Source organism: Cavia porcellus, unplaced genomic scaffold (assembly GCF_034190915.1).
Source record: "Cavia porcellus strain 051 isolate PalLab524CR breed Dunkin Hartley unplaced genomic scaffold, mCavPor4.1 scaffold_17, whole genome shotgun sequence".
Classification (NCBI taxonomy): domain Eukaryota; kingdom Metazoa; phylum Chordata; class Mammalia; order Rodentia; family Caviidae; genus Cavia; species Cavia porcellus.
Genome location: NW_026947500.1, coordinates 45,298,102 through 45,404,654, shown reverse-complemented (window position 1 = coordinate 45,404,654; position 106,553 = coordinate 45,298,102). Strand labels below are relative to the sequence as shown.

General features: G+C 57.6%; 3 protein-coding genes and 1 non-coding gene across 18 annotated transcripts in view; 2 read left to right on the top strand and 2 right to left on the bottom strand.

Moving 5' to 3' along the window:
• The first annotated feature begins 12,082 nt into the window (after positions 1 to 12,082).
• On the top strand, positions 12,083 to 12,253 carry LOC111755514 (small Cajal body-specific RNA 1). Its single transcript, XR_002790068.1, has one exon. It is a non-coding gene; the product is annotated as a small Cajal body-specific RNA 1 (non-coding RNA).
• A 14,349-nt stretch (positions 12,254 to 26,602) lies between these two features.
• Comp (cartilage oligomeric matrix protein) lies at positions 26,603 to 32,744 on the top strand. The gene is made up of 19 exons (XM_003465198.5): positions 26,603 to 26,752; positions 26,937 to 27,022; positions 27,197 to 27,248; positions 27,561 to 27,730; positions 28,285 to 28,422; positions 28,617 to 28,691; positions 28,766 to 28,924; positions 28,998 to 29,102; positions 29,294 to 29,401; positions 29,505 to 29,664; positions 30,028 to 30,146; positions 30,348 to 30,400; positions 30,490 to 30,671; positions 30,807 to 30,985; positions 31,106 to 31,154; positions 31,348 to 31,544; positions 31,676 to 31,848; positions 32,405 to 32,544; positions 32,645 to 32,744. Exons 1-19 carry the CDS (start codon positions 26,674 to 26,676, stop codon positions 32,689 to 32,691), a joined length of 2,271 nt encoding a protein of 756 aa, XP_003465246.2. The 5' UTR covers positions 26,603 to 26,673; the 3' UTR covers positions 32,692 to 32,744.
• A 311-nt stretch (positions 32,745 to 33,055) lies between these two features.
• On the bottom strand, positions 33,056 to 80,821 carry Crtc1 (CREB regulated transcription coactivator 1). Of its 14 annotated transcripts, none has more exons than XM_063228015.1 (16): positions 80,623 to 80,821; positions 53,532 to 53,648; positions 52,972 to 53,019; positions 51,631 to 51,768; positions 51,274 to 51,335; positions 49,966 to 50,060; positions 49,325 to 49,410; positions 47,882 to 47,922; positions 47,492 to 47,712; positions 43,723 to 43,856; positions 41,680 to 41,823; positions 41,521 to 41,571; positions 39,767 to 39,985; positions 37,589 to 37,675; positions 37,080 to 37,260; positions 33,056 to 36,629 (listed from the first exon to the last, which is right to left on the bottom strand). In XM_063228015.1, the coding sequence occupies exons 1-16, from the start codon at positions 80,746 to 80,748 to the stop codon at positions 36,418 to 36,420; spliced, it is 1,962 nt and encodes a 653-aa protein (XP_063084085.1). In that variant the 5' UTR covers positions 80,749 to 80,821; the 3' UTR covers positions 33,056 to 36,417. The 14 variants fall into 14 exon arrangements, with proteins under 14 accessions (XP_063084085.1, XP_063084086.1, XP_005001674.1 ...); XM_063228016.1 differs by having other exon boundaries at positions 39,767 to 39,952; XM_005001617.4 differs by having other exon boundaries at positions 39,767 to 39,871.
• A 5,317-nt stretch (positions 80,822 to 86,138) lies between these two features.
• Positions 86,139 to 106,553, bottom strand: part of Klhl26 (kelch like family member 26) — a 20,568-nt gene continuing 153 nt past the window's right edge. The window contains exons 2-3 of one of the 2 annotated variants that reach the window (XM_003465102.5): positions 90,329 to 90,511; positions 86,139 to 89,004 (exon numbers count right to left, since the gene is read on the bottom strand). In XM_003465102.5, coding sequence (XP_003465150.3) covers positions 87,423 to 89,004; positions 90,329 to 90,511 — 1,765 coding nt within the window. In that variant the 3' untranslated portion in view covers positions 86,139 to 87,422. The remainder of the gene's footprint in view (positions 89,005 to 90,328; positions 90,512 to 106,553) is intronic. The other variant, XM_005001614.4, reaches the window with a different exon arrangement.

Here is a 106,553-nt window from a genome sequence, read left to right as displayed (position 1 = left end):
AAAATGTCTCCAAAAACGTCTCACATGTTCAGGGATGGGCTTTTGGAAGGCAGCTGGTAGTTGGGGATGCTCTGCTCACCAGTGGATGAATCTATCCATGGGTTCATAGCTGAATGTGCTGTTCAGAAGTAAGGGGGCAGAGGGAGAGGCACATGGCTGGGGATGTGAGGTTGGAGGGTACAGCTCACTCTCTGGGCCCTCCCTTCACTTTGTGCTTCCCAGCTACCATGAAGTAAGCAGCTGTCCTCCACCAGGCCATTTCTGCCTTTGGAACCAGGCAAGCATGGACCAAACCCTTTCAAACTATGAGGCAAAATAAATCTCTCCTTTTTTTTTTTTTTTTTTTTTTTGTCTTTTTGAGACAGGGTCTCACTGTGCCATTCAGGATGGCCTTGGGCTCACTTTGTAGCCCAGGCTGGTTTCAAACCTGCAATGATCAGCCTGCCTCAGCCTCCTGAGAGCTGGGATTACAGGAGTGCACCACCACACTCAGCAAATAAATCTCTTTTAAGTGGACTGTCAGGTTGGGATTTTTTTGTCCCAGTGAAAGGAAAATGACTAACACAAAAATACTGGTAGCCAACAAGTAGACTCATCACTGTGACTACATATGACCATGTAGCTCAGAAGCCTTGGAAACTTTTTCAGGAAGAGTCTGGAAAGATTTGAAGAAAGAGGAGCCAGGGATATAGATCAATGGTATAGCCTGCCTGGCAAGTGCAAGGTCCTGAGTTTGATTTTTGGAACACCCTCTCTTAAAAAAAAAAAAAAGATTTGAAGAAAGAGGCTAGAGAAAGCCTTGAATGCTGTAATCAGAGCCTGGTGGGTGATTCTGGACAGAGGTCATCCCAGAGAAGTGCTAAAAATGTGGATAGAGAGCCCGCCGTGGTGGCTCATGCCTGTAATCCTAGGACTCGGAAGGCTGAGGAGGAGGATTGTTGGGAGTTCGAGACCAGCCTAGGCTACAAAGAGCTCAAGGCCAGCCTGAACTGCATAGTGAGACCCTGTCTCAAAAGGCCAAAGATTAAAAAAAAAAAAAAAATGTGGACAGGAAAGGCCAGGCTCGGGAGGTTTCAAATGAGAACTAAGACTGTATTGTAACATGAGTTAGGTAGGGCCCAGGAGTGTTTGATTCAGGCAAAGAAATTGTCCTCTTTTGTTCATGCCCTAAACTATAAGGCTGAATTTTAAAATGATGGAGTGATTAATATGGTGGGAGAAAGTTCAAGGTAGCTCAACGTTCAGCATGGCACTGGTTCTGCTGGCTACTTTCAGCCAGATTTGCAATGAGAATCTGGAGCAAAAAAGCAGAGCTGAAAGGAAAGTGCCTGTCGAGTTGGGGGACATGGGAATGTGGTTGCTGAACAGATGAGCACCATGAAGAAAGAAGGGAAGTGTTTTGTATCAGTGCAATAGGAGGGCATCTCAGGAATTGGCCAGATCCCACTCACCACAGGCTCAAGGGCATAAAAGGGGAAACTCCTTTTTAAAGGCTTTGCTTTATGAAGAGAGTCTCAGGGCATCCTCCTCACTCAGGCCTGCCTCGGGAAATGAACCCCCAAGGTTAGCTTTCCACATACTTGGAGCCCTCTGCAGCCATGACGCAATGGGACCAGTCTGCTGCTCAACTGGTGCCAGACCTTGAGGTCATCCAGGTGGTGCTGGTTCTGGGGCGTGCAGAATGCAGAAGTTATGGGTCATCTCGTGGAGGCTTCCACCCTAATTTCAGAAGCCTCACTGTGGCTGTGTCGTGACAAGGTCACTGTCCACATCAGGAGCCCAAGAGAAGGCAATGTGTGACGCTGTGAGAGTGAAGCCGAAGGTGCAGTAGAGACTGCAGGAAGCTGGAGCTGCTGGGCATGTGAGCATCTCCAAGGAAACCTACCGGCAGAAAGCAGAGCCACACCCAGCTAGGCCCTGAGGGTGGGGCTGCCTGAGTCCTGTGGAGCTTCTGTCTGCTCCCAGCCAGACAAGGAGCTACAGGATTTAGTGTTTCCTTGTCAGTGGTGGTCTTGCTTTGCCCCAATTCTATTACCCCACTCCTCCCTTCTGGAACGAGGATGTTTACTCTATGCCATTGTGTATTGCAGGTACTTCGCTTTTTATTAATTTTATTTTTATAGGGCTTCACAGCTAAGAGTGTACCTAAATCTCAAAGGAGACATTAAGTCTTTGTGTTTTTTTAGGGGCTGGGGATTTAGTTCAGTGGCATCATCGCCTGCCTTGCAAGCAGGCAGTCATGAGTTCAATCCCCGGTACCGATAAAAAGGAAAAAGACAAAAAAAAAAAAGACTTTTTTTTCCAACAGTACTAGAACTGGTCAGACTTTGTTGATGGTTAGAGATGGACTGAATCCAGTGTGCATGAGATGGACCTGACCTTCTGAGAACCAAGGGTGCAATGGAACATCATGGTGTGGATCTAAAATGCCTCCAAGTCTCATGTATTCTGAGGTGAAGCTTTTAGAAGGTGGTGTCAACCTGTCATCCCAGCACTCAGGAGGCTGAGGCTGGAGGGTTGCCATGAGTTTGAGGCAAGTCTGGGATACGGACTTTACGGTAAGGCCCTGTGTCAAAAGGAAAAGAAAAGAAAAATTCAGGTGGCTGGCTCCTGGGGGGTGTGGCTTTGGAAGGCAGGCCTCTTTTTCTTGGCCCCTCGTTTTCTCCGTGTGTCCCGGCTGCCGTGCTGGACACCTGTCCTCTACCATGTGCTTCCTTCTTTGGCACTGACCAAGCACAGATTGAACAATGAAACCTTGAGTGAAATACACCTGGGTATTGTGTTCTAGACACAGGAAGGTGACTAAAGCAGATTCTAAATGAAAACTGTCCCTAATGACAAAGAAGAACACTACATACTCATAAAAGGTTCATGGTATCCGGGAGGTATAACAATCATTAACATACATGTGCCTAAAAATACAGCCCCTAGAAATGATTGTGTGCAGCTATGAAGAAAAAAGCAGGCAAGGAAAAGAGAAATAAGCAATTCAATAGTGATTGTGGAAGACTCCAGTACAACACTTTGTAAAGCGAATAAAGGGAAAAAGTGGGTAGAGCAAGAAGAGGCAGAAGATCATTCGGGGAATAGAAAATTTCAGTAACGCTGACCACCGATGTAACAGACATCTGCAGACTCTTCTACCCAACAATGGCAGAATATACATTCCTGCCAAATGCACTCAGAAAATAAAAGATGTTCCTAAATACACAGAGGATTAAAGAGGAAAGCTCCAAGGGAATGAGAAAGTCCTCGGAAATGAATGAAAATAAAAACACAATGTGCCAAAACAGGTGGCATTCAGCAAAACCAGGGTCAAAGAGGAGTTTATAGCTGTGTCTATGCTGAAACAAAAGCTCTCCAGTGAATAACTCAAACTTCACACATCAGAACACTAGAAAAAGATTAAATAAAACCCCCAGCAAGAAGGAAAGGAAACTGATTAGGGTGGGAAGAAATGAAATGTAGAACAGAGAAAAATCAATGAAACTAAAAGACCTTTGAAAATTTCAAGAAAATTGACAAAACTTCCCTCTACTGACCAAGGAAAAGAGAAAAGACACAAATTGTTGTTATGTTTTGTTTTTGGTTTTGAGAGAGGGTCTTGCTATGTAGTTCAGGCCACCCCTGAGCTCACTTTGTAGTCGAGGCTCAGCTTGAACTCCCTGGGATCCTCCTGCCTCAGTCTCCCAATGCTGAGATTAAGGTGCATGCCACTACACCTAGCTGTGTTGGTTTTTTGCTTTTGTCTTTTTCTTTTTTTCTGGTCCCTGGGATTGAATGCATGATCTTGTGCTTGCCAAGCAGGCACCTACACTATGTAGGTTTTTTGAGACAAGGTCTTAATGCTGTAGTTTAGGATGGCCTTGTACTCTCTAAATAGCCCAAACTGGCTTTGAATTCGTGGAGATTTGGCTGGGTTTGGTGGTGTACACCTATAATCCCAGCACTCAGGAGGTTGAGGCAGGAGGATCATTACAAATTTGAGGCCAGCCTCAAATTTGAGCTACGTAGTGAGTTTAAATTTAGCCTGGACGACCCATAAGACCCATTTTAAAACAAAACAACCTAGAAAATAAAAGCAAGGAAACTATTGGCAGATCCATGACCTCATGTACAGCAAGCCTCAAGGAGCACACAGAAGCGAAACAACTGAGACCACTGGTGTGTGAGCTTTCAGTCATGGGTGCAGATCTGTACACTTAAATCAGGGGTGTCTCTGCATTTGAGAGATAAAAGAAAATTTTTGAGGCAGCATCTCAAGATGTAGCCCAGGCTGTGCTGGAGCTCACAGCACTGGGACTGCAGGTGCGAGCCACCATGCCTGACTCTTTTTCTTTTTCTCCATCGCCCTTCCTCTACTTTTCTTCTCCTTCTCTTTTTAAAAAAGACCCTGAATACTCAAATGCTTTTAAAAAGAAGAACAGAACCGGGCGTGGTGGCTCATGTCTGTAATCCCAGCACTGGGCAGCTGAGGCAGGAGGATCATTGTGAGTTTTCGACCAGCCTGGGCTACAAAGTGAGCTCAAGGCCAGCCTGAACTGCATAGAGAGACCGTCTCAAAAAGACAAAAAAAAAAAAAAATCCCAATAACAACAACAAATTAGAAAATCCAAACCGAGCATGGTAGCACATGTCTGTCATCCCAGAACCAGGAGGCTGAGGCAGGAAAGATCCCTGGCATTCAAGTCCAGCGTGGCCTACATACTGAGTTCAAGGCCAGCCTGGACCACACAGTGGCCAAAACAGCATGGTCACAAGATAAGGAAAGACACAGACCATGGAACAAGGCCGAAGGCCCATAAATAAAACCTTAACAGTAGCTCACAGTGGACTTCTGATAAAGGTACCAAGCCTGTTGCCATGGTTGCGTTTATGTTTTAACTGGGCTAACCCAAGTACTCAGAGATTAGGTCAAGCATCAGTCTAGATATTTCCTGTAGTGGGAATTTTGTATTTGTTCTATCTTTTTGAGACAGTCTCACTATGCAGTTCAGGCTGGCCTTGAACTCACTTTGTAGCCCAGGCTGGCCTGGAACTCACAGTGATCCTCCTGCCTCAGCCTCCTGAGGGCTGGGATAACAGGAGTGAGCCACCACGCCCAGCCTTCTACTGGTTGAAATATGAATCTCATTTTTACAACTACAGTACAAGAGTCAGTCATGGTGGCACACACAGGTGGCACACACACACATCCTAGCCCTTGGGAGGCTGAAGCAGGAGGATCACTTCGAGTTTGAGGCCAGCCTGGGCTATATAGGGAGACCCTGTCTTAAAAAACAAACAAACAAAAAACCCTGCAAAAAAATCAGAATTGGAGTCAACTGACTTGCCCTTATAATGTGAGCGGACCTCATCCAAGCCATTGAAACTTTTAATTGCAAAAGACTCGTCCCTGGACACTGAGGCTACTGTGGGACACACCCTGGCAAGTAGGGGAGGGAAAGGTTGGGCTGAGGCGCTTTGTGTTGCGTCTCCAGGCCAGGCTGACGAGCTGATGTATTTAAATGGCGGCGGCTCTGCCTTCCTGGTCCTGTACTCTCTGGAAGCTGCAGAGCTGAGGTTGCTGGAAGTCAAACCCAGAACCTCATTCTGAGACACTCTGAAATAACTAGGTGATTTTCCCAGTGTAGACAAACCCAAGATTCTAGGCTCACACGTGCAGATGGATACCGAGGGTGGGCCAATGTGGAAGGAACCTAACTCTGGGTCAGAGTGTATGCAAATGGCCCAGTAGGCAACCATCTTATATTTCCTCTTCCAGCACAGGGAATTAGAAATTGATCTGAGTTTGTTTTGTTGGTTGACTGCAATACCGATTGCTGCTGAGCACCAGACCAGCCTTGGTTGACTGCCAAGGAAAGGAGTCAAAGTTTAAGTCATGCACACCTGCCATCCCAGCATCTGGGAGGCTGAGGCAGGAGGATCTCCATGAGATCGAGGCCACCCTGTGCTATGTAGTGAATTCTTTGCCAATCTGGACCATAATGACAAGACCCATTTAAATTTCTTAAAAAGTAAGAATATAATTGTAGGAGCTGGGGATTTAGCTCAGCAGCATAAGCACCTGCCTTGCAAGCAGGCGGTCATGAGTTCGATTCCTGGTACTGATAAAAAGGAAAAAGACAAAAAAAAAAAAAAGAATACAGTTGTGGACCCTCAACTGATTCCCAGGCAGGAGGTGGTTTCAGGAGCCAGAACCTCTTGAATGAAGAGGAGGTCAGGTCCCCTCAAAGCACCTGGGTCCCTGCTGAAACTGTTTACCATTCATCTTTCTCCCAGCCCTCCCTCCCAGGACAACTGTGCGTTGAGGAATGGAAGGTCGGTCCTTTCCACCTCTCACTCCCCAAAGGCTCACATTCATCTCTAAGAGTTGCCAGCCAAGGGGCTGGGGATTTAGCTCAGCGGCATAAGTACCTGCCTTGTGAGCAGGCCGTCGTGAGTTCGATCCCTGGTACTGATTAAAAAAAAAAAAAAATTGTGAGAGTTGCCAGCCAAGATGTGGTGGCCCATGCCTGTGATCCCAGCACTCAAGAGGCTGAGGCAGGAGGGTTGCTGCAAGTTCAAGGCCAGCCTAAGGCAACACAGTGAGCTCAAGACCAATTTGAAAGGCATGGTGAGAGCCTGTCTCAAAAAAGACAAAAAAAAAAAATAGGTGGGTCATTAAAGTAGGAATGTCTGCACATCTGTTCCAACACCATGGGCTGGGACATGGCCCCAGGCCACTGTGTGTGAACTGTTTAACTTTCTTTTCATTTTTCTAGGAGCTGCAGCTAAGAGTTTGCCTTGAGTCTCAGAGGGAACTTTGGACTTGGACTTTTCAGTAATGCTGGCACTGTTGGGACTTTAGCAAGTCTTGTTTTTTTCTAATGTCTTTTTGAGACAGTCTCTCCATGTAATTCAGCTTGGCCCTGAGCTCACGACATAGCCCAGGATGGTCTCGAACTCACAGCGATCCTCCTGCCTAAGCCTCCCAAGTGCTGGCATGACAGGCCACCAAGCCCAATTTAATGCTCACCTGTTTCATGACTGGTTTGATTTACAGCCTGATATTTTTTGTGTGTGTTTTGTGGAGTTCTGTTCGTCTTGTTTGTAGAACCTCAGTGTCTTTGCTTTGGTACTGGACGCCTTGCTCGGACAGCTCTGTAACTTTTGCTGATCGTCCTGTAAGGTAGAGCCCTGTAGTTTCAGGCTCTGTTATCCACTAAAGTGCTGTAAGAGTTATGTAAATAAAAGCAAAGTCACCAAGTTAGGATATCCTTTGAACATTCCTTGATTCTGAATATTTAACAACCACGTCTGTCCTTAGTGGCTCCCAGAATCTCCACAGTGGTCCTCTGACCTGTCCAGCAAGGCCTATAGCAGCAGGAAGGATGTAGAGGCCGGCGACACTGCCTCTGCCTGGGTAAAGTGGGGCAGCAGTGCCCTGCTGGAGGGATCGCAGCCCTTGGCACCACCGTTAGGCATCTGCAGTCCAAGGAGGGCACTCCAGTCACATCCTTGTCACCTCTCTTACAAGCACTGTGGAGAAGACTGGCACCTTAGCACAGGCCTGTAATTCCAGCCACACGGGAGGCTGAGGCAGAAAGATCATGAATTTGAAATCAACCTTGGCAACTTAGTCTCAAAATAAAAAATAAGGCCTGGGGATGTATGGCAAAACGCCTGCCTGAGTCACATCCCAAGCACCATAGAGGAGGAGAAAAAGACAAGGGCCGGAGGAGGAAGGGAAGGAGGAGGGAGAAGAGGAGGGGGAAGGCAGAGAGGCGTGGGTTACCCTGCAGTCTGGTGGTCCCCGGCATGCAGCGCTCCCTCAGGTGCCATCCCAGGCCTGGGCAAGGTACTGCCTGCTTGTGGCTGCCTTGCAGTGTGGCCTGAGGAGTCCTTTCCCCGGAAAGTCAGCAGTACTCCTTCCTGGCGGTGGGCAGTGCCATGCAGTCACCTGGTCCCCAGGGCCCAGGGCTGCTCCCCTGGCCCGCACACAGCCACCACGTGCTCAGGGCACCAACCAGGCAGAAGTGGGATGGCAGGGAGCATACCAGGTTTACTGGTGAGAGATTTGCCCATCCGAGGCCGGGGAATACAGCCGAGAACTTTCGGAGGGTGCTGCAGTATGACCAGGCCTCCTGAGTGAAGCTGGTGAGCAGGACGCCTGGCCTCCGAGAAGCAGAGGGGCCTTTGGGGACAGAAAGACTTTCAGGAATGAGGCCAGGTGCCTACAATCCCAACACTGGGCAGGCTGAGGCAGGAGGGTCGCTGTGAGATCAAGGCCAGCCTGGGTTACATGGTGAGATCCTGTCTCAAGAAATGAACAAAAAGAAAGAAAGAAAAATGCCTCTTATCTTAGTGCCAGGCTGAATGCTTAATCCTGTGCCACCAACGCACCACATCACCTCCTCTGCCATGGTGAACTGGGTGGGCATCGTCTGACTCAGAGCCCTAAAACCACGTGGTCTCGGCACCCAGGGGAAAAGGTTTGTGCAATGTGCAGCTATGAACTTCCATATCCTGTTAAGTGTTGCAAATTCTCTAGATAGATTAAAGTCTGTGGGAAACCAGGTGTGGTGGCACACACCTGTCTTTCCAGCACTTGGGAGGCTGAGGCAGGAGGATCACCCCAAGTTCAAGGCTAGCCTGTTCAAGACACAACAAGACCGTGTCTCAAAGAAAAAAAATCCCAAGTCTGTCACATGGAGGAGTAGCCTGAGCACCCTGTCCACCCCAGGAGCCCTGTACCCCCTTCTATGTCTTGGAATCCCTCGCAGGGCCTCCTGGGAGACCCCACATCAATTGCCAGAGAGCAGGGCATGGCCTGGGTCCCTGAGGCTCTATGTCACAGGCAGCCCTCTGGAAGGGACTAAGGACTCCTCCCTGAGCCCAAAGCTGCGAGCTGCACCTGGCCCTCCGGGGCTGGACACAGAGGCAGCAGGGACCTGGACACTGACCCCTGGGCCAAAGCTATCGCCATTGTCTGGGGCGCTGTGGGCTTGGGAAGGGTCAGGAAAGTCACTGACTGGAAATTCTGGAGGAGAGATGTGGACAGAGCTCTCTGAAGCAGGGGGGACAGGAAGGGAACATGCTGGTGTCCCAGGGAGCGAGGACCACAGGGGGACATCCACAGAGGGGACACTGACAAGTGAGTGATGGGGGCCACTCAGCCCCTGCTGTCGCCGAGGGGGCTCACATACAGAGTGGCTGGGTGGTGGTCACACGAAGAAGCAGCAGGTGGGTCCTGCTCACCAGGGAGCCCCAGCTGTAGCCTCCCCCACTGGGAGCCCCTGGCTCAGAAGCAAGGCCAACCCCAGGCCCCCAGGACATCGTCCCCATGACCAGCCATGGCCTGGTGGCAGTGTGATCATGCCTGGTCACTCCCCCCACCCCATCTGTGCCTACCAGAAAGACACACGTTCTGGGTGAGAATTTGTGTCCCCTGTCTGCTGCTCATGTGCCCAGACCAGACCTGTCACAGCTTTTGCATGGTGCTGGGTGTGCCTGGGACTCACAATTTGAAGTCTGACTTGGGGCAACTTCCCTGGCCTGTGGGGTTCACTAGTGCCTGATTCCTGGCTTCCTGAACAGCTGGCTGGAAGGAACCACCGAGACACTTTGGAGACCCAGTTACAGGGCCATGCAGGTGCCAGCCTCCTGCAGGGCAGGGACTAGGGTGAGTGTGGGGCCTGGGTCAGTGTCCAGGATGCAGTGCTATTTTGCCCATTGCTGAGACCCAAGTCTGAGAGCCAGGGGTGCCAAAGAGGCATGGTGCCACTTACCAGGGTCCTGGGGACCCCCAGCGACATGTCTACTCCCCGAGGCACGGCCTTCTGCTGACCAGTTCAGTGCTGGTAGCTCTGCTGGCAGGGACCCATCCACTGCCTGGGAAGCCCGGGGGGCTCTGCAGAGCTGGGATGGAGATGCCTGGCGCACGATCTCACTAGGCCTGGGCCACCCCAGACTTCCAGGCCAAAGCCTGCAGGTCGCAGCCCCATCGGACTGCATGAGCTAAGCTGCCCCGCCTGCAATCCTCCCAGGGGTCCAGTTTGGCTCACACTGCCTCTCAGGGCTGTTCCTGCTCCCTGGCACCCCGCTCTTTAGACCACACACACTCCGGCCCCTCTGAGTACCCCATCTGTCCTGGTAATCCTTTCCCGCTTTTCAACACCACTATTCCTTGGAATTAATTCAATTTCAGGGAACATGAATCAATACATCGGCTTGGAAGTTATATCTTCTCTGTGTCAACTCCACCAGGTAAAAAACAAGGGCCTAGCTGGGTTGTGATGGTGCAGGCCTGTGATTCCAGTACTAGGGAGGCTGAGGCAGGAGGATCACCAGTTCAGGGACAGCCTGGGCTACAGAGTGAACGAACTCAAAGCCATTTGAACTACATGGTCTTCAAAAAACAAAAGAAAGAGTTTGGACATATTTGGCATAATGGTGGAAACTTGCAATCCCAGCACCTGGGAGGCTGAGGCAGGAGGATCACCACAAGTTCAAGGCCAGCCTGGAGTACACAGTGAGTTCAAGGCCTGCCTTTACTATAAAGTAAGACTGTGCCTCAAACATAAATAAATATAAATTTTTAAAAAATGTTTTCTGGTACTAGGGATTGAACTCATGACATGCTTGCCAGGCAGGCACTTATGCCACTGAGCTAAATCTCAGGCCCCTAAATTTTTTTTTTTAAATTCAGAGTGCAACAATCTGTAAAGCTTGTTTTATTTTTGAGACAGAGTCTCAGTGTATAGTTCAGGCTGGCCTTGAACTCATGGAGATCTTTCTGCCTCAGCCTCCCAGGTGCTGGGATTACAGGGGCGCATCACCATGCCCAGCTAAATTTTTTTTCTTGAGAACAGGATCTTGCTATGTTGTACACATTGATCTCAAATTGCAAACCTCCTACCTCAGCCTCCCAAGTAGCTGAGATTACAAACCCGTGCCACTGTGCCTGGCAAAGGGAACACAGAGCAGAATCCTCATGACCTCAGATTAGGCAGAAGCTCCTGAGCTATAGCACAAGGAAAAACAAGCAAAGGAAGACACAGGTAAATCGGACTGGCTCAAGATTTAAAATTTGAATTTCAAGATAAGACTGGCAAGTAAATGAAAAGAGGAAGCTGGGTGTGGTGGCACATGCCTGAAATTCTAGCACTCAAGAGGCTAAGGCAGGAGGATTGCTTCGAGTTTGAGGCCAGTCTGGGCCACAGAGGGAGATATTTCTTTTCTCTTCTCTTTTTTTTTTTTAAACCGGGGATTTAACTCATGACTATGCGCTTGCAAGGCAGGAGTTTGTGCTGCTGAGCTAAATCCTTGGCCCAGAGAGAGAGATTTTCTTAAAAACAAAAATCCACAATGGATGACTGCCCCTGGTTTATCACAATATCTGTTATAAAAAAACAAATTCAGCCTAGCGTGGTGGCTCACGCCTGTAATCTCAGCACTTGGGAGGATGAGGCAGGAGGATCACTGCAGGTTCAAGACCAGCCTGCGCTACAAAGTGAGCCCAAAGCCAGCCTGAATGGCACAGTGAGACCCTGTCAGGTGATGCAGGGAGGGAGGAGAGAGGGGAAGAAAAAGGAATTGAGATGTGTTATGTGTGTGCCTCAATCTCCCACAAGAAATGTAAACATTAGGGGCTGGGGATTTAGCTCAGCGGCATAAGCGCCTGCCTTGCAAGCAGGAGGTCGTGAGTTTGATCCCCAGTACCGATAAAAATGAAAAAAGACCAAAAATAATAAGAAGAAAAGAAATGTAAACGTTATGTACTGCCAATACGGATCACCCAAAAAACTCAAAGACAAAAACTGAATCAGAAAATAATGTCAAGCCAGGCGTGGTGGCTCACGCCTGTAATCCCAGCACTCGGGAGGCTGAGGCAGGAGGATTGTTGAGAGTTCAAGACCAGCCTGAGCTACAAAGTGAGCTCAAGGCTAGGCTGAACTGCATAGTGAGACTCTTTGTCTTAAAAAAAAAAAAAAAAAAAAAAAAAAGACAAGAAAAAATAATGTCAAGGATGTGGAGCAGTTGGAGCCCTGTGCCTGCCTGGTGCAACTGTTCAAACAATTAGGATAGTATTGGATATTACATGTCCTTAAAGGTCCACGTGTTAAGCTATCTATATCCTGGCCTTATATCTAAAGCTTGTGATATGTTGTGATAGTTGGGTTGAAGAAGTGCAATATTAAAGCAAAAGCCATGAGATCATTAAGCCCATTGTGTAAAGATGCACTCTGAGTTATAACTCAAAGGCACAACTAAGAAAAAAAAAAACAACAACAACAACAACAACAACAAAAAAAAAACATAAAAAAAGGTCCACGTGTTAATAGCTGGATCACCAGCCAGTGCCACTATTAGGGGGTGATTGCACCTTTAAGAGGCGGAACCTAGCAAGAAGCTGTTATGTCTTTGGGGCATGGCCTATGGAGGAGGAAGCTGAGGCAGGAAGATCAAAGCTTGAATCCAGCCTGGGGAATTTGAGGACTTAGAACACTTCTCACAATCAATCAACAGGCTGGGACTGTGGCTCAGGGGTGACCACTGGCCCTCAATTCATTGGGTAGTCCAGGCTGGCTTCAAACCCACAGAAATCCTCCTGCCTTAGCCTCTCATGTGCTGGGATCACAGGCATGTGTCTCCATGCCTGGCTGTTCCAGCTATTTCTAAGTGTTGGGCTTCTTTGTTTTGTCTCTGTTTTAACAGTTCATTGTGGAAATAAGAAAATGTTTCTGGGGGCTGAGATTTAGCTCAGCGGCATATGCGCCTGCCTTGCAATCAGGCAGTCTTGAGTTCGATCCCCGGTACCGATTAAAAAAAACCAAAATGTTTCTGACTGCACTGGTATCCAGCTGGGGCTGGATCTCAGACTGGAGGACGCCAGCTCCAGGAGCAACCCAACCCACCCTTTCTCCATCCACCAGAGTCTGGGGTCTGAATTCATGGCCCCACACCTCACCTGGACCCCTCTGTTTTTTTTTTTTTTTGTTTTTTTTGTCTTTTTCCTTTTATCGGTACAGTGTTAGGTTTCTAGGGGACCCCACCAGACCTGCCACTCCCTGTGCAGCACTGTCAGAGCCCATCTACTGCTGACTGTTCTGCCCAGGCTACACTGGTCTCCCTGTCCCTAAATCCGGCCAGGCACACTCCTCACATAGGGCCTTTGTGGAGCTGTTCCCTTAGCGGGGCACTTTCTTCCCTTAGATCTGCACTTGACGAACCTCACCTTCAAATCTTTGCTCAAATGGAATCCCAAGGAAACCTACCCTGAGCACACTTTGAAAAATTGGTCTTTCCAACCTATTCCTTTATCCTGTTTTATTATCATTTCTTTTTTTTTTTTTATTGGTACCAGGGATCGAACTCATGACTGCCTGCTTGCAAGGCAGGCACTTATGCCGCTGAGCTAAATCCTCAGCCCACAGTGGTTTTTTTTTGGTCACCTGGGCCCCTCTTAAAGTATCCCCACCCCTCCCTGAGGGCCTTGGCAGACTCTCAGACCCCAAAATCAGAATTCTTCTCTTGTACCAAAAGAGGTCCCCCGAGGGTAAGGTGGCAGGCTTGGCTGCTGAGGGAAATTCCTCAGCCCAGGAAAGGACACCTGGGGTCCAGGGTGCTGCCCAGCTTGGCCCTGACCTTCCAAGTTCCCTTTGTCAGTCCGTGCCCAGCCATGGGCAACCGGGTGGCCCCTAGCCTCTCTGGGTGCCTCCAGAAACAGTGGGTGTCTGTGGGGTCCAGGAGCCTCTGCTGTGCAGCCCCGCCCTCCCAAAGGGCCCCACTGGCCTTGCCCCCACAATCTTGGGTGGGGCCAGCTGGCGGCCACCTTGATTCTAAAACCACAGTTTGGATTTTTTAGGAACCTGCTGGGGTGTTGGGGGTGGGGGTGGGAGCTAAGCTCAGAGCCTCTTCCTGTGAACACTCAAGGCTCCACTGAAGGCAGCAGAGGTCGACTCATGTGTCCTGGGTGGGGAGTGGCCCTGGGAACCCCTTGAAAGGACTCTCGAGCTGGGCTTCGGGGTGGGATTTATTTTGATGGATTTCACTGCAGAGGGAGAGAGGAGGAAGGGCTCTAACACCCCCCTGGACCCGTGTGGCCCCATCCCATGGGTTACACGCATCCCATGGGTTACATTGCATGTCTCTGGCCACGTGCAGCTGATATTCTAGCAGGCAGGGAGGCAGGGGCGGAGCAATGTCCTTAGAACCAGATCACCAGCAGGGAGCGCTGAAAGGTGACAAACCATCAAGGGGAGAGGGGCCCACGGCACATCTGTGGCAGCAGCCCCTGGAAAATGCGGGCAGTGATGCGCGTCAGAAACAGGAAAGTTGGGGCCTCGTGCAGGACTCAAGGGGCTGTGACATGGTGTGGCTGCCATGGAACAGAGCGGGGCCCCTCCTGCGGGAGTTAAACAGAGCAAACAGTTCCACTGCCGTCCACAGAGCATGAGGAACTCGGGTTGCTCCTCATTCATGGATAAGCGTGGCAGCGTTCTTCATGGACAAAAGGTGGAAACAACCCAAATGCCCATCCAGAGACAAATGGATAAATGAATCTGATCTGTACGGCCTCCTGAGTGCTGGGATTACTCACCCCGAAAAGGAGCGGGCACCCTACCACACACTGCAATGGAAATGCACTTTGAAAACAATGCTGGGGGAGAGAGAGGAGGGACAGTAAAAAGAATGAAGATAGGTGCCTGTGCCAGGGCTCCACAGTGGGTGTGACGGTTATGTATGGCAAATACACACTAATCAAAACGAAACGAAATGATGGCTGCAGGGTGTGAGGCCACTGATAAGCGATGTCCCACGCAGGTGGAGGCAGAGACGGGAATCGGGTGGATGGGTGCCAGGGGCTGGGGGAGACGCAAAGACACAGCTTGCTGGGATGAGGCTCCCGAGGGTGGTGGAAATGTCCTGGTTGTAGACAGAGGGCACAGTGGCATGGGACTGTGAATGTGCTAAAGGCCACTAAGCGGTTCACTTTGAACACTTGACGTTATGGCTTTGTGAATTTTATCTCTTTAAAATTGCTTTGGTCAGCACTGGGGAGGCTGAGGCAGGCAGATCCTTGCAAGTTCGAGACCAGTCTGGACTACAAAGTGAGCTCAAGGCCAGCCTGAACTGCATGGTGAGACCCTGTCTCAAAAAGAAAAAAAAATTGCTTTGGAATCTGCCAGGAACCTCAGGGAGATGCCACGTTGCCTCCGGCTATTGGAATGGATTCCTAAGTGATGGTATGCAGAGTCACAGACATGGCCAGCCGGGGTGTGGACTGTGGCAGCCGAAGCCAAACCAGCCCTACTTGTCCTGCTTACCTTAAAAATGCACATCTGTCTGTCATCTGTGCCTGGTTTGCACCTCTAAAGGTCTTGTCCTGGAAGCTCCAGTGTACCTGGACTTGAGAGGTGGAGGGCCCTTTAAAAGGTGGGGCCTAATGGGAGTTGCCTCGGTCGTAGCCCCACCCCTATGAATACATTAAAATCTTGGTGGGGGCGGGTACTGGGTCTGGTCTCTCCAGGCCAACTCGGGTCCCTCCAGAGGAGGCTGCTGAAAATCAAGGTTAGCTCCTTGTCGTCCAGCACTCTGAGAGGCTGAGGCAGGAAAATCACAAGTTTGAACCCAGTGTGGGCAACTTAATGACTTAGTAAGACCTTGTCTCAGAATAAAGAATTTAAAAAGGGCTGGGGGTGGAGCTCAGAGCGAAGGCTCTGGGTTCCGTCCCTGGCACCAAAAAGAGATTGGAGCAATGGGGGAGGGGAGTGAGTTACCTCCAGCCCATGGCTGAGACAGCAGGTGTTGATTCTCTCCCCTCCAGAAGCCTGTCATGTTCGAGCCCTGGACAGAAGTGGGTGGTCAGCAGGGTCGTCCCTGTGATCTGTGACAATCTCTGGGCCTCCCCTCCACTTGGCAGAGGCAGTCTCCCCGCAGGCAGGGGTCAGTCTCCGAGTTTCACCCCGTTGGGGTGAAGCCCAAGGCCTTAGGCAGCCAGGCACATGCTCACCTGAGCTGCAACCCCAGTCTGTTTCTGATCTATTTCCTGTGTCTTGTTAAGTCATTCAGTTGCCCAAGCTGGGTTTGTGCTTGTCAGCCTCCTGCCTCAGCCTCCAGAGTAGCTGGGCCCACAGTCATATGCATCACCACATCCACTTTATGCAATTTTCAGAAGGAGATAGTTCCTCAGAAAGGTACACTTTAAGTCGGCATGTGACCCCACACTTCTGCTAGGGGTACACACCCCAAGAATTGAAGATGGTTTCAAACAAATCCTTGTGCATGAATGGTAACAGCAGTACTGTTACCAACAGCTGAAAGTTGAAAGCCAGCCAGGTGCCCATCAGCCAACGATGGATACAGACAAGGTGGGCCATTCACATGGTGGAATATTACTTGACCACTAAAAAGAAATGGGGATTTGCTACATGCCGCAACTTGCTGCTCAGTGACAGAAGCTGGGTATGCAAGGCCACACAGTGTGTGACCATGTTAACATGAGACATCCAGCACAGGGAATCCACAGAGACAGAAAGCAGATTGGTGGCTGCCAGTTAGGCAAGGGATGGGACAGGCAGGATGGCTGGGGGGACCAGGGCTCTTTTGTGAGGTTGGACCTGCTCTGGAACCCAACAGAGGACACTGGTAGCTGCTTGCTGGCTCCCTTTTACCATTTGGGGTGAGCAGGTCCTCTCCCCAGCCCCGTCCTCAGCCCTGGAGGGACAGGAGTGTCACTGGAGGCCACCTGCCGCCCTCTGGCTGCTCTGGGGCCCAGGGCACTGAGTCCAGCCCCCGACAAGGCAGAAGCCAGGCGGCTGTAGGACGCAGCCTCAGCTCCACGCCTGGGTCTGCATGGACCCCGTTGGGGTCAGAGGGCCGGGGCCGGGGCTCAGCAGGAGGCATGGGGCTGGGCCCAGCTGGGCAGGAGATCAGTAGCGTGACTCGGCCTTTCCACTCTGCTTTCGGCCCGGCTCATCAGCCGTAAAACAGCCCGGCTCAGACGGAAACCTGGTCCTTTATGTGTTCCCGAAGGCACTGGCAGCAAGGGGGGAAATTCCAGGCTGATGAGGTGTGAGGGTGGGGGACCTGGTCTTCCTAGGGGCTGGGGCCGGTGGGACTGGGCAGGTCCCATGGACAAAGGACCTCCCTGAGCCCTGCGGTAGCCAGGATGGCGGGTGGCCCGGCCATCCCGGGACAGGCGTCCACAGGAATTCCCATAAAACTGCGTCAGGCGGCTCCCCAAGGGGCCTCTGCTCACGCACCACCCGTGGCTCCCCAGTGCTCCGGGACAGAGTCCAACTCCCGCTGTTCCAGACCCTGCCGGCCTGTCTGGCCCTCTCCCTCGTGACCTGGGGCACGGCACACGTAGTTCCAGGAACACTGCCTGGTTCTTGGCCACCCCCAAGCATTTATCCTCGCTACCCCCACCTCACGCCCAGCATGTGCGGCTGATCTTCACTCGCTTCTTGTGAGTCCCCCCAGCCTGCCTATGTGTCCCCCCATCATGCCTCCAGCCACTCTGTGTGTGCCAGGGACGGAACCCAGTCTCCCGAGCTCTCACCGCTGAATGGCTCCCCAGCTCCACCCTGGCACTGATTCAGGGCAAAGTTCTGAGTTATAAATCCTGGTTAGTGTTGGGGGAGTTGCAGGTACAGATGAGTCTCAGACCTTGTCACTGGGGCTGGTAGGTCTCTCTGTCCCAGAGGACACTGTCCAGACTATGGTGGCATGTCAGTCTCCTGTGAACTGCATGAGTCCCAGTCTCGTGAGAACCCTACAAAGAAGATAATGTCTAAGAGTGAAGCCTTTGGGAGAAAGAAACCCAGCGCTTGGGTGAAGCTGTCTGCTCAGGGGCTGGGTGGGGCCTCCTGGAATGACCCTGTCCAAATTAAGACCTGAGAGACAGAAGGAGCCCTGTCTGGAGGAGGAAGATTCCAGAGAGGGGGCTCATGCAAAGGCCCTGGGATAGGAAAGGGTGTGGTTGTTGGAGGAAAAGTGAGGAGCCACCCTGGAGGGATGGTGGGATTGTTGACTGAGAGGGGGACTCTTCGAGGTGGTGCTGAGGGGCCAGACCCCCAACCTCTGTGCCAACTGGAAGGGGTCTCTTGATCCTTGCTGGATCCGAGCAGGTCGGAGCTGAGCCAGCCAGATGTGGCTTGGGGCGGCCACAGCCCAGCTGGGTGGGGACAGACAGCTTCAGCCTGGCCAAGATTGCAAAGGTTAAAGAAATAGCAGCAGCTGCACTGACCAGGGCTTGAATCCCAGTAGCAGGCGGCAGAAACAGGCTCCTCCACCCACAGTCTGCGGCCGAGGCATTGGGTCTGGGCAGGTGCTGGGCCGGGGTCAGGAGGCCAGGGGGTGAGGGGACTGTTTCTATGTGCAGGGTACAGCATGAGAATAAAAATAAAAAACAGCAAAAGGGGCTGTAGCTCAACAGGAAGGGCCTGAGTTCAAGCCCTAAGGCCAGGGGTGGAGGAGGAAGGGAAACAAAAATCCCAGAAAACCAGGACATTGGAGGTTGGAGTCAGACCCACCCTGTGTGTGCTGTGTGACCCTGAGCCAGTGTCCTGCCATCTCTGGACTTCCAGCTCTAGGTCATTCCTCCCCAGTCTCAGAGCTGTTCCCTGGGATTCTTCATGGGCTTCCTTTCCACACCCCAGGGAGCCTGGGGGCTTGTACACAGACGCACAGGTGAACGTCCCTGGAGCAGTGTCCCAGCCAGTGACCTTGCCAGCGCTTGGCACCTCCAGCCATGGCAGCCTGCTGGAAAGAACAGCATGGCGGGGGCGCTAGGCCAGCAAGACTGTTTCCTTGTGATGCTCCAGTTGCCTGGTACCCAGGAAGGTCAGGAGGCCAGGGAAGCAGGGAGGTGCCAGAGCCATCAGTTACTGCCCTAGGCAGCGAGGTGGCCTTCAGTGTAGTGGGTACAGATGGGAGCCAGTCCCTGCCAGGGTCTCCCTGAGACCTGCTACAGCCCTGCCTCCAGGGTCAGGAGGGTCGATGAGGCAGGAGCTGGGTGGAGACCCAGTCTGGAGAAGGTGTAGCCAAGAACTGGCCCCACCACTGCAGCCTCCAGGCCTGGTTAGAACAAGGACTGGCTAATCCAAGCCCTCCACTCAGTAACCACTGTGATTGGTTCAGGTATGTCCATGGGACCTGAGCTGGGCCAATGAGAACCAGCCCTGATATCTTCGCTGGACCAATCAGAAGAAAGATGTTCCCAGGGCACAGTGGTCTGGGACATTCAAACCCAGGACTATGGGGTCTCAGTGCTACCCCAAGGAACAAGACAGCTGACCAGAGAGGCACAAATCTAGGCTTCTGGATATCAGAAAATGGGAAGCTATCCCTTGTTCTTGGGTAGGGAGAACCGATACAGTGAAAACAGCCATGCTCCCAAAATTGCTATACAGATTTAATGCAATCCTGATCTAAATGCCATCAGGATCCCTCACAGAAATAGAGAAGGCATTTCTAAAATTCATCTGGAACTAGAAGAGACCTACAATAGCAAAGGCAATTCTAAGCAATAAAGGCAAGGCAGGAGGCATCACAATCCCTGACTTGAAATTATACTACAAAGCTACTGTGATCAAATCAGCATGGTATTGGGGGAAAAAATAGATATGAGGGCCAGTGGAACAGGTTAGAAGTTGCAGACCCAATGACAAACACACTCAACCACCTTGTCTGACAAAGGGGCCAAACAAGACAGCCTCTTTAATAAATGGTGCTGGAAAACTGGCCTCCACATTTCGCAGACTAAAACTAGAGCCATGTCTAGCACCATGCATTAAACCAAAGTCAAAATGGATCAAATATTTCAATATTAAAACAGAAACACTAGGTCTACAGGAAGAGAAAGTAGGTAGAAATCTTCAAGACTTAGGGGTAGGTAGAGACTTTATGAACAAAACCTGGATGGCACAAGAACTATCACAAAGAATAAATGACTGAGATCTCATCTTGTTAAAAAGCTTTTGCACCACGAAGAAATCATCAACAGTGAAAAGACAAGCCACTGTGTGTGAAAAAATTTTATTAGCCATTGCTCAGACGACTTCTATCTAGAACATATAAAGAACTCAAAAACATCAGACTTCCCCAAATTTAAAGGCCTACTCCAAAAATGGGCATCTAAAATGAGTAAAGACGTCTCAGATGAAGAGATACAAACAGCAAATAAATACATGAAAAAATGTTCGGCATCACTGGTCATTAGAGAAATGCAAATGAAAACCACACTGCGCTCCCAGCTCCCTCCAGACAGAATGGCTGCCATCAAGAAATCAACCAATAACAAATGCTAGTGGGGCTGTGGGGAAAAAGGAACCTTTCTGCACTGTTGGTGGGAGTGTAGACTGTGCAACCACTGTAGAAATCTGGGTGGAGATTCCTTTAAAAACTAGGACTACAGGTTGCATTCGAACCAGCAATTCTCCTTCTGGGTACCTTCCCAGAAAAATTAAAACATCATACCACAGTGATTTATGTGCACTACTTTTTTGTTTTTTGGTGCCAGGGATTGAACTCATAACTTTGTGCTTGCCAACCAGGCAGTTAAGCCACTGATCTAAATTTCTGGCCCTATGTATATCCATGTTTATGGGAGCACACTTTGCAATAGCTAAATCTTGGAAACCATCAAAATGCCCATCAATCAAGGAATGGGTAAAGATGTGATTTTGTTGTACAATGGAGTACCATGAAGCTGTAAAGGATAAACTTGAGACATTTTTATGTAAATGGATGCACCTTGAGACTTTACATTTTTTTTTTTTTTTTTGGTACCGGGGATCAAACTCACAACTTTGCACTTGCCAGGCAGGCACTTATACTGCTGAGCTAAATTCTCAGCCCTGAGACACTACTCTTAAATGAAACAAATCAGACACATGAGTATAAATACCACATTGTTTATCTGCTGTGAGAAATCAAAAGTGTAAGTAAGGGCCAAAATGTGTAATGTGTATTGGAAAATGGGAAGAAAATGTTCAAAGGGGAAAGGGAAGAAAGGAGGAAAGGAAGGGAGAGACAAAGAAAAAAGAATAGAAGGAATAAATGGAAACAGAGCTTTTATAAATAAGGAGGGGAAGCCAAGCATGGTGGTGCACACCTGTAATCCTAGCACTCACAGGCTGAGTCAGGAGGGTGGCTGGGAGTCTGAGGCCAGCCTGGGCCTGAAAGTGAACTCCAGGCCAGCCTGAACGGCTCAGTGGGACCCTGTCTCAAAAGCACAATAAAAATAAATAAATAAATAAACAAACAAACAAATAAGCGAAGAGTGGGAAAAAAAGAAGATGCAAGATAAGGGGCTGGGGATTTAGCTCAGCGGCATAATCGTCTGCCTTGCAAGCAGGCAGTCGTGAGTTCGATCCCTGGTACTGATAAAAAACAACAACAAAAAAAGATATACCATGTATGGGCCGGGGATTTAGCTCAGCAGCATGAGCATCTGCCTGGCAAGTGCAAGGTCATAAGTCCGATCCCCGGTACAAAAAAAAAAAAAAAGGAAAGATATATCAAGTACAGGTACAAAGTCCCTATGATGAATGTGATCAAGATGTAAACCTAAAATGTACCAAAAATCTATCTATCCATCCATATTTATATATAGGCCTCTGCAGGAGACCACCTCAGAGCCAGGCAAGGAGACCCAGAGCTGTAAAGCCAACTACTTAGGAGGCTGAGGCAGGAAGATTGCAACTTCAAGTCCAACCTCGGCAGCCTAATAATTTAGCAAGATCCTGTCTCATAATAAACAGTAAAAAATGAGGTGTAGCTGGGCATGGAGGCACAGGCCTGTCATCCGGCACTCAGGAGGCTGAGGCAGGAGGATAGCACCATGAGTTCAAGGCCACTGTGGGCTACACAGCTAGACTGTGTCCAAAGGGCCTGGGAGCAGCGGGGAGGCCACCCCAGATGAGAAAACCCCAGAACAGAGAGAGCTCTGGACACTGCATGCACCCTTGGAGCGAGCACCTCTGCCTTGTGAGAGGAGGGATTCCTGGAAAGCCCAGGGAGAGGAGGGCGGTTGAATCCCGTGGCACCTGAAGGCCGGCTGCCTCGGGTCTCCAGGGGGTGCTGCGTGGGGTCAGTCTGCACCCCAGCTGCGGAGGTGAGCAGGCCTGGCTCCCCTGTTTCACCAACATCTGAGCCTGTGCCAGGCCTGGGGGCCACCTATTTTCGTTGGGCCTCAGTTTCCCCTCTCTGCAGAGTCTGCAGGGTCTGTGGAGTCAGAGTCGCCCCACACTCCGTCGCTCCCTGAGCTGCAGAGGACGCGGACTGGAGGCAGCCAATTGATTCTTCTTCCCGCTGGTTGCTGAGCACTGGGTGTCCCGTCCGGGGCCCGGGTGGGCTGCCAGGCTGGGCCCTGGTCTGTAGCTGGCAGGCGGGGAGGGCAAGAGGGGCCAAACTCTGTCCACTGCGGCCCAGGTAGAAGCGGTACCCTTTCTGCGCCCGTGAGCCCTGGGTTCTTCAAAGCCCAGCGTCATGCTCTGGGGTCTCTCGGGCCAAGGAACCCTGTGGTCAGTGTGTGGGTTCCCCGGGGACCGTGCTGCACCTGTGGTCAACAGCAGCAAGGCCATCAGCTGAGAGCACCATGGCCACGGCCCTCTCCCAGACTCCCTGTGGTGGTGGCCATGGCTGGGCTGCTCTTGGAGGGTTGGGGTGGCCTCTCCCTCCCCGAGTGGCCAGGAGGCTAGGACAGCAGGCATGTGCAGAGGCCGCAAGGCAGGAGGGGCCCTCGCCTGGATCACAGAGGAGGCACAGAGAAAGAGCCCACTGTGCGCATGGCCTTCACTGTCATGATCTTCGGGCAGTGACCTCTGCCTGGGGCTGCCACACAGCAGAACTTCCAGGTGGATCTGACTGCCCACCATCCCTGCATCGGGACATCCATCCACTTCTTTGTCCACCCGTGTACCCACCCACCCATCCACCCACCCGTCACCCTTAATGCATCCCTTCAGCCCATTTGCCCACAGGAGGTGCCCATGTGGCACATGGCCCCATCAGTCCCCATGCAGGGTCCAGAACTCGGCACCGTGGAGCTGTGGAGAGGTCACTGTGGGGTATGGGCAGTGGGAGAGTGGTCCCTGCTGTGTGAAGAGGTAGGGCCTCAGAGGCCTGCAGAACCCAGCTCTGCACCTGCTTCCCGATCCTCCCTCCCTGCTGGCACCTGCCAGGGCAGGTATGGCATCTGTGTCCCTGCAGCCCCTCTGTGATGCTCCTGCTGAGACCCCACCCCACATCCCACAAACGCTGCATGTACCTTCTGCTCCCTGAGCCATGGCCTGGTGCCACAGGGTCAGGTCTGGTGGGGATAGGGTTTGATCTTATACAGCCCATCAACAAACACTGATTAGCCCTTTTCAGGAGGTGGCCCTGGGGCCCTTCCTGTGACCTTGGTTGTTGCTGTGTGGCTGGAAGCGAGGTCCCCAGGCTTACTAGGCAAGGGCCTACCGCACCTGGGCTTCGAAGCTGCCTGCTGCCGGGCTGTGGGCAGCTCCGGCTTTCTGGCCTCCTCCTCCTTCAGGACAGAAGCACCTCTGTTCTGTGTGTCAGGAGGCAGAGAGGGAAAGGGGGTGTCCTGTGTCCCACAGCTGTCCTTGGATTGCCAGGAGGGGTGTGGCCACCCATTGAGAGCCCTAGGTCCCTGCCAACCGAGGCTGCCCCTGCAGTTTCTTCTCTGTCACCAAACAACCAGAAGAAAAGGACATGGAAAAAGGGAAGATACTGAAGCACAGAAAAAGTTGAGTGACATGCTCAGGTCACACAGCAGAGCTCAGATGGGGACTCAAGTCCAGGGTGCCAGAAATGAACTCCTTCCTCACTGTTCCTGCTGCCCCTTGTGGTCACAGATCCTCGGGCTCCAGGGCTCCAGGAGGAGGAGACAGAGAAGTCACTCAAGCCCTGTGGCAAAGCTCAGGGTATTTGGCTCTTGCTCAGTAAAATTGTAGCCCTCATATTTATTGTTATCGGTTCCCTTTGCCGTCACCCCAGGGGGCTGAGATAGAAGGGGAAGGGGCTCTGGGGTGCCCCAGGAAAGCAGAGTCCAGTGTCCATGCCAGGAAGGCTGGGTCCTGCTGCTGTGCCCACACTTAATGGATTCCACAGCCCTGGCTGGCCAGGCCCAGCATACTTTGCCTGGGATTCACCATTGGATGGGGAGGCACTGGCAGGGGCAGGGCCCAAGCACCACATGTCTCCTGGACCAAGGTGGCTGCCAGGAAGGGCCCTGGGCCCCAGGCTGGCCGGGCTCCTGGAACCACTAAACCTGGCAGGGCGGGAAGGGGGTGGCTTGGGTGGCTGCCAGAGGCCCAGAGGCGCCCGTTCTCAGGGCCAGGTTGGCCAGCGTGTGTAGTCTTGTTCCTGCCACCAGGTCCAGGAGGGCTGTCCCACCCACTCCAGGACTGACCCTGGCTTCTCACTGCACAGAACACAAACACCCAAGACATGCTCCAGTCTAATTCTGTATCATGTAGCCTGATGGACAGGGGCCTGTGGCTCCCACATTCAGGCCTGGCCACAGTCACCCTTTTTATAGGTGAGGAAAGCAGAGCACAGAGAGGGGAGGCAACTTGCTCATGGTCACACAGCGTGGCTGTGCTCACATGATATTTGCAGCCAGATTTCCTAGGGCCCTGAGGGGTTACTATTATGAATAGTAGTGGGGACACAGATTATAATAGTGACAGGGTTACGCTATTCCTAGGGGTGATCCATGTTGCCCAAACTTCTCAGCCTGTCCTTTCTGGGCTGGCCCAGGTCCCTCAAAGGGACCATAGAGAACCTGAGCTGCTGGGGTCAGGGTGGGCCCACAGGGTCATGCTGGCTACATTTTCTGCATGGAACTGGGGCTTAAGGGGGACTTCTCGGAGGTGGGGGACATCAGAACTGCCCCTTGGGGGACAGAGGAAGCTGTAAAGGTGTGGGAAAGGCCAGAAAGACGGCTACAGCGGTGGGATACCAGTCCAGTTGTGGTGTGCCCTTTGTGGGGTGGGACCTCACCTGGAAGGTGGCCTGCAGGTCAGGTGAGATCCAGGGTCTAGATCTACACCTGGCCCTCTGGGGCCCTGCTGCTCAGGCTGTGTGCTGTGACATTCTTAAGGTTCCCTCTGTCTGGGTTGCTGCCCCCCATATCCCCTAGTCCAGCCACAGTGGAAGCCATGTGTGCCCAGCCTGAGCTCGGCGCCTGTCCCAGCTGCGGCAGGCACACACGGGGCACAGGGAGGCCTGGCGCTGGCCCCAGGAAAACAGGAGGTGAGCTCATGGCTGCGGTGGCGGCAGTGGAGAGGGCACTCTGGGGGTTTGGGGCTCACGGAAAAATCCTGGGTGGGGCAGCCTCTCACACTCCGTGGCTGCCTATGGCCCTCAGAGCACAACATGAACGGGTGCCATGGCACTGCCTTCCTGTGGCTTCTCCTCCTCTCTTCTCTAGGCCCTGAGATATTGGTGCCACCCTTCCGTCCTCTCCCTTCCCCCACAAGTCACCCTCTGGGGCCCCAACTATGTCTCATACATCTCCCAGTATAGCTCCTGCCTCCGCCTCCTCCAGGAAGCCCACAGCGATTTCTCCACATCTGAGTGTTCTCCGGAGAGAGCAGGTCTTGTCGACTCTGGGGATCACTTCTGCCACATGGGGCGGCCTTGGGCCAGTCCCTTACCCTTCCATGGCCTCAGTTTCCCTGTCTGGAGAATACAGGATGCCCCTGGGTGCTGGAGGGTGGGAGTGAGAGGGTTAACAGGCTATGGGAAGCCAAGGTACTTCACAGCCCAGAAACAGAGCAGGGGAGATTTTCCTGATCAGCAGTGAGTTTTATTTTTATTGCAGGCTGCTCCCACTCTGCGCTGCAAGCTGCTGGGAGGAACAGAAGCCACAGGCTGTCTGGGCTTCCATCCGCTGCAGCCGCCCTTCAGCAGAGCTAACACCCCAACCACCTGGGGCCCTGGGCAATCCTGCGGCTGCATCCACCAAAGAATGACCCCAGGGAGGGGGCACTTCCAGGCTGGGGGGCCACTTGGAAGTTGTCAAAGTGGGGGGCCAGGAGCACCCCCTTCAGGTGAGGCAGAGGGCTGAATCCCCCCCTTATACCCCTCCAGAATAATCAGCAGAGGTGCTGTCACTTCCACTGTGCTGGGGGGAAACTGAGGCACAGAGTCCCATCACCTGCCAGAATCCCACGGCCACCACACTCAGGGTGGCTCAGGACCTCCTGAGTGCCAGGCTCTGCAAGCATGTGGGATGCAGCAGGGATCTCCTCTGAGTTATATCATCCCCAGCTCTTTTTTATATTTTATTTTGAGACGGGGTCTCACCAAGCTGCTAAGTTTCCCAGGCTGGGCTAGATTTGCCTTCCTCCTGGCTTAGCCTCCCAGAGTGCTGGGATGGCAAGTGTGGGCCATCCTGGGGAAGCCACCTGTGGGGCTACAACATCTCAGGCTGCACACAATGAACAAGAGAGACAATGTGGGGAGGGGGCCGAGTCACCCCTGGTCCTGGTTCTGGTCCTGGCCCCCCCAGCCCTGCAGTGTCCCCTCCGCCCCGGGGGTGCGGCCTGGACAGCACAGCAGCACCATCTGTTTACCTTGTGGTGGGCTGGGCAGGGCCTGGAGTCCTAGACATAAATAGGCGCCACCACCCGGCCTCGGGAGCTGAAGTGCCCCTCATCCCGCATCCCTGCCATGGCCCACACTGCCGCCTGTGTTCTGCTGCTCACTCTAGGCTTCCTGGGCACGGCAGGCCAGGGCCAGGTCCTGCTTGGTAAGGGACTGGGAACACCGGGGACCTTGGGGAGGCCGGGGTGCCATCTCCACTGGGCTCGATGAAGGACGATCGCAGGGCGTGGGGTTCGGAGAGCAGGGGCAAGGCTAAGGCTGGGCATTTGGGCGGGTGAGGCTGTGCTGGGGGACTCGGACTGATGCCGCCGCTGCTCCCTGGCCCACAGGTGGAGATCTGGGCCCGCAGATGCTTCGGGAGCTGCAGGACACCAACGCGGCGCTGCGGGAAGTGCGGGAGCTGCTTAGGCAGCAGGTGCGGGCGTGGGGTGCAGGTGCTGGGGCCTGTAGGGGCGCGTGGGGAGGGTGAGGGGGTGCTGGAAGGGAAGCGCGTACGGTGGGGGACCGGGTCCTAGGAGCGAGGGTCGCAGGGCCGGGAGAAGGACAGAGACCAGGCCGGGGCTGGCCCCGCTGACCCGGTCTCACGCAGGTCAAGGAAATCACGTTCCTGAAGAACACGGTGATGGAGTGCGACGCGTGCGGTGAGCGTGCGGGGGTGGGGGTAGGGCGGGGTGTGAGCGGCCGGGGAGCCTGGGCCGGCGGGAGGCAGGGAGCGAGTGTGCTGGGGAGGAGGACGCGGAAAGCGGGCACAGATGTGGGGAAGCGGTGTGCAGAGGGACGGAGGAGGTGGTGGAGACTCCGGGACTGGAGCACTGGGAGCTCATGACCCCTCCCTGCCTGGCCACTACAGCCCTGGGGCGTGGCCTCTCCAGGTCCCGCCCCGCCAGGGACGAGGTCACGCCCATGGGCATAGTCACGAGCCCCCCCCCGCCCCGCCCCGCCCCGCCCCTCAGGGATGCAGCCCGCGCGGACACCGGGCTTGACCGTGCGGCCCCTGTCACTGTGCGCGCCGGGCTCCTGCTTCCCGGGCGTGGTCTGCACCGAGACAGCGAGCGGCGCGCGCTGCGGGCCCTGTCCCGAGGGCTTCACGGGCAACGGCTCACACTGCACCGACGTTAATGAGGTGCGCGGGCTCCAGAGTCTCCCCTCCGCCTTCTTCCCAACAACCTCCCGCCATCCTGACGACCGCTGCCTCCCCTGGGGGCCCCCCCGCCGCCGGGGGGCGCCCATTAGGACCACCTCTGTCACCACCCGTGACGCCTGCCCCACCGCACTCCCCTGCTGCCAGTGACGACCATTCGCAAGATTCCTCACCGCCCCGGCGACCCCCTTCAATGCCCGGGGTCCCCCACCCCAACCAGCCTTCCCCCGCCGAGGGGCGCCTGACTCCACCGCCCCGCCGCCGCCTGGCGCGCTCTCCGGGGCGTCCGCTTCCTCCCTGGGCCGGGGATGCACGCCCAGCAAACTCAGCACCCCGCCCCTAAAGGAACGGCCCTCCCAGGGCGCCCACTTTCCGCACCCCCAAGGCTGGTCGCCTCCCTCCCACCCGGAGCTGCTCTAGTAAAGCTCCCACCCGAGGCCTGACTGAGGCTCTTGAACTCTCCAAATTCCGGAAACCGGAAGGGGGTGGCTCTCGGGGTGCAGCCCGCGCGCTCTGATCCCCGAATCTGTCCCCAGTGCAACGCCCACCCCTGCTTCCCCCGCGTCCGCTGCGTCAACACCAGTCCCGGCTTCCGCTGCGAGCCCTGCCCGCCCGGTTTCAACGGGCCTACGCACGAGGGTGTAGGCCTGGCTTTCGCCAAGGCAAACAAGCAGGTGAGGGGTGCGGGTGCCCCTTCTCAGAGGTGGGAAGTGGGGAACGTCTCGGTCCAGCCTCGCTCCACTGGGTGGGAGGGCTGGGGACAGCTCTGGGGCCAATCAGGGCTGGAGCAGGGTCCAGAGAGACACGCGCGCAGGAGGTGCGGATGGGGTGGGAGGTGGGAGTGTGATCCCTGCGTCCCCTCCTCTAGGTCTGCACGGACATCGACGAGTGTGAGACGGGGCAGCACAACTGCGTCCCCAACTCCCTGTGCATCAACACCCGGGTAAGGTGGGAAGGGGTAGGGGGTGGCGGGCAGGGGCCCCGGGCCCGCAGCGCGCTGACAGCTGCCGGGCGCAGGGCTCCTTCCAGTGCGGCCCGTGCCAGCCTGGTTTCGTAGGCGACCAGGTGTCCGGCTGCCAACGGCGCGCGCAGCGCCTCTGCCCGGACGGGACGCCCAGCCCGTGCCACGAGAAAGCGCACTGCGTCCTAGAGCGCGACGGCTCGCGCGCCTGCGTGGTGAGTGCGGGCGCGGGAGGGGCGAAGAGCCGGGGGAGCGGCCAGCCTGGGCACCAACTCACCCTCCCCGCAGTGCGCCGTCGGCTGGGCTGGCAACGGACTCGTCTGCGGGCGCGACACCGACCTGGACGGCTTCCCCGACGAGAAACTGCGCTGCCCTGAGCGCCAGTGCCGGAAGGTGAGTGGGGTCGAGGTGGGGGAGTGGCTTGGGAGACGGTGGGCGTGACTTGGAGAATGGGCGTGGCTTAATAGACTAGGGCTTCATTTTGGAGACCCGAGGGCTTGATGTGGCATGAGGACGTGGCTTAGTAACACTTGGGTGGTGCTGAAGGTCACGCCCTTATGCCACCGGTTCCCAACCACTCCCAGGACAACTGCGTTACAGTACCCAACTCAGGGCAGGAGGATGTGGACCGCGATGGCATCGGAGACGCGTGCGACCCGGATGCAGATGGGGACGGGGTCCCCAATGAGGAGGTAAGGCCGTGGGCGGGTTCTAGTCGAGACGGGCGTGGCCGGTGGGCATTCCACTGGGGGCCTGGTCTGCAGATCTCTACCCCTCCCCCGCCCTGACCTCCAGGACAACTGCCCCTTGGTGCGCAACCCAGACCAGCGGAACACGGACAACGACAAGTGGGGCGATGCATGCGACAACTGCAGGTCCCAGAAGAACGATGACCAGAAGGACACAGACCGAGATGGCCGGGGTGACGCCTGTGATGACGACATCGACGGCGACCGTGAGCGCGGCTGGGCTGGAGCTTAGTGGGTTTTGGAAGCCCGGTGGATGAGCTCACCGGGGCACTCTGGGTCCTGGACCCCTCTGGCTGGGGATTTAAAAATGGGACTTGGTCCCTAGGAAGTTGAGGAGGGAGGAGAATGGGAGTGGCAGGGCCTTTGGAGGAGGGGGAGGTGCCCCTTGTCCAGGGCTGCAGGCCAGGTTCTGCTGCTTTTCCCACGGGCCTTGGGAGGCCATGACTGGGTACCCGGTTTGGGTACACAGGGAGGGAGGCTGACCCCCGGCTCCATTGCTGAGGCTCCCAGGGCTGCCCTATGTCCCAGGCTGGCCCTGGGTCCCCGTCTCATCCCCCTGGTTCCTGCAGGGATCCGCAACGAGGTAGATAACTGTCCCAGGGTTCCCAACTCAGACCAGAAGGACAGTGATGGCGATGGCATAGGGGATGCCTGTGACAACTGTCCTCAGAAGGACAACCCCGACCAGGTGACTGTGGGCGGCCTCTGGCTTTGGCTGAGCCCCATCCCGGCACAGAGCACCCACCCACCAGCCAGACCCACAGCCTCCCAGTCCAGGATGCCTGGTGGTCCCTGGGGTCAAGAGGACCTTGCTGTGCCACTGGGGGTGGATGTTGTCTGAGCCCTTCTGCTCTGATCTGAATATGGCCCCTCTCCTGCCCCACCCCAGAGGGATGTGGACCATGACTTCGTGGGAGATGCTTGTGACAGCGACCAGGACAAGTAAGGAGGCACCCTGGGATGGGCTTCTAGACAGCCCTGGTGCATCCTTCTGGGTGTCTCATTGTCGCCTTGTCCCACACCCACTCTAGAGATGGAGATGGCCACCAGGACTCGAGGGACAACTGTCCCACAGTGCCCAACAGTGCCCAGGAGGACTCAGACCATGATGGTCAGGGCGATGCCTGTGATGACGATGATGACAACGATGGCGTCCCTGATAGTCGGGACAACTGTCGCCTGGTGCCCAACCGGGACCAGGGGGATGCAGACAGTATGACAAGGGTGGGGCCAGCTGTGGGTAGGCAGTGCTGGGTGGGTGTGGCTGCAGGTGTGGGTGGGTGGGCCTGGGGGCATGGTGTGGCCAGAGCTAAGCCCACTGTGAGGACTGTCTCTTACTTCCTCTCAGGGGACGGCGTGGGTGACAAGTGCCAGGGAGACTTTGATGCTGACAAGGTGGTAGACCAGATTGACGTGTGTCCGGAGAATGCTGAAGTCACTCTCACTGACTTCCGGGCCTTCCAGACGGTTGTGCTAGACCCTGAGGGTGATGCACAGATTGACCCCAACTGGGTGGTGCTCAATCAGGTGGGGGCCAGACCCAGGTTGGGGGCTGGGATTGCACAGGACCCCACAGCAGGCCTAAGTGGGGAGGCAGGAAGAACAGGACACCCATGGCATATCTGAGCCCCTTTTCATCCTTGTTAGGGGATGGAGATTGTGCAGACCATGAACAGCGATCCCGGCCTGGCTGTGGGTGAGCTCAGGGGACAGAACCTAAAGGGGCCATGAAGGCTGGTGGAGTCTGAGGTTGGCCTGTGCTAGTGGTTTCTGGGGGTGGGGTCAGTGCCATGTGGGCGTGGCCATCTGTGGGCTGGGTCTAGAAACAGGAGGAGGAGTCAGATGGTGAAGGGCAGGACCCAGGCCACCACTGCTCTCCACCCACATAGGCTACACGGCCTTCAACGGGGTGGACTTCGAGGGCACATTCCATGTGAACACGGCCACAGACGATGACTACGCAGGCTTCATTTTTGGCTACCAGGACAGCTCGAGCTTCTATGTGGTCATGTGGAAGCAGATGGAGCAGACCTACTGGCAGGCTAACCCCTTCCGTGCTGTGGCGGAGCCGGGCATCCAGCTCAAGGTCCCTCCCGCCACCCTGATGCCATCATGGCTCCCTATCCCAGGCTCCAAACCCCTGTTTCTCCCCAAAGGCCCCCTAAAGCCTCCCTCAGAGGTTCTGGGGCTCTGACCTGGTTTCCTGCACCATGGCAGGCCGTGAAGTCCTCCACAGGCCCCGGGGAGCAGCTGCGGAACGCACTGTGGCACACAGGTGACACGGCATCCCAGGTCCGGCTGCTGTGGAAGGACCCTCGAAATGTGGGCTGGAAGGACAAAACATCCTATCGCTGGTTCCTGCAGCACAGGCCACAAGTGGGCTACATCAGGTGGGGCTGCGGGCACTGTGGCTGGGGGTTGCCTATGCTGTACCCCAGCTACAGGCAACAAAGGGGTCTCAGAGCCCTTTATGTGTGAAATGGAAATGCTTTGCAGCATGATGACGGGGCACGCCTGTGATCCCAGCACTCTGAGAGGCTGAGGCAGGAAGATCCCAAGTTTGAGGGCAGCCTGAAGAACTCAGTGACTTAGGAGATCATCTAGCGTGGCCAGGGGATGGAGCATGTATCCTGGGGTTCAGCCCTCAACACCAAAAATCAGACAAAAGCAAAAGCTTCTTGGCCCTGGGCATGACGCACTGTGTACTGAAGAGGACCCAGCACCTAGGGGACCTTCAGTTAGAACCTGCCTCCAGTCTGTGCTGCTGTGTGCCTAGGTGCCCCACTTGGCACGTACTGTGCTCAAGGCCCTCTGTATCCATTCTCCCAGGGAAACTGAGTCAGGAATCTTGTGGCCTCAGTGCCAACCTCAGTGAGCACCGAGGGGAAGGGGGACTCTCTTCCTGGCTGGCTGCCAGAACCCCGCCTCAGTGTGCCCTGTCCACAGGGTGCGCTTCTACGAGGGCCCCGAGTTGGTAGCTGACAGCAACGTGGTCCTGGACACGACCATGAGGGGCGGGCGGCTGGGTGTCTTCTGCTTCTCCCAGGAGAACATCATCTGGGCCAACCTGCGCTACCGCTGCAATGGTGAGGCAGGGACACAGGATGGGGGGTGGGGGCGGGGCCTGGAGCCGAGCAGGCTTGTGCAGACCCTCACCTGCGCAATCCCTCACGCCTCCCCCCACAGACACCATCCCAGAGGACTACGAGACCCAGCGACTGCAGCTGGCCTAGGGACCAGGTTGGGGACCTGAGGGGCAGAGGCAATAAAGTGTGCCTGTATGGGACATCAGCTGTGGTCTGTGCTGTAGGAGGCGGTGTGCCTGCGTCATGGGCCAGCGTCCAGCTGGGCACTGTCCAGCCCTGGCTTTGGGACGCTGCTAGGTCAGCCACTGCCCCAGTTACTCCGCATCCCCAGCCTGGGCCCTGGTCTCGAATGATCTGGGACCCCTCCCCCAACTCCCACTGCAGATCTGCCCCAGGATTCTGTCACCACCTAGAGTGTAAGGATCCCTGGGGCCTGCCAGGAGGGTCTTGCCTGTGGGAACAGCCTCACATGCCCATGGCTGGGACTCGAGGAAGGGAGGGAAGAGGCAGAGACGAAAACATTGGATTTTTATTACATTTCATTACAAAGGATGCAAAGGTACAAAGACAAAAGCGTCCACGCCAGAGGCCGGCAGGGGCGGCTGAGTGTGCCCTGAGCCGCCCGCCCCGCCCGCCTGAGCCCGCGACACCGCGGTGGTACATGCATGCTGACGGCACAGCCAGCTGCGTAGGGCAGTGCCCGGCAATGGGCAGTTTGCATATATCAGTGGCAGCAGCCGTTGGCAGCTTCCTCCTGTGCCCCTGCTGATAGCCCCTCAGCCTTGAGCCCCACTAGGCAGGGACGACCTGACCCTCGCCTGTGCCACGCATCCCAGGCCCGGGAAGGGGACAGAGGCTGGAAGTAAGGTGGGGGAGGGAGACGCATTCCGGAGCCAGCACCCCAAGGCTTGCCCTGCCCCCACTCTGCCCAGGAGGTACCCAGGGCCCTGAGACCCTCAGGCCTATGACAAAGATAAGGGAAACCGAGACTCAGGTCCTGGGGGCTCACTCCTGGCCCCACTGCCCTTGGGAGTACCCCAGCACTCAGGCATGAGGTACTGGTCACCATTTCTTAGCCCTCCAGGGAGGATGGTGTCTGTGACAGTGTGACACTACAGTCTCAGAGGGAACCCCGCAGGCCGCAGGGAGGCTGAGGACGTGGCTGGCTCAGGCTTTGAAGATGGGCAGGGCCGAGTCACACTCCAGGTGACCCCTGCAGACAGCAGAGGGCCAGGGCTGAAGGACCCAGATGTCCTTCCACAGTTCCCACACCTGAAGTCCCCATACTCAATGGGGACCTGGGTGCCACGGAGTGTCGGGGCCCTGCAACCCCTGGCTGGCAGCTTCGAGGGACTAGGGAGAGCCCAGGGCCTCCCACACCCAACCTGCATCCAGGGCGCAACTTCAAGGGTGCTTGGTGTAGAAGAAGCCAGAGGTCAGGGGGACTGAAGGGCCCCAGGTCCCCCCTAAAGACAGACAGTGACACAGGGGCTGCCCCTGAGGACTTCTGACCCTGCACCCTCATACCCTGGCCCCAGTAGGAACCAGTGAGCTGCCTCTCCTGGTGACACAAGGAGATCCTCCTGGCCAAGGCCCTCGAGGGCCACATATCTCAGTCAGACCCTGCTCCCACATCACCCCGAACCCGGAGACGGCACCAGAGTAAGCAACCTTTGAAGCGGTGCTTGTGGGAGCATGTAGAGGGGGCTCCCCACTTCCAGCCTTGGAATTCCCACCCTTGGAAAGTCAAGGACAGAAGGTAAACTGAGGCAGGCAGGGGCCCAGCATTCTGGGGAGGAGCCCCTTTGCTTCTGTCCCGGGGTGGTAGCCAGGGCACGCGGAGGGGTGGGGCCGACCTGTTCTGAGTACTCGAGGCCAGGTCTATGTACAGGACGACATGGCATCGAGAGGCCCACACTCCCAGCTGGAACCCGGGGACATCACAATCTGTTTATGTCACAAAGGGCCCCTTGCCTTAGGCTGCCTCATTTCCCAAAGTCTTGACAATTCAGGAGTAAATAAGCATAGAGAAATGACACTGAGAACTCAGAAAAGAAAGAAAATATTGCAGGCCAGGAGGCTGGGAGCCCCTCCAGAGTGGGGATGCTTCGGGGGTGACATCCCCTCTGGCCAACCTATCCGCACCAAGATCCCGGACAAACAGAGGCTGGGGGCTGTTCCCCAGGGGACCCCCACCCATGCTTTGTCTGAAGACTGCATACAGACGGGTTGCGCGTGATTTCATTAAGGCCATTTTTAAGAGTTCTACAGGTCTAATGCTGAGCAAACACTATGTACAGGTAGTTTTTCTTAAAAAAGAAAAAAACATAGTCCCCACTCTGCTCCCAGCTTACCCTGCAGTCAGAGACGTTGGCAAGGCTCAACGCGACGGTGGGGGCTGAGGCAGAGTGGCCTTCTCCTGCCAGGGGCCCCAGACAGAGCTCATGGCGGCTGGGACCAGCGTGGGGGTCCTCATAGGCCTGCGGAAGTGCAGCGTTGCCACCAGAGGGAAACACACCAAGCAGGGCCACCCGGCAGGCACCAGGTGGAAACCAGAGCTCCACATTCTGTGGCCGTGGGCAACGGAAATCGTGGCAGCCCCGCCACCCTGTTACCACTCTCGCCTCCACGGAGACGGTCCGCTGCAAGACCTGTCCCTAAAACACAGGCCACTTTCAACATCTACCTCTACCCCTTTCTGGTGCAGAGGCCAAAGTGGGTGACCAGGGGACAGCTGCCTGATGGGAGGGGCAGGGCTAGGTGCCAGGAAGTGTCAGCCTGCCCGGCTTGGGGGTTCATGCTACCTGCCAGCCCCGACACCCGGTGCAGAGGCCCTGGGTGCTGCTGGTGGTCAGGGGCTTCGAGCTGCCCGATCCGGGGTCTGGCAGGCACCAGGGGATGGTGGTGGGGCAGGGCACTCAATAAAGCCGAGGCTGTCCCCCAGTTTGCCATGTGGCCCTGGACTTGGGTCACCAAGTTTCTACAAAGTCCCCACCTGTCCCAGAAGAAAGTGGCTCATTCATGTTTAAGGAACTTGGGAGCAAAAACTAAAAGAGGCCAGGGATGAGGCTGGGGCTGGGTGATGGGGTGGCTGCATCCAAATTTCCAGTTAGCATCAGAGATAGGCAGCGCAGACCTCAGGAGCACAACACATGCGCACAGGCAGGCGGGCACAAGGGCTCAGCGACATCTACAACCAAAAGGTAAATACAAACCAAAGAGGAAGAAAAAGGAGAAAAGCCCAGGATGCAGGTTGCCCGCCCTCACCCCATAAATAAACTGTGCTTGGGAGGGGACGGGACTGGCACAGCATCAGGGCCTGAAGACGAGCCTTGCCTTGCAGGCCTGGCTGGCATCCGGCTGGAGGACGGGGTGGTGTCGGGGTGGGGACATCGCTGCTGAGCATGACCCATCTACACTGCACGCTCTGCCACAGGACTCGGCCATCAAGATAGTGTTTATTTCACCCACGCTCCACGCCCAGCCAGGGCTGGGGGAGACACTGCGGGCTTGGGGTCCGGGGACCAAGAAAGGCAGTGAGAGCTGAACAACAGTCGGAAAGCGCACACCCCCCACCCCCGCGGACACTCCAGCCCAGCCCGCCTGGCCCCCACGCTGGAGCGATGTGGTTGGTAGGCATCTCAGAAGGGACACCTGGCGTTTGAGTAAGGGGACTGTCCCAGCCTGGCACGGGCACTGGGCAGCAGCAGGAGGTGGGTGACTGACAGGAGGTGGGCTGGCGGGGGCGCTCAGTGGCGGCATCACAAGCTCAGAATGACAAGCTTGGCCATGGACGAGGGGCAGAGGCGGCCGTCCCCGGCTCCAGAGGTGCCAGTAGTGGCAGAGGTGGTGGTAGGCTGCCGTGATGGGTGCTCACAGCCGATCCATCCGGAAGGTGTCCTCAGTGGCCGGGTCAGCCAGGACCATGTCAGGGTCATTGAGCATGTGTAGTCCGTCCAGGGTCAGGGGGTCGATCTTGAGTTCATCCAGTGGGAACTGGCTGTCTGGGTCAAAGCCGACGTCACTGACCCCAGCCAGAGTGCTGGTCAGTTCTTTGGAGAGACTTGGGGGTGACTCTCCTGTCACTGGGTGGAGGGACAAAGGACATCACGGCTCAGCCTGGGCTTAATGCAGCCTATGTGTGCTCCCTTGGGTGCCTCTGCTCCAAGAGGCATGGCCACGCCAGGCTGTTACCCTTGGGGGCCGGCAGAAGCCAAGATGCCTCAAGTGATCACAGCAGCCATCAGTGGCAAGAGGGGCTGAGCCCCAGAGCTGAGGCTGCAACACCAAATATGTCAGTGCGACCCAGTGGCAGCAGCGGGGCTCCCTCTGCTCTGTCCCCAGACACAGGCAGGGCTGAGAGTGGGTACGGCACTGGGTTTCCCAGGCCAGCTGGGCCATGGAGTCTCTGAGGGTGCCCCTTTTCCCTGGAGACACCCCCGGGGCCCTGCAAGACTGAGACAACCTTGACCTCCAGACAGCCCTGGCTCATAAGGGGAGCGGAGGGGCCGCTGCTGGCCAGCTTGGGGTCTCACCTGTGAGGATGATGTTGGGGATGGCACTGTGGCTGGTGTAGCCCAGCTGCTGCGCATCCTGCAGGCTCCCAGGGCTGCCTGCCAACCCCATCATGGCCACCTGCGAGTAGCTGAGCGTGGTGCCCGGGCTGTACAGGCCACCGGGGCTGATGGCACCCTCCACCATGTTGAACTGCTCCAGCTGGGGACAGAGCACACCAGGTGGTCAGCACTGTCCCCAGGCATTCGCTGCCACCTTGGCTGAGACCCCCACACCCCTGCGGGTGATGGATGACTCGGAGGAGCACACCCCACACCCTGAGGCCCTGTCCTGGCCGCCATACAAGACCAGCACTGCCCCACAGCCCCTGCTCATGGCCATGCCTGCCCTGGGCTCCATTCTGCCGGGCACCCCTGCTGTGCCCTGGCCTCTGCTGCCCGAGGTCAAGATGGAAACCAAGGGGGCAGGCAGAGTGCCAGCCAGGGTGACTTGGGTGTAAGAGGCCTGGGTCCCAGTGGGTGTCGCTCACCTGGTGGGACAAAGCATTAGCCTGCCTGGCCGACATCTGCTGCTCACAGTATGCGTCCCCAAACACACTGCCCAGCGTGGAGGAGTGCTGCGGATGGAAGAGAGCCACTGGGGTCCCCAGGCCCACCCATGTCCATCTTGGGGCACTGAGGTCTGCCCTGGTCCCAGGTTACTGCTGCTTCCCACTGGCAGTTCCTGGGGGCTTCTGTACCTCGACACTCGCTGTGGTGCCATCCCTACCTCCTCCCCTCAGCCCAAGTGTGGGAGAGTCCAAGACTGCCACAGGGAAGGTGGGGACCCAGGCACAGGCGTCAGCCCTGCAGGAGACCCTGTGGAGCAGGGATGGAGCATGCGCTGGGTGGCTCTAGACTGGCCCCCAGGGACAGGAAGGACAAGACACAAGCCACACACATGGGGCAGGACAAGGCAGAGAGTTGTCCACCAGCTGGGTGGCCACGGGACAGGGCAGGGAGGGCTGGGCTGCCGGACAAAGGGGACCCCATGTGGACTCTTAGAGCCCTTCTGGGGGTGGCGCCTGGCTGGGGTAGGGAGCTGGGCCTCGGAGGAGGAAGAGCACAGAGGAGACAGACCAGCCTGGGCAGGGACCGGAAGGCCCCAGGGGAGCGGCAAGACTTTGGCCGGCCCTACTGCTCCTGGGTATGAGACAGGCCTGGCACCTCTGCTTGAGCACCTGGCTTGGGCTTTGTTCTAGAAAGGCACCCTGTGCCCTGGCTGCCCAGGGCTAGGAAACTGGGGCCTATTCCCTGACAGGAGGACCACAGACCCACTGGCCGCATTTGGGGTGGCAGAGGCTGTGGGAGGGCAGATGATCAGATCAGGTGAAGGAGAGGCTAAGAAGAGGATGGCCAAGAGGCAGAAAAACCTCTTTTCCCTAAAACCCTGCAGCCCCAGAGTGGGGCACAGCTCAGTGGCAGAGTGCACGCCTGGTATGCGCAGGGCCTGGGTTCCCCCAGCACGGCAAAATCAAAACAAGCAGCTCCCCAGCCCAAGCCCACTTCAGGTCCCACAGGGAAATGCAGCAAAGGTTGGGGCTGGGCCCTGCTCAGCAGACGTGAATGCATCCCAGAAGACTTGGCTGGGCAGAAGCGAGGTCAGGTCTCTCCCCTTCTCTCCCACTGGCCCTCGAAATGGACAGCAGACATGGATGGGGGTTGCCGAGACAGGGACATACCTTCTGCTCACCAGGAAACCAGCCTGGACAACAGATCATTCTTGGGAGAGGACTCCTACCCCCTGCCAGGCCTGTTCTGCCTGGCCCACTGGCTGGCACCTCCTCTTACCTTCCCCTAGCAGTGTTCCCACAGAGGCTGCAGGTGCACGCTCCACACTTGAGCGGCAGGGTGGGCAGACCCTGGTGACCCCAGCCGATCTCCCTCACCTTCCCATCCCAGGGCTGCAGGTGGACAGGCATGTGCTCCCAGGACCCTGGAGACCCTGACAGACACTTTAGGGCTCTGGCTGAGCCCACTGCCGCAGTGCCCTTTTCTGTGGGGCAGGGCCACAGGAGCAGAGCTGCCCCAGAGGCTTCCTGGGGTATGGTCCCCAGAGGAAGGGACACAGCCCTAGGGGAGGAGAAGGGTGGCCAGGGCTGGTCTGCCCACTGCCAGCTGACTAGCAGCGCAGTGGTGACTCCAAGCCAGAGGCCACCAGCTCTCCTTTGGGAGTGGGTGCTGACATTGGGCGAGTCCTGGGGGCTGGGGGGGGGTCATCCCCGAGGCCTAGCTGTTGGGCAGGACACCATGGGTGGTTGCCTACACCCACCTCCCACCTCACTGATCTGAGAGAGAAGCCCCTGCCAGCCCTGGACGGCAGTGCTCCCCAGAGACCACAAAGGCACGACAGGAAGATAGCAGCTCCCAAAAGAGAGGTCTGTGTGGGGGCCAGGGATACAACCCTGGGCACAGCGACTACCTGCCTGGCAAGTGGAAGATCCTGAGTTCAATTCCTGGTACCATAAAGGGGTCTGTGTACCCAGAGGTACACCATCTTCTACTTGAGCCTGAATGGCCTAGCCCAGTGGAGGATGGGTGATGGCATGAGGAAGACTGCAAGGAGGCCTGGGCTCTGGGGGCAGTGCGCAGTGGGCATGGCTTGCACTGGGTGGAGCACAGTGGGTGGGGCAGGCGGAGGACACAGACACAGGGAACAGGGCCCTTACTTGTGGGGAGCTCCCAGGTGAGAAGCCTTGATTGGAGACTGGTGAGGTGGGAGACTGGTTGGCTGGGGAGCCAGCACTAGTGCGGTACTGCTGCAGAGCTGGGGCCTGTGAGGACAGGCAGGTCAGGCAGGGTGGCCCCCTGCATCTCCCGCTGCTGCTCCCTCCACACTGGCATCTTGGGGTGGCCTGTAATCCAATGGGCCCAGCAGGCATCCCTATCTGGGATACCAGAGCCAGCTCACAGATGGCCAAAGAACCCAGATGCCCCTGAGCCACCTGAGCTCCACAAAGGGCTAAGAGGATCCCACGGAGCTCTCAGGAGTGGGGGGCAACCTGACTCAGAAGACCTCAGGACCCAACAACACTCAACTACTGACATGTGCCATCCAGACACAAAACACATGTACACACACCCACAAAACCACAGGTGCACACACACATATATACATGCATGCAAACCCATGCACACACACACACATGGCACACCCATATACACTCATGTATGCTCACCTACACAAGTATGCACCCACACAGCTTCATATGTGCACATACCCACTTATGTCCTCACATGCACGGACATGTGCACATGCAGACACACTCCTACTTATGCGCAGCACATGTATTCCCACCTGCACACACACACACACACACACATACACACACACACACACACACACACACACACACACACACACACACAGGTAGCCACAGTCCCCTCCTAACTCCCCTTTGCTTGGTGCCTGGCAGACCTCAGCCCTCTGAGCCCCAGAACTGCAGTGCGCAAGGCTGGCCCTCCTTGCAGGGTGGTCACCAGGGACAGTCACCACAGCAGGCATCACAGGCCAGCTGAGGCATGGAAGGGGCACCCAGGCTCAACCCTGGGAGACAGTAAGGCCAGGCTAGGACCTGGATGCCCTTGCTGGGTCTGGCCGGGCCTTGCGCTGAGCCTCTGGGGCCACCAGCAGAGCCTGCTGCCTGTTATCCTGTAAAGGGTCTCCCTGTCCTTGGGGCCCTTAGCAGGCTGGGGGATACAAGGGGGCAGGCTGTGGGTGGTAGAGGGGCCAGCATTCTCTTGGAGATAATTGGCTTGTGTCTCCTCAGCACCAACCATAGAATTTTTACTGGGCTGAAGGGGGCCTGTAGAAAAACAGGCTGTACCAGCTTGTCCCCTGGGAAGCTGCAGTCACCCAAGAGAGAATCCCAATTCCCTGAAGGGCGAGGACAGTGGTGGGGCCCAGGGTGGACACCATGTCTGCAGGGTCACCTACACTAGGCTGGGCCCCCTGGGGGTGGTCACAGCCCCTGCAGCAGGCACCAGGGAGAGGCTCTGTGCTCTAGCAGGAGGTACAGGATCCCTCCCACAATCAGCAACCTCCTAGGGCCTCCTAAAGCCACCGAAGCCCCTGCTGGGCTAAGGCCCTGCCAAGAGAGACACAGCCTCACAGGCCTTGCCCTTCCTTCACCTCCTCTTTCTGCTCTGTCCCTCAACTTCCAAAACTCTCTTCCTCAGTCTTGACCCAGGAGCAGCAGGGGACAAGAAAGAGAGGAGGGCAGCCCAGCACCCAGGACTACTGGGGAGGGGAGGGATTTGGGCCAGCGACCCTGCCAGTGCCTCAGTTTCCCCATCTACAAACTGGCAACAACCTCGGACTGAGGAGGGCCTGGAACAGCACGTGCTTCCATTCTGAACCCCCTTCCCCTGCTGTTTCCTCCTGTGGCCCTCAGCCAGGTGCCCTGGGAAGTCCCAGGCTTACCGAAGAGATGTCGATCCCCATCGCTGGCGGGCCTGTGCTGTCTGAGGGGGACTGGGGGAGAGAGGACGGTACTGTGACCGCAAGTGGGGGCAGCTGCGGCCCCCGAGTCAGGCTGGCACTGGGCATCAGAGGGCCACCAGTGGGGAGGTTGATGGGCACCTGCGGGGGTGGCTGCTGTTGAGAGGCGGGCGGCGGCGGCGGTGGGGGCTGGGGCTGTGCTGGTGGTGGCTGCTGAGAGCCGGCCTGTGTGAAGAAGGCGTAGGGCAGCTGCTGCTCCAGGGACAGGGCGTCCATGGCCACCGCCTACGGGGGAGAAGGTGTCAGGTGGCATGTGCTGGCCGTGGGGGTGCAGGGCAGGGACAGGCAGACAAGCCAGCCCACAGGGCACCCACAGCGCTCTTCCCTCGGGCACACAGGCAGCTCGGGTGCAGGGACACCATGCTCAGGGGCTCACTGGGAAGAGGCCACCTCAGGGAGGCTAGCGTGGACCCTGCCAGAGGCAGACAGGGGTTGAGAGGCAGAAGGAAGCCAGTGGCTTCTGGAGTCTGCGCAGGAAGGCAGGGCCGGCCCGCATGGAGGCTGATGGGGGTGGGGGTCGGGGTGGGTCAGGGATCCCTCCCTCTGAGTGAGGCTGGTGTGCAGGATGCCTGGCCCCCCAGGAGCAGAGGGGCATTTGGGATTAGAAAGACTTTCCAGCCAGCAATGGGGCCTCACTCCTTTCACCCCAGCACTCTGGAGGCTGAGGTAGGAGGATGAAAAATTCAAGGACAGACACAGTGCATGTGCGAGGCCCTCGGTTGAAATAATTTTTTTTTAAGTGAAACTTCCAAAAAGGAAAGGGACAGAAGGCATGGCCAGGGCACAGCCACACTGTGGACTCCTTGGAAGTTACAGAGATGAGCATGAGGCTGGGGCAGGAAGCAGGCCAGGCATCAGAAGGGCGCAGGCCTTCCTGCTGCCTCTGTAGCAGGTGGACCACCCCTCTGCAGTTAGTAGGTTAAAAGTAAAACAACGCAAGTCCCCTAAATAGGGGCTGGGCTGTGGCTCCACAGCACAGCCCTTGTTTAGCATGTGTGAGGACTTGGGTTCCATCCCGGACTGGAAAAAAGATAGGCAGAGACAGAGAGACAGAGGAGGAACAAGAGGGAGAAGAGCAGGGAGGGACAAGCTGTGTGAAACACCCAAACTACCAAACTCCATGGAGAAGAACTAGGAAATGGCAATGGCCTTAGAAGGAGACTACATCAGTCACTGAAAACCTTCTGAAACGGCTGGGTGAATGCATGTGATCCCAGCATTGGGAGGCTGAGGCAGGAGGATTGCCATAAGTTCAAGGCCAGCCTGAGCCATGTCTGCCTCTAAAAGACAAAACAAAAACAAAACAAACCTCCCAACAAAGATTGGGTGGTTTCACTGGTAAATTTTACCTGGAATTTCGAAGAGAAACTGAAATGCTTCTTATACTTTTCCAAACAACAGGAAATAAACCAATTCCAAACTTACTCTGCAAGGTGGGTGACCTGACTCAAATGAGGGAACTCAAACCGCTAAAATCAGACGTGAAAGTGGGGGCTTTACTACTATCTTTGCAGGGTAACAAGATGAAGAAAGAAACATGAACTGTGGTGAGCCATCCTACATCAGCAGGCTGGAAGCCAAAGTCAAAGGGGCAAATGCACACAAACTATAAAAAGAAAAAGTTAAAAATATAAAAACCACAAACCTAGCACTCAGGAGGCTGAAGCAGGAAGACTACCACGAGTTTGAGGCTATCCTATACTACACAGAACTATCTCAAAAAACCAAAAAATAAAAATAAAAACCCAACTGTAACTTTATTATGAGAACTTTCAACAATCAGACCAAAAGCAAACATAGCTTAATGAAAAACACTTGGTCACACAGGGCCTTCGTTAACAGCCATGGGACCTGCATGGCACATACCCTGCCCCCCATGCCTTTGAGTCCGACGTTTTCTATGGGACTGAAAATCTGAGCTAAAATGTAGACACATCAAGTCGGGCGTAGTAGTGCATGCTTGTAATCCCTGCACTCGACAGGCTGAGGCAGAAGGATCACTGTGAGTTTGAGGCCAGCATAGCAAGACATTGTCTCAAAAAGGAAAAAAAAAAAAAAAAAGTAGCCACGCCAGGGATGCTCTCAGCACCCCACCACCCGCCTTCCGCTCCCTCACCCTCGAACCTGTGTGATGGGTGACAGTGGCGACAAGGTGGGAGACACCTGCTGGGACTGCTGCCGCCTCGCCTCTGTGCCCAGGGCCAGGGGGCTGATGCCCGCTGGCTGGTGCTGTGGCGAAGAGCCCGGTGTGCTCATGCCTAGGAAGGAAGACAGGAAGCAGAGGCTGAGGCGAGGCACTGTGACAGACGGGTCACAACACAGGGACAACCTGGCCTTTGCTGCCCCAACCCTGCCAGCCCTATCCTCTCCACACACTCCAGGGTCCCCCAAGAGGGGCGCATCCACCAGCCCAGCCAATGAGCACTTCTCACTTCAGGACATGCAGCCAGCCCTCCCGAGGGCATGTGACCAAGCTGGGTCAATGAGAGCCCACTGCAGTTCACTGGCGGGAGTCCCAGCAAGGGCGAGTACAGAGCATGGGAGATGGCACAGGCCAGGTGCACCGGAGACCCCCACCCTCTGGCCCCGCTTCAGGACTTCTGGGTTTGGAAAGTTACCCCTTTGTTGCTTGACTGGGCTTCTGTTGCCTTTAGTGCCAAGCACGTCTGGGCTTCTGTTGCCTTTAGTCCCAGCAACGATGTAAACGCAGCAGCCTCTTGGCAGCCCTGCACCTTCTCCGCATGGACACTGGCCCTACCTGCTCCCCTCTGAACCCCCACTGCCCCGCAGCCTAGTCCCCCTCGTGCACACCTCGAGTGTCCTGACCCCCTCCACCTTCCCTCCCTGCCACAAGCTGGCTCCTGCCCGGGCCCCTCACTGCCCCTTCCTTCACCCTGAGCAATCTGATTCCTGGTTCCAGGGTGGTGAGTGAAGCTGGTGAGATCAGGCACAGGGTAGCAGTCAGGGCCTGCAAGGGCACCCTGGGATGCCATGCCAGCCAGGCAGCAGGCCCCCATGAGGATAAGGGAGCCCCGGGGGCCCAGTGTGACCCTCATCCAACCCCGAACCTCGGCTTCGATGATGATGACGCCACCCCACCGGGCTTGCCGGGCAGCCTGCAGGGTCATGAACAGGCTCTGAAAGGGCTTGGCCCGTGGCCAGTGTGGGTGCAGCCGCCTGACTCACTTGGGAGATCCAGGCCCATCCCACTGTGGGTACCAGATCAGCTCTGCTCCAGCAGATGGCATGGTGGGGCTAGGAGCTCATGGGACACACCCGGCAAGCGCTGGGGGCAGCTGCAAAGTCCAACAAGTCTGGTCATGCCTGCAGTTCCCCTTCCTCCGGTGGCCTGTGCCGGAGCCCACATCGAGGGAGGCGGCCCCGGAGGCCCCGCATGGCTCGAAGCCGGGGTGAGGACCTGGGCTGTGTCACCACCAGACACCAGGTGCTCTGTGCACCTTGTCTGCTGGCCACAGGACACCTCATGCCAGGTCTAGGGCAGATGCTAGACCTCCACAGGGCAGAAGCAAAAGCTGAGAGCACGTGGGGGTGGGAGTGACCATAGGGGCAAACAAGCTTGGTAGCCAATAGTGGGGTGTGGGGCACCAACCCAAGGCTCCAGACCTGCCAAAGTTACTTTTCCCTCCCAAGTGCCGGGGATGGAACCAAAGGCCTCAAACATGCTACACTGCTGTGTAGAGCCACATCCCCAACGCTTTAGAAGAAGTTCATCTCCTTTCCAGTTATTTTGAGACAGGGTCTCCCTCTAGAGCCTAGACTGGCCTCGAATTTGTGGAGATCCTCCTGCCTCAGCCTGCCCAATGCTGGAATTATAGGCATGTGCCACCACATCTGGCAGAAGTTCTCTTTTTACTGCCACAGCCTGGTGAAGCTGCCCAGCCTGGCCTCAAGTTCTCACTTCTGCCTCAGCCTCCCCATGTATACCATGCTGCCTGACTCCCTTCTAATTCTCCAGAGTTCTGCACGCACTTTCTGGATTTTTAAATGTCAACCTGAAGTTTTACACACATGCTCGTGCATGTATACAGACACATTCATGGACCACAAAAAACACAGCAGCAGCGCACTTGGCCCTGGGCCTACCAGCCCCGGCCTCTCTCCTCACTACAAGGGCGTCTGAATCCACGGTGGGCTTCCAGGCCAACTCCTGGCTTCACCACCCGGGGAGAGGCCAGCTGGGCTGGCAGGGCAGATGGGGCACCTTACTGCAGAGCCCTTTTGGCAGCCTGGGTCACCTTTCAAGCAGGAGTACGGCCAGCTAGAAGGGAAGTCTGGGGTGGGCAGCTGATGAGAGGGGCGGGCAGGCAGCCCAGGTGGCAGGGCTCACCCCATGGCACACAAGGCCTACTGGTGGGGCCAGCTGGCCTTGGAGCTGTGCCAGGCACGTCACTGGGGCCTGTCCTGCTCCTCTGCACTGGCAAGCCACCAGGGACGCAGCCTGGGTGAACGCAGAGGTGGTAACAGGGTGCATGTCTCCAGCCTACCCGCCCCCACAAGGTGGCAGAGGGGCTCGGAGGGGGCAGGACCCCTTGTACACCAGGGGCCAGAGCTTGGCCTGACTTAAAAGACCCCTAGAAAGCAAGGCCACTGGGGGAAGGGCAGGCACATAGGCCACACCCAGGGAGTACGCTGCCCTGAGGGCATTCAGATCCCAAGGCCAAAGGGCCGGGTGGAGGGCACCCTGGAGATGCTCCCCAATAGCTGCACTCCTGCCTAGCCATGTGGGAGCACTTGTGGCTGCGTGGGTCTCGTTCTCACCCTGTGTGATGGAGATGCCGACCTGGCCAGATGGGGTGTACCTGGGGCTTCCCTGAATCTGCTCCTCCATGCCCTCTGCCTGGCAGTGGAGCCCTGGTAGGCACGGGGCCAGAGTGTGAAAGGACACAACTGCTGCCCTGGGCTGGCCCCGCACCCCTCCCCAGTTGCAGCCTCACACCCTTGGCTGCCAGCCCAGGGCAGGGCTGGGTGCGGCTGTGCTGAGCGCTCTGGTTCCCCCTCAGCCTCCGCCCCCTGCCTGTACCTGTCCTGGGGGCCCTGGTCTCGAGCACCAGCCACCCTGAGGTCCCTGGGAAGCACCCATAGCAGTTCCCAGCCCCTCCCCAGGGAGGAACCTGTGCACAGGTCCCGCTGAACACAGGTTGGGTCTGAGGGCAGCCCTGTGGCTCGGTCAGGACAAGCACACTGTGTCCCTCCAGTCCTGGCCGGTTCTGTCCCTCAGGGTAGGTTGGACCACTGCTGTCCTCTACTCCCGTGATACAAAACACCCCACAAAGGAGCGTACTGTGGTGTAGGTACACAGCAAGGACTGGGGAAACTGAGGCCCAGCCTGGGGGACGGATAAGGAGCAAAGGACAAGTGAACATGGAGAAGTGGCTGTTGTGAGAGGTGATAGCCGAGTGCTAGCAGAACTGTAGGGCTGGGCAACTCCTGCAAAGGCCCTGAGGTCCCTTCCCTAGCTATGCAGCTTGAGGCTAGGAGACAGAATCAGAGAGCAGGTGGCCCTGGCCCTGGCCCTGGTCATCTTGGGGTCTTGTGGGGCGGAGACAAGGGGACCCCTGCCACCCTCAGTGGAGCCACCAGTAGAGTTCTCAGGAGGATAAGTAAGGGACCAGGGATGGGATGACCTCACAGGCAGGCCAAGGGTGATGAGTTTGAAGCTCAGGTGATGCTAGGCTGTCTGCCAGGCCAGCCACGGTACAATGAGCCAGGTGGGCCTGTCCTGTGAGGGGGCAGTGAGGAGGGTAGCCTGCCTGGTCCCTGCTGCCCTCCAGGGCTCCCCAGCTTCCCAGGGGGCCCCAAGCGCCTATCTGCGCTGCCCATTTCTGCCCACCCAGGCCCCCACAGGCCAGGTGCCGAGGCCCAACAGCCTCACCCTGGCTGGCACCGCCGAGGCCAAGGTGGGTCAGGTTGCCTGCCAGGTTGCCGGTGCTGCTGGAGCCGCTGAGCGCGGGGAACGGGGGCTCCTCGGGATCCAACGGGGTCGGCAGCGGGGACGGGAAGTGAATGTTGGTCAGGTCGGGCAGGGAGCCCCCCGTGTTGTGGGTGGCGGGGATCAGGGCCGTCGTGCTCTCCTGGTCGGTGGACGGGAAGATGCTGGGGAGAGGCCAGACCGGCAGGATGAGCTTGGGGCCTGGGGCTGCGGGATACCGCGGGAGGGGCAGGGGGCCCCAGGGGATAGAGGAAGGGTCCCCAACAGGGCTTGGCTGTGTCCGAGGGCAGGGATTCAGCAGGTATGCAAGCTGGGGGCCCTGAGGGGACTTACTTGATGCCAGGGACCTCGCAGGACTTGGGCCTGGACCCGGTCTGAAGGAAAAGACAGCAGAGGCTGAGCAGGTGGCCCAGCCTAGGGGCCCCAGGTGTCTCTCCCCAAAATGGACAGTGGCACTCCCAGGGTGTGGAAGAGCTGCCCCAGATGCCACTGGGTAGACAGAGCAGGTGTGGGAGGATACACAGGCCCTGGGGACCCAGTGTCCTGGGAGCCCAAGCCTGGAAACCATTCCTGCTGCTGGCAGAGACTGGCAGGAACCCAGGTCACTGGAAGCCTCCAGCAGCTCCATCTTGAGCGGGCAGGACACAGAGCAGGGGCCGCCCCTGCACCATGTGGCTGGGAGCCCCTGCTATTCAAGGTGTTTGGACTTTTCACAGCAGAGTCTGCATCGCCATGGGGGTAGGATGCACTTCTGGGCAGCTTCCTGGGGTGCTGCAGGCTGTACCCTACATCCTGAGTTCCTGCTCCCAGAGGTGAAGCAAGGCCAAGCTGGTGGACAGACACCTGGACCCCATGCTTAGGCTCTGTGGGGACCAGGCAAGGGGAGCCCCCAGGCTCAGAGGAAGGGAATGCCAGTCCCCCAGGAAACACTGGCTCCAGGAGGGGATGCCCCCCAGCCCTGCTGCTGGCCTTCAGTGAGCATGCAGTCAACCATGCAGGAGACAGGATGGGGCTTGAGAACAGAGTGAAAAAAATGCACCCAAAGTTCTGGGGCCTGGGAGTGGGAAACCACTCCCACCTGCTGGGGAAGGGGTGGGCAGGGTGCCCTGTGAGCACAGAGCACCACTGGGGCACGCACAGACCAAGACCTGCCTTCCTGCTACCGGACAGTTAGCCTGGCTTCCGGTTTGGTTTGGGGGGTTTGCTCTGGGGATCCCTGGAGAGCCCACCCTCACTGTGTTAGGTGAGCACGCTGCTCCGGCTGCACCGGCCCTTTCCAAACAGCTGGATCCTGCTCGCCCTGGCTGATGGCAGTACTGTACACAGCTGCATTTCCTCATGGCTCCTTTATTTCTTATTTTGCAGAACCAGGGATAGAACCGAGGGTCTTTGTGTGGAGCCATAGCCCCAGCCCATTTCGATTTTTCATTTTGAGACAGAATCTTGCTTAGCTGCCCAGTTGGGCTCAAACTGGAGATCCTCCTGCTTCAGCCTCCTGAGCAGCCAGGATTATAGGAATGCACCAAAGTGCCTGATGGGATAAAGACCTCTGCTCCTGTCCTTGTCACTGTGACTTAAGGGCAGAGGGTTGGTACTTGGTGTGTCTCTTGCCAGGGTGGCAGGCCTGGTATTACCAAGGCACAGAGCTGAAAACACTAGGACTCAGCACGGACCAATCTTAGTGAGGCTTCTTGGGGACGAGGGAACTGCCTCAGTGATGCGCTGTGGCACCCTGGGCCGAGCCTGGGAAGAACCAGGTGAACTGGGCAGCTTTACCTTCTTGGCGTCCCAGGCCGGCTTGGACAGGGTCTTGTCTACCTCCGACGTGGCCTCATCCATCCCAGGAACTGTCAACAGTAAGACTGGGGTGGGGACAGGGGCTGTCAGCAAGCATGGAGCTGTGGGACGCGTCCTAGGCCACTGGGCCTGCGCAAACCCTGTTGGAGGCTATGGCCAGGCTCTGCCAGGACCTCTGCACCAGAGAGGGAAGACACCTCGTCTTGCCACAGTGAGAACAGGAGCTCTGCCCCTCCCACCTCCACTAGCAGGCGGGCAGCCAGGTGGGCACCACTTGAGCCCCCGGGCCCTGTGTCCCCAGCACAGCCGTCCCTGGGCTGCTCTCTAGAGCTCAAGTCCTTGAACTGAACCCAGGACCACCATGCTGATTGAGCTACAACCTCTGCCTTGTACTTTCAATTTTCCTTTTTTAAAACTTTGATACAGGGAGCTGGGGATGTAGCTCAGGGGCACAGCATCCGCCTGGCAAGCGTGGTCCTGGGTTCAATTTCCAGTACCAAAGAAATCCCCCCAAACCCAAACTCACAGGGCCTCACTTCTGACTGTGTCCCTCAGCCCTCCCTGTCCCACACCACAGGCTGGGCCTGCTGGAGCCCAGTGGATCTGCGCGCCACCCATACCTCCCTTCTGATGTGTGTCCTGAGAGCCGCCTGCAAAGGGCTCCGGCTGGGCCGGAGCCATTGTGCTCTGGTGCAGCGCGGAGTCGGAGTTGGTCCTGCAGGGAGAGACAGACCTGACATGAGCTTGGGGCAGCAGGGGCTCCCCAGGACAGGCGGTTGGCGGGGTCCCTCGGCAAGGGCCCCGACCTGACTCCAGCCCAAAGGGCACCGTAGGGCCGGGCTGGCCTCTGCGCCCAGCCAGAGCCACCTTATAGTGCACAGCCGCCCAGGGAGGAAAGGTTGGGCTGCACTGAAACCCCAGGCGGAAGTGCTGGTCCCATGGCCCTGCAGGAGGCTTGAGGGACAGAGATGGGGCCTGGGGTGTGTAGCTACTCCCACCAGCCAGCCATGGAGGTCGTGGGGACCACTCCACTCCGGGCCCTGCTGGAGGGAACTGAGGGCAGCAGAGTGACCCAGGCTGCCCCCAAAACAGCTTCCCAGGACAGGAAAAGGTTGTGTTGGGGCACACAGCTGGGAGCTTGAGGAGGACACAAAGGGCTGGGGGCCCCTGATGGGCATGGAGTGACCAGGAAGGATCCTGGTTCCCGGAGAAAAGTCATGAGGGCCCCCAGGGCTGTTGTCCCTCTGAGTCCTCGAGCCAGGGTCGGAGGTCCCCTCTCAGCCCCTTCCCCTTCTGTCTCCCTCCTTCCACCTGGGGGGGGGGTGACCCCAGGGCCTTCGGGTGCTGCAGCCCACCCCCCTTCTATTGTGAGACAGGGTCTGCAGGAGGCACCGAGCGGCCTAGGCCGGGCTAGAACTTGTGATCCCCCTGCCTCAGCCATCAGCATGCTGGGGTTGCAGGGGTGCACCAGCCACACTCAACCTTCTAGATCTTTCTTCACAACAACAATGATGAACACTGTTTTTTCCTTTGATAGGTATAGATGTGTGTTTCCTACTTTTCTAACATAAACGTAAAACACTTATAATTTTTCAGTGACTACTCAGCCACACAAAAAACATGATACAACACTGCTTTGGAGAAAAATGAGCAGCCGGGCACGGTGACACAGGCCCGAGGTTCCAGCTACTCAGAAGGCTGAAGCAGGAGAATCACTTGAGTCCTGGACCTCGAGAGCCCATCTCAAAAACACAAACAAAATCCAAATGAATGAAATTAGCAATGGAGGGAATGAAATAAATAAAACCAAAGCATGGAACGTCCGATTTTGGTTTCATGAAACAAGCCAAGAGTGTTAGTCATAATGAGCAGCGGCTTCCAGGATTCCCGAGCCGGACCATAGCAGGGTGTGGGGCAACGACACTGACCTCCTCCAGCTGCTGTCCGCAGGTGGCGAGAGGTACACGGTGCCGTAGGGACAACTGTCAGCTTGTGGGGAGTTAAGGGGACACAGCTGTCACCAGACCCACTCAGGCCCGCCAGGCCCAGACCCTGCCCCAGGAGCTGCTCTGGTCGATCCAGGGCGCCCTGCGCCTGTGGACCCCTCATACACATGTGTCTGGATGTGGCAGGATTGAGGCTCAAAGCCCACCATGTCCCTCAATCCTGCAACATCAGAGGTGTCACTGCCACCAGGAAGGCCCCCAGCTTGGCCTGGTTCCAACTCAGGGCTGCAGGAGCCACCAGGCTGGGCTCTCCAGAGGCCCCACTCTGGGAAAGGATATCTGCCGTCCATGCTTATCCACTGACAGGGGCCGGCGGTGTGGGGACCCGAGGCGGCCACGTTCACGGTATACTCTGTCCACTAGCCCATGGTGGCGGGTGGTCCGGCTGGTGTCCAGGCCTGAGGACTGGAAGGGTGTCTGGTGACGAGGGAGGGATGGGGACAGGAAAGGAGGGAGAGAGACCAATGCAGTGGTTACAGATCGAGGCCTGGGGCTGCCCTAGTACCCGGGATCAGATCTTGGGGACCCCGCTCCAACACCCCAGGTGCCACGCTGGGGCTATGTGGCCTTCTCCTGTGGCCCAGCTCCCAGCCCTGAGCACTGGGGGCACGCAAGCTGGTATGGTGTCCCAGGCTGGGGACACAGGCGAGCAGGACAGCTGGCATGCACGGCCAGGCAGAGCGGCAAGCTCGGGGCCCAGCACCGGCTGGGAGCCAGGGTGCAGCGGCCGAGCAGCCCATCGCCAGGTGCACCCAGGCTTCCCCCATACCCGTCACCCCAAGGGGCTGCCAAGACAGGGCCAGGCTTCTGGCACAGCCAGCTGCCTGCGTGCACCCGGGCTTGGGCGCCAGCCTGGGCTGCCCTTCCCATGTACCCAGACCCTGCTGGAGCCAAGGTAGACACTGCAGCCAGGCCTTCCTGCCACCACCAAGCCGAAGGAGTCTGAGCTCCGCCCGCCCTGGCCCTGCGCTGCCCTCCTGCGGTTGGACCAGGCGAGTCGGCTGCCTTAGCCAGCTTGGGGCATGGCAGGGCGTCTGCCTGGCCATCTGGTTCCCAGCCTGGCTCCTGCAGGCAGCTGGGCACAGGGCGAGGCTGATGGGAGGGGCCTCCTTCACTTCGGTGCCCATTTACCCCAGGTCGGTCTGGACCCAGGGGATTGGCTGGGGGTCTCCTTGCACCTTCACCCCCTGCAGGCAGGCTATGGGCCGCGGAGGGTGGTGAGCAGGCAGGGCAGAGCCCACGCAGCTCCAGGCAGTGCCAAGGCCCACAGGGGACCCTGAAGGCAGAAGCCAGGGTAAAGAAAGGGATGCGCCTAGCCTGCAGCCTTCCCTGTGCACACGTGTGTGCACTGTGTGTTCATGGGGATCATGCAGCACAGGGCACATGCTCAGATCCCGCTCGGGATGCCCTGGCTTGGGAGACACAGTGCAGCATCACGCAGCTGGACCCGGGGCCTGGGGACCCAATGTGGCCAGCAGCCTTCCTGAGGTGGGGGGTGCGACACCCCCTGGGAGCTACAGGGTGGTCAACAGGCAAACTCGGGACGCTCAGTGCCCACACACGTGTTGGGTCTTGACTGGCGCCAGGGATGCCACGGCCTCAGCCTGGGGTCTCAATTACCAGAGAGACAGGAGCCGCTGCCAGGGCCTCCCCCAGAAATCCGCTGGGCTGAAAATGCAAGAACCAAGACTTTGAGATGCCTGGTCGGCAGAGTGGGGGTCCGGGCTGCAGATGCCCAGTAGGACTTGCATCCCCTGGCCTGGGAGCACATGGGCAGCCCTACCTACTCGAGCGGGAGGTATCGGGAGCCAGCCTGCTGGAGAAGACAGGACCCTTGGGGCGAGTCAAAGTGACATAGAGCCTCGATGTCTATACCCCTAGGATACACCCCACCCTTCCCACAAAGGGTGGTGGGGCTGATGTAACTCGGTGGCAGGAGGGACACTGAGCTCTCCAGGGTCAGCGTGGTCCCCTTAGCCCACATGACTTGGCTGTCTCCAAGCCAAGTCCTAGGCGGCCATCAGGATCTGCCCACGCAGGCTCTGTGCTGGCTTGGACCAGGAGGGGCCACCGCTGGGTCTCTGTCTGGAGGGTTTAGGTAGGGGGCAGGCAGCGGGGCCTCCCCAGAACCCTGGGGGACTGCAGATGTGAGGTGCTGTTTCAGGGGGTAGGGCACTCACCTGGAAGGACAGGTCTGCAGTGCCACTTCCGATCTGGTTCACGTTGGGCAGGGACCCACCATAGTACTGGCCACGGCTCGGGCCCAGCTGCAGGTACTGGGACTTCTGAAGCTGCAGCTGCAAGAGAAGCAGCGGCTGCGGTGACAGGGTGTGTGTGAGGGGCTGCGGCTGACACCTCAGGAGCTATACACCCCAGCCTGGGCCACTGGGGACTGAGCAGGAGGACACCAGGCCTAGCCCCTGCAGAGCAGTCCGAGAGGTCCCTGGGGCTGGCTCAAGTCTCAGCCAAGGGCTCTGTGTGATGCAACCAGAAGAAAGCATCCATCTGCTAGCCAGAGCCAGGTACAGAGACCTGAGCGCAGACCTGGGCACCCCTGCAGCCCCCACGGGGCCAAGAGCCCTACCTGAGCCCCTGGGCCCCCTTTGCACGTTCTGAGCCAGGCAACACAGATGCTTGGGCTGGGCCTGTAGCTCCTACCTGCCTGGCTCCCTGGAGTGGCCCCTGTGGACTCGAGAGGACTCGTGAGGCTGTGTGGCCCCAGGGGATGAGGTGCCACTATGACACAAAGGGGCAACAGCTGGGTCCTCCCATGCAGTTCCCTCTGGCCAACCTGGCTTCCTGGGGCACTGAGCACAAGCCCAGGTGGACAGCTGTTTCCTGTGGGCCCAGGAGGAGACGGAGGCCTGCCAGACTCTGGGCCAGCTCAGGGTAGGCAGGGTGGGAGCCCTGCTCCCACCTGCCCCTTCCAACACACCCGTCCGTGCCTCCTGTGGTTTTGCATGGGAGCCTGCCCCGAAGCCAGCCTTTGTGGACCACGAGGCCAGGGTCCTTCTGCTCCACGTTCCCCTCCCCAGAATGAGTAGCACAGACAAATCCAGGGGCAAGGGGCAAGGAAGGGGCAGGCTTACATCGCACAGGCTTCAGCTGCTTCTGGCTGGGCAGTTGAGGCTAGCTCGGCCTCCTGGGCTCTGGGATAACAGGAAAGCACTGTAATCTCTGCAAATGCTGGGCATGCTTGTGCACAGTGACAAGGCCCAAGTACAGGAGTGCCCTGAGGCTGCCCCAGGTCGCTACAGAAAAAGTGTCACCCTATCCCAGATCCAGGGTCACCAAGAACGGCCTGTGCTGGCTGTGATCTGGGGGAAGCCACGGCCATGAAGCAGGGGCCAGTGGAGACAGCCGGGTGCCAGGCACAGGCAGCCCGGCAGGGAGGGGACCCCTGAAGAGTCCCGACTGGCTGCTCCTGGACACCGCCTCCCCACACCGGAATAAACCACAGCTGAGTCCTCTGTGAGCTGTCACTGGCAGCAGACCCTTCCTCTCGATGGGTTAGGGTGAGACTGGCCTAGCCTTGACCCTGTGACCCTTGCCCTGGCCGCAGAAGCAACTGCAAGTCCCTTCCCTATCACAGCAGCCTGGCCTCCACCGGTGTCATCACTGTCCCCAGATGGGACACCTGGGCACTGATCACACACTCTGACCTAGGTCACAGCCCACATCAGCAGCCTGTGCAGGAGGAGTAAATGAGGGGCACGGGAGAACAGATGGACAGGTGGATGGCTGTGTGGGTGGATGATGGGAGGACAGACAGATAGACGAATGAAAGGAAACCCTGCTGTTCCCAACTGTACAAGCAGGTGACAGCCTCTCTGGGAGCTGGGCCGGCTGCTTGATGCACCTGCCAGGAGGCCAAAGTGGCTCAGAGCTGACGCAGGGCTCCTGCTCCATCCTCCTGGTCCCTGGAAAGCAGGGAACAGCTGAGAGAGTGGGGCCCAGAGGACCCCAGTGCTCATGCCAGGCAGCCCAGCACCCAGCTCCAAGCCCAGGCTCCCCAGGGGAAATGCCCGGGCCCGGGAGGAAGTGCCAGGCAGGAGTGGTTTCACATTCGCCCGGCAGCCCCACCAGTGGAGGGCAACGCCCGCAGGGAAGGGGGAGTAGTGTTAGCACAGGGAGTGGCAGGGTCACAGGAATGACGAGGGTGGCAGAGCACCCCTCAGCTGCCTCCCCAAAAGCTCAGCTCCTGGGCTCAGGGGCGCAGCTGCCAAAGTCACAGCGACGGCCCTAGGACGGCACTGACCCTAGTGCTCTGCCCAGATCCTGGGCCTCTCGTGGCCATGACAATGGATGCATAGGAAATAGCTGGCTCTGAGCTGCCCTTTCAGATCCTGAGCTCCGGCCTGCCAGTGGCCACTGCATCCAGAGCAGGCCACACAGCCGGGGAGGGGGGCGCGCCAGACCATCCTGCCCACCTGGCCTCCAGCCCAGTGGCTACTGCTCCCAGATCCTCCTAGAAGGCCAAGGTGTTGGACCTCAAGGCCTCAGCGGTCTCAGCCCTGGCCCTTGGTGCTAGGGGCTGGAAGGCAAGGGCCCAACAGAAGGTGACCTCTTAGCCTCTGGCCGCCTGGGCCGCGTCCCTGGCCTAGTCCTGCAGGATGGCAGTTGGCAGGGATGCTGAGCATCATGGGGCCACCATGGCACAACCCACCTGTTGTCACCCAGCCCTGAACCCACATGCTACAGGGCTGGGATCTCAGGGTATTGGTGTCCCTGAGCTGTGGCAGTGGCATCTACTCTGTCAGGATGTGGCCTTCTCTGGTCTCAGTCCCTCTCCCCTGGCTGTCATAGCTCACGGCTCTGCGGCTCCACCACGTAAGAGACCTGGGAGTGTGTGGACACAAGTGTCTTCACAGCCAGGCCTGGGGCTGAGGGTGGGACCCGAAAGACGGGGCTTAGTGAGACCCACCTGAGCCCTGTGGGGCGCACAGGCTCCAAGGTGCAGACAGTAAACCAAGGCCCAGCAGAGGGACCCAGCCACTCAAGTGCCTGGACCCCACCCTGGACCTGGAACTGGAGCCCTGCATGTCCGGCAGCACCAAGCCATGGTGACACACTTGGGTTCCACACCCAGGCCTGAGGGAGCCCCTGCTCTCTGGCAGGGCCCCCACCTCCGAAGCCGCCTGCACATGCGTCCCAGGCCTGTATACACTCTCCCTCCACACACCCTTATGGGCTCCCCATGACACTCCCAACACAGGGCACTGGAGGCCAAGTGGCCTGGGTAAGACCCGTGTGGCCACTTCAGCATGGGAAGATGCCTGGGTGGCCCCCAACTCCTGAGAAATTCTGTACAGAATGAGGGGCCCCCCACCCATCAGCACCCCAGGGTTCATCTGCAGACAGAGATGGCCTTGGTCCGGCCAGGGCTATGGGCAGTCGTCATGGCAACAGAATGGCCTTCTAATGAGATTAAGGAAATCGGCCAGCTGCCACTGACTGCTTGTGTGGGGCCAAGCTGCAGAGGGGATAGAGGTGTGGGGTGCTCTCTGCAGGCTGTCCCCTCACCAGGAAGGCCTGTGGGGCCCCCTACTGTCCCTGCCCACTGCATTCCCCTTGCATGGCCTCTCCAGCAGCCAAACCAACCCCTGCCTCAGGACCTTTGCATAGCCACCACCTCACTCTGCATCTTGCCCCAGCAACCAATCCTTCCTCCATTGCTTAGGGCCTGGTACTTGCCTGTGTCTGCGTATCACCCCCACCCTGTCACCCCTCGGGGCCTGGGAAAACTTGTGGAGTGGCAGAGGCACTCAAAGCATGGCTGGGCACAGCAACAGCTCACAGACAGCACTCAAGGCCTGGGGACTGTGTCTCCTGCAGGACACAGTCCCCCTACCCTGTCAGGAGGGGAAACTGAGGTTCCAGAATGACAGAGGTCAGGGGTGCGGAATTTCCAATCTGGTGCAGGTGGTGCAAGCACCTGACAGAGGGGCTCGAATGCCTGACCCACAGCTCCCCACAGGCGCTGAGCACTTGAGCCCTGGGTGCTGTAGGGTACACATCTGGAGCCAAGCTTAGCACCAGCCAACTTTGCAGGGCCAGTTTGGCTGACACAAGAGCAGCTTGCCCTCTGCAGACGCCATGGGTCAGCCTGGCACGGAGTACTACTAGTGTAAACAGGAGACCGTCATCTGGCCAGACAGATAAGGTGTTGCCTGCAGGAGCCTGCATTCCTGCTGGGGACAGGTGTCAAGCACTGGGTGTCAAGACATCGAGGAGATGGCAAAGAAAAGGACAGCAAGACTGGCAGGTGTAAAGGTCCTGGGGCTACAGGCAAGGGGCCTGAGGACTATACGGGCAGCTGAGGGAACAAGAGCATCTTGTATGCTGACAGCTAGCACTCTTCCTGCAGCTCTGGGTGGAGCCACCCCGCCCTGCCCTGCACTCGCAGTGGCTAAGACCTCAGTGTCCACACATGGCCTGACCAGTACATATCCCCCAACCCACATCCCAGCAGGCAGGGCTCCCCTGCCTCCCCAGAGGGGGTGAAGCCTCGCACCCCCAACTTTTGGGCTTCTGGACCATGAGCTTCTCTGTGGCTCTGAGGGCAGAGAGAACAGCACATCACAGGGGCCAAGACGAGGCTGGTACCGGCTGCGTGCCATCATCCCCCAACCTAGAGACTGAGGCGGGAGGATCCAAGTTGGAGCAGCCTGGGTGCCTACTGAAGCCCTGCTTCAAAATAAAAAGGGTAAGCTGGGTGTGGTGGCTCACACCTGTAATCCCAGCACTCAGGAGGCTGAGGCAGGAGGATCCTTGCAAGTTCGAGCCAGCCTGGGCTACAAAATGAGCTCAAGGTCAGCCTAACTGCATAGTGAGACCCTGTCTCAAAGACAAAAAAATAAAAAAATAAAGGGCTGGAAACGGCTCCATGCAAAAGCCTGGGGTTCACTGCCCAATAACAAAGAGAAAAAGGCCTAAAAGCATTTCTCAGAGACCCAACACCGTATGGGTTGGGCTAAAGACTTCACACTAAAAACCCCACCTCACAGGCCAGAGGATGCCATCCTGCACACAATGGGGTTTGCCACTTCACCACACACTGCCTGGGAGCCTGGGCAGCGACAGGGGAGGGCATGGGGATGCCGGATCAGAGGGCGGACACGTGTGGGATGGGTCGGGGATGCCCGCGTTGCTGTGTGGGAACAGCACTCTGTGGTGGGGAGGCAGCTTCCCCCACACTGTCCCTGCTCCATCAGGCATGGAAACATGGGGCGTAGTGCAGGATCCAGGTCCAGCCCCCAGCCCCCCGGAGCCCGGGTCCCTGTGGCCCCCACTGCCCGTCTTGGGCCCCGCCACCCAGATGCTCTGCATACAACATGGACAGTGTGTGGCCCAGCTCTGGCTTCTCTCACCGCGCACACTCTGAGGGTCCCCACACCGGCCCAGGCCTGGCGGCCCTGCTGGTGCAGACGCCACAGTTATTTGTTTATGGACCCACTGTTGGACACCTGGGTTATTTCTCACGTCTGGGCCCCTTCGAGTCATCTGCCGGGAGGTACAAGCATCTGGTTGCTGTCTGCTTTATTTATTTTTTCCATGGCTGGAGTTTGAACCTAGGACCTTGAAGCTGTCCACCACCGAGCCCCAGCCCCAGTCCTCTGTAGTTCATTTTGAGGCGGGCTCTTGCTAACTTGCCTAGGGAGGGCTCAAATCTGCCATCCTCTTGCCTCAGCCTCCCACATAGCGGGTGCCATGGGTAGGCACTGCTATGAAGAGGCTCTGTGTGCTCCCTGCTGAGGGCCCAGCACCCTGCAGTCCCAGAACCCTGGGACTTGCTTGGCCTCTGCCAGGAAGCGCTCCTCTGAGCTGCCTCTAAGGCTCCTTGGCTGTATTCCCATTTCTGCCGCCTGTGCCTGTACCGTGCTGGCCTCAGGCCCCACTGCCCTCTGCAGCCAGGAGGCTCTGCCCTGCATTTCCCTGCAGGGGTTTGGGAGCTGAGCTTGGGCCTGTGGTGGTGGCCGTGTGGTCACCCACTGTGGTGCTGCCAGGTCCCCAGGCCTGGCCCAGGGGAACACTGGGTGTGCATGGTGCTGGCACATGGCGCCCAGGCCCTCTGAGCGGATGTGCTGCCCCTCCCCGCCCCAAGTGTAAACACAGAGGAGGCTCCCAGCGCCACAAGGTCGGTAAGCGCTTCCTCGCGGTGTCTCTAATCAGGCGGCTCCAGACTTCCAGCTGGCGTCCCCGAATGGAGGAGCGGTGGTGGGTGGGTTGGTCCCAGGGTAGGGAGGCGCAGCTGACTGCCCACTCCAGGGACCCCATGGTGCCAGCTGGCCCAGCGCCAGCTCTGAATGGGGCTCCCCAGCCGCCTGAGCGGGAGGAGCTGTGCCTCAGCCTCCATCTGCCCATAAGGAAACCAAGGCACCGGAGAGGGGGGTTCCCCTCGGGCTCTTCCCCAGCCACAGTCACTCCAGTGAGAGACCCCTCATACTTGGGGAGGCTGAGGCACCCCTTGCTGAGATTAAGCAAGACACTGTCCCAGGATAAACATGGGAAGGGACTGGGGTGGGGCTTGGGGTAAAGGCCCCAGGTTCCAGCCCTGCACTGCACACACAGCACCTCCCGGCACCTGCCCCCCCCCCCCACTGCATCCCCAGGCTGCCCGTATCTCCTGCCACTGGGCCTCGTACCCACGTGCCTTGTCTAGAACCTTCTCTCATTGCTTGGCTTGTGTTTTTGCTGTTTTTCAGTCCTGAGGACCCAGGGCTTTCAAACTGAGCTGCGTCCCCAGTGCTATGTATGTCTCATTTTGAGACTGGCTGTAAGTCACTAAGCAAACTGTGCTGTGTTGGAGCTTGTACTCCTCCTGCCTCAGCCTCCCACAGCGCTGGGCTGACACGGTGTATGCCACAGTGCCCATTGTGACAACCATTTTTAACCCTGGTGACCATCCAGAAGCCCCATCTGCGCAAACGGTCACCTGGCCGGCCACAGCACACCCCCAGGACATGCATGGACACAGCGTGTCTCTCTGACACTAGGCAACCATGGATGCCATTAGTTCAGAACCTGAAAATGGGTCACCCTGGAATGGGTTGCCACAGCCGAGGCCCACAATCCTCCTAGGATGAGGAGAGCTCTGGGCCCTCGGCGTCCAGACCCGAGAACGGTGCTCCCAGATGGTCAAGTGCTCCTAAAGAGGAGCTCCACGCTGGCCACTCCTGTCCAAGAGGCCTGTGACATGCCCCGCGATGCGGCAGGAAGGGTGGCCAGTTCTACAGGGCCAGGTCAGCCACAGGGCTCTGCTGGTGGGGATGAAGGCACCCCAGGGTGTGGGCTAAAGCTGCCACCACACAGCAGGGTCAGCTGGGCAAGGCCAAGGAGGCCAGGGACATGGACCTCTGGGGAGAGGCCTACAGGGAGCCAGCACAGGGAATGTTGGGGTACAAGGAGCAAGACAGGGTGAGGGCTGCTGCGGAGGGGCAGGGCCCGGGCAGGTCGCCCTGGGAGGGGGCACCCCGAGGGAAGCCCAGAGCACTGGGCCAAAGGTGGGGTTTGGGTCCCATCGAACTCCACGCCAAGGCTGAGGGACAAGCTCAGCTGCAGCCACACCCGAGGGACTCCTGGCCCACCCCTCACTCAAGGTGTCTCCATAGGAAGTGCACTGTCCATGCAATGTGGGACAGGCTAGGGCTGCTCGAAGGGTCCAGGGGCCCTAGGGCATGGGGTTCTGCATCCTAGAAGGGCTCAGCCCAGGGCCAGTAAGGAAGGCACATGGGATGACTGACCCTGAGGACCCCTTCCCAGCCTGCAGGGACAACCAGGTCCTGCTGTGCACCAAGCCCCTTGACAAGGACCCCAGGGCTGTGGGACCAGGCTGAGGCACAGGCTGGGATGGACCCCAGGGTGAGGGTGCCTGGAAGGTCCCCGGCAGGGCTCTCTGCCAGGTGATGGCTGCTCAAAGCCTCTGCATTTCAGGACCCAATGCAAGTGAGCCCGATGAGCCTGACACAGGGCCTGTCTCTGTACAATTCATTCTGTGCAGCTCACTGAGCTAGAGAGGCCTGGGGAGGAGGATGGGGAGAGGCCAGTAGAGGAGGTGGAGCAGCAGGAGAAAGTGGGGAGCAGACGCAAAGGTTAGACATGATGGTACACCGATAAGCCCAGCACCCTGGGCGGCTGAGGCAGGGGAACCTTAAGCTCAAACCTGACCTATGAAACTTGCTTTTTGTTTTGGTTTTTTTTTTTTTTTTTTGAGACAGGGTCTTGTTATGCAGTTCAGGCTGGCCTTAAATTCATTTCACAGTCCAAACCAACTTCAAATGTGTGATGCTCCTCCTGCCTCAGCCTCCCATGTGCTAGGACTACAGGTATGCAACACCATACCCGGTTTATCCCAGGCAGTGTCGCAACACAATGAGGCCGCATCTCGGAACTAAAGTAGCAGAGCACCGGGGAGGCCTTCAGCACAAAGGCCCTGGGCTCAACCTCTGATACCACAGGGCGGGGAGGTCATGAAGCCAGTATGCAGGACCAGGACAACACAACCACCAGCACACACAGATGGCTAGCAGCCCCTGGTGGGGAGGCCCCCCTCTGCAGCCCAGCCCTGCCTGTCTATGAGTCCTGGAGGCCAGGCTGCAGCGCCCCATCTCTGCCCCTGCGTGCAGCCCTCCCCTCCCTGCCTTCCCTGGGTTTTGGTCCCACCGTGCTCCATATGCTGCTGTGTGCTAAAGCCCCACTTCCACATGCACATGGGGGCCGTCCTCCATCCTCAGCTCTGAGGGACATAGACCAGGAGGCAGGTAGAGGCTGAAGCCCAGCCTTGCAGGTAGTAGCCTGGGCCTCCCCTCCCTCCCCAGGCCTCAGGTTCCTTTTGGAGCAGGGATGACACAGGGCGGAAATGACTGGGACCAGCAGGCAGGTGGCTGGCAGCACCGCAGAGCCATCTAGCAGGAAAACGAGAGCCTCGGTGACTTTCCTGCCCACCCCAGTAATCCTACCCTGGGAAGCTGGCCTGAGGGAACCAGTCCAGGCACAGGTTTATGTGCAAAGATGTCCTTGAGTCCTCCCTGGAGTCCCTGGAACAGAGTCCTTCCTGGGGGAACCAGCGCCCAAGGCAGGCAGAGCCAGGGGCTGGGGCTCAGGTAGAGGGGCCTGCTGTGGCTTCCAGGACATCTCCATGGCCCAGCACCATGATGCCACCATGGCCAGGCCATGGAGCAGTGCCCAGGAGGGCTGGCCAGACCTCCACAGGGACAGGCATGTGTCAGGTGCTTTCCTGTCAACCCCACACTCTGAGGCTGAGACAGGAAGATTGTTGCAAATTCGAGGCCAGCCTGAAATACGCAGTGAGACCCTGTCTCAAAAGACAGACGACCCTGGGCTGGGGATTTAGCTCAGCAGCATAAGAACCTGCCTTGCAAGCGCGTGGTTGTAAGTTCGATCCCTCATACTGATTAAAAAAAAAAAAAAAAAAAAAACACAGAAGACCCCAAACCATAACAAAACCACACAGGACAAGAGTGGCTATCCCCAGGAGTCCAGCAGCCTACAGAGGAGCAGACTGAGGCCATGTGTGGAACAGCCACTCAGGCCACCCCTTCCTCTGGCCAGGGACGAGGACCCCCTGAGCTATAGGAAGGGCCCAAAGATCTCAGGTTCCTTCTCTCCAGGTCAGACACAGGCCTGAGCCCTAAACCCCAACAGACACCAGGATGCCCCAACCAGGAGGGATGGCAGGGCACAGCAGCCAGAGCTGGAGAAGCAGCAGGGCTGGAGGCAGGTTGGCCCTGACACATGCATGTTAGATCAGAGGCCCGGAAGAAAGGACACCAGGGTGCCTGGGGTGGCAGGCAGAGGGCTGTGCAGTGCTCTGGGGTCATGTACTGAGGGGCCTGGGTGGGGTCTTGGAGGAGTAATGGCCAGCCACAGCTTACTGGTGGCCCTCATGGCACATGGGGACAAGGCATGTCTGCAGAGAGCTGTGAAGAGTCCAGCAGAGGATGGGCAGCCTTGCCCATGGCTGGTGTCCTCAGTCAGGAGAAATGCCCCAGAGGGGAGCGTGGGTCCATGGGGAAAGAGTATGCCAAGAGCCCCCGGAAGCTACAGGGTGCAAGGAAGGGCCGTCCCCTGAAGTCCTGGAAGGCAGTGTGGTCCCAGGTGGCACTTTATTATAGCATTGAGGCCCCAGGACACTCTCACATGGGGGTTCCCCACCCAGACGTGAGTTGGGGCCTGTCACACCCCATTCTTTGGCTTCCCAGATATGGGCCATTGAGGGTGAGGCAGGAAATCCTGAGCAGTGCCTCGCCTTTCTAGTCTTCTCCAGGGCTTCTGTCTACACAGCAAGTGATAGGCCTGCTACCAGGAACCTATGGCTAGGCCCTCTGGGCCCCACAGCTGGCCTCAGCCCCAGCCTTGGGCTAGGGACCAGGAGATCAGCTCTGCCTTGGGGCACACAGCCAGGCCCCCACCTCCACGTACTTGGCCCTCCATTCCTGCTGAGCTGCACTTGAGCTGAGCACCAAGCCATCCAGGTGGAGTGAGAAGGAGCATTACACGGGCATGAAAAGGCAGGAAGCGCTAACACTTGCTGGGCTATAGAGGAGCCCTAAAGACAGGGGCCAAGGGACAGGAGTCTGGCACTGAAGTCCACCATGGGTGGGCTCTGTCCACATGCAAGGGGCATAGCGGTACAGCGCAGAGACCAGGCCGGGAGCATGGCAGGACAGGGAGGGAGCACCCCTGCAATGGCTCCTCCTGAGGGTGGGAATGCTCTAGGGCCACAGGCAGCTCCTGGTCAGGGGACACCATGAGCATCCTACACACCAGCGCTCACCCTAGCAGTAGTTGCCTGACATGAACGTTGCCAGGTTAGTCACCGACCCTGTGCCATGGACCCCCTGGTAGCCTCACCAACCAGTCCCCTCTTCTCTCCTCATGGAACCTAGCTCTGGGTATCACTGTGCCACCTCTTCACCTGTGACTGGGAGCAAGGATCCCAGGTTCCTGAATGCCTGCCTCAGTTTCCTCATCCCAGGTAACATGTTACAGGGACCCTGCACAAGCAAGCACAGCACCGGAAGGGGAGGAGAGGGGAAGGGGAAAGGGAGAGGGAGGGCAGTTGGAGAGGAGGGGGTCCCGTTGCTGCCCAGAAGCCCATGGGCCGGCTGCATTCACGGCGGGGAGCAGACCTTTTGTGGTGTGATGTTAAATCTCTTCACCAGTGGCCTGCATGCCGCTGCCTCCCCCAGAGCAGGCCTCGTCCCAGCAGGGAGCCCACCCTAGGAGAGGATGCCTGGGGCTCCTGCGCTGTGCCATCTTGAAAACATCAGGCCTGGTTTCTGACACATGCCTGACCCGGCCCTGGGGCGGTGGGCCCAGCTGCATGGCAGACATGCATGTCCGGTGGGACAGCGCTGCTGATCAGCTCACAGACCCTGCGCTGGGCGTGGGACGGCTCTCCGCTGCAGGCCTCCACACTGAGCTGCCCAGGCTGAGCTGGAACTTGGAATCCGCCCGCCTCAGCCTCCCAATGTGTCAGGATTGCAGGCTGGTGTTGCACACCCAGTTTCCGGTCACACTTCTCGAGGGTGCATGGGTCCCACATTGTGGACCTAGACAGCCTCCCCAGGGCCACCAAGCCACCTCCCCATAGGATAGCATAGTAGGTGAGACAAGTGTGCTGCCCTCGTTACCATGAGCCCAAAATAGCCAAGACGCTCCATTTCTGCAGCACAGCCTGCTGGCATTGCATAAGCACACAGGGAGCCCCACGCAACCCCGAAGACCGGGGCTCAGCCAGGACCCTGGATGTCAACCCTGCTCAGCTGCCCAGACTTCCCAGGCCCCGCCTGAGTCTGCCTTCAGCCCGAGTCTGGGCCAGCACCAGGCTGGAGTCCCCACCGCACCTCCCTCAATCTCTAAGGCCCCGCCCCAAGCCTGGCCTGCATTGCTTGTACCGGCTACCCGCAGGACCTCGTCCTGGGCAGAAAGCCCTTTGCATGCGGCTGCTATAGACCTGCTTCTCCTTTCTGCTTTATTAATTCAGTTCAAATGGTGTCATCTCCTTTTTTAAACATGCCAGTAGGTTTCCATGCTATTTAAAATAAAACCCAACCTGCTTGGCAATTTGAGATGTTAAAGGAGTTACTGCAGGCCTTGGTGAGAGGAAAACTTGTGTCCATACACAGGCACACACACATGTGCACCCACACCACAGGCAGCACTGGGGAAAGAGCCAAAGGGGCATGCGAATGGCCATCGATGGTGACAAGTCTACAGTGCAGAGTATTACTCAGCCAGGAAAAGTAGCAGTGCGCTCATGCATGCCACCACATGGGTGCCACCCTGGACCCTGAACCTGGGGGACACAGGGAAGAGAGGGATGGGGAGCAGCTGCAAAGAGTCAGGTCCTCCTGTGGCGGGGGTGGAATGTCCGGGACAAGTCAGAGGCGCTGGCTGTGCAACAGGGCAAATGTGCTGAAGATGCCAAACTGCTCTCTGTGAGTGGTGGCTCCCATGTGACATGGAGTTTGCCACATGAGCAGTGCAAGCAGGGGTGGCCTGCCACGGCCTAGCATCCCGATCCTCTGCTCACCCCTCCTGCTACCCATGGTACCCTGGCACTGCCTTCATCTGGGCTGTGTGAGGTAAGGGCCCCTATCCCACAGCAGTGTCACTGGGGGCCCTGGGCCAGGTTGGCATCAGCATCTGCCTGGCCCCATATGAGCAGAGCACCCTGGGGTGGGCACCGGCATGGGCATCCCTCATTCTCCCGCCAGAGTCCTGCAGCTATGTACGCCCGTGTGTTTGCACACTCGTGCACTGCTCCACACCCACTCGGCACACAGACTTGCCCAAACCTGGCCTCCGGCACCCTCCCCTGCCCCTCCACCCTGCCCCTTGCAGGAGCTGGTGATGAATGATGTGGTCCCCTGGCTGGCAGCCCGCCCAGCAGCTCCTATGCAGTACACAGCCCAGTTCAGCCCAGCACTAGCAGCTTGGTAAGAGGGACATCCCCGAGCTGAGCCGGTGTCACCAGTCAGGACACCTCCTGAGCCAGTGCACAGCATGTGCCTCACCCACCCTGCTTCAAGCCAAGCATGGCTTTGTAAGTGGCCAGGTCCAGTACCGAGTCGCAGAGACAGGACAGACAGGTGCGGCCACTATTGCTGCTACTACAGCAGAGGGCAGCCCAGCGTACAGACCTACAGACACAGCAGGATGGGGAAGGGTCAGGAGGCTTGGCAGAGACCCCCAGAGTGGACACAGCACAGGTCACCCGTCCTGGCAGCCTGACCCCGGCCAGAGGGTACCCAGCTCCGGGTGCCTCCGAGCCACCGACACAACTGAAGGCAGAAGGCGTGGACAGTGTCCCCGGGTCACACAACTCCTCGACAACACATGTCCCCTCCCAGGGAACCTGAGGTACACCCTGATAGGCAGGAGGCCTGGCCGGTGGACGCTGCAACCCTAAGGGCAGAGGGACACTTCCAAAAACTGCAAATGGTGGTCGACTTTTCATTGCCCTTTAACTTTCGTGTCAGATCCACTGCCCTCTGCTGATGCCCACACCGTGCCCACGGCAGCCTCCATAGGAGGGACTCATGACTCCAACTCTTGGCCCTAAGAGGCTTGTACAGCTGGTGGGCACACAGTGGGCTGCAGGCCAAGGCCACCTCAGCCAGCTATGCCCCTGCGTCTCGCTGCAGCCAAGCAGCCGTGTGGCCTGACCCCAGGTGGAGGGGCAGCCCCCTCGAGAGGCAGGGATGTCAACATGGCCATATACTTCTGTCTGTCACAATCATACTCCCAATGCCTAGAGGCCTGTGGACCTCGAGGACAGGGACGGGGATGGGCACAGGAGTGTGTGGCCAGCCTGGGTGGGGTGCCTTGCTGAATCCTGCATGTCCGGCCTGGCTGGAGGCACTGGTCTCCTGGGGCGGGCAGGCACTGTCCCCAGGCAGGGGACCAGGGCATGGGAGCTCTCAGCAGGGAGATAGTGGCACCTATAGACAGGACACACTGTGCCCACCTTCTCCACTCCAGGGCAACCACAGCAGCCCCGGACTCCTGGGTTGGAGGCGCAGGGATGGAGTGGGTGGGTGGGCAGAGATGGCCTGGCCAAGCTAGGGGGTGAGTACAAAGCCGCAGACGACGCAGCTAGGGCTCAAGGAGCAGTGGGGCCGAAGTGTAGGAGGGGAGGGGAGGGGAAGAAGTCACGGCTGGGCCGGCGAGTGTACAGGGAGCAGGTATGCTTCCACCTCCTGCTGACCCCGGGTTCCTCCCCAGACTCTGACCCACACCAGCCCACAGGGCCCGCAGAAGGCACCAGACCTCCTGCCACACAGGGCCTCACCCCTGCAGCCACGGGCTCCACCCCTGCTGCCCAGCCCTTCCTAGGTTTTCATTGTGAGACAAGGTTTCACCAGGTACTTAGCACCCAGTGACCTTGAACTCAGGCTCTTTCTGTCTCAGCCTCCTGAGCAGCTAAATAATAGGTGCACCACTGCTCTGGCTGGAACTGTCCCTTTCACCTCAGTGCAATGCCCTCTGCCTCCAGGCAGCCTTCTTGCAGGGAACCCAGAGTGCTGGCGTAGACACAGTGACTTCCCACAGGGCATCTCAAGAGTCAGGGCCACACGGGAAGGAGGGCCGGTTACTGATGGCGTCTACATGGCCACCCTGACCAACACCTGACAGCTCAGTGGACAAGAAAATCCATCCCTAAATTCATACAAAACTTCAAGGGACCTCCAGTATCTAACAGTCTCCTTTTTTAATAGTGTACTTTAGAGACATGGTGGCTGAGGCAGGAGGATCGCTGTGAGTTTGAGGCCGGCCTGAACTATGTGGTGAGTCCCTGTCCCAAAAAACAAAAACAAAACAAAAAGAATATAATAAACTCAAAAGTAAAACATGAAAAAGGGCTGGGAACACAGCTCAGTGGGAGGCCCTGGCTGCATCCCTAGTACTGAGAATGTGAGAACAGCACAGTCCCCGCATGGTGACAGATGTGCAGATCAATAGGACCAGAGAGCCCAGAAAGAAGGCCTCTCAGTCACCATCTCAGCAATAGCATCCCAGTAAAGGATGGGCTGGTGTGGGGCACAGGGCTTCCGTGTCCAGAACGCCCACAGCCTCGAGGTCACAGACTTGAGGGCTTTTCGGAGCTGGCCAGGTCCGGAGTATGGGGCTGGACGGATTCACAGTACAGTGCTAGGAATGCCTGGTGTCTGCCCCGAGGAGCCAGGAGGAGACAGAAGGGACAGAAAGAGCCGAGGTCACTTTTCACTGCTTTTGTTGTCTTCTGCCCACTGTGAACGGCAGCACTGCTGCAGCCCACCCGGCCTCGGAGACAGCTGGCTGTGCTTGGGAGCCTCCACACACCTCAGCTCAGTGAACCTCTCAACTCTGGGTGTCAGTCTCCCTCTCAGCGAGGAGCAAGGAGCTGAGACACACGTGCGACAGGAGCAGTGGGGCCCTTCCCGAGGGGACACCATGTATGGATGTGCTGCAGGAGGACGAGAGGCCAAAGGCCACTGTCATGGAGCTGGGAACTGAACCCTGGAGGTGTAACTGAAGCTACGGGCGATGAGACTATAAATCTGCAGCTACACACAAGCGGAGCTATAACACTCCCCGAAGAAGATGGAGGAAAGGCTTTGCAGCGCTGGGTCTGGCTGGTTTCCTTGGATCAAAAAGTAAAAGCACAGGCAACAAAAGAAAAACATAGAAATTGGACTTGGTCCGAATTGAAACCATTTGTGCATTAAAGGCATGACCAGCAGAAAGGGAAAGTCCTATTCCCAGGGAAGGAGAGGAAATATTTGCAAATCGTGAAGTTGATAAAGAATTAACATCCAGAAGATGTACAAGGATGACCCAATTTAAAATGGCCTGCGAGGAGCTTTCAGAGACATTTTTCCAAAGCAGGTACAGCCACAGCCGGCAGGTGCGTGCAAAGGGCTCAGCCACGCTCCACACCTGGGAGGCAGAGCAGGGCAGCACACATAGCACCTGGTAGCCTGAGCCATACAACACAGGAAACTGGTGGGGGGCGCACATCTGTCATCCCAACACTCTGAGAGGCTGAGGCAGGAGGATCTCAAGTCCAAGTCCAGCCTAGACAACTCAGCAGACTCCAAGACTCAGCCTGTCTCCAAATTAAAACAAAATTTAAAAGGGCTAGGAATGCCTTCACTGTAAAGGCGCTGGGTTCAATCATCAGTTCTAAAAAAACCAAAAAACAAAAACACAGAAAAACCCCAAGAACCAGCTGGGCACAGTGGCGTAAGCTGTAATCTTGGCTACTTAGGAAGCGAAATCAGGCTGACTGCAAGTCTTCGGGGGGCCAAGGTCGCTGGGCAAGGCCCTGTTTCCAAGTTTAAGATGGGAAACGTAAACCAGGCTGGTGGCGTGGCTCAGGCGGCAGTGCTCCCCTCATCTGTGGACTCCATGCAGTGAACCGGTGGCATCTGTCAGCTACTTGCAGGTGTCCACCCCACACCTGCACAGCCCCCTGCAATGCCCACACGGCTTGGCTACGAGGGGCCGTGCTATCATAATTTCCAACACGAAAGTGAGGTGCAGAGTAGGAGTGGGGGCAGGAATGAGCCCCCAAGGGGTCTGGGGTCTCGGCACAGGGTTCATGGGCACCACTCACCCTGGACAGCAGCATGTACCCCCACATTGCCTGCTCATTCAAAGGCAGCTACAGAGGACTGCGGTTCCTGTGCCACACAGCTGAGGCTGGGGCGGCATGGGGTTCTCCAAAGGTTAAAGCTGGGGCCCCGTCCCAATCACAGCCACTGCCCACACCTGCCTGGGGCAGCACTGCGATGTGTGATGGAGGGCAGCTGGGAGCTCTGGGCACTGATGACTGCTGAGCGCCTGTACAGCAGAGGCTGCGGTCCTGCTCAGCCAGCCCAGTGACCTGCCCGGTCACCCTGACGCTTCCCTGCAGAGACCAATGGGCCAGGGACCAGCTGGCACCACCTCCTGCCTCTGCAGCCAGGTGAGCTGTGCCAGATGCTCGGAGCAGGCAGGAAGCCTTGGGCCTCCAGCTGTAACTGAAGTTTGGAAACACAAATGGTTTAATTTCCCTACAAGCCAAGGCACGGGGCTGGGTGTGTGTGTGTGCGTGAGCGCCTGCGCGTGTGTGACTGTGTGTGTGAGGCCCTGGGCTCCACCCTGCCCCTCGGTGGGGGGGGGGGGCGTGAGGAAGGGGCAGGTTTCCTATGGCATAAGCCGGCAGCCTGCAAATCCCTTGAAGAGCCCAGCACAGGGGCACATGCATCACCCCAGGTACCTGGAGGCTGGAATCACAAATTCAAGCCCAGCCCAGGCAACTTAGCAAGACCCTGTCTCAGAATAAACCAGAAAGGCTGGGAGACATACCTCAGCGCACGGCTGGCGTTCCAGCCCTAAGATAGAAAAGAGAGAGAAGAGCAACGTCCTGGAGACACGGTGCCCCAGAGCCAGATGGCAGTGTGCACAGGCACCTGTAAAGGAGCCTCCCCAGGCCCCGTCCTCCCGGAGTCTCTCGGCCTGGGCCCAGCCACAGGCAAAGACTCTGGGCACCAAGTCCAGGGGCAGTAGGATTCTGTGCAGAAATCAGGACCTGCAGTGTCCACTGCAGAAGTGACACTATTTATCATTCTGGGCAGTGGCCACTGGGAGCCAGGACAGGCTGTGTGACACACGAGCCTTGCGCGCCAGCTTCCTGGGTTGTGCGGTGCTGGGAGGAGCTCTGGGCCTCCTGGCCACCATAAAGCAGCACCCTAGCCCCAGCCTCAGCCTTGGCCCTGGTCAGCACCTGCCACCCCCAGTAGGGCCGCACCCCTCCGGGGTTTGTCCCTGTCCCTATCCCTGTCCTTTTCCTCAGGGCTCTGATCTGCAGACCCTCCTGCAAAGTCAGCACCCGAGGCCAGGGCTCCAGCAGACTGCAGCCAGTGCAGACTAACTGCAGGAGGGACAGGCCTTCCGGCCCACCCCAGCCCGCAAGCTGGCCATCTCACACTGTCTCAGGGAGCGCAGAGGGCAGGGTGGGAGTCCCCAGAGCCCACTGGCTCTGATGCTGCCCCTACCCACCGTGGGCGTCAACAGGATGTGGCTGGAGTGGTAGGGTCACAGCTTGGAATGCCACTCCCACTCATGCTCCTGCTGCAAGGCCTCAGCCCCAGAGCACCTGGGGAGGAGGACAGGGCCCAGGTCACAGTGGGCATGCTGGAGACTATCTCCCATAGAGCACAGCTCAGGGGCCCAGGATGGCCTGAGACCATCTACAAGGACCTGCTGTGCACACAGGGCATACGCCGTGCCACACTGTGGGCTTCTAGGTACCCACTGCGGACCTACTAGTGCTGTTGCAGACACACTATGCATCCACTGCCTATTTGCTGGATGCCTACCCAGTGCCCACTCTGTGCACATCAAACATTTGCCCCTGAATGTTTTTTTGAGACAGGGTCCCACTAAGTTGCCTAGGCTGGGCTCAAACTTGCAATCCTCCTGCCTCAGCTTCCAAAGCAGTAGGCTCACAGGTGTGTGGGCCTCCCCTTGAACCCCCAGCAGCATGTGGGAAGTACATGCCTACACTGTAAGACCAATCCTCAAGCTGCACCATGAGCTTCTCCCATTTGCCATAGAGAGAGTACAGCCCAGGGCAGAACTGGGTCCCCAAGCAGCACCTCACCCCCCAGTGCATGACCCGCACCCCACTGAGAAGCGCTCCGACAGGCTTCACCTCCTCTCAGCAAATAACCAATATTGACTCTGTGTGCAGCAGCTTCCTTGTTTGCGCACCTGGACCCCCATCTGGCCAGTGGCCTGTACCACCCACTGGGCAGGGAACAGCCTCTGCTCACAGCCGGCTGTGCATGATGAGGCAGCCCAGGGAGAAGCGGGGGATGAGGTTGAGGACATGCCCCAGCCCATAAGGACCCCTTCTCTGTCCCCTCAGCTTCCCCACAGCAGCAGGCCTTTGATAGCCCCAGTGCTGTCCTCCCGAGGGCCCAGGCCTCCCTCCTCCCTTCCTTCCAGCAGGGTGCAAGGCATGGGATGGGCACACAAGGAACAGATGTGGGGATCGCAGGTCAGGGAGAGCCAGGGTCAGCACTGCCCTTCTACCGATGCCCAAGAACAGGGCTCTGCGCTGGCTCCAAACCCAGCTCCATCTCGAATACCTGCCTCCAGGGCCCCTATCTGCTCTGGGTCACAGGTCACCGCCAGTGTCCTGGGCCTAGACACGCAGGGCCCAGCCAGGTCATTCCTGCCATGCCTGTGCCTGCCACCCCTGCGCCACCCCACTGGAGCCCACCCTGGCTTGGCACTCACAGCTAGCACCCTCCCACGACCAGCACCCTCCCATCAGGCTGCTGCCCACCAGGTGGCCTTGGAGCCCAGGGCTGCAGTGCAGAAGTGGGGTCCTGGGCTGGCCCTGTAAACACCTACGGCACGGGTGCTCAGAGCTAGTGGGCACCCACCAGGCTGCAGTCACAATGCTCACACCGTGGGGTCTCAGCATGGCTGCATGAGGAGGAGCCTGGGTTGGGGTGCCTGGAGCCCCAAGGAACGCACAGCAGCATCTTCAGTCTCCACCCACTGGACACCAGCAGCACTTCTCCTACCCTGTTCCTGACAGCCAGCAATGCCCATGAGGCCTCCTGGTGCTCCTGTGGGACCCTTCTCTCAGCCAGGCTGCCCACATCTCCACAACGCCCATGCTGGTCCACTCAGCAGCCAGCCCCACAGAGAGCACCAAGGGCAGAGCCAGGCATGGACAGTGCGGAGCTTACGCTGGGACACTCAACGGCCACGAGCAGGGAATGAGAGCAGGACAGAGGCTGTATCACACTGTCCACTCCGCACTGATGTCCAGAGCCACAGGTGGGTGTGATAAGCATGCGGCCTGCACACCAAGACCTAACTCAGGCCCTTTCCACAAACTTACAAAATATGCTTTCTAAAAACTAGGGACATCACAGTAGCACAAGCTACTGGCAAGCGCAAGGTCCTGAGTTTGATTCCTGGCATCAAAAAAATAATAATAATAAAAACAAAACCTGTATTTTCACCACAAACCTGTATCCTTCCACCACAGGACCAGTGTGAGAACCCTGCAAACTGTACAGATCACACACTGTGCGCACCCAGCTACCCGCCCGGCTTCCAGTCTTTGCCGGGGACCCTGCACAGGCCCACCACTGAGCCCTGTACCTGTATGTAGCTGGTGCTCTGCAGGTACCCTGGTTGCGCAGTGTCCGACTCTGGATCGCTGAGAGTCTAGTGCTCCCTGACACCCCCACCCCGACTTCTCAGGGAGCCTCTGCAGGGTAAGAAAGACACCACCTCAGCTTCCAGCTCACATGTATGGGCTCCCCCATCTCACTATAGAATCTGATGAATGCCTAACAGACGCTGTGCCCCGATCACTGACTCTTGAGGTCCGTGGCAGACGTGTGACCCCCTTTACTCCGCCCAACCCCAGTGCAGCCTGACTCTGAGGGCCTTTGGCCTCCAGAGTGGCTTCCATGCTCAAGACAAGGGGCACCTCTGTGCCACCACCCGGGGCAGTGTGTTATCTACCTGCGGATCTAGATGCTCAGACCTCCAAGCAGGGTCCTCTACCCTGTCCAGCCTGCCCAGTAGAGTCTCAGGGAGCCTGGGGTTACCCCTTGAGCTCCCAGAGGCCCCAGAGGACCGGCCTGTGTGCCCCATCTCCCCGCAGCTCTGGGTGGCCAGCCTCACCCTGGGCTGACCTGTCACTCCTGCAGAGGCTTTACAGGCCTTGCAGCTGCTACCACAAAACACTGGACTCTGGCAAACTCTGGCAATGTCACACAGAAGCTGTCACAGACACCACCCATGTGAAGTGGGTATGGCCTGTGTTCTAATAAAACTTTATTTACAAACACAGGCACCATGCGCCCAGCCCTCACCTAACAGGGGAAGTTGTCAATCTTGGGGAGGTCATGAGAGGCACCCACCCAGGGATGAAAGGCTTTGCTTCTCTGTGAGCGCTGGGATACCTCAAAAAACAGTGAAACTGCGGCTACTCTCAGGGAAGCCAGAGAAGCCCACGCCCGTAATCTCTGCTGCTCGGGAAGCTGAGGCAAGGAAAAGTGCGAGTTTGAGAGGAGTCTAGGCTACATAACAAGACCCTGTCTCAAGACAGGGAAACAGGAAACAAAACGGCCTAGGGCCAGCTCCTGTACCGTGGTAACAAACAGTAACAGCAAGCCTGAGGGCCACCCAGGGAAAAGGTAGGGAGCCTAGCCACAGTTCCCACCCCACAGCTGGCAAGGCCCCACCTCACCCAGCCCGGCTCCCTGTCCTACACACACTGCAGGGCCATGAAGCCCTCTGGATTTGCTTAGCAGGCCACTGTCCTGGCCCCGGTGCCCTAAATCATGCCGGGCTGAGCGCAGGCACTTGGGCAGATCCTGAGCATGGTGTCCACAGCAGACTGGTAGTGGGACCAGCCCAGGAGTCCACCTATACAGTGGAATATCACTCAGCCAGGAAGAAGGGGGCAGCCCAGACCCATGCAACATGCAGATGGAGTATGAGACGGTGACACTGAGCTAGAGGCGCCTGACAGCCATGTTGCATGTGACCTGGTGACAGGGCAGGTCCAGCCCATAAAGCCCCAGAGATTGGAGGGCCGGCTGGTGGGACAAAGCCTTCCAGGGTGGAAATGGCCTGGAGTCATAGAGGCAATGGCTTCATGACAGTGACCTTGACTGACTGGCACCCCTGAGCTCCGAGCTGAAATGCTTTGCTCTGCTCATGTGGCTTTCGGCTTCCATCTCAATGCTTCTAAACGGGAACAGCCCAGCCTGGCCCTCAGGGTGTCCTGAGCTGGCCATGCTGAGCCCAGGACCACCAGGGGAGCACTGCAGGCAGCTGGGAACCTGTTGGGGGGGCCCTTCCTTCACAGGGATGCCTGGACCAAGCAAGACTCCTGCTGTGCACAGGACACAGAGCAAGGCCCTTAGCCGGTGCAGACCGCGGGGCAGCACACTCAGGTTCCTGTGGCCACCACTTCCAGGAACGGCAGGAAAGGACAGCTCCCAGGTCCAGACCATGGGGAAACTGAGTCATACAGAGGCACACAGGCTGCCAAGCAACGAACCCATCTACCTTGCTTCCTGGTTTGCTATGAGATAGGATCTTACAAGGTCATCCAGGCTGGGCTCCAGCTTCTGGGCCCAGGGCATTCTCCTGCCTCAGCCTCCTGTGTGACAGGGACCACAGCTGTGTGCCATCACGCCCTGCTATGTTTTCAGCATGGGGATGGCACCCAGCCCTCTGCACTGAGCTGCGTCTTTGCCCTTTCTATTCTTTAATTTTATTTTTTTTTATTTTTTGGTACTAGGGATCAAACTCACAATCCTGTGCTTGCCAAGCAGGAACTTGCACCACTGAGCGAAACTCCTAGCCCTTATTTTTTAATTTTATTCTGAGCCAAGGTTTCACTCAGTTCATGACAGGCTTAGTCTCAGCTGCAACTTGCATTCCTCCTGCCTCAGCTCTGCCTGTTCCCAGCAGCCACTGTGGGCCTGTTTCCCCATCCGCAAGATGGGGGGGGCGCGTCTATGGGGGTAGTCCTGAGCATCAACTTTCAGGTGACGGGAACACTGCTGGTGCAGCCAGGGCCACCTCCACCCTCTCTTGGAGATGCTCGGCCACTCCACACCCAGGCCCACTCTCAAAGCCCCACCCACACCACACATACCAGCAACTTGGAAGGCTGAGGCAGGAGGGTCTAAGTCTAGGGCAGAGTTCCTCTCATCTTGAATAACAAAAAGGCCAGATGTTGCTCAGCAGCAGCGGGCTTGGTTGGCACATGTGAGTCCCTGAGCGCCGTCCCAGTGAAGCACAAAGAAAGATGCAATCTGAAGTCCTCACTCTGCATCTGTCTTGGTGCTCGGTGTGGAGCTGGGGACCCTGGTTCCCAGCGGTGGAGGATGCAGGACACAGGACTCAGGATGCAGTCTGGGCAATGAAGACCTCGCCCTGCAGCAGCCCTGCCACCCTCTCCGCCAGGCAGTGTCCCCAGGGTGCTGGGCACCGTCAAGTGGGTGCAAGACGACCTGGGCTCCATGGGCTCCGGGTTCCCTGGCTATGGCCCAAATGCCCCTCTGGCCTACATCTTTTGGCCTCTCCCTGTGCCCGGTGCAGTCTCCCCACAAGGATACGGCAGGTGGATGAGGCCACCCTGCACCCGACCCTGAGCCACCGCAATCACAACTGTGGGAGCTCCTCTGCAGCCAGGCAACTCCCAGGCCCAGGGTGGGCCATACTCAGCCTGCTGCAGGCCATGCTCAGGGACAACTGCGTGGGTGCTGAGGCCGCAGATGGTCCGAGCGGTGGCAGCAGCCAGCTTGGAGGCAACAGTGCCAGCACCAGAAAGAAGGCCAGTGTGGGAGCAGCCTCCACACTCTGTCACCTGAGCCCCTGCAGGGCACACTCAGGGCCTAGGCCTGCTCTGTCCAAAGCGGCACGGAGCCACCAGTCCCAGAGACCCTGCCAGGATGCTGCCAGCTCTTCTGTTAGGTCACTGTCTTCTGTGACAAAGTCTCTCTACATCCTTGTTGTCCAGGCCACTCTTAAAACACCCAGCCTCAAGTGACCCTCCTGCCTCAGTGTTCCGGGTACCTGGGACCACTGTGCCTGGCTGACCAGAGGCTTTCCTGCCACCAGCTCAGTGGCCCATCACCAAGAGACTCCTAGGATCCTGAGCCCCAGCTGGTGGGATCTGGCAGCTCTGCTGTCCAAATGCCACCAACACCCACTCGCCCTGGCCTTCCCCTGCCCAGCTTGTCACACTACCCACCCCACTCACGGCCATGACCGCCTCCTAGGGAGAAGTGACAGCACCAAACAATGCCACTGGGTGCAGGGCCACAGAATACAGGCATGGCAGCACACACCCATCACCCCAGCCACTCAGACGGCTGAGGCAAGAAGATCACAAGTCTGAGGCCAGCCTGGGTAACTCATTGAGACCCTGTCCCAAAATGAAAAATGACAAGAGATGGGGAAGGGCTGCCAAAAAGAAAGGACACCAATGCCTAGGGCAGCACAGTTCCAGCAGTAAGAGGGTGGAAACCAACCAAGCGTCCAAATGTGGGTGACAGGGGCACAATGGCTTACATAATGGGGGGGCCTGCAGCCTCATGGAGAAGAGCGCCGAGGAGCACAGTGACCCCCATGTAACAGCACAAGTGGCCTCTCTTTCTCCCTCCCTTCCTCTCTTCCTTCCTTCCTTTCTGTCTCTTTGAGACTGTCTCACTACACAGTTCAGGCTGAGCACATCTTTCCTGAGGGCCCACTTTCCTGAGAGCTCACTTTGCAGCCCAGGCTGGCCTGGAACTCACAGCGATTCTCCTGCCTTAGCCTCCTGAGTGCTGGGATTTCAGGCATGCGCCCACTACACCTAGCTCTTGCATTTGTGATCAGTTTCACACCTTGTGTTTTGCCTCCAAACATTTTAAAAAGGAACAAAACGCTGATGCAAGTTGTGACATGCATAGATCTTAAAAACAGGCCATTGGTGACAGACGTTAGACACAAAGGCCACACGGTGTGTGACTGATTTGATACAAAATGTCCCAAACGGGGGATTCGGGGGATTCGGACAGAAAGCCGATTAGTGACTGTCAGGTCAGAGGCTGGAGGAGGGGACAGGGTCTCCTTGCATAGAGGGAAATGTCAAAGCCACTTGTGACAGCTGCATAGCTGCACAAAATACAACCCACTGAAGGAGCTGGGGCCCAGAACACAGTCCTCGGGCTCCTCTGCACATAGACAGCAACCCCACAAGTGCTCAGCACAGAGGCTCTGCGTCCCAGCCCTTTCTTTTTTAATTTTAAGACAGGGTCTTGCCAAATTGCCAGGTTGCCCAGGCTGGATTTGAAACTTTCCATCCCCCTGCCTCAGCCTTCCAAGGGCTAGGATGACAGATGTGCACACCACACCTGGCTCAGGTACTGTCAGTTGGATCTGAGGCAGCTGGTGGCACATCTTCCGCAGCCGGGGCACCTGGCCTCCCCATGCCTGCCCAGTCCAGAGTCCTTCTCAGGCTCAGGCACCTCAGGATCCAGCCTGCCAGTCCTCCACAGTGGCCACCCCCAGTGTCACTCCATCATTTCTCTCCCCTGCATCCCTCCACAGCTCCCCAAACACCCAGCCCCAGTGCTCTGTGTACCTCTGGGTCCCCATCCCCATCACCCCTTCTGGGATGCACCAGGGAGCAAAAAGTGTCACTGGGTGAATGAACGAGAGGCTTTAACTGGGCTGGATTCTGAGGTCCAGAGAGGTTAAGAAACCCACTTGGTGCCACATAGCAGAGTGTAACAGCTCTCCGCTGAGGGTCCTGCACACAGGGCTGCTGTCCTTACACATTTTCGGCAGAGGAGCCAGAGCAACTACAGTGCCGCCTGTCTGCAGGTGCCAGCATCCTGCCATCTACTCAGGGCCAGGCGCCAGGCCACAGCAGGCCACTGATGGGCATTCGATTGGTTATGATGACCAAAAATACCTACAGGTGTTATCAAGCCACCCCTGGAGAACAGCTGCAGAATTGCCCACAGAAAACCCCGCCATTCGTCTACGCCCAGTGCAAGTCCACCTCAGTCCAGGACCCACAGCTCCCAACCAGGTACAAAGGAGGCTACAGAGAGGGAAGAGATGAGAAATCTGTACCTGGGCCAGTAGAACGGCACCTGCAAATCCTCCAGTCTTTGCAAACTCAATGACCAACAAGCAAACCACAAACACAACACATGACTATCCAGGGACTACTACTAAGCTGTGAAAAGGAAGGAGGCACTGATGCATGTGACAACACAGGTGAACCCGAAAACACAATGCCAAGGGACAGCAGCAGACAAAGCCACACAGTGTGTGACTGCTCAGACACGGCATGTCCAGAGCAGGGGAGCCACAGGGACTAGAAATACATCAGGGGCTGCCAGGATCAAGGAGGCAGTGGATGGGCCCCTCTCTGCATCCTGGAACAGCAACAGAGATGTTCAGCACACAGATCAGTGTGTGTTCAACAAACCCACAGAAATAGAAGACACACTTCCCAGGCCATAGGGTGACGACTTCAGGAGAAAAATGAGCAACTGATTATAAAATAATAGGATCCAAAAATTCCATCTGAGAAGTAGGACTGCAGGGCAGGCCGAGCACATCTTTCCTGAGGGCACATGGTGCAGGACACAGTCCCACCAAGAGACAGGGAGGAAGCCAGGACAGCAGAGCTGCAGGTCTGGAGCTGCCAGGCACTGTACCCCACCCAGCCAGGCCGGGGCTCCAGCCACGAAACCTCCCAGGGATATGGCAGGGCACCTCTTGGGCTGCCAGGAGCTGGCAGAGCCAATGTGCCCAGCCACCCGAGGCCAAGCCATCCCTCAACCCTGATACCCTGATCCACATGTGACCAGCTGTTCCAGTCCCACTGGGAGGAGCAGTGACAGGTGCCCACCTCAGAGGCTGCATGGGGAAGAGACAGCTGCTTCCCCTCCAAGTTCCTGCACTCAGTGCCTTCTGGAACCCTCTCTGGGTCCCCACTGGGGGCAGCAGTTGAGCTCCCATCAGGTGTCCCAGAGGCACGGATACCGGTCCCACACCAGGTGTGTCCCTACCGCAGCACCCAAGCAGGACACAGATGACAACCATGCAGACACCCTTCCCCCTCAAGAGGCAATGACGCAGGGGCAGCAGCTCCCCTCTGGTCCCAACGCCTGTCCCCCACCCAGGTCCCAATGATGTGTGAGCACCGGTCCCTGCCCAGTGACAACTGAGAAAAGAGCCTGGTCCTGCCTGCATCCCCATGATGTGGGAGCGCCTGCACCGCGACTCCCAGCTCACAGAGCTGCTTCTCAGCGGCACTCAGGTGTTACTCAGCAGGGTCAGCAGTGCCCCCAGGTGGTAGAGGCGGAGAGGGGGCTAGCTGTCCCCTGCCAAGTCCTGCTATGGGACACAGCCCCTCCAGGTGTGCAGAGGTGGGCGGCCATCTCCTTCAGGTAACGGCGCTAGAGTGGCACCTGTCGTCCTCTCCCGGCACCTGTCCCGCCCCAGTAGCAATAGGAGAAGCACCTGCCGCCCAGGTAGCGATGCCGTGGGACCCGCGCCGCCCACGACTGTCGCTGGGTGGGAACCTGTCCCCGAGGGCCGCGCAAGCCCCGCCCCCGCCCCGCCCCGCCCCCGCCGCGCGCCCCCCGCTCCGTGCACGCGCCGGACACGCGCCCCCTCCCCGCGCCCTCCCGGCCGGGTCGGCGCCGGCATCCTCCATACCCGCGCGGCCCGCGTCAGGCTCAGGTCCTTCATGACCTCCTCGAAGGCCGCCGTCTCCTCCGCCTGCTTCTGATTGTGCAGCGCGATCTTCTCGCTGAATTTCCGCGGATTGTTCGAAGTCGCCATCTTCTTGCCGCCGCCGCCGCCGCCGCCGCCGCCTCCTCCTCCTCCTCCTCCTCCTCCTCCACTACCTCCTCGCCCCCCCCCACTCTCCCGCGCGACCGCGCAGGCGTCGACCGGGCCCACGAGCGGCCGGCAGAGCGCAGGCGTAGCGGCGGGTGTGAGCGCGGCGCAGGCGCACGGGAGCAGCGCGCGGCGCGGGGGCGAGGGCGCATGCGCGCGCCTCGGGGGGCGCGCTCGTGACGGGTGGGGCGGGGGAGCGGAGCGAGTGGGAGCTTCGGCGCAGGCGCAACAATCCGCCGCCTTGGCCCGCTGGACAGCGGCCGCACGGGCGACGACAAGTTGGCGAAGGGCCTGGGGTTATTGAGCCCCCCACGAGAGAGACAGCCTATTCTACGTCCTCCCAATTTACAAAGATAGGCCAGGCACATCCGGCGGACAGACAGCAAGCTCCCCAAGGCTGACCCTGGGCGCGGACCCGGAGCTGTATGTGCGTTCATTCAACCTCATCCGTTCACTGCACGAGTGTGAAGCGCCCACTGTGCTGGGCAAACTGGGGCGCGCATGAGCAGGCAGTGGACCCGTTCTTTTGGAATGTTCAGTGGAGGAGGGGGAGGCAAAACCCACGAGTGACCAAGAAGACCACTGATGGGAAGCTCGAGAGCGACAGGAGGACCACCAACCAGGGTCAGGGAGGCAGGGATCCTCAGCCTCAGTCCCTGACCCGTGGACGCAGAGTCACCCTCACGCCTTCCTTCTCCTCTCCCACGTATTTCAGCCCTGAGGACCAGAATCGCAGAGGCTCAGCCTCCTCGCTGCGTACTTCCCCAGCCCAGGCCTCGCGCCAGGATTTCTGCCTTGCCGTGAGGTGCCAAGGGAAGGACCCAGGGAATCCCACCCACGGCCGCCTGTGTCGGGGGCGGAGCCTCTCCGTGGCAGGGAGGGAGCTTCTAGGGGCGCGCCTGCAATCGGAGGGACCCCAGCCATGGATATGAAGCTCCGGATTCCAGGACAATGGGGATTACAGAGTGGAGGCAGAAAGGACTGCGGGAAGGGGGAGGAGAGATGTCTCAGATTCGTTTCATTCCAGAGTAAGAGACGGTGGAGGGATGCTGACGGAGATTATAGGGGACACCAACTGTTTCCAAACATGCTTTTACTCACGTTTTACGATCTTAATAAAATGTCCATATTAACTACATGTGCATACACGTTTTCATTTGTGCATTTGCCACTGCCCTATTTGAGATTTTTTTGTTCATATGGCTTTCAGCATTTTTATGCACTTCTTTTATTGCCCAATAAGCATCTCCTCTTTCCCACCCTTTCTGGTGTCAAGAACCGTCCTTCCGGGAACACTGCAGGACTTTCAGTACCTGAGACGTGGACCAACCTGGCAGGCCACACCTCCTAACCCTTAAAGTGGAAAGACCCCGCCCTAAAGTGAAAGGCTTGGCCAATCAACACAGCCCAATGCTACACGTATCGTGGTTGGTTCGAACGGGTCACATGACATAGACCAATTGGATGAAATCCGGGAACTTTTGTTTGAACCGTGGGAAAGAAAGGACACTTTCTTTGGCCATCTAGTCAGATGGTGATAGGAGTCTGTAGTGCTATCGGTCACCATGTGAAAGGAGAGACCTGCACAGAAAAAAACGGTGCCAAAAGATTGTAAGACCTGGGCAATTTAGCAACACCTCATCTCGAAACAAAAAACAATAAACTGTGTGGTGGCAGTCAACTGTCATCCTACCACTCAGGAGGCTGAGGCAGGAGGATTGCAAGTTTGAGCCTACCTTGGACAACTTAGTGATTTGGTGAGACACTGCCTCAAAATAAACACTGGGGAGGGGGAGCCTGGAGATATAACACAGTGTGGAGGCCTTGGCTTCAATGCCCTGCACCGCAAAAATGAAGAAGGGCTGGGGATGTAGCTCTGTGGTTCAGAGCGTGCTGTACAGAGGCCTTCTGGTTCTGGGCATCCCCTGAGGTCACAGAGGACACAGGACACAGGGACAGGACAGGTGGACCAAGTCCAGGAGCCAAGACTACCTCAGCCTGACCGCTTGGCTTCTTACCCAGGCAGGAGGCAGGAGGATCGCCAAGTTTAGGCGAGTCTGAGCAACCTAGCAAAAAGACCCTCTTAAACAAAAAGAAGCCAGGTGTGGTGGCAGTGGTGCACACCTGTAATCCCAGTACTCAGGAGGCTGAAGCAGAAGGATTGCTGCAAGTTCGAGGCCAGCCTGGCTATGAAGTGAGTTCAAGGCCAGCCTGAACTATATAGTGAAACCCTGCCTCAAAAAAAAGAAGTGCACCTCTCCTGCACCCCTTTCATCCCAGAGCACCACCCAGCCTTTCTTCCTACTCCACTGACCCAGATTAGGTGGAGGGTGACAGGGACAGGATCCAGGCATGAGGGCACAGCTTTCCCTCTTTCTCTCCTCCTCTCTTCTTCCTCACAGGAAGTCACTGCTCCTCCCAGGGCCGAAGAGCCTCCTGAGGTATTGGGGTGGGGGGACCCCACTCCTGCCCCCGCCTCTGCCCGTCTTCCACAGCTCTCCAATGCTGCTCCCTCTGCATGCTCCTATACCTAGCACCTGGTCCACAGGAGGTGACCCCCAGTGGCACATCCCCATTTCCAGGAGCTCTCTGGGTCTTGGTCAACTCCCCATGGACTGAGCTGAATTTAAAGGCTGGCAGAGTCCTCTGCTTCTTTTCCTCTTCCCTGCAAGGTATGAGAACTGGGGGGCTTGTTTTATACCAACCTGTGTTCCTTCTATTTTCCAGGTCATAGCACAAGTGTTCACTAAGAGATGGAAAAACTCCTGCTCATCCCTTAAAGCCCACCTCAAATGTCCCTCTCTTCTGGCAGACCAACCTGGTATCCAAGGAGAGCTGGGGCCCTCTGCCCAGGTACACCCTGTGTGGCTCACTCTGCAGCTGGCCCTGACCCGAGGGCCAAGAGGCACCCAGAATTGAAGGATTTCCCTGGAGTTACACAATGCGTCTTCCAAACAAGCCAGACCTACTTTTGTCTCTTCTGCTTTATAGCTCAGGCTGACTTCTCTGTTCCCAGCCAACTCCCTCAACAGTAACCCACTTTCTATGGCTCACCCCCTCCACCTCAGCCTCGTGCAGACAGCCCCAGGACCTTTGCATGGCCTTTGCTTGCTCCCCAGCAAGCCTCTGAGGCACGTGGAAAAGCTGAAACTTGAGAGAGGCTCCGTTCACCTGGGGCCTTGCTGTCCTCCCCCGCTAAGTGTGGAAAACAGCCCTGGATTGAGCACACCAGCGGAAGATGATGCAGACAGCCTGGGCCAAAGCACACAGGTTGGCAGCTGCTTTCCGGTCCTCCTAATGAGGACCATGAGCTCTGTGGAGTACCCCTCTGCAGGGTACTTGCAGAGGTGAACCTGGGCCTCTCTCAGAGCCCAGCTGGGCCAGGGCACTCACCAGCCCTAGCACCACGGCCACACAGGAACAAATGGCAGCCCAGTGTGGGGCACCCACCCGAACCCCAGCACTCCATGAGGTCAGATTAGGCAACTCAGCAAGATCCTGTCTCAAAATTTACAGGAAAAGGGATGGGGTTTTAGTTCAGCGGCATAAGTGCCTGCTATGAGTTCAATCCCCAGTACAAAAAAAAATTACAGGGAAAAAAACTGGGTATCAGGGCACGTGCCTGCAAGCTCAGCACTGCAGAGGCTGAGGCAGGAAGATCCAGGCCAGCCTGAATTGCATGTAGCCAGACACTGAAAAAAAGCCAAATTAAATGAAACAGAAGAGTGGGGAGGAAGCTCAGGGTGAAGGCCCTAGGTTCAAAGTGCAGACATGCAACCCACTGCTGGTGGTCAGGCAGCAGATACCAGGACCCGGTGGGGAAGAAGGGGCGGGCAACATCCAAAGTGGCATCCGGGCCCTGTTCCATATGAGACTCACGGTGCCGTACGTGTCCTGAGACCAGGCTAGACACAGCGACCTCCCTGGCCCAGGCCCCTCCTCTGATTTCCCTCACCCAGGACGCCCACCACCCCACCTGCCCACCTGCTCACAAGTCCCCAAGCAGAGACGTCAAGCTGACTTTTCTCAATTCTTCTTTCTTTTGCTTCAGTGCTAGGGACCAAATCCGGAGCTCACAAGTGCTTGGCAAGGGCTCTGCCCTCCAGCCCACCCTGGCCCTTCACTCTCCCTATGGGGACAAGAACTTGTAAAGTGCTCTAGGCTGGCCTTGAACTTGTGATCCTCCTGCCTCCTAAGTAGCTGGGGACACAGGCCTGTGCTGCCCAGTTTGTCCCGGAAGCCTGCCGTTTTCTGTGTGGCTTCCACATCCTTGGGCTCACACTGGTTCCTGCTGCTTGCAAACAGAAACTCCAACTCACATACAGTGGAGGGGCTCCAGCTCGTCACAGCTTGGTGGCAGGGATCAGAATACCCTAAGATAGGCAGACATTTCTACTTCTCATAAGGAGTCTGGAGGTCCAGACCCAGGGTGTGAGTGGTGTCCTTGCGAGTTTAGGGACTAGAAAGGGAACGTCTCTGTTCCTCTCTTAAGTTGCTCTTTGTGGCCACAAGATGGCTGCAGAAGCTCCTGGCCTTGTCTCCCACAGAGGAAGCGGTCAGGGAGCGAAGGGGCAACAAGGCCTCTCCCTTGTCCAGGAATGGCCAACCCCTTGAAGCTCGCTGACCTGAGCTGGGAAATGTGCCCAGCTGGGAAATAGCCCCATGAAAGGCCTGGCCAGTGGGGACTCAGGAGTCTTAAATCTGCCCCTAAGGCCAGGCACAGCACTGCTGGCCTCGAGGCTCAGGTTTCTCAGGTGGGAGCCCAGCTGGGTCCTGGATGGCGCCCAGGGCCACTGGCTTTCTCCTCGAGTACTTGTCCAGGACCACTGGTGCCATCCGCTGGCTCCTGGGCAGTGTCTGGCCCGGGAAGGCCTCATGGAAGCTCTCGGGCAGGCGTGAGAGCCAGGACTTGGCACAGACCACTGGGCGGACATCATCGCCCAGCTCCCTGGGGGACCCCCCCCAGCCCTGGCTCACTGGCTTCGAGGCCCCAGAGTCACACTCGGCCCCCTCGGGACAGCATTTTCCCACAGCCGGAGCCCAGGTGCGGAGGGAGGAAGGCTCCCAGGAGCGGGGGCCAGGCCTGGCAGGAGGCGCAGCCACAGGAAGCGAAGGCCTGGGAGGTGCAGCCCAGCCTGTGCAGAGTGGGAATGCATGCTTGTGCTTGTGCGTGCACACGAGGATGTGAGCACACCATGCACCCCACCAGCGTGTGTGCCCAAGCAGTCTGGTACCCTGCTCTGGCCCGCAGGTGTGCGGGAACTCAGGCACGCAGGCACAGCACTCCCCACTCGGAAGCACGCAGCCCTCCACAGAGTACACGTTGGAGCCAGTTTCTGCTAAATTAAAAACAGCTTTTTCGTGTTTAAAGTTTACAATACGAAAAATAATTTTCCTTTCTTCCGGGGGCGGGGCGGGGGCTGGGGACATTCCACTGCTGGGGCGGTACCCCCACCAGGCCAGCACCCCTGCCAGCTTGGCAGGGACAAGCTGTTCCAAGGTGTGAGCTGATGGGCCTCGAAGCTGGCAGAGGCCCCTCACCCAGCAGCCCGGCTGTGGTAGGAAGCCACTCTAGGGGGACCGTGCAGGGGGGCTGAGGCTCCGGGTAAGGACCCAGGGATCCCTGCAGCTTGGGCCAGGTCTGGAGTTCTTAGGGATGTTGGGCAGGTCGTCCCTGGGGGCAGCCAAGTGGGCACAACCTTTGGGACTCTGGGAGATTGGGACTCCAAGTGAGGCTGATGGGCACACTCCCAAGAGGCTGGGCCTTGTCCCTACCCTGTGGCCCCACAGTCAGCACTTGGATCTGAGATGGACCTGCAGCTGGGGCTGGAGACTCCCTAGTGCTCAAGGGTGCCCCTTGTTGCCTAGGGCGACCCTGGCAGACGACACCATAATCCAAGCAGGAGCAGCCTCAGTGCCCTGCGCTGCTGGGGAGGACCCAGATAGGCGAAGATACCTCGGGCCCAGGCTCAGCGTGCCGCTGGCTTGATTTTATTAAACACAGGGTGACACAAAGGGGACACTGGCAGCGGTGGCGGCAGAGGTTAATCCTTTACACGGTGCTCAGGTCGCGTGGACACCACATCCATCGTCTGCGAGCAGCCGCAGAGACACTTTAAGCTGCCCCTAGAGAGCAAATCTCATTTCAAAGACAGCAGTGCTGCCTCCTTAGAAAAACAGAAAGTGAAACACAACAGAGAGGGGAGCTTTCGGGGCTAGGAGCTCAAGACAAATGTGGCTGGGAAGCCACAGCCCCTCTGAGGGAGCAGGGAGTGAGCTCACTGGCCTGTGCAGCCCAGCTGGCCAGGGCAGGGCTGGGGAACCCCCACCTCCGTTTGCAGGGGCCATGGTGGTCTAGGTACTAGGGTGCCTCTGAGAGTCCCACCTGCGAGCAGAGCCAGTCCTGTGGGGTGGGCACATTGGAAGCACGGGCACTCAGGAGATGGACTGGGGCTGGGTGGGGAGGGCAGGTAGCAGGGCAGGGCCCTCAGGGTGCCCCCAGGGTGCCAAGCAGCCACCTGGGGAGCACTCAAGGCGTCCAGCTGGGATCGGGATGTGGGGGGGGGCGGGAGGAGGCTCCTCCATTCTCTGGCTGAGCGGTGCCCCAGGCTTCAGCACTACCTCCTGGTCCCAGCCCGGGGCAGCAGCACGGGTGCGCAGGCAATGCCGGCGAAGGACTCGGGGAAGTGCAGGTCCCGCTCCCACTCGTCCGTCTCAGTGTTGTACACCTGCACCAGGCCTGTGACGTTGTTGAGGCGCCAGTTGTAGCCGCCCACGATGTAGATCTTGTGCTCCAGCAGGCAGCAACCAGCCTCCGACTGGCCAGCCCGCATGGGTGTCACGCTGGTCCACTGGTCCGCCTCGGGCATGTAGTACTCAGCAGCCAGCACGTCAAAGCAGCGGTCCACATGATCCATGCGGCCCCCCAGAGCATAGATGCGGCCTCCAGTGCCCACCATGGCGTGCAGCACGCGTGGCTCACTCATGGGTGCCTTGAACTCCCACTGATCTGTCACGGGGTCATAGCAGTGCAGCGCCTTCTTGTCCTCTACTGAGATGCCATAGCCCCCCGAGATGTAGAGGCGGCCCCCTGAGGCAGCACCTGCATGGCCCCAGGTGCGGCGCTTAAGCGAACAGGCGTAGCCCCACTCGTTGCGCCTCGGACAGTAGCGTTCCACGGAGGCCAGGCTGCCAGCACGGTTGCGGCCACCTGTGGCGTACACCAGGCCGCCCAGCACGTTCAGCTGAAACTGGATGCGGCTCTCCTGCATGGCCTGCAGCCGCAGCCAGCGGTTCAGGTGTGGGTCATACCGGTAGCAGGCATCCACAGCACCCTCTCCACTGCGGTACTGTAAGTGCTGGCCACCAGCCACATACACGAAGTTGTCCAGCACAGCCACACACGTGTGGCTGCAGCCCACCTCCATCTCCGTAAGCTCCCGGAAGTGCCGGGCACCTGGCTCAGGCAGCTGGAACACCTTGCTGCTGACACAGCGGTCACTGTCAGTGTAGGGTGTGCCGCCAAAGGTGACCAGTGAGGGCACATCAGAACGCACGGCCGTGCGTGGTGACTGCATCTCATGCTGGCGGAAGGGCAGCACCTGGTAGTTGAAGGCCTCCAGCAGGTACTGGCGGCACAGCACATCCTCCACCATGATGTCCAGTGTCTGCACACTGTCCACCAGCTCTGAGGACTGCATGAGCGGGAAGCGGATGTGGCACAGCACATGGCTGGCACGTGGCCGCCGGGCCGGGTCGTGCTGCAGCCAACGGACGGCAGCACGGAACAGGTCAATCTCGGCACAGCTCTGCAGTCTGTTGCTCTGCAAGAAAAAGACCAGGCGCTCGAGTGGCAGGCGCAGGAAGTCCTCCTCCTCGGCAATCTGCAGGAAGTGTCGGAAGGTGAAGGCGTCCACTGACTCACGCAGTGAGGCCAGGCTGAAAGCTGTGGCCATCTGGCCGATGTGCAGACAGGTCTCCACGCTCATGGCTGCCTTGAGGAACTCCTCGCACAGTTCCACCACTGGCAGCATCTGCAGGAACACGGCGGCACCCAGCACGTCCTGCACGCAATCCAGGTCCAGTGTCACCTCAGCACTATAGGCGAAGTCAATGATATGCCGCAGGCCACGGGCTGACACACCCTTTAGCTCAATGACGTCTTGGCTCGCCTCCCGCATGCCGCCTGTGAACATGGCCCTGCAGGGGAGCATGGGGCATCAGGGTGTGGGGTTGGGGCACAGAGACATGGCCCACAGGCAGGAAGAAACATGCAAGAGAGAAACAAGACGGACAGGGGCATGGCACCGGAATTGAGCCACACCTGCAGCCCTTCCTGTCATTATTGTGAGACGGGGTCTCACTAAGTCGCCCAGGCTGGGCTTGACTTTAGGGTCCTCCTGCCTCAGCCTCCTAGACTGCTGGGGCCACAACCGTGCACCGCTGCTCCAACTAGGTTCCTGCTAATTCCTTCTGCAATCACTGTGACTCCCCTGCCACCACAGTGCAGTGCAACGTTCCTGTGTGACATTCTGTGAGGGTGCTGCAGGCACCCTTGCCAGCCTCTGCTGGTCGCCTGGCTGTGCAGGTTCTCAGGCGCTGTGGGGGAGACAGAGGTAGTGGGCTGTGGGTGTCAGGAGGGAGGCTTGACTTTTAAAGCCATGCCGGCTGCCATGCCAGCCTGGGGATCCTTTAAAGGGCATCACTGGCTGGGCAGGCCCATCCATCCCCAAATCCACAATAAAAATAGCAGCAGCGCCCCAGTTGGCTTGGCTGCCACAATTCCCTGAAATGACCTTGCTGAACCTACAGGGTGGGTGGCAGGGCCTCGGGGTGCATATAGCCCGTGGTGCATACTGGGTGAGGTATAGGGGGGGGAGGGCAGCTCCACTGCCATGGCAACCCACAATCAGCAGGGGAACTGCCCCACCCACCAGCTCCAGGTGAGCCTCACTTCTTGCCCAGCTTCTGCAAGGAAAGATGGACAGACCCATGTGCCCACCAGGGCTGCAGCCACTGTGCAAAAGCATGGGGACAGACCCAGGATTGCTGTGGTCCTCAGGCCCCTCCCGCCCTTGGCCATTCTGCTTTGGATATACTGAGTGTGGATGTCAGGCTGGGTCTCCAGGGCCACTGCCTGGCATACAGTAGGAATCAAATAAAGACTCTAGGAGGCTAAGGCAGGAGGGTCACAAGTTCAAGCCCAACCTGGACAATTTAGCAACTAGGAAGACCTTGTCTCAAAATTTGCAGCTCAGTGCAGAGGTCCTAGGTTCAATCTCTAGTATAGTTTAAAAAATTAAAACTAAAATTAAAAAAAAGACTTAGAGTGAAAGTCCTGCCAAGCCTGGCCACTATGCCTGGGGTAGGAGCTGCTGAACAGGTGCCCACAGCACCTCTATCTGCCATGTGGGACAGCATGGGAGAACTCAGCCAGTGGACAAGACCAGAGGAGAGGCCGGCCAACCCCAGCCCCGCCCTCCTGGTGAGCAGCTGCTACTCCCTCCCCCTGCGAGGGGCTTACCGGAAGTAGTCACTGCAAGCAGCCAGGACTACCTTGTGTGCATGGAAGGCCTCCCTGTTGATGGTGAGCACAACATCCAGCAGCTGGCCCTGGGCACGGAGGGCAGCCAGACCCTGCAGGAGGCTGGCACTGTGGCTGGGTGCTGAAAAGGTGCACTTGAGGGCCCCGTGCCTATCCGCCATGCTGTAGGGAGAACAGAGGAGAGGACAAGACTCAGAGGCCAATGGGGGTTGGCAGGGCACCCTGGAGACAGGTGCCAGGAGCCAGCTACAAGAAGCCAGGGGGCATGAAAGTCCACAGGGACAGGAATTGGACAGGGATAGCCTGGGACTGTGAGGCGGAGGCAAGGGGAGCCTTGGTGCACAGGGTCCCCTTCTGGAGTATGAGTGCTCTATAAACCAGACAGAGCAGAGGCTGCATGGTATCAGATGCTGCCAAACCACCCACTTTACGACAGCATAGGTGGCCAGGGTGGTATGGGCCTGTCATCCCAGCACTCCAAGAGGCTCTAGCAGGACACAGGTTCATGCCCAGCCCGGGAGACTTACCAACTCAGCAAGACCCTGTCTGACAATACACAGTCAAGAAGGGCTGCCTAGACAGTATGGTACACAAAGGCGCCAAAAACAAAAATCAAAACATGGCGGAACATGAGCTCTCTCCCTTTCCCACCCCACAGGGTCCCCATGGCCAAGATCCCCAGCCAGGCCCCTCCTGCCCAGCACCATGCTCTCCCCGCTGGCCGGGGCCCCCTGGGACAATGCCTGGCCACATCGAGGGCCAGGAATGTGGCACTGGTCGTTCCAAGAATGTGCGGGAGGGGAGGGGGCTCCCGGCCCCTTGGCTGCTGGCCGCAAACAGCACCACGCTTCCAGTGCGTGTGGCCACACGAGGCACAGACTGGCCCTGCCCCTTGCAGCCCACTGAGGACCCTCAGGGAAGAGGAGCAGGCGCCTGTGGTCCAGCCCTGCCCACTGGAAGCGGAGGGCCCAGTGAGGGGGACACAGTGTAGGGAACATAGCTGATGGGAGAAATGCTGCAAGCGCCTCCCCAGGCATGTTCCCTGGCTAGCAATGTGAGGTACAGGAGGCCACCACGCAGCTCCAGGGTGCAGGGGTATACAGAGCAAACCTGGCGGGGGAGGCCAGTGGCCGGGCACAGAGGAAGAGCAGCCTCTGGGCCAGGTGGGCTCTAGCTTTATCCATGCTGCCCACCTGCCTCAGCCCCTCAACCCCTAAATCCCCCACAGACCTGGAACCCTGAGGGCTATGAAGAGGACATGAGGGTCCTAGGTCTGTGGTGGCCAGGCTGTCCTGTGGCTGTGGTGCCTGGGTGGGGACAAGTAGGCCTGCCCTCAAGGTATGCTCGGTTGGGGGAGCCAGGTGGGAGTAGGCCTATCTGGGAGCCACCAACACAGTCAAACACATCTGGGTCAGTCAGGCATAATGGTCATGTGGGCCACAGGGCCACTTATTAGTACACTAGAGGCCAGGTCCTCGCCTCCCTGGTCCATGCATCTGCCCTAAGGAACATCCAGCAGCCTGACCCATACCTAGGCCGCGGTGGGGGCTGCCTGGCAGCCCACCCAGGGGAGCTGGCACCCACAAAGATGTAGTGTACACATGAGGGACCTAAATGGGACACCTAAGGTTTGCACTCCGACACCGCCCTCCGGGCCATCCCCCGGGACAGCAGCAGGTGAGGGTGGGGAGTGTGCCCCACTGTACAGCCCCTGCAGCCCGGCAGTGTCTGCCATCCTGCTTCCGGCTGCCATCCTTAAGCACAAAGGGGTCAGCAGCACAGCAGCACAGGTGAAAGAGGGATTCCTGCTGGGGCCACAGTGTCACGAGGCCACTTAGGGACCCCAGCCTGGCTCTGAGCCCCTGGCAGAGGCCCTGCAGGGCCCTCAAACTGTCCCTGCCTTCTAGTCCCGGAGGAACCAGACACTACGCCTGGGGAAACTGCTGCTCGCCTCCCGGTCCCCTAATTCCCACTACAGAGCACCATGGGGCAGGGACATGGCAAGTGCCAGGAGGAGCCAGCAGCCTGGCGGACAGGGAGGGTGGCCTCACACCATCGCTAGGAACAGGATGGGCCTAGGAGGACAGTGTAGCAGAGCGCTCTAACACCCCAGACCCTTGGCTCAGCCCCTGCCCCCAGGCCCAGGCAATGGCATAGTGGTCCCACTGCATCCTCGCAGAGTGGGTTCCGAGATGCCTGCGCCAAGGGTGGGTGCCAAGACCCTTGGCCTGGCATGGAGCCTGTGCCCACCCTCCCATGGCTGTTGACACCTCATCAGGGCCAGTGCTGGGGAAAGGACAGCAGGAAAAGCTCCATGCCTACCAGTGCAGGTGGCATCCTCTCCTGGCACTGCTGGCAACCATGTGGACTGAGCTGGGGCACGCAGGACTTGCAGACATGTGGACTGGGTCAAGGGCGCCACTGCCACTTCAGGTAGCAGGGACCTGGTGACAGGCTAGTGGTGGAGGAGTCACAGGAACAGCTGCCAGTGGAGCTAGTGGCAGTAGAGGGATTCATGCCACACGCCAAGAATGCACCAGGAGCATGGGGCGGGGGGGGGGGGCTGTGGAGGAGTGAGATGGGAACAACGGGGAGAATGGGGATGGGGAGGAGGGGCATGAGGACGACAGAGATGGGGAGCACTGGGATGGGGAGCACTGGGATGGGGAAGATGGGGAGAATGCAGATGGGGAAGCAGAGGATGAGGCACCCGTTATCCTGCCCCATGCTGCTCTGTAGCAGGAAGCGGGGGACCAAGAGGTGGGCAGGAGTTTTCCCTGGGGGCCAGAAGGCAGGGACGGCACTAGGGACAACATGGGTGCCTGTGAGGAGTTCAGGGCCAGGCTGGGGTCCTCTGGGCCAGCGGTCTGAGTCTTGCCAGCTCTGGCAATCTGGGGACTCGGGGCCACTCAGTGGCACAGACCTTGGTGACCAGGTGGGGGCCCTTGGGACTGGGACTGTATTGCCACTACCGAGTAGACACCTGGGCACTTTGGGAGTCCCGGGGTCCCCCTCTCGGAGTCAGGACAGCCCTCCCCCGGGATGGGCCCAACCTGGGCAAGACGGGCAACAGCAGCCCATCCTCCACCCCACTGCCCACTGCATCCCAAGCAATGACACCCCCCATGGCTGAGTCCCTGCCACAGGACGGGCCCTCTGCACTGGAGCCCCTGACACCCGGGGAACTAGGATGGGCAGGCATTTCGCAGCCAGATGGCGAGGGCAGACCGGCCGATGACTAAGGAGGGGCAGGACCCATCACACAGGTTGGCCCAGACTGGGGGCGGCTGGCCCCCAGGAAGGCAGCCGGGGCTCCAGACGGCCACTCGAGTCACGGTCACCCGCACGTGAGTCATCAGAGCCTGTGCGTCAGCAGCCGGGTCAGGGCGTCCCTGGAGGCCACTCGCCCTGGCGGCGCCCTCAGCCTGGACGTGGCCTCTGAGCGGCTGCATGCCCCCACTGTCCCAGTCATGCTTGCATCCATGTTCCTGGCACGGCTTTCAGACACCCCTGGGAAGGCACTGGGTAACATGAGTGCCCTCGGGGACACTGTGCCTTGACCTGGGTCAGCTCTGCAGACAGCGAGCACACAGGGCAGCCCAGCAGGAGAGGCCACAGGACACTTGGCCACACTGCACTCCAGGGACCAGCTGGGAGAGGACAAGGCAGGCTGGGGAGTGGAGTTGGGCCACCTGCCAGGCAGGGTGCCCCTCCTCCCGCTGCCCGGCTGCCAGCCTCAACTCCATGGTTGCTTCCTGATTGGCAAGAGATTTGAAGCCCCAGTTCATCCTTCTCATTGCAAAGTCCAAACAAAGAAAGAAAAAAAGCCATAGAGGCCAGAACATGAGGAACATGAGATGGAAACATCTCTTTGGGGCTCTGCAGCCCCCCCCCTCCAGCCCCAGGTGGAGCGTCCCGCACATGCTGTTCTGAGTGCAGGCCTGAGTCCCCTGGCCCACCAGCTCCAGGTTCACTGTCCATGTGGCTGGGCGCGGCCAGCAGCACAGCTGGCTTGCACCCCGGCCCGGCTGCTGCAAGGCCCACCCCGCCCAGGGTCCTCAAGCATGCGGGGACAGCAGGACAGTGGGATGGGATGGCGGTGCCTGCTCCACTCTGCCCCAGCTGGTAACTGGAACACCACCAGGGCTCTGTCCTGGCATCAGGAAGGCAGGTGAAGCGGGCAGTCAGAGGGCAGTCAGAGGAGCAGAGGTGTCTGCCCCGAGATGCCAGGCGGGAAGGGGCTTCCAATGGGGAAGGGGACAGCTGCTCCTTGGTCACTACAGGTGACCCCTGAGGCTGACAGCCTCAGCCAATGGCCATGGAGCCTGGGACTCTTGGAGCTCTGGCTGCTGCTGATGAGGGGCAGACCTACGGGCACGGCCCCCATCCCAGAGGGACGACCAACCACAGCCCCTCTCAGGGCCAGGAGGGGCAGGTACCACCCAGGAGGAGCCCAGGAGGGATGCATGCCCCCACCATCCAGGCAGCATCCATGGCACAGGGTTGTCCTGGTGCACAGCCAGACCCAATCCAGGGGTACCCTCCCACCAGGGACCCCCCCTGCTGTACCTAGCTGGGTTCTGCACACAAATCCAGCTCCCCAATTTCCACTCGGCCTGCAGACTCAGAGAGAGGCACTGTGTCCTCGCTATCCACATTTCACAGATGGGCACAGAGAGGGTCAGGCACTTGCCCAAGATCACATAGCAAGCAGTAGGCACAAGGACACCAGGTGGTAGGTGGAGACCATCCTCAGCCAGCCCACAGGTGCTCGCCAAGCCCTTGGACCATTGCTGAGATGCAGATAGTGAGACTGAGGCCCAGAGGGAAACTCGACCCCATTCACCTTCCCATGGCCCTGCAAGAGAGGGGTAGCGCCTGCCAGGTCACACAGGGAGAGTCCTGGGCCACTGCTGCCCTGTCTCCCCTGAGCCCCAGGCTGGCTGTTTGCCCCCTGCTCCTGCCCCATCTGGGGCACCACTTGCCTGTCACAGCTTTTCTCTCCGAAGCTGACATGGGAGCCCACCAGGGTCAGGCAGTGGCCTAGCACCACACCCACCACAGGGGAGGGGCACACTGTGCTTGTCTGTGGCATGGGGGAGGGTGCTGGGGTACATGTGGGGAGGTACATGGGGGGATAGGAGGAAAGCTAGGTGGGAAGAAGGCACATGAGTGGATGGACCCATGGATATGGAGGTGGCAGACTGGTGGGTGGGTGGATAGATGATGGATGGATGGACAGATGAATGGGTGATGGCTGGGTGGGTGGATGGTTGTACAGATGGGTGCATGGTAGCTGGCTAGGTGGATGGATGGCTGGGTGCATGGATGGGTGGTGGGTGAATGGATGGATGGTAGCTGATTAGGTATATGGATGGCGAGGTGCATGGGTGGGTGGGTGGACATATATAGGTGGATGGATGAATGGCTGGCTGGGAGAAGGACAGGTGAGTGGGGAGGCAGGTGACCAGGGCAGCAGGCCCTGCTCCTAAAGGACAGCACTAGGCCGGAGCCTTCTCACTGCTTGGCCTCTGTCATACAGACCCTGGCCCGAATCCTAACACCAGGTTTGGCCTTTCATAGGCAACACCCGGCAGCCCTGGCCAGGAGCACCTCCAAGATGTCTGGCCCACACCTGCCCTCATGCTGCTCCTGGCCCCACATCCCTCTCCCGAGTCCATCAGCTCCTCTATCCTGGACACGCCAGCTGCTTCTACCTCTGGCCTCCTCTGGAAGTCATCTCCATCACAGCCCCTCACCTTGCACCCAGCCAGGTCCACCAGGGCCCAGCCAGTGGGCAGATCGAGGGCTGAGGTTCCCTCGGACTCCAGGTGACCCAGTCATGGCCCATCTCCCTCAGTACCATGTGGTGCCAGGCTGGGGACAAGGGCTGCTCTCTCTATAGACTTGACATGTAGGTGTGTGAGTACTGCTCAGAAGCCCCAGGGATCCCAGCACAGCATGGTGGAAATGTGCTTCCCCTGGCCAAGCCGGCTCAGAGGCCCCAGAAGGGTCAGGGCTGCCAAGCAGCACATGCTCGACGGTGGAGCAGAGCCAGATGCAGCATCCCTGCAGCTCAGTGAGGGCCTCTGACGACAGCCGGTTTCAGCACCGGAGGGGCCTGCTCATGAACAGCTCCATTTCAGAGGTGCTCAGGTCCCTCCTGTCTTCCCATAAGGACCATGTTTTCCTGCAGAACCCCCTCTTCTCCAAGGCAAGCCCAGTGGCAGACCCTATACCTGACTAAAACTGAAGGCAGGTGGCCCAACCTGGCCAAGCAGAGCCTCTGAGAATGGTTTCAGTGATTGGTCCCAGGACAGGGGTGTGGCCCATCTGGCCCAGTCAGAGCCTTCCCTGGGGCTCTGCAAGGCTACCCTGTGGAGGCCAGCCTTTCCCCTGGGGTTGCCGGGCTGGCAAGCTGGTGGTAGGGTCATTCTTTCGTCAGGTGGGTGGTGACCAGGAAGAGGAAAGGCAGAGCTGGATCTGCTGGGGATCCTGCTAGGGGTGTCCACCAGCCTTGAACCCCAATGGGCCTAAAACTAGAATGCTCCCAGGATTTTTTTATATGACCTCAGAGCATCAAGCTGGTTTCCTGGCCTCCATGGCACAAGCTTAGTCACCTGTGGCATTGCAGACGAGCCTCGGGAAATTGCCGCTCCAGCTGTAGCCTCCTAGGGGATTGGGGCTGAGAAAGGCAAGTCTGAGTACGAGTAGGCAGTTATCCCCAGCCACAGCTCTGCCTGTGTGCAAACCAGAGGGCGCCCTCCTCCCCACCGCAGCCTTCTTGGGACAGTTGAGTAAGCCAGCCAGCGCCAAGGTTCCAGCACTGGAAACGCTGATGTGGAGGGGGGCATCGAAGTTGGGACAGCAGAGTGGGGGTCAGGGGCCAGTGCCACGTGTGCAGAGGACTCCTGGGGAGCAGACACCATGAGCCACAAGTGTTCCACTCATGGGACACAGGTCACCCGGATCCTGCAGGGAGCCAAGGCAGGGAGCAAGAGGGCCCTCCTGGTGGGCAAGTCCCAAGGGCTAGGGTGCGAAGAGAAGCTCCCCATGTGCCTGCTGTGCCACAGCCACTTGGCCTGCCAGGAAAGCGCCCCGTGCTCAGCTCGGGTGACAGAAGGTTCTGGGCAGTCACATGGCCCCTGCTTGGCCGCCTTCGACAGACTGTCTGGGATTCCCACAGCCCTCGGAGGACACCACGCTCCGGATATCCACCCAGACTGCTCTGTCCCTGACCTCTGTGGAATTTCACGGCTGTGGTGTCAGAAAACATCTTTGCCCGGCATCCTCGGCTGACCCCCTGTAGGCCTTTAAAAAGTCCACAGGTCCACCCCTGCAGGCCAAGCATGTTCAATTCCGGAAGCCCCTGCCCTCACAGGAGAGGTCTGCGCAGCCCCCACGGTGCCGGTCACTTCCTCCTGGATCACACTGTTTGCAGAGTGTGCCGTGGCGGCGCACATGGAGCGGTCAGGCGAGGTACTGCTCAGTAAGGGGTCTGAGAGCATGCTGGCCGCCCCCCAAAATCCGCTCTGCAGAGCAGGAATGCTAGGGAAGTGCTGGCGATGAGTCCTGCAGCCGCGGCCCTCTCTGGAGAGCTCAGAGAAGGGCGGGGAGGAAGGGATGGAGGCGCGGGGTTAACAAGTGTTAAGAGAGCTCCTCCGCACAGCTGCAGCCAGCACAGCTACCAGAGCAGGGGGGCGGGTGGCCCCTCTTCCCACCTCAGGCAGCTGGACAGGGAGGCCAGGGGCTGTGGCTTCCTCTGACTTTTACACGCAGCGCTGAAATTCTGCTCATTAAATGAAGGGTGCACATGCACCTCACTCCGGCCAGCAAGGCTGATTTACTGATGCAGGCAGGGGCTGCGCACTCTGCCCCAATCCTGCTGGGTAAATACCCTGCGGTAGAGGAGGGCAGTTCTGCCCATCAGTTAGGGCAGAGCTTGCTGGGGATTTAGCTCAGCGGCATAAGCACCTGCCTTGTAAGCAGGCGGTCATGAGTTCGATCCCCGGTACTGATAAAAATGAAAAAGACAAAAAAAAAAAAAAAAATTGTATAATCCAGTTAGGGCAGAACCTGGGGCCAGCACCCCCTGAAAATCCAGTCCGGATGATGTGGGGGGCACTGACACGCTGTTCCTGGGAGTGCAGCTCCTCAATGCAGGGTGCTGTGACGGGGCAGGACAGAGACAGCACTTGAGCCGTGCAAATCTCTGGGACAAGGGACAGGACGTTCTGGCCCGGTTTGCCTGGGACCAGCGGGGCGGGGGTGGATTCTGTTCCAAGCACAGGGATTCCCGGCAGGTGTCAGGCAGGGGATACCAGGGGCTGAGGTCTCAGGGAGGTCCTGGGGTGAGAGCTGGGGACAAGATGGTAGCTCAGAAGGCAAAGGAAGACTGCAAGGTGAACACAGAAGACCCGCCGGCCTAGGGTTGATGGGGCGCCCCTAGTGTTCTCCCTGGAGGAGGGATGTTCCTGGAACCTGCAAGGGACGTGGGTCCTAGGCCAGCTCAAGCCCAGGCAGAGACACAAAGGGCTTTCTGGAATGGGAGAATTACAAATGCCACCTCCATGTCCATGGACACACACAGTTGGCACAGCCACTCAAGGCCAAGTGGGTCCTCAGCACCCCCACCCTCACAGGTTCCCCCAGCACCAGGCCCTGGCTTGTGGTCCCTGAACCAGTACTCAGCACTCATCACCCCTCATCACCATGGCCTAGAGCCCCTCATCCACCACCAGAGAGACCCTTCCAACACGGGGCCCAGCCTAGAATCCTCACGTGAATGCTGCCTGCACCCTGACCTCGCCCCCATCTGGGAAGAAGCGCCAACCCGTCCAGAGGAGATGGGACCCAACTCCATCTTGGATCCTTGGGCCCTCTCCTGCCCAGCTCCACATGGGCCAGCCTCTCCTGTGGACACTAGGCTAGCAGCTGGACCACAGGAGATCTAGACCCCTGCCAGAAGGGACACAGGCATCAAATGATCCAGTCCACAAGAGCAAGGAACCAAGGTTCCAGGCCACCAGCCACAGGTGTCCCAAGGGCTATGTTCTGAGCTGCTTCCACCTGCACCCCCTTCTCTCCATCCTGCTCCTCTGTCTTCTTCTCCCTCTGACAGGACCTGTAATAACAACTCTAAAACATCCCCTAAAACCTAGGGGCAAAGCCAGATGTGCTGGCCACACCTGCCATTCTAGCACTCAGCGGCTAAAGCAGACTGCAAGTTCAAGGCCAGTGTGGTGTACTGCCACCAGCAACTCTGCCTCCAAACAAAACACCAAAGGCCAAAGCTGGGCTCAGTGGTGTGTGCCTCTAATCCCAGCTACTCAAGAAGCTGAGGCAGGAGGATGGCAAGTTTGAGGCCATCCTGGGCACCTTAGTGAAACCTTACCTCAAATGAAAAATAAAAAGGCCTGGAGGCATAGTTCAATGGTGGACACCTTGGGTGCTCCCCAGTATTTTATCTCCCAAAAGACCAAGGAGCAGGGCAGGGGTGAGGTTCTTTTTTTTTTTTGTCTTTTTTCCTTTTTATCAGTACCGGGGTTCGAACTCACGACCACCTGCTTGCACAGCAGGCGCTTATGCCGCTGAGCTAAATCCCCAGCTACAGGGGTGAGGTTCAGTAGGTCCTGAGTTCCATCCTCAGCACCAAAAAGTAGGAGGAAAGGACAGTTTATAATTTTAAAAATTGAAAAACACCCATACAATGCAAGGCAAAAGTGAGTTCACTTTTAAAGTGTCAAGAGAAAGTGGGAGCCATATAAAATAGCCACCGTGAATATGGTGGGTAACAAGTTGCGTCAGTTGCCTGATGGGGGCGTGGCTAGAGCGCAAACCAGTAAGGCCCAGGAAGAGAAGGCTAGCCGTGGCAGCCGTCCAGCTGTGAGACAGTTGTGCTGCACTCTGAGGACCCTGCTGGCAGAAGGTGATGCAGGGTGGCCTCCCCCGCCCATGGCCTGAGTGGCCCAACACTGCCTGCAGCTGGCCCTGACTCCCCCAGCCCACAAGCCACACCAGGGTGCCTCACAGCCAGACCCTTCACCCCAAGTCCCTGGGACTCCACAGCACCTGCTCTGCCACTGCCCCTGACCCTCATAGCCATCAAGCAACAGTGCCACCATCTTCCCAACTGCATGGGCCAGCTTTCACTCCCCACCACTTGCCAGCCCGTAATCCACACAACATCACAGAAGCAGCCGTGGCATGAAACATGTGTGGCGTCTCCAGCCCCCATTGAGGGGCCTGGGCCCCTCAGACACTACACACGGGAAAGAGGGACCACATCCCATCTCTCAGGACACGGCCCCCAGACCACCACCCAGGCCCTTACCACCAGGGAGCTGAACCCAGGCTCTGCAGGGTTGATACCACACTTTTCCCTACTTTAGAATGGAGAACCAGCCCAGGGGACAAGACTCCCTGAGAGGGCCACAAGGTCCCCTAGGGCTTCCTCGAACAGCCAGGGGTTCCTTGGAGACAACCAAGAAAGGACAACCAGGGAGTTTAAACAAGCACAGGCCACTGGCCACCGGGCCAGCCTGCTAGACATGTATTCCTCAGGGGACCCTGCAGCCAGCAAGGCCCTGACACTGTGTCCTCCGCTGGCCCCCAGGAGCAGTGGTATTCACAACACCTTCACAGGGGGCGGGTGGTCGAGGAGTAGGGTGCCAGGGTCATGGGACTTTAGCCTGGGGTAGGGGCCTGGCCGGCAGTAGGGGCTGCAGAACAAGCAGGAGCCCAGGCCAGGCACCGCCCCCTCCAAGGCCACCCTGGGCTCTGTGCGGCCACAAACCAGCCTCCCCAACAGTGGGGTTTGTGGGTCCCCGGGGATGGGGAGGAAGGAGAGAACTGCACTGCTGTCTCTCTCCCCTCCCTCGGTTGCAGAGAGAGAAATCGGAACAAACAAGTTACATAATGCTGGGGGCGGCACGGTCCCTCCTGAGGGGATGGCTCGCGCTGTGGGACTGCAGGGAGAGCCAGGGGGAGTCAGCCGCCCCCAGCCCTGGCCAGATGACACAAGCCTTCGTGGGACAAAGCAGGAAACACAGGCACTGCCTGGCAGGCTGGAGGAACAGTGGCACAGTCACCACCACCCTTCCCCACCCTCCATGGAGCCTGCTAGGCCACCGCGCACCACACTCTGGCCTCCGAGCCACACGCAGGCACTGCTGCAGAGCAGCTAACTGATCACAGTAGGCTGGTCAGGCTCAGGTATTCCTAGTTTTTGTACTTTCACAGGGCCATGAGGTCGCCTGGCACAGAAGCTACATCCCCAGTCCCCTGGAACTCTTCAGTGACGGGAGATGCGCTGAGGCAGCCGGCAAGTGTCGAGTGCATGAGCCGCACGGTCTACCTATCCTGTAGAATAGTACTCAGCCATGAAGAGGAATGGGGCACCTGTATGGCTATGACAGTGTGACAAACAAGGACACTAAGTGAGGAAAGCCAGACACAGAGGGCATGACTTGTTCCTGGTGATGGATGCGCAGACCAGGCAGCTGCAAGGATAGGAAGAGGAGGGGCAGGACCAGGAAGTGAGTGCTGCTGAGTGCAGAGTCTGCTCTGCATGGTAGCACATGCCCACAATCCCAGCCCGCAGGATGCTGGAGGAGGACGCACAGGAGTTTGAGAGTCATCTAGGCCACACAGCGAGTTCAAGCTTGGCCTGGACAATCGCAGAACAAACCAGGAGTGGGCATGGGATTGCCTTTGGGAGTGATGATTATAATTTGGAACTAGATAGTGATCATGGCTGCAGAATTCTGTGAATCTACTAAATGCTGCCAAGAGGGTCACTCAAAATGGATGAACCTGGTCACATAAATTTTACCTCAAGGAAAGCCATAAAGTGACCAGTGGAAGTGCTCTGTGAGTTATGCGGTCTCCCATCAAACCCAATCCAGTGGAAAAAAGTAGGTGAAAGGTTGAAAAGATAATTTACCAAAGATTTGAAGATCCAGTGTTATGACTTGTATCTAGACGTCCCCCCAAAGGTTCATGTGGTCATAGGTGGGGTTTTATCAGATGTGGCTGGATCTAGAATGTGTGACACTGGGATCAATTCATGGTACAATGCTTGGATTAAGAATGCTAGGATCGGGGGCTAGGGATTTAGCTCAGCGGCATAAGCACCTGCCTTTGCAAGCAGGCGGTCGTGAGTTCGATCCCCGGTACCAATAAAAAGGAAAAAAGACAAAAAAAAAAAAAAAAAAAAAAAAGAATGCTAGGATCGGGGGCTGGAGATTTAGCTCAGTGGCATAAGCACCTGCCTTGCAAGCAGGTAGTCGTGAGTGCGATAAAAAGGAAAAAGATAAAAAAAAAAAAAAAGAATGCTAGGATCACTGGGTGCAGTGGCACACACCTCTAATCCCAGCATTCAGGAGGCTGAGGCAGAAGGATCACTGCAAGTTCAAGGCCAGCCAGGGCTACAAAGTAAGCTCAAGGTCAGCCAAACTGCACAGTGAGACCCTGTCTCAAAAAGAACGAAAAAAGAGCTGGGAATACAACTTAGTAGCACAGCTCCTGCCTGGCAAGTATGAGGAATTGAGTTCAATACCCTGTACCAAAAAAAAAAAAAAAAAAAAGGAACACTAGGATTGAGGTCACTTAGGGCAGGTGGCCTAAATGAGATATAAGGGACAGACGGAGGTTGTCTTATCACTTATTGTGTATTAGTTTCTTTTTTTTTTTTAAGGAGATTTTTTTTTCTTTCTTTTTTCCGTACCGGGGATCGAACTCACGACCACCTGCTTGCAAGGCAGGTGCTTATGCCACTGAGCTAAATCCCCAGACCCTTGTATATTAGTTTCTTGTGCCCACCATGAACTGTGTCTCCTCTGTAATGCCCCTCTGCTATTGCCACCTGCTTTGGAATCAACTAACTCTGAAATGAACTTCTACAAACTGTGAGCCACATAAACCTTTCCTCCTTTAACTCTGGGGGTTGGGTATTTTTGTTTCAGCAGTGAGAAAAACACATTTAAAAAAAAAACCATAAAAATATCCAAAATGATGATTTTGCATTTCCTCTGGGAAATGTAAATTAACGCCAAAATAAGAAATTAAACACATCTATAAGAGTGGCTAAAGGGCTGAAGATTTACCTCAGCGGCTTAAGTACCTTCCTGGTAAGATTTAATTTCTAGTACCCAAAAAAAAAAAAAAAAAAAGTGACTAAAAAGAAAGACCAGCCATACTAACTGCTGGAGAAGAAGGGACACAAGTACACCCTGGCTTGTTTGTTTTTGTAGTTCTGGGGATCAAAGCCAGGGGCATTGTACCGTTGAGCTGTACCTTAATCCTACCTCCAATCTTTTATTTTTGAGGTTTTGTTTTCTTTTCAACTTTTTTTTTCTTGGTATCAGGGATTAAACTCACAACCTTGTACTTACCAGGCAGGCGCTGTGCTACTGAGCTATATCCCCAGCTCTGGGCTTTTTTTTGTTTGTTTTCAACAGGATCTCACTGTGTAGTGCAGGGTGGCCTTGAACTCCTGATCCTTCTGCCTCAGTCTTCTACATGATAGGATTACAGGCATGTGCCACCACCTCTGGTATTCCAATTTCTTTTCTAAATGTTTTATTTTCAGATAGTGTCTTGTTTAGTTGGCCATGCTAGCCTGAAACTTGTGATCTTCCTGCCTCAGCCTCCTGAACAGCTAGGATTACAGGCATGTATCACTGTTCTGTTTGCAAATGGAATTCCCAAACATTGATAGCAGGGATACCAAATGCACAGCCATTCTGCAAAGTAAGCTAATTTCTTAAAAAGTTAAACATGCATCTGCCTTGCAGCCGGGCATGGTGTCACATGCCTGTAATCCCAACACTCAAAAGGCTGAAGGCCAAGCTGAACTGCATAATGAGAGAGACCCTGTCTCAAAAAAGCCAAAAAAACAGACAACAGCAACAAAACCCATATTTGCCTCATGCCCCAATCATTCTTAGCTATCTACCCACTAAGACAGCTGTGCTATATCCACATAAAGATACTAACTGGAGTTCTTAGCAGCTTTATTTATAATTGTCAAAATGGAAACAACCAATCCACCAACCAGAAAACTACTAAACAAACTGTGTCCACACACACCATTGTAAGGATGGTCAGTTGGTTTCTTTTCATTCAGTGGTGATAAAGAATAAACTTCTGATGCAACAGCATGAATGAACTTCCAAAAATGTTATTAGCGAGTGGTGGTACATGCCTGTTATTCAACACTGAGGGAGGCAGGGGCAGAATGATTACCTGCTCAAACCTGGCCTGGACAACTGAGTGACTCAGAAAAAAAAGAAAAGAAAAGAAAAAAATATATAGACAAAGTGAATTGGAAAAATAAAATTGAAGAGTGAGGGAGAAACTGGCCTTCAGGATGAGCTTGGGCTGAGTAAAAGAGGAGGAAGTAAGGAAAATCCACACCCTAGAAGCAGGGCAGGCTATCATGAGGAAGGGCATGGTAGCCTCAAATTAAAACATTTTTTAAAAAGGCCTGTGAATGTAGCTCAGCGCAGAAGCTTTCAGTTAAGTCCCCAGTACTGGAGGGAAAGAAAGAAAGAAAGCTAAGCCAGGTACTGTGGCGTACACCTGTCACCACAGTTACTCAGGAAGCTGAGGCAGGAGCACTGCAAACTTGAGGCCAGGCTTTGCAACTGCCTCAAAATAAAATTTTAAAAAGGGCTGATGATGTAGTTCAGTGGCAGAGCATCCCCGGGTTCAGTACTGGAGGGGTGATGGAGAAAGATGAGGTGTAGCTCAGAAGAAGGGCTTGCCTCGTGCAAGGAAGGTGCTAGGTTCTATCCCCAGCAACAAAAACAACAACAAAGCAAAGAACTCTTGTTCCAGATTAAGCCACTCCAGGGCCCAAGGCAGGGACTTGCTGGTCCGTTTTGTTTTGTTTGAGACAAAGTCTCACTATATAGTTCAGGTTGGCCTTAAGACTCTGAGCAATCCTCCTGCCTCAGCCTCTTGAGCAGCTGGGATTACAGGTGTGCTCACAACACTTGGCTCACTGTTCCTTATCTCTCCGTGCTTACAGCCTGGGAACTGGCCACCCAACCCTGTCCATTCCAGGCCTCTAATCTTGCCCATCCCCACTTCCACCCCAAAAGGCTGGTCAGTCCACTGGTCACAGAGATCCCTGTCTCTCCATAGCTACCAGCAAAGCCAACTCAGTCCCTTGCCTTGCTCTGGGCATGCACGGAAGACTCAAGGTGCCACTCAGCATCCTCTGTGCCAGCTGCGTATACACCAACTGGGTCACTGCCATACTGAGAGTAACCCTTGGCTCCCGTGAGCTCACTAGCTAGGAGGAGCTGAAATTCCCAAGTGGCCAGCTGAGCACGGTGGGGGTCCTGGGGTGTTCTGGGGGGCTCAGATGGGAAGGGCTGTGTGTCACCCTACATGAAAATAGCGGGAGGTGCAGCTCCCTGAGGCAGGCCCTCTCTCCCCGAGACTCCAGGCTGATGCCCAAAGCACAGGAGTACCTATGAGTGCTTGATAAATTCTGAGCTTCAAGTAACCCATCTCCGGTCTTAGCCAGGAAGAGAAGGAGCATCCCTCTGACCACAGGGTTGAATTATGCCCCCCAATACCAGGGCAAGACCTCACCTCAAGTCTTTCAGCCCGAGGGGAGGAAGAGTGAACCCGAAGGGAATGGGAGGAAACAGCCCCGAGGAAGGACCCTCTATGTCTTATGGCCCCCTGCTTACTGGCAGTCCTCTGGCCCCCTGACACGTTCCCCAGCCCCTCAGAACCTGTGGGCCCCACCCACCCCACCCCAGATCCCGCCCTCTCCTCGGGACCTGAGGGGTCCTCGGTGTCCCCTCCCAGTTCTTCCTGTCAGATCCTCAGTTCCCAGCCTCCCACAGGCCTCGGCGCACTGGTGCACCCTCTGGCCATCCTAGGTCCCCTCGCAGCCCCAGGCAGCCTTGGCCTCAGCTTATCTACCAGAGGCTCCAGGACACCCCCAAGCTTGTCTGTAACCTTGCTCGGCTCTCAGCCTTCGGAACCTTGGCATCTGCAGGTCCCCGCCCCTGTCACCGTGGAGATCCCCTCAGCACCGCGGGGCCCGATGCAGACACCTGGAGGTCCGCGGGGCCAGGCCGGCCCGCAGCGGCTCCTCAGAAGCCCACAGTGACCGCGAAGGCTCCTCCTCCGGCCGGCCGGGTCCCAGAACTCCCAGCGCGTCCCGCGGGCCGCGACTCAC

Coding starts and splice junctions, on each gene's coding strand:
- Comp (XM_003465198.5), top strand. CDS start 26,674: ATGGCCCACACTGCCGCCTGTGTTCTGCTGCTCACTCTAGGCTTCCTG. Junction 28,692..28,765: donor CCCTGTGCATCAACACCCGG/GTAAGGTGGGAA, acceptor TGCCGGGCGCAG/GGCTCCTTCCAGTGCGGCCC. Junction 30,147..30,347: donor AGAAGGACAACCCCGACCAG/GTGACTGTGGGC, acceptor GCCCCACCCCAG/AGGGATGTGGACCATGACTT.
- Crtc1 (XM_063228011.1), bottom strand. CDS start 80,748: ATGGCGACTTCGAACAATCCGCGGAAATTCAGCGAGAAGATCGCGCTG. Junction 51,769..52,971: donor CAGCGGCTCCTGTCTCTCTG/GTAATTGAGACC, acceptor CCTCGTCACCAG/ACACCCTTCCAGTCCTCAGG. Junction 43,857..47,491: donor CCTCGGCGGTGCCAGCCAGG/GTGAGGCTGTTG, acceptor CTTCCTTCCTAG/GCATGAGCACACCGGGCTCT.